Here is a 144,179-nt window from a genome sequence, read left to right on the forward strand (position 1 = left end):
ATTCTATGAGAGTCAGTGCTTCGTGATCAGTATTGAATCTAGGTCAGATTTCTAATAGGAAAGCTGATGCATCTGCAGAAAAGCACAAGGGTTTTCACCTGCTCACACCTCATTCTCCCTCCCTCCCCCAAATCTCTGCTGAAGCCCAGTTCAGTGGAATTTAGATGTAGGGACTTTCCACAAGAAGAAAAATCATAGTGTGGAATTGTGCTAACCACCTTTTCTGCATCTTTCCACCAGGATCCAACTGTTTTGGCTTCACTGTACTCCAAGGCAGAGGAATGATAGTTCTGTAGGTAAGCCACTGAGTCAGGACTCAGGACATATAGCTTCAGCTCCCTGAATTCTGCTATATACTTCATGTATGACCTTTGAACAAGTCACCTTATTTCACTGTCCTCCTGTAAAATGAGAATAATACTTCGCTCAGAGTGGTGTTGTGAAAATACATTAATATTTGTAAGATGATCACATTTTTACTCTATTAGGGGCCATAATCAGGAATATTTCTAAGTAGCTGAAGAGCGAGACCAGAATTTGTATGAAAAGGGGGTTATTTTCCAAGACTAACTCTTCTCCAAGGACCTACCCCAGGTCTAATTAAAGTAAATGGGAAAAATTGCCACTGAGTTTAGTGGAAGCTGAACTGGACCCCAGATGTATTGCTCCCATGGAATCACATTGTAAAAAACATGTATCTAACCTATACCCATGCGAAGTTTTTGAGAGCTGGTTGTTAGAGGGAATGTACAATTCCTTGAGCCCTACATTCATGCCATTGTAAAGATTTGCTTTCCATATATGCAAAAAGAAGGGTTATTGAGGAAATATAGTGCAGTCTGAGACATCTATTACAGTCCCTTCAGTTTCTTGGTTTGCTTTTGGTTTAAAATATAAAATCTAGTGCAGTCCATTCAGCCGGCAGAAATACTGGAAGTCTAACTGTATCTTTACACTACCAGTAATGACTCTGTCATAATTATCTCACTGAACAGTTTATTCCATTGCCATATTCCAGATCCTTTGCCATTGTGGTTACAACACTGTACTGGATATTTCTCAATTCAGTCTGAAGAGTCCTTACTCCAGTTTTCAGACAAAGATTCCCAGATACAAAAAACTATTTTGAATGAGTGAGCAAACATCACCCCAGGCCCCTAAGAGCAAAATTTTAGAATGGGATTTGCAAAAGGGATTAAAGGAATTAGACATCTGATGCCCATTGACTTAACTCTTTACACTCCTTTGAAAATCCCAGCTTTAAGTTTCATACCCCCCTCCCTTTTTTTTTTTTTTTTTTTTTTTTAAGCCAGGACATATGCTCAAGAATAGTGCAAAATTTTCTAAAAACTCCACATTGTGATATCCATAACAAATAACCAGAGGTTCACACATATGGGAAAAGAATATTATGGAAAAAGTCATAAGTGTATTATTATGCAGTTTATTTCCAGTGAAACCAAATTTTACTACTGCTGTGATCACAGAACGTCTTCACATTTGATGCAAATATGAGAGATCAATAACAAAGTCACTTGGTGCCACTATCTTTGACAAAAAAAAAAAAAACATTGTTCAGTTATATTATGTAAAACAGGTTATAAGCATAACTTTAATAAGCTCCAACTGCACTGCAGTTGCAAGAACTTGAACACATAAAGTGCCACATTAATGATAATTCTTTTGACAAATTTAACGTAATACAAGCCTTAGATATTACGGTTAACAGCAAGATGTTCTATTGCAGAAAACTGATGCAAATTTTTCTAACTTTCAGTTTGAAAATTTTAGCTATTATTGTAAATCTAAATAGTTTAGAAAGTTTTACATTCTCTTTCTAAACTAAAATATATACTATATATAGCATTTATATATAATATATTTTATATATAATTGTTTTCACACTGTAATTAAAACAGAAGAAATTTACATTTTTAGTTTGCTGGGGCAACATCTCATTCCAGAGGTTAATTTTATTGTGTTCCTGCAGCACTGTGGACTGAAAGAGGGGAATCATGATCAGAGAGAAAGGAAGTAGCAGCAGCTGTTGCTTCGGGGAGTACAGGTGCAAGCACATGACGACACACCGGGCATGTTCCTGACTAGAAGAGACAAAAAGAAACAAGTTAACTGTAAAGTGTGTATGACTCTACATGTTTTCCAATAACAATACTCAACTGCTTTATTCACCCATCTTTTAAATGTCTCAACCACTGAGGATTTCATCCCTGTGCCAAGACGACAATTCCACACCAAATAGACCTCAACCTAAGTTTTCCAGTGCAATTTAATATTATTACTTCTAGTCAAATTGCTCTGAATCACCTTAAACAATTCCTCATCTTTAGTGATATTGCACTCTTCACTCTTGTAGTTTGCTATTCTCTCTTCCTAGGCAAGTTATGAAGAAAAAATTAAACAAGTTTAAGTCAATTCTTCCAACCCAAGAAGAATTTTTTATCTAACTCATTTAAAATTTTCTTTTTTCCTCTTAGTAATGAAAAGCACAGTATGGTGTTCTAGGGGCTGGTCATTCTAAAGAATATTGGTACCATCACTGACGCAGTTCAACATTCGGATTGTACACACACTGCAAGCAATGTCTAAATTGTTTATGGGTGATCCTGAATATATCAAATGGTCAAGACTAATCAACTTTGCTCCTTGCATACTCCTATAGATCTCTTTTCACCACCAACAAAATTGTTTCCTAAAATATTAAAATAATTCAATTAACTATTTTATGAAATAATCTCACAATAAGTTTTCCGAAAAAGCTGCATGTTGTTCTAACCAGAAGAGCACAAATTCACCACTAATCACGCAAGCAAGCAAAGGAGAACTCACCTTCTGTAACCAAAGTGTTACACAGGGTTTGTGAAAGAAATGGTGACAGGGCAGCTCAGTTATTATTTCATCTTTCACATACTCACTGCAACAGATAGCACAACACTGCTCCTGACCAACAGCTTGAGGGGAAAAGAAATAAAAACCCATCACAAATTTTAAAATTTAAGTTTAATTAAAAATCAAGTGAAATATGTTAATAAGACGTTATCAGTGGCTAATCATAATATGATGTAATTTACCAGACTAAGCAAGTCATTTTCCAAAGTACACTTAAGTTCTACTCAGAGTGAACAGATAATTTCTGAATTTACCACTCAGTATTGTGCTGCATAACTGAGTTTCCTTTAAATATTGTATGTACACTACCACACTATAACAAATTTAAGCTTAGATATTATATTTTGCGGAAATTAATTTTTTTGTGGGCCGGTTTTTCCATACCATTGTGATTTTCTGTAGTAATAATCTGTGGCAGACAGTCTATGCTTTCTTTGCTGGCTGGTGGATGAGCTTGCTCAACATCAACTGCAAGAGACTCCAGATGTGCCAAAGCAGTCTAAAAAGGAAACATTTTTTTAAAAGTTACGTTTCGTTACTCATGACAGAGATACTTCACATTTAAAAAACCCAACAGACAAAAAAATTAATATAGCTATTGTGTTACTTTATTAAGCAAAAGGATTATGCAAGTTAATCCCTGGTTTCAAATATCAATTAAGTTATGAGCAAAGAGCGTTATGGTCTCAAGCTACTCCCTAATGAATCACAAAGTGGCTGAACAAAATGGCATAAAAATGTCTTTTCAGGAATGATTTAGAGGATGCACGTGGTCAGAATTGACTGTTTCCTTAGTAACACACCGCTGTTGTCACCTTATGAAAGCAGTACCAATAGCTTCATGGTAATAGATTTCTCAGTTTCAACTACAACATATCCTAAAACTATAAACGAGAAATTAAGGATAATAGTAGTGGGCTTGACTATGTATCAGCAGCAATACTAGTTTTCAGGAGGAAAGCAGAATCCATCAAGGTCATTATGCGGATGAGTGACATTTCAGGAAGACTCAGGTAATGCAAGGAGTTGGGATATTTCAGTAGATGGTACTCTTCCCTGTGGCTTGCTACTAAACTGATGTATGGTGGTGAATGGAGAAGCACTGTACTCTTTCAGGAGACGTCTCTTGGTTAAGACTTACAACTTAAGATCTTGACCAATATAAGGTCATTAGAGATAACTTTTTAATAAGTGTAAGGAGTTAACACTGGTGTCCCTGACCAAATATGACATGATTAGTCACATTCTGTCCAACTAAAATTCATATTTCAGTTTCAGCTAGATACAGTATTCTTTATTTTGTGACCTTAACTTATGTACATAATGTAAAACATGTTCCATCTAATGTGTAGCTGCATTTCAGTGCACAGAGAAGCGGTCCCCATGTAATTTTTACTTACCGTCCCTTACAGTGATGTTGAGAGACTTAGTCAATTGTTTGTAAAGTATTTTACAATTCCTGGATGAAAGGAACAGTAGAAATGTACTGGTATATTTATTATTATTTTCTTATTTGCCAACTTAAAGAACATTTATTGCACTTACAACATGAAAAGCTGAAACAAATGAACATAATACTGACCTATTATATGGAGTGGATGATATGTTAAATAAATTTTACATTTTAAAGATAGAAAATCCTAAAAAAAAAACCAGAACACCTTAAATCAAGCTAGAAAGCCAAGAATACTGGGATATCACAGGCAAAACCCTTAAGCAAATCAGACCTTGCAAGTTTGTAAAAACAAATTTTAAAGTCAGAAGCCCGTATTCACTGGACCAGCTGAACTGCGCTCGGCACAAATCCAGAGAGAGCGGAAGCAAGGATGGCATTAAAGCCACTTTTGAGAGTCCCCAATCCTAGATGTCACATAAATGACAGCAACTTTTTGGTTATGTTCTCACTTGGCCCCAAAAACCTATTCTGGCAGCTGAGGATCACACAGATATAGCAAGCTCCCCTACCATGTTCCTTATGCTGGGACCAAGGCAAAGTGAGATTGCACAGGAACTCATACACCTCTTTTCAAGTAGCTGGTATGGCACAAGGCTGACTGAGCAGGAAAGTGAATCTAGACAAATATTTTATTAAACTGGCACCACATGGCTCTTAATGCCGACTATCTTCAATAATTATGATACTCTTTCTTGAAGAAAAAAAAAACAGAAGAACTACTTTAGATTTGCATAAGAACACACTTAGGTCAAATTGCAAATTCTTCAAATTTCTAAGGCACTTCAGCAGATTGAAGCAAACTAACATCTATTATTCCCCAAGGTATACACTAGATGATAAGAAGAACCATAGTATAACCCACCCTGCACCTCCCACAACTTGCTGTGAACCCAATTTGACAGATTTCAATTGTAGGATGGACCCAACAATAGTCTTACAATAGAACAATAGCAATTGAAACTGAACAGCCAAAATGCCACTTTAATACACATATGTTACAAGCATGAAATTTTTTTGGGGGAAAGTCAGCATCCAATTTATTTATTCTAATGGACACAAAATTTATTAGGTTTGAATAATCTCTAATACTAATATTTACAGAAAATGTTACTGAGATCTACAGTGGCCTAATTCATTATTAATTAATGTAAAATATAAAAGGGGAAAGCACTCAATACACTAAACTAAGGTATGTTGGATTATATTTGGATTTACTTTGAGTGTGTCCATCTCAATCTTTAAATAGGGAGAAAGTTTAAAGAACCCAGTCCAATATTCTAAAGGGTTAGAATTGGTTTAATTTATGTTCCTGTATAGGATATTATCTTTGAGTATTAATCTTAAAACATGTTTAAAACTTTAAATGCAGTATTACATAACATACTTTTAGGATGAAAAAAACATCAAGAAATGGACGAGAAATTTGGGAAACCATGAAAATAAAAATCTGAAGGGTGACGCAGGGAAGCGGAGGAGGGGATTATAATTCGTTTGATGTTTTCCCCCCAAGCACAAATATCAAAGTAGTCCAAAGAAATGGCTATTCTGAAGCTACAAAATTTAGTAGTATATGTTATTAAAAACAGTTAATGAGAACACCTGGGAATCAACCACAGGCCTCTACTTCCTCCCCAACTGATAAGATTCCTAATTATTGCTTATTTTAAAGTTTTTTTGCACCTCCTTTCTATGGACTTCCAGCCAGGTTTCCACTCTCATCCTATCTGTGCCTGCAACCCATCTTGTACTCTGAAATAAGGAGAAGGAGATACCAGCACTTGTTCTGTAGCTTAATTAGAACAGGTAGAAAATTAACACAAATGGTTTATAAGATTAAGCGGAGCTTTCTTTGACATTCAGTAAGATTCTGGAATCTATTAAAAAACAATTGGCTAATATACCAATTAGAGGGGAGACAAATGGATAGAGTCGTGCTTAATTGTGACAGCTCAATCTCTCCCTTTTCCAGAGTAAGATAAACTTAGATTTTTGCAGCACTACAGTTTCATGCCCCTTTCAAGTGCTCCTTAGCTACAGCAAATTGGTTTTGCTAAATAGAGAGATTTTGTGAGTAACTTCTGAGCTACAGTAGATTTAGATAAAAGTTAGGTTGTCACAGGGAAAAATATCTGGCTAATGAATTTGCTAGTTCAGATAAGGAACATCAGAAATTTTGGGAAGATTGAGGGAAGGGAGTTTAAATAAATTAGTACCTCTGAAAGAATGAATCACACCATCACAAGACAGATAGGATTTTATTGATGATATAATTAAAATCAACCCTACCAGTTCCTCAAATATAAAAAAAAAGGTACATAATATTTCAAGTCAGTGGTTAGACTCTGAGAACACCCATAACCCCACATGCAAAATGCTGCCAAACTGTGATAATCCTGGACACATCACTGTATTTTGACAGAGAGCAGCCAATCTGCCTTTTATGCTACAGAACAAAATGCTCTTTATTATTCCATTTTCAATGTATTTCCTACAGTCCGCATATGCATATAATCAGAAATTGCCGATACCTGTAGACAGTGATAAGTCATTTCCATGAACATGCTTGTTACCTGAATTTGAAAAGACTTGGATTAGTGAAGGAGAGTGCAGGATTCTTAACTGTCTGTACCCTCAGAATAAGCTAACCTAAAAGATTATTTTTCTGAAAAATGTAATTCCAGGGCTGGAATGTTTGTGGGCATTATGACAGCGGTACTAAATAGAAGAGAAAACCTTTGTATCATTATGCCAGTATTTTGAGAAATTTAAGTCATTCTCCATTCCAAGATTTTTTTTTCTTAATTTTACTTTCTTCACATCCATTTTAGATTTTCCAATTGCATGGTGCACCATTTAAAGACTTTGTCTACAATGGCCTAAAAGCAAGATAAGGAATCATTTAAATTTGGTTTAAAAACAGTATCAGGAACACGAATTTCTAGCACCATGTGCCTAGCAGATGTGGGATGGTGCTGCACCTGTTCCATAGTGTCCCATACTAGGTAGCTTGCCTTAATTTAGGTAACACTAGCCAGTCAAATCATGTTAGACTCCATCTTCTAGAACAGTGATGGGCAGTGCCAACTTCAACTAGTCCTGAAGATGAAGGTGTAATCTTGCATGCTGGACCACATAAGTGCATGGCAACATATGACTTAATCTCAGACACACACATATCATAGCTGAAAGGTGAGAGTAGAAAGACAGGCACAGGCAATGAATTGCTTGAAATTGTTCATAAGTCAGGAATGCACTCAAGCTAGATTTTTTGTGTTTGTGTTAACGCTCACTTCCCTTTGTTCAAAATCAGAGCCAAATGATCAAAGAGATGCAAAGTGAATTTGATATGAGAGAGGACTTGATCTAAGGACTTGCCTTTCACTAACCAATCGTCCAGGTACAGAAAAATAATGAATTATTCTTCTTCTGAGATATGCTGCTACAACAGCAAGGCATTTGATAAATGTCGAGCCAAGGACAGGCCAAATGGCAACACAGTGTACTGATAATGCTGGCCTGCCACTACAAATCTCAGAAACCACCTGTGACTTGGGAAAATTACCACATGGAAGTAAATGTTCTGAAGATCAAGGGGGGGAAACCACTTGTGGTTCAAAGCAGGGAGAATAGCAGCTAGGATAACTGTAGAGAAACTCATGTATCTGATGTACTTGTTGAGATGGAGACTGTCAAGGTTCCTTCCCCACTCTGAACTCTAGGGTACAGATGTGAGGACTCACATGAAAGCCCCCTAAACTTATTTACCAGCTTAGGTTAACGGTCAGCTGCCACCACCAAGCGTTCCAAATCTTAGGGGAGAGTCACTTGAAACTCTGCCTTTCCCCCAAAATTTCCCAAGTCTCTAACTCTCCCTTTCCTGGGCAGATTTGAGACTAATTCCCTCCCCCCCCCCAAATTCCTTACCCACTTTCTCTGGGTAGGCTTGAGAGTATATCCTGACCAATTAGTCCCATTGAACACATATCCAAAACCCTTCAAAATCAATCAGGTTCTTAAAAGAAGTATCTTAATTAAAGAAAAAGGTAAAAATCATCTCTGTAAAATCAGGATAGAAAGTAACTGTACAGGGTAATCAGATTCAAAGAGCCTATAGGAACCCCCTCTAGCCTTAGGTTCCAAGTTACAGCAAACAGAGGTAAATACTCTAGCAAAAGGAACATTTACGAGTTGAGAAAACAAGGATAAAACTAACACGCCTTGCTTGGCTGTTACTTACAAGTTTGAAATATGAGAGACTTGTTCAGAAAGATTAGGAGAGCATAGATTGATGTTCAGTCCCTCTTAGTCCCAAGAGCAAACAGCCCCCAAAACAAAGAGCATACAAACAAAAGCCTCTCTTCCCACCCACCCCCACCCCCAAGATTTGAAAGTATCTTGTCCCCTTATTGGTCCTTTGGGTCAGGTGTCAGCCAGGTTATCTGAGCTTCTTAACCCTTTACAGATAAAAGGATTTTGGTGTCTCTGGTCAGAAGAGATTTTATAGTATTGTACACAGGAGAGTTGTTATCCTTCCCTTTATAGTTATGATAGAGATTGAGGATAGGTCTCACTCCTCTCTTGACTTGGGGATCAGGAAGTACTGTGAGTAGAATCCCCTTCCCTGATTCTGAAGGGGAATCTCTGCTATGGTCTCCAAAGCCCAAAGAGTTTTCACCTGCTGTAGAAGCAGAGACTCATGAGAGGGATTCCACAAAAGAAATGGTGTAGCAGGGTGGGAAGGGGGGATGGAATGGCATTACCCAGTCCCACAGCGCTTAGGACACCCTTGTCCATAGTTATTGACTCCAAAGCCCTGTAGAGGTGGGACAGCCTGTCTCCCCCCACCCCAAACGGAGGGGAGATGACTTGAAAGCTTGATGACTGGAATCCTGACCGGAATGCTGACCTTGGAGAGAGACACTGATGGCTTGCCCAAAACAGAAAGACAGGCCGACTGGGTGAAATTGGAACCAGAAGACCTCTTACTTGACTTGTACCCCTTCTGGAGAAGTCCTGCTGTCTAGTGGGATAATCTGACCTCAAGAACTGCTAAGGATGATATTGATCCTTTTGCTCTTGCCCCATGAAATTAGGTCTTTTTACCACTGGGGTAAAAAAAAACCCCAATGAACACAATGTAGCTTGAGAGTTCTTAAAGGAATGTAACGTTTCATCAGTTTTCTCTAAAACAAATATTGACCATCAAAGAGCAAGTCCTCCATCATTTTTTGGACCTCAGGAGCTGTATCAGAGTTCTATAATAACAAAGCCCTTCTCATTGCTACAGCAGATGGCATAACTCGAGAGGAAGCATCTGCCATGTCCAAAACTGATTGTAGTGACATATTTGCCTCTACATGGACTTCTGCAATGGAAGTCTTAAACTCTTCCCTCAAGGATACTGGCAACTTATCTGTAAATTTTGCTATCACTTCCCAATTTATAAACTTGTACTTTGGCAACTCATATTTGTAAGGACAAGACTGAATATATTTTCCTCTCCAACAACTCCAATCTTTTAGAGTCCTTTTCTTTTGGTGCTGATTTATATCTCCTCTGTCTTAACCTCTCATTTGCCAAAGTTATGACATGAGAGTTAGGCGCTAGATGCAAGTAGAAGTGCTCAAAACGATAGATAGGCACAATTTCTCTTATTAGTGCACTTCATTGTGGGTGGTGAGGCTACCAGAGTGTTCCTCAGAGAGTCTTTGCAGGTTCCAAAATCACTTAAAATTATGGGGAAAGCTACCCTCCGTGGAGTGGAGGACTGGAGAATATTCAGCAGCTTATGGGTGCTCTCCTGAAAAACTCAGCCTGAACACCCAAGGCTGAAGCCATGCGCCTCAGGAGGTCCTGATACGATTTAAAACCCTCAAGCATGGGGAAGGAAGAATCCAGCACCTGGAGACGAAGAATAGGAAGAAGCTGAGCCAATGGAATCTCCCGTGGTGCCTGTAACAACCGTTCAAGCTCAACCAGTTCAGCAGAAGTAACTCTTGTCTGTGGCTGCATGTTGGAGGTTCAGGAGGAGAAGCTACTAGTGGATAGGTGACCTCACTCTGGACTGAGCCAAGGATTGGGACTGCATAGGAGGTTTTGATGACTTTCAAGAGAAATACTGAGAAGGTGAGGGAGAGGACAAATATATCTCCAAGCCAGAGAGTGAGGAACCTTTCAAGTAGTCCAGAAGCAACAGAGAAGCCACCATCAGAGGGGCCAGTAAATGCTCAGCCCCATCCAAAATCCAGCAAGCAGGGCATATCAGAGCCAACAAAGGTAAAGCAATTGTCCTTAAAGCCCTGATAGGAGCCTTACACTCACACCCAGTACCACAGTAGACCTTCCTACCAAGGTCTACACCAGTCCCAGAGATGCAGCATGCACTGGTGTCGTCATATGCACTGATGATAGTACCTGCGCTGAAAAGCCCTTCAGTACCAAACATGTGGGGCACCTCAACTCTGAGCCCAAAAGTGGAAGAGGTGCAGAAGAAGGTGTCAACAACGTCAAGTCTTTAGTAATTTCACATGGTGCAAAGGACACCGAAGAAGCAGCCACCACACCTGAACATTCCTGAATTAGTGGACAGTCAGGAACAGACAGGCAAAACAAGTCTGATACTGCCCAATATGCCAGAGTACCAGAGTCAATAGTACAGACCTCTCACCTTGGTATCAGAGAAAAAGGTAGACTTCCCTGCTCCATCTCATGTACCGGATGAATCATGGTCTTGGTCTGCACTCCTCTTAGAAGGGGAGAGGAAACCTCTCCTAGCTCTGGAACGACCCTCGTGCATTTTATGAGATCTATGTCTAGGAGGACCAGAGGAAGGGAGACAGTCTGTCTTTCTCCTGGAAGAGGAATCTGAACCTGGCCAAACCACAGCCTGTGCTGGCTTAGATGCCCATTAAGGTACCTGGCAATTTATGGAAGTCTCTAGTGCTGAAGCAAATCTCATGGTCTGCTCCAGAAGATACTGCTTCAAGTGAAAGCGTATGGCCATCTGCATTTCTTTGCCCTTCTCTTCTTGAATGACCTGCAGATTTCATTAAAGTGCCCTTCCCCAACAAGTCTGAGGTCACTATGAGCATTCGCTACACCACACAACAGTGAAGGCATCACACCAGGCAAAATCCTAACTCTCAGTAAACTAAACCTCGAGGTACTACTACACGAACTACAACTAACAACTATATACAGGGGGAAAAAAACCCACAGGCAGCACTGTGAAACAAGGCATGAGGTAAAAACCAGAATGAGCACTCTGATTCAAGGTCTGGGCAGTGAGAAGGAACTGACACAGATATGGGTAGGAGCACCGCCTGTATGGATACTGCTAAGCAAAGTTCTCCAGCTTTGGTGTGCTGGGTGGTACATACCTGAGTGGAACACATGGATGCAAACACTTGAAGAAAACGCCATAACCTCCCTTGGTAGCCTATTTCAATACTTAACTATCCTTAGATTTAGAAAGTTTTTTCCTAATATCTAACCTAAATGTTTCTTGCTGCAGATTAAGTTGATTACTTCTTGTTCTACTTTCAGTAGACATGAAGGACCACCAATCACTATCCTTTTTATAACAGCACATTTGAAGACTCATCATGTCCCTCTTCAATCTTTTTCTCAAGACTGAACACACCCAGTTTTTTTGTTTGTTTGTTTTTTTAAAAACCTTTCCTCATTGGTCAGGTTTTCTAACCCTGTTATAATGTTTGCTGTTCTCTTCTGGAGTCCATCCCATTTATCCACATTTTTCTTTTATGTGTGAGCACCCAAAACTGGATGCAACACAGCAGATGGTGCCTCCACAGTGCTGGGTGGAATAAAAAAATTGCCCCTTGTGTCTTACACAACACTCCTGTTAAAACACCCCACAATGATATTAGTCTCTTTTGCAACTGCCTTACATTGCTGGCTTATATAACACTCGGCTGTACTATCACCTGGCCAGTTATTCACCATTTTGTATTTATGCATGGGATTTTTCCTTCTTACATGTGCTACATTTCACTTCTCTTTACTGAATTTCACCCTGTTGATTTCAGACCAATTCTTCAATTTGTCACGGTCTTTGGAATTCAAATCCTGTCCTGCAAAGTGCTTGCAATCCCTAACAACTTGGCGCCAAGTGCAAATTTTATAAGCATAGTCTCTATTCCATTATCCAAGTCGTTAATGAAAATACTGACTAGTACCAGACTCAGGACAGACTCCCTGCATAAAGGCACGAGATAGGGCTTCCTTGTTTGACAGTTAGCCATTGATAACTACTCTTTGAGTGCAGTTTTTCAACCAGTTGCATATCCACCTCATAGTAACTTCATCTAGACCACATTTCCCTATGGGAACATATGTGACTACACCAAAAGCTTTACTAAAATCAAGATATGTCATGTCTACTTGCTTCACCTCCATCCACTAGGCCAGTAAACATGTCAAAGAAAGTAATTAGGTTTGTCTAGCTTTATTTGTTCTTGACAAATCCATACTGGCTATTACTTATCATTCAATTATCCTCTAGGTACTTACAAATTGATTGTTTAATAATTCGTTGCAGGATCTTTCCAGATATTGAAGTTTCCATTTATAAAAGAGATGTACTGTATGCCCCGTCCAGTCCTCCTGCATATCACCCATCCTCAATGAGTTCTCAAAGATAATTGCTAATGGTTCAAAGACTGCTTTAGTATCCTACCATGAATTTTGTGATATGCTGCTGACTTGAATACATATAAGTTATATAAATATTCTTTAACCAGTACTTTCTCTATTCTGACTTGTATTCCTTCCTAGTCTTTGTTAATATTAATTGTGTTAAACATCTGGTCATCATTCACCCCTTTTTAATTGAAGACTGAGGCAACAGAGTCTTCCTGGTGTCATCCAGTATTAGTTCTCCTTCCTTGCTAAGTAGTAGACCTACACTTTCCTGTGTCTTTCTTTGCTCCCAAGGTATTTATAGAACCTCTTCTTACTGTCTCATACCCTTGCTAGATGTAACTCATTTTGTGCCTTAGCCTCTGTGATTTTGTCCCTACATGCTTGAGGTATTCATTTATATTCATCCTTAGCAATCTGGCTATGTTTCCACCTTTTGTAGGATTCCTTTTTCATTTTCAGGTCATTAAAGAGATCATGATGGAGCCATAATGGCCTCTTACTATTCTTATTATTATTACCTTTCCTTTGCATCAGGATAGTTTGCTGTTGTGCCTGAAATACTCCTTCTTTGAGAAACTGCCAGCTCCTGTGAACTCCTTTTTCCCTTAGATTTTTTCCCCAATGGAACGTTACCCACTACTTCTCTGATTTTCTACAAAATATTCTATTATGAAGTCCACTGGCCCTTATTCTGCTGCTCTCCATCCTTCCTTTCCATAGAACCATGAAATCTGTCATTTCATGATCATTTTCATCTAAAATGAATGATGCACTAGGAAATAACAACACAGTAGCAAGTGCATCTAGCTCACTGTTTCATACTTGTTTAGATCAGCAAAGCTTACAAGAATAAAAAGTAGTAAAAATGTATGTCATTAAAAAGTGAGTTGATATGAATCAATACACACAGGGACCATAACTGTGAAACACACTGGTGCATTACCACTCAAAACAAAATGAAAATTGTCATCTTTAGGCTCCTTTAAGCTAGTCTGGTGATGTGGTTTTAGTCATTTTAATGTGTTCCATTTTTATTTTTACGCAGAAGTCAGAAACCGTATTTCAATACCTCCATGGCCTGTGCCAAACGCTCCTCCAGTGCCATATATGTGAGAAACTGAGGATCCACATAAGAAATGGCTTGAGCAACTCCTAGGCCATCACCAAATTCATCAAGTAGTCTGAAAACACCAAAAATACAATATTAGGAAAAAGAGCCTCCATTTTAAGTGCAGCCTTAACAATATTCAACTGAAAAATTACTTGATCTGTCAGACAAAAACTAGACAAATCCTAATGAGAGACAAGGTGCGTGAGGTAATATCTTTTTACTAAACCAAAGATATTGGTTTAATAAAAAATATTGGCTCACCTTCTTTGTCTCTCTAAAATCCTGGGACTGACACAGCTACAACTACACTGCATACAAATCCTAAGGACTGCATAAAAGCTGGGTTTGTATATGTCAATTAGAGGATGTTTGTGAATTAGTCAGGAGTGTGCCCATTTGAAAATTTTATGCTTCATGTCTATGCATACAGATGTTGAGATGTATAGACACACAGTGTCTAGTCTTTGTTCAAAAATATTTACTTCTATTTTAAGTAAAATTGTGCACTCTGCAATGGAACAACCCTGTATCAGGCTTCTGACACCATTTTTGCATTTATATCTGATGCTTTTCTATATTATGCTCATGAAAAATAAAAGCAATTTATTTTAGAACTACTTTTTAATAATTTCATCAGTATAATTTAGTGACAACGCTTTGATATGAGCAGATATTGCAAGATGCAGGTATCAGCATTTGCTAGGTATAAGGGATATGCCTTCTGTGTTCTTATCAACCCTAAAAGATATTACCAATTTTTGTTTTCCAAAAAATTGAGATAAGACTTGGGGTTGTGCTTTTTAGGTCTTCATGATGCTAAACTACACTCTGAAAGCTCTCGCTTCCTCCCCCAACAAAAAAGTTTATTTCCTGCTTATTTTTCTACATTAGGAACTCAGGTCCTGTCTCACCTGCAAGAGACTGTGATGTCACCACAACAATAAAAGTGACAGGTGAACTATTGTAAAGGCAGGACTTGTCATTAGGCGGCTTAAAACTCTGTTTTTGTTCACCCTTTTGAACTTCAACACCTAACATTTTTGAATGAAGACTATTTTAAAAATTCAACATCCCACATTTTCAATTAAGGCCTGAAAGTTAACACTGTACTTGCTCACACCCTCCACCCCCACCAAGTGGTCCCTCAAATCTTGGAAAACAGACTTGATATTCCTAAGGTTAAAAAAAAATTGAAAACCAATACTCCCCCCTACCTCTGTCACCAGATTCAGTTATCTGATAGATTTATATAATTTAAAGCCAGAAGAAATCATCAGATCATCTAATCTGACTTCCTGTACATCACAGGCCATGGAATTTCATCCAGGTACCCTTGTACTGAGTCCAATAAACTGTGTTTTACTAAAGCATAACTTGTGTTTGGCTGCTTTTCTAGAAAAAATGCTTTAGCTAGTCTCAATTTAGACAGCAAGAAATGGAGAATTTACCACTCCGTTGGTAGTTTGTTCTACTTGTTAACTGTCTTCATTGTGAGAAACCAGACACTAATTTTTAACTTGAATTTGTCTGGCTTCAGCTTCCAGCCATTAGTTCTTGTAAAGCCCTTATCTGCTCAGGGCTGGTGCAAGGAAGTTTTGCGCCCTAGGTGAAACTTCCACCTTGTGCCCCCTCCTCCTCCAGCCACAGCCCTGCGGCAGCTCCCTGCCCCCCTCCACTCTGCCCTGAGGCACCCCTGCGGCAGCTCCCCCCGCCTGCCCTGAGGCACCCCCCATGGCAGCTCTCCCCCTCAGGTAGCCGTGCGGCACCTCCCCACCCCAGCTCACCTCTGCTCTGCCTCCTTCTCAAGCATGCCGCTCCTGCTCTAATTCTCCTCCCAGGCTTGCGGCACCAAACAGCTGATTGGCACTGCGAGCCTGGGAGGCGGAAGAAGTGGAGCAGCGACCACATGCGTGGGGAGGAACCGCTGTAAAAAAAATTGGGGGCACCGCTTTTTGGCACCCCCAAATCTTGGCGCACTAGGCAACCACCTAGTTAGCCTTAATGGTAGCACCAGCCCTGTGCTACATTAAACAGTTCTTTGGCACCCTCTATTTTCTCCTCATAATGCTACTAATTCACTGTAATCAAGTCACCTCTCACTCTTCTTTTGGATAAGCTAAAGAAATTGAACTCCTTAAATCTCTCATTCTAAGACATTTTCTCCAGCCCTCAAATTATTTTTGAGGCTCTTTTCTGCACACTCTAATTTTTCAACTTTCTTTTTAAAATGTGGACAACAGACTGTATGCAATATTCCAGTATTGGTCTTATCAATGGCATATGGAGGTAAAGTCATCTCCCTACTCCTACTGTAATTATCTTGCTATTTTGCAATATTTCTAAGTAACTTAACATAGAAATGGAAAAAAACATGTTAAACAGCATCATAATAATGATTTCTATATGCATAGCACTGAAAAGAGAAATAAAACAAGGTTTATAATGCAGATCTAAATCCCTATAATTGCAGAAGAGTAACTACAACATAAAAACCTTTACCAAGATCATATATACTTCAACATTCAATTAGACACATATTCTTATGTAATCAAAATGTTGTATAACAACATTTATATAGGGGCATTTATCAATCTGGAAATGAATCCAAAAATTACATCCATAGGATCTCCAATATATAAAAACGATCTTAAATTTGATCCTGATCAATATGACGCAATGTCTTAGTCGTCTTGTTGGAAGAAACAGCACTTATTGCAAGTTAAGCCTGAAACTGCAGTATCATCAGCTTCATTAAGGAGTGGAACAATGCTCAATTTGTGGCCTCCTAAGTATAGCATGAAGTGCAAGATGACAGAATAACTACTAATACCCTCTCACACAGAGAACCCATCACTTTTATGCACAGATGCATACCTCCACTCCATGTCTAAGTCTTCGCTCATACTGGAGTCATCCTCAAGGTTGTTGTTCCCATCCAACATGAAAAATCCTGGATGCACAAAATGGCTAACTGGATCATTTTCCTCATCACTGCTACTTTCAATTTCTTCATGGTACTGCAGCCAAGGAATCTCTCCCTCCTCCAAAGAGGTCTGTTCCCTACAAACAAATATTAGAAAAGCTGTAACTTAAAGAAAATCATTGCTAAAGTAAATGTAAATAATGGATACTTCTTTTAAAGGCTGTAAAAGCACCTCTCTCATCCCTGGTCTACACTACTAGTTTAGGTCGAATTTAGCAGTGTTAGATTGATTTAACTCTGCACCCGTCCACACGACGAAACCATTTCTGCCAACTTAAAGGGCTCTTAAAATCAATTTCTGTACTCCTCCCCGACAAGGGGATTAGCGCTGAAATTGATCCTGCTGGGTCAAATTTGGGGTAGTATGGACGCAATTTGATGGTATTGGCCTCCGGGAGCTATCCCAGAGTGCTCCATAGTGACCGCTCTGGACAGCACTCTCAACTCAGATGCACTGGCCATACAAACAGGAAAAGCCTCGCGAACTTTTGAATTTCATTTCCTGTTTGGCTAGTGTGGCGAGCTGATCAACACAAGTGACCATACAGAGCTCATCAGCACAAGTGACCATGGAGTCTCAGAATCGCAGAAGAGCTCAAGCATGGACTGAATGGGAGGTACTGCATCTGATTGCTGTATGGGGAGACGAATCCATGCTATCCGAACTCCGTTCCAAAAGACGAAATGTCGTAATATTTGAAAAAAATCTCCAAGAGCATGAAGGACAAAGGTTATAATACGGACCCGCAGCAGTGCCGCGTGAAACTTAAAGAGCTCAGACACGCCTACCAAAGAACCAGAGAGGCAAACGGCCGTTCCGGGTCAGAGCCCCAGACATGCCGCTTCTATGATGAGCTGCATGCCATTCTAGGGGGTGCCACCCCACCCCTGTGCTTCCCTCCTCCCCCACTGCTCCCAGGTTACCTTGGCAATTATCCCCCCATTTGTGTGACAAATTAATAAAGAATACATGAATTTGAAACAACAACGACTTTATTGCCTCTGCAAGCGGAGACCAAATGGAGGATGGGAGGGTGGCTGGCTCACAGGGAAGTAGAGTGAACCAAGGGGGCGGGTTTTCATCAAGGAGAAACAAACAGAACTTTCACACCGTAGCCTGACCAGTCATGAAACTGGTTTTCAAAGCTGCTCTGATGCACAGCACGTCCTGCTGTGCTCTTCTAACCTCCCTGGTGTCTGGCTGAGCATAATCAGTGGCCAGGCGATTTGCCTCAACCTCCCACCTCACCATAAATGTCTCCCCATTACTCTCACAGATATTGTGGAGCACACAGCAAGCAGTAATAACAATGGGAATATTGGTTTTGCTGAGGTCTAACTGAGTCAGTAAACTGTACAGCGAGCTTTTAAATGTCCAAAGGCACATTCTACCACCATTATGCACTTGCTCAGCCTACAGTTGAATTGCTGCTTACTACTGTCCAGGCTTCATAAGCCATGGGAGCAAGGGGTAGGCTGGGGCAGGTGTGACCACACGGTGCTCCCGACTGGGAGAGCAGGCTGAGGCAGAAGCCTCCAGCTGGCATGATATTCCAGGCAGGACTGAATCTCCACCAGACAAAACTTGAAGAAGAGAATGACCTGCAGTCATTCCCATTTCTGTCCCACGTCTGCCCAGGCACCCCCGACCCACCTAACCAAGGTCGGCCAGGAGCACCCACAGGATGATGACAACGATTAGCAGTTGTATTGCACCGTCTGCAAGGCAAGGCAAGGGGACACTACTCTGTAGTACTGCAGTACCGCATCTGCCAGCAGCACCCAGGAGACATATGGTGACAGTGAGCTGAGTGCGTTCCATGTTTGCCATGGTATGTCATCTACACAGGTAACCCAGGAAAAAAGGCGAGAAGCCATTTTTTGCCGTTGCTTTCGCGGACAGAGGGAGAAGGGGAGCCTGATGACATGTACTCAGAACCGCCCCTGATAATGTTTTTGCCCATCAGACGTTGGGAGCTCAATCCAGAATTCCAATGGGCAACGCAGACTGCGGGAACTGTGGGATAGCTACCACAATGCAACTCTCCGAAAGTCGATGCTAGCCTCGGTACACTGGACGCACACCGTCAACTTACTGCACTTAGTGGGGACACATACAATCGACTATATCAAATCGATTTCTAAAAAACCGACTTCTATAAATCGACCTAATTTCGCAGCGTAGACATACCCTCAGACTCAGAAAAACTAGACTCTGAATCCAATGATGTCTGCCAGGATCCTAAGAAAATAGCTCCAAGAGGTATTACCTGACCCATTCACCAAAAATCAGGGCCCAGTGACAGTCATAATTCTGTGGTCATGGAATCTGGCTTTTCCCCAAGATGCTATGGAAATCAGCATTTTTACTGCAGAACTTGCTATTTTGTTGCAGACAGAATCAGGCATTTGTCTCCCTGTCCTGCCAGGGCCCACTTTCCTGCTGAATTTTGCTATCTTTCCCTACAAGAGGGCATTTAATTGGATCATAGTGCATGCTCTTTGAAATGTTCCATGGAACCAGGAAGCAAGGGATTGGTGACCAAGAATAGGGGTCCAGCTTGCAACAGAGCTGGAAAGACAAAATTATAGGCTGGCCAACTGGCCTGTCTGGAGAATAGCATTAAACTGTCTCATTTCCTTTGCTACTGTTAATAAAAGGCAAGCAGAGAGAGGCACTCCATTTTCTCACGGGCAGATTTGTATATGTTGTGTAAAATTTACACTTTGATTGTTGCCCCAAAATTTGTACTTTTGTACAGGATCAACAATGGGGAAAAAAGGGGTACTCTGATCATAACTCTTTTGGATTGATTGTGTAAAATCTAGTCAGCATAATATACATTTTAAACAAAAAACAACTTAAAATTGTACTACTCCACTGAAAGTACGTACGTCCAGTCATTGGTATACTGGACTGGAGTTAGGAGTCTACCTGGCTTTGCAACTGGACTTGCTGCATGACCACGAGCAAAACTTCTTTTTGTCTCTATGCCTAAAACACCCTAGGATTAAAACCTGCCTACTCCTAGCAGGGATATTATGGAATTAATCTGGGATATTTGTAAAGTGCTTTCAGATCATAATTGCTATAGGAAAGTGAAATGTTATTTCAGAGTTGAATACCGAGTAATTTAAGGTACAACTACATTTTACTTTTTTCAGCATCTAATACAGTCTGTGTGTCATGCTCACTTTTGGTTTATCTTTTAAATAAATTTTCATTCCTATTTTGAAAACTGTTGATGGTGTTTCTCTTCCTATATTTCCATCCATAACCTGATCGAATAAGGTGCTTATCCTTAGAGAACTGAAATCTACTTTGGTGGACATGCAAAACCTACCAGCTACAAAAACGAGGAATCCTTGTGGCACCTTAGAGACTAACAAATTTATTTGGGCATAAGCTTTCATGGGCTAAAACCCACTTCATCAGATGCATGGAGTGGAAAATACAGGGGCAGGTATAAATAGACACAGCACATGAAAAGATAGAAGTTGACTTACGTGTGTGTGTGTGTGTGTGCGCGCGCTAACAAGACAATTCAATTAAGGTGGAAATGGGCTATTCTCAACTGTTGACAAGAAGGGAGGAAAATCACTTTTGTAGTGCTAATGAGTTCAATGTAATCAAGGTGGCCCATTTCAAACAGTTGACAAGAAGGTCTGAGTATCAGCAGGGAGGAATTAGTTTTTGTAGTGACCCATCCACTCCCAGTCTTTATTCAGGCCTAATTTGATGATGTCCAGTTTGCAAATTAATTCCAGTTCTGCAGTTTCTCATTGGAATCTGTTTTTGAAGTTTTTTTGTTGAAGAATTGCCACTTTTAAGTCTATTGAGTGTCCAGGGACAATGAAGTGTTCTCCTACTGGTTTCTGAATACTAGTATATCAGTATACCGTAGCTGTTCCATTTGCAAGTCACATGTGAAAACAGACGATACATTTAAAGGATTCTGAAATCCAAATATTAAGTAGGAGTCAGAGAGCAGAAGAAGCTCCACCCACCATCAACCCAAGAACTACACACTCTTGTTGCCAAAATGAGATGCTTCACAGCTCTAACTGCTAGAAGCAAGCCCAATTAAACAGCTGGCACACATCTCATTGTAGTTTGGCACAAAGGAAAAGGAAAAGCATTGGAGTTATCATCTGCTCACTCTCATTTTTTGCCACAAGCATATAGCTACTTGAGCTAACAGAGGCCAATTTTAGGTCACCTGATACTGTTTTATCTGCTAGAAGATGGCAAACCATCGCATTTTAAGTTCTGGAGTGACTGCACCTTGAACATCATACTGATTCCTGATTTTTTTATTAGAAAGGTAGCGACAATTTGGAGGAAGTTCAGAGAAAAATCAACATGAGTGATTAGGAATTATTTAATTAGGACAGTACACAGGGATATAGCCAAGACTAAAGAGGTGAAATCAACAAAGCAAAATTTAGGCTGAATCTCAGGAAAAGCTTTTTTACATGAAAATTTAACATATGCAATAATCTCACAAGATAAGTGGTGGAAACCCTGCAACTTTGGACAACAGGTACTAGGCTGAACAATGCATGACACTGGGTACAATGTGGCATTAAGGGGGAGAGCAGGAGGTGCATGACAGATGGACTTACAGAAGAAGCTAATAAGTTAACATTTGCCAATTGTTACCACAGAGTTATCCCAACTGGCCTCTAAGGCCTTGCTCAGAGTAGAGAAATAGATGCCTTCTTCAACCAAGTTAGTTCAACTGAAAACTCCATGTAACGTGAACGTACACACTCCTTCAGCTTGATTTTAGCAGGTGGAATTATAGGTGAAGTTGAGCTAAAAAGTGTAAAACTGTGTCTACATTGGTGTTAAATGAGTTTTTCAAAACATTTGAATTAGCTCAACTGAAAAAAGCACCTTTTGCATAGTTTAGAGAACACCTAAACCCTTGCTTACTTTTTAAAAAGAATTATGTTTTCAATTAATTTTTCACTGAAAGGGACACCAAGATTAAATTTGATAAATTACTAGATACATAACTGAGAATAAAGTTGAATATACTGACATCACCCACGTTCCTGTTCTTTCAGGTAAGATAGTCTTTAATAGAGTTTAAAGAAATTTAATTAAAAAGTCAGTGTTTGGCTCTATACTGAGCACTCACTTTGCCACACTGGGCACAAATTCCTCTTATATACTACAGTGATGATGGCAATATAAGAACTTATAAAGAAATGAACAAGGTACATCATGAGGAAAGGGCCAGCTCTGCCCAGGATAATCATCTCTGATCCGATTTTCCCCATTCCCTCCCTCCTGTTGCATTCAGGGTTATCCTGGCTTCCCGCTGCAATCTAGTGGTCCCTTTGAACTGTAGAAGGCAGAGTGAGACAAAACAGCTTCTCCCACCTCAGCTATATGCCTTCTCAAAAGGATAGTGGTGCTAAATCCATGTCTGACAGGAGAAGGGATAGGCAAGGAATGCTAGGTAAATACAGCCCACAGTTCTGCTCACTATATACTTATACTTCAAACAGGCTGCCCCACAGCAGTTAAAAATTGGGGTAACTATGTTTGTAGGAGAAGAGAGAGCGCAGTTCATGTTCAAATTCATGCATCTAGTAGGCTGCAGATCTCACTAATCTCCTTGAAGAGGCTATAACATTCTGACAGAGTTGTTAGTGCCCAGGGTGATGTCTGGCAAGAGGGCAGAAGAGAAATATTGCTGCAGGTGCACACTCCCTTTTCCCCTCATTATTCAGTATATTTTGTGTACGCTGTCTCCCAGCAATACAGGGTTTCAAGTATTTGGGAGTGTAAACCTGCCCTCTGCTGTCTTTCAATTGCTGCTCACAGACCTATATGGCCTTCCCCTACAGGGGCAGTAGGTGTGCTTTCTCCTGCTGCAATTAGGTGATTATAGGGGCCCTTCAATCCCATAGTTTGCCTCTTTTTTTTTTTTTTTTTTTTTTTTTAAGTGGCAGCCATAGTTTTGTGTGTGCTGCAGCTCAGGAAATTATTGAGGCTAACTCCCCTGTAAAGACTGTACTGTATACTGTCTCTAGAATCTTCACTTCTGACACACACAGCTCCTTGGCTATGTAATGCAGAATTGTGTGATTTCTGAAGAGAATGCAGAAATCTCTTTCAATTGTTTTACGGTTCAGACAGAAAGGATAAAAGCCCTTATGTCTATAATTTTATTCCAATTTAGAAAAAGTCCAGCATATGAAGTAGATAAATCACACTAAATCTCAGCAGTTGTTTGCAACAGGTTATTAACACTGCTCCGATGTTAGTTAAGCAACACTTTTATTCATTCACCAAGTGTGAAGGCAGAGGCCTTGAAGAGACCACCACCACTAATAGGACTATGGATATTGTTTGGTTGTTGTACACATGACCAACATGACAAGCCACAGACACTACTTTGATGAAAAGCAAAATTCAGGTGGTAAATTTACTATGCCAGAGTGCTTGCACTCTGCTGGCCACAAGCGATCTTTCGCAACACAGCAATGGAACGCTGGTGCTTGTCAGACAGGAAAGCTATTCTAAAAAAATATTGGGTATATTCACATGATTATTCTATTTCACATAGCAAATACAGAAAAAATGTATTCCCTAGGGCATTATAAGATTGTAATTCAATCAGTTTGTTGATGCCACCAACCTCAAGAGCGCAATTTGAATGTCTTGAATTACAGAAAAAACCTCCAGAGAAAGACTTGTGCAGCCTTTTAGTCAATAAGGTAATTGAATGCACACTACAGTGAATGTCCTACGTAAAATTACCTAGTTTTTCTTAATCCATTTCCTTCTGCATTACACAGTCAATGACTTTTCTAGTACTACCTCGAATGCTTACTGATCTTCCAACTATGACAACCCAAAGAAAGCCCATGGCACATTGGGAAGACACAAAGTCTGGCCAAAAATACAGAATGTTAAGTTAAAAGAAAAAAACAGTAAATGCTCAAATGCTGTTTGAGTTTTCAGTCCAGATTTAACATATTTTAAATACACAAGAAATGCCCTGCCCTGCATAGAACACAAAAGATAGTTTCACTGTCATTCATGAGCTATTTGTGCTTTTATCAAAAAAACCCATTCTCCCCCTGCCCGGGCCACCAATAACCCCTAAGAGAAAAATCACAGCTTTATTTAAGAGATTGTATATTATAGACTCCTTCTTAAACTAAATATCCACCTTAGAGTACACTTTCCTTGCAACTTTCAAATCTCATACACTTTCAACACCTTAAGTTCTTGATTAACAGAAAACATCCCATAGCACCATTAAGGGATTAAAATAAATAACTAAGTAGTATTAAAGTGGATTTATGTTCCTAATCTGATACAGTATCTCTACTATTTACTTCCACTTTCTAGATTTAGAGCCAGTATTTATTAGTACCAAATATCCCTTTATTCCCTACATCCCACTCTGCTCTAGTCTCCCCAAATTGCCTCGAAGAGTGTTACTATCTGGTTTTCAAGTTTTACAATTTATTTTTTGTCAGTAAATTTGATCAGATTTGAATTTACACTAGAAAAAACACTCAAAGACTAATTAATAGGCAAATTCCTGCACAGCAACCTGGACACAGTCACACAGGAACAAAACAGATCCCTATTCCTGAAGACTTCTCCAGATACAAATGAAATTTCTAGAATACAGAATTACCTCTTACTTCAATTGCACATGCTTAACCACTGTGACAGAAACAGCTTTGCAGATCAGTTTGAGAAGTGTTGATTTAGTAAATTATTCACCACACTATTATTGTCACTAATATAGCAGCACTATATAAGCTGTACCAATTATTTAAAAAAAAAGAGAATCAAGACCAACATTTTCAAACATCAGTGCCTATATTTGGTCACCTACAGCCATATTTAGGCATCTAGATTATTGTTTGAAGTGTTGAACACCTGCAATCATCAAAGACTGTGAAATCAGGCCATCCTGATTTAGATTCCTACAAACAGATATAAGTAACCAAATTTAGGCACTTGTTCAAAATTCTCGACATATAATATAATTTAACAGACTAAAAAGTGTAATGGAAAGCCACACACTTTCACCCAAAAATACACAGTGAATAACCTTTCAAATGTGTAATCTCCCAGGGCGAGTGATTTATTTGACAGGTGAATAAAATGTCAGGTTCTCCCACCATCAATGTTGTCAAGGCAGAAAAGATCTTGTGTCTGGACTAATAAGTTTTTAACAGTATTTTTGCAAAGCTGTGCTAATTCATTACACCTGAAATTCATGAAGGCCAGAACTGAGATACCCTAATGATAGTGATTTCCCTAGGCAAGAAGGACCTGAGAGTGTGGAACAGCAGAAGAACTGGGAGTGACTACTGTCGCTCAAGGAAGAACACTATAGCCAATTAAGAAATAATACCGACTGGTTCAGAGGAGAGTTCTCAGCTGGAAGCCTCCACAGTTTGCTTTGAAGAACAAAGTTGCAACAGTTATTGACATATATGACTGAAAAAACAAAGAACTGATGATGGCAAATTCCATGACCAGAGGAGGAAGAGCAACCAGGTAAAGAGAAGAATTGGACAGAAAACTATGGAAGTAGATTTGCAGGAGAAGGTATCTGAAAAGCAGGAAACATATGTAAAGAAGAAGAGTGTTCATTACAATGAATTTGGACAAAGGTAATAGAGAATCCACTCTCACTATTTTAGTCTAGTAAGTCTCTTTTGTTGCTTGTACAATCATCAGGATTTCTCAACAGCATTACAGTATTACTATAGCTATCATTCAGAAGTCAAGTATTACCAACAGTGGGTCTGTATGAAACATCAGAGTTATTTCCTCTTCTAAATATAGGCAAATACTGCATTCTTTCTGATACAACCATAGTAACTGCTGGTAAATTAAGATTTATTTAAAAGGGCAACAATTAAATATACTGTTGAGTACACATCATATTATTAATTCTCACTTATTAGTAGAAATCACTTTCTGAAATACAAAAATAAACATACCCGCCTTGGAAACAGAAGTCTGCGTTTTCCTCTTCTAGGCCACTGCTGTTGCTCTGCACTTCAGGTTCACGTTCCTCCCTGCCTGGCAGAGTCTCCCAGCTTTCATCGCTGGAGGACTGGTCTTTTTCTGTAGCAGCAAAATAGGAGGGCAAACATGCAGACCACTCCCCATCACTGCATTCAGAACTGCAATTTGAGACAAGCCAATGCTGTGTTTAAAGTATTGACAGCTTCAAAAATAAATAAATAAATAAAACCCAAAGTTAAAATCCATTATTAGCTATTTCACGAAAAGGGTAGAGAACTGTTTCTAAATATAAACAATATTTCTGAAATACATTCATTTTGTACCATCCATGTATCTTACCATCATGAATAAAAGCTGTTGCTTCTTTATAAAAAGGAGGATTTGTTTATCTTCTTATAACACTATGATTTTTAAAAACTATGTCCATATTATTTCGCACAATTTTTCATTTTTCCCTCCTCCATCCATGTTTGCAGAGTCCGTGAAATACCTTCAAAATATTCACTCCAAATACTATATAAGAACCCTTTCTCTTGCTGCCCTGGGAAAAGAAACGGATGGCAAGACCCTTGAGAGGAACCAGAAGGATACAAGTGAGTGGAAATGGTCTCATTTCCATCGCATGCAAGACTTCACACCCGGACATTGATCCTCCACTTCTAAACACTATTTGGTACTTTTAAAAATAATCTCTATGTGAATGAGACATCTAAACTGAAGGAACAGGAGAAAAAACTGAAGATTATTAGGTGCATGGGTCTAAAACAGGGGTGGGCAAACTACGGCTTGGTGCCACACCAGGCCCTGCAGATGTTTTAATCCAGTTCTTCAGCTCCTGCCAGGGAGCGGGGTTTAGGGCTTGCCCTGCTCCGGGGCTCTGTCAGGGAGCAGGGTAGGGGGCTTGCCCCACTCCACACGGCTCCCAGAAATAGGGACATGTCCCCCCTCTGGCTCCTACACACAGGGGCAGTCAAGGGGCTTCACATGCTGCCCCTGCCCTAAATACCACCCCTATAGCTCCCATTAGGGAACCGTGGCCAATGGGAGCTGCAGGGGTGGCACCTTCAGCTAGGGCAGTGCACAGAGCTGCCTGGCTGCACCTCCTCATAGAAGCCGGGGGGTGGGGAACATGCCACTGCTTCTGGGAGCTGCTTGATGTAAGCGCCGCCCAGAGCCTGCACCCTTGACCTCCTCCTGTACCCCTACCCCCTGCCCCAGCCCTGATCCCCTCCTGCCCTCTGAACCCCTCGGTCCCAGCCCAGAGCACCCTCCTGCACCCCAAATCCCTCATCCGCAGCCCCTCCTCAGAGCCTGCACCCCAGCCGGAGCCCTTCCCCCACATACCCCAACACCCTGCCCCAGCCCAGAGCCCCCTCCCACACACTGAATGCCTCATTTCTGGCCCCACTCCAGAATCTGCATCCCCAGCCAGAGCCCTCACCCCTTGCCACACCCCAACCCCCAATTTCATGAGCATTCATGGTCTGCCATAAAATTTCCATACCCAGATGTTGCCCTTGGGCCAAGAAGTTTGCCCACTCTTGGTCTACAAGAATCAATGGCAGAGAAGTTTTTCCTAAGAAATGGGTAAAGATTGAGGAAGTTTAACTTTCACCCACAACATAGTGTAGTAAAAGAGCACAGCAGATGGTATCTGACTGGATGTTACTTTCATGGCTTATAGTAGCATTAACATTGTAGAGGCATTAGCTGAATCTCCAGAAGTAGGCTACATAACTTGTCAAACAGCACCTTCTGTAAAGCAATTTGCATAGCTCTTGGATCTTTTGCCCCTGGGGACAGAGGACACTTGCCTAGATCAAAGCAGAGATAATGGAATATGTCATTCAATAAAAAAATCACAGGAAACTATAATGGGTAGGCAAACAGAGTGTCTGTAATCTGATGGAGAAAATGTCTTCTTATTTAAGACACAGGCAGTACTGGGACAGCTGCAGATCAGGATTTAGTCTGCAAATCATTATGAAGTTGACATTTGAAATTTTACCTTCTTTCCGCCCTCAAACTTATTTGGGGAAATGGAGAATTAAGTTTCCTTCTAATAGTACATAACCATGTTGGCAGAATTTGCTGGAGAACATGTTTAATGAAATAGCACAGTACATTGGAAGCTATACATGATAAATGCAAGCTGAGGGAAAGATGTTGCAGGATCTGTACATTTATTTATCCCCTATTCTCACCCAAAAGAGACATCCACAGTTTTATACTGGCTCTGGTCATGCATGCTGAAACTACAATGGTAAATAAAAGCTATTCAGTAGGTGTCCAGTAAAGTTAGAAGCCCCTCGGAAGTTGTCCCATAAATACATCTAACTGTCCATCTGATACATGATACATGTTATTCCCCAGAGGAAATAGTTCCCTAAAGCTGGAATGTCAATTCAAATTGTCTTCAAGAGTCATCAATAAAACAGCAGGTAGAAGTTCAACAATATCCCATTTGAAAAAGAAATCTGATAAGTCCAGAGAGAATGCTGTAAAGACAAGTTACGACGAGTGAAATCAACTAATTATTCCCAAGGTTCCACAGTCAGTCATCTATATTCATCTTTTCAGTGAATATAAATTATTTACCCTTTGTGTGTTAATAGCATAGAGCCAAACCAATAGCACTGGTATTCCAAAGCTTAACAGTGACAAAGTTAAAGCCCCATCTACAGAACATAACAGAACAGTGCTTTCACCATGTTTAAAGACAACCTGATCCTGATACACTCTCAGGAATCAGGCCTGCAGCAGAGTTAATCTCCAAACAGCCCCATCAGTACAGCTGGCCTGCAGCAGCAGGCTGCCTGATTTGGCCATGCCTTCTGACTGGCTGGAGGAGCCAGCAGGCTGGCTCTTAAGACAGCAGCAGCAGCTTCAGGCTGGCTACTCAACACCCACCACAATGCCTGCTCCTGTGTTACCTTGTTCCTGCTACTCCTGTCTGGCTCCCAGCCTTGCCTCTATCCTGTCCCTGCCCTTCCTTGCCTCTTACCCTGCTCACTCCAGTTCCTGATCTTTACCCTGACCATGGCTTTGACCACTGTCTCCAGCTTGCCCCTCAGCTCTGGTATCCAGTTCCTAGCCTCTGGCTTAACCCTTGGCTTTGACTTTTACTGCTGACTCTGGCTTGACCTTTGGCTCTGGTATCTAGCTTCTGATCTCTGGCTTGATCCTTTACTCCAGCTTCTGTATACTGATTCTTGCTCTGACCCTAATCCTTGGTTCCTAACAGCCGCTCTGATCACTAGGGTTGATGCGCGCCCCGATACCTCGGTTAAACCCCCCTCAGCCGTACCAGCTTACACACACCTTTATTTCTAGAATGTATGAGCCCTCCATCATGAAGGATTTTGAAGTATTTTTGAACTGTATGCTTTATAGGACTGTGATGTTGCACTCTATGATTTTATGAAAATATGCTAATGTAACTGGAATATGTTTCATGCAAAAGGTCTCTTGTAACGTATCATTACAAAGCTAATAATCTACTGAGTGTGATCATCCTATTTGTATAAATGTACCACTCTTGTATCTGAAACTAGAAATATGAAATTATGCAAAGTGTGGGCACTAATTGTGGTTTGGAATCTTGATGACTCCTATTAACCAGGACAATTGACTGCAGATGGCTCTGTATTACCTGTAAGTCTTCCTGTATACATGTGTGCTGGCAAGTGGGTAATGAAGTCTTACAGTGACATGTGATCATGGAATCCATCTTTAACCTAGCGCTTTTCCATGGGGGAGGATGGGGTGGGGGGACCCAGAGAGACACAGGATTCCCACCTTATGCGAAAGATATATAAATGGATGGAACAGAACAAAGTGGAGAGCCATCATGAGAAATCCCCTAGCTACCCCCTGAGCTGGAACAAGAGCTGTGCCAGGGGAAAGGACTGTGCCCAGACTAGGAGGCCATTCAGTCTGTGAAAGAGACTTATTGAAACATCTCTCAGAGTGAGATTTTCACCTGTACTCAGTTGTATTACTGTATTAGGCTTAGATTTGCGTGTTTTATTTTATTTCACTTGGTAATTCACTTTGTTCTCTGTTACTACTTGGAACCATTTAAATCCTACTTTCTGTATTTAATAAAATCACTTTTTACTTATTAATTAATCCAGAGTACGTATTCATACTTGGAGAAGGGGGGCAAACAGCTGTGCATATCTCTCTATCAGTGTTACAGAGGGCAAACAAGTTATGAGTTTACCCTGTATAAACTTTATACAGGGTAAAAGAGATTTATTTGGGTTTAGACCCCATTGGGAGTTGGGCATCTGAGTGTAAAAGACAAGAACACTTCTGTAAGCTGCTTTCAGTTAAGTCTGCAGCTTTGGGGCAAGTAATTCAGGCCCTGACATGCTGGGCCAGACATGCTCGGGTCTATGTTGGAGCAGATGGGCATGTCTGGCCCAGCAAGACAGGGTGCTGGAGTCCCAAGCTGGCAAGGAAAGCAGGGGCAGTAGTAGTCTTGGCACATCACTTGGCAGTTCCCAAGGGGGGTTCTGTGATTTAACCCATCACAAGGGCGTTCTAGAATGACTCTGCTCTTCAAACCATTCAGCCATGTGAAAGATTCTGGCATGATCTCTTATAATAATATCCAGAGTCCAAATCCAAAGATTAAGGGCAAACAGCTGAGACCTAGCTAAGGCAGGGCACCTAGAAAAAGGTCACACCATTAAAAATAAAAAAATTTCATAGTAGTAGCTCCCTGTATGGAGAAATCCACTTGGGGCAAAAAATGATTTAAGGTGGTAGAAGTCCAGTTTTAATGGGGAAATGTCAACTTGAAACAAAAGTTTGATTCCATTAGTGTCACAAGTTCAAGGTACTATAGCAAAACCAAAACTCACTCTCATGTGGTTTGTTTTACGTTTGACACTACAGCATATGGAGTCAGTTACACTATTTTGTTGATGGTGTGTGGCCTTCCCCAAGCCCTATTACAGGATGCTCATCAGTAACAGCAATAGCAGAGCTGAAATGAAGTGAAGAGCTAGTAAGCTGTATTTGTACTTTAAAACACCTGTGCTTATTATTTAATGATTCATTTATTACCATTATCACTAAGACAATATTCATAAGCAAGTGGTCTATATATTTTCCCTCTCTACCATTCTATAAAGAGGCAAAGAGACAGATTGCCTCCTGGGAGCCAATGCTTAAATTATATAAATGTAGTTACTCACCACATCTATAGCAGCAGCACTGTGGAAAAGAAGGTTATGCAATAATATAACCTTGAAAGTAAAATACAGTTACTTACCTACAATAACTGTGGTTCAAGATGGTGTAGTCAGTGCAGATCCCACCATAGGTGTACATGAGCACCATACACACCAGTCCGGATTTTTTGAATAGGCATGTCTGTCAGGGTCTTGAACATGCCTCATGCCTACTCGTGCTCCCATACGAGGGCATAAAGAGTGGGACAGTCACAACCCTCCCTCAGTGCCCTCGCAATTCAAAGCCTGTATAGCTAAGGACTCAGAAAAACTGGGATGGAGGGTGGATCATGGAATCCACACTGAATACATTATCTCCGGGAACCACACAGTTACTGTAGGGAAAGTCACTATTTTCTTTGAGTATGTGTCAGTATGGATCCCACTCTAGGTGGACTAGCATCGTCCCCAGATGGCAAGAGTCAAGGTTTCGGCTGTATCAAACAGAGATTCAAGTACTGCTTTTTCAAACTTGGCATCTGTCCTGGAAGTCATGTAGCCCCGTCAAGTGCATAATGTTTCCAAAAAGTCTCCAGGGTTGCTCCACATGGTTGCCTGACAGATCTCAAAGATCAGCATATTTCTGAAACAGGTCAGAGACACTGCCTATGTACAGGTGGAACGTGCCTTGATATTTGGAGGCAGAGGCTTGCCGGACAACCTGTAGCAGGCTGAAATGCATTTTGAAATCCACATAGAGATTCCGAGACAAGACAGTTTGACCTTTTGATGCACCACATTTGGACAACATAAAGAGGTGTGGAGAAAGTTGAGGGGGGCATCTTTGGTCTTATTGATGTAATAAAGCAGGGCCTTAAACACATCCAGAGTATGAAGCTTCTTTCCTCCTGGCAACAAGTGCAGCTTTGGGAAGAAGACTGGCAAGGTGATGGACTAGTTCAGGTGGAATTTGAGAGACCATTTTAGGGATTAATTTAGAGTGTGCTCTCATCACCACTTTGCCCATGTGAAAGAATAGCAGAATGAGAACTTGCAGTTCACTGACTCTTCATGTTGATGTAATAGCTACGAAGAAGACAGTCCTGACGGTGGAGATGATATAACAAGCATTCCGCTAATGGTTCGAATGAGTTGTAAGAGAACAACATTAAGCTCACCGGTAGCAGGGTCTCAAACTAGAGGGCAGGTATGGAGAAAGCTCTTGAGGAATCTTTACATCACAGGGCATGAAAGACCAAGTGTGACTGTATTGGAGCGTGGCTCTCTGTACATTGCTTCCAGATAGACTTTAAGGGACCTAAAGGCTACTCCTCCTTACTTCAGGAGCAGTACGGTAATCCAGAATCTTGGTTATCAGGACCTCAACTGGGTTCATATCATTTTCCACTGCCCGTATGGAAAATCTTTCCACTTTAAAGAATGTCTTCTTGGTGGAGGGCTTCTGACTCTGTAGAAGGATCTCCTGGTCCTACAATGAACAGTCTCTCTCAGTCCTACTCAACCACCCAACAGCCAGGCTCTCAGTTGCAACGACTGTGGGTCCAGGTACAATATTTGACCCTACTTCTGCCAGGCTGTTTTTGGACAGATGGGAAGGCATTGGGGCAGGAGGAAGCTGCAGGTCAGATGCAGGAGATCTGACAGCCACAACTACCTCAGACAGGCAGGGGGGTATGATGATGACCATAGCTCTGCCTAATCTGATCTTAGATAATGATCCTGGGGATTGTTGGAAAGGCACACAGTAGTACTTCAAACCACCAAAGCAGAAAGGCATCCACACAGGAACTGGAGTTCACACCACGTTATGGTTGGTGCTGTCCAACATGGTGAAACAGTCTATAGTACAAGTTCTCCCATCGGCAAAATAATTCCAGGACTGATTTTGCAGTGACCATTCATGCAACCACATTCTTGCTCTAGAAGTCAGCCACGGCATTGTTAACCTCTGGCAGATGGACAACTATTAGAGTCACCTCATGCTCATAGCACCATTTCCAGACTCAATCACTTCCAGGCAGAGAGGGAATGATTGAGTGACTTCCACTTGTTTATATAGTGTGCAGCTGATAAGATGTCTCTCACGATCTGCACCACTAACTTTCAAAGGACTGGTAGGACCACCTCATAAGCCAGTAGGATGACTCTCAATTTCAAGACATTCATATGTAGTTTTCGATTGTTTTGAAACCAGGAACCTTGCAGTTGCAGGTGGTCCATGTGGCACACTTTGTCCCTAATACAACTGTGACAAATGTCATGTTAGGGAATAGACTGAGAAGGCCACTTCTTTTATATGTTTAGCTAGTATAGCTACTGCTCAAGATCCCATGGAATAAGGGTTGGGACTGAGACTCCTTTAGTCATAAGATATCCGGATGGGGAGCAGCATTACCGAGGCAGCAAGCAAAATCTGGCAAGCAAGGTCATGTATGTGCATGTGGACACTGGTCTTGTCTGTAGCTTGCACACTACCTACAGCAGGGACTGGAATCCATCCTCTGGAAGGAAGGCTTTCACCTAAGTGAAGTCACACTCTTTGGAACTCTTAGCATCTGCACTGGTCTGAGAGATAGCTTCTCATAGTTCACCAGGAGTCCCATCTGTGAGAGAAAGAAGAGGATGTGATTCAGGGCTGCTTCAGCCTCCTCTTAGGACCTGTCTCAGACCAGCCAATCTAGACACAGGAAAACACTCTAGTTTCCACAGGTGCACTGCTACTACTACAGCTCAACACTCGGCAAAACTCTTAAGGCAGCAGAGTCCGAAGGGTAGAACTCTGTACTAGCAATGGTTTGGCCCCACTATGAATTGTAGATATTTCCTGTGGACCAGGTGGATGGCAAAATGGAAGTATGCATCTTTACCTACAAGTAAAGAAGCATGCACCAGTCTTGGGCTTGGACTGATGACATGATGGAAGCAAGTACTACAATCCTGAACCTGAGATGGCATATGTATATCTTGAGTCTCCTCAGGTCTAGGACAGGACAAATACCCCCTTTGGCTTAAGGTTATAATGGAAGCAGACATCTCTTCCCTTGTATTCTTGAAGAACCTCCTCTATAGCTGCTAGGTGAAGCAATCTGGTCACTCCTGTTTGTAACAGGCTTTTGTGAGAAGGATCCCTAAAGAGGAATGGGGAGGGGGTAAGCAATGGATTGTATGGGGTAGCCATGGGCTACGATCTCCCATACGCATCTGTCTTATGTTATCAAGAGATCACACCTGGGTGAATGGGGTGATGAAGCTTCCAAAGGTCATGTTCTGTGCACTGATTTCTACGCAACTCTCAATCATCCCATCAAATTTGCTGGTGGGTTGCTGCAGAGAAGTCCAGGGGCAAGTTCATGGAGGACTGACACCCCATGTTTTAACTGTGAATTTCCTGGCTAGGTACTCTGTCTCAGGTAGGATGGGTACATAGTGTCTGCTGGTATGATGGTTGAAGGGTGAGGGAATGCAGCTCCCCATAGAGGATAGGGACAATGAAAATTTTCAGGGACCATGGATCACTATCCATTCACTAAACAGCTCTGAACTCTTGAAGCACAGTCTGCTCTTTTCTGCCCTGTCATCAACACAGTACATGATTTGGCTGGGTTGTCTTGTGATACATTCCAGTGTCCCTCTTTATAAGAGGGCACACAGAGTTCCTTCTAGAGCTCCTGTCCAAGTGCTCGGAGTTCCCACTTTCAACACTTTGCTCCAACATCTGAGGTGTCAATTTTTAAGTCAGGGTCAATACTAGTGTCAATGCTAATACCAAACCAGCTTGGGCTTTGCTGCTACTTTCTCTGCAGAAATCTCTGGAGTCATCTGCTAACAAATGGAGGGCTGGAAGATGTGGACTTGACTGTTGAAGGGATGTTCAAGCTTGGCTCTTCTGGATCCAGTCCCACTCTGAGATTACTCCAGAAGATGGAGCTTCAGCCGTGCATCCCTCAACTTGCAGGTTCTCTCAGAAAATGAAAGGCAGCCAAAGCACGTGCTTTGATGCAAGACTCTCCCAAGAACAAGCACCTGCTGTACCTGTCTTTCAGTGGAACTAGCTGACTACTAGCCTGAAAGTTTCGAGCCAACCATTCTAAGGGTCCATAAAAAAAAGCTATGTATGGGAAAGTGGTTGTACAGAAGGGTCTGCAAGCAACTTCTATTTGACAAATGCTAGAACAGACTAGGTAATACAGAATAAAGAGGCATTTCAGAGTGCTTGAAGAAGCATTAGAGACATTGAGCCATGAAGCTTAGTGAGTCAGCCATAAGCTAGGTTCTATCTTGCCCCCATGTACTGCGGCTCCCCTACCCTTTATGCCCTTGTATGGGAGCATGAGGCAGCAGAGGACACATGCATAGCCCTGACAGATGCTATTAAAAAAACTCTAGTTTTGCATGCATGAGGCACATGTGTATCTGGAGTGGGATCTGACCTAACACATAACAGAAGAAGAAGAACTGTTACAGGTTATTCCCATCCTCCCTCATGTTCGTATTCCTCATAAGTCCACCCAAAGGCATTAAATAAAAGGCTTGACCTTTTGAATCCATTTACAAGACCTTGAAGATTTCATTCTCTTGCAATATTTTAGTTACAAGAGTTTATGCAGACACTTTTTCATACTGTAAATCCCTCATAAGTGGTAAAAATGTGAACTGGTAAATGGGTCTGGCCAAGGAGCATAAAGTAGTAAAAAAAATACAAGGCCAATTATATATCAAGAGAGAAGATTAGATCGCTAGTTAAATGCACTGAAAATTGGACCTCCAGAGATTTGATTTCTATTTCCAGCTCTGCTAAGACTTATGTTATTTTGGCCCTGCTGCTTAACTACTTCTTCGGGTAACATTTTCAAAACCACTTAAGTCCCACTAACTTTTAATGGGACTTAAGTGGTTTTGAAAATGTTACCCGAAGCGACTCAATTCCTCAACTGCACGATTATGGATGGCCTGTGAACCTCAACTCTGTCTTTAAATTTAATACGAGGCAATGTTGTTTTGGTAGTTAATATCTTTATAAAAAAATACAGCAACAAGTTGAAGGACTATTTTAAAAAGATTTTAGGATCTCAACACTTTAGTAATCATTTTAGAATTCTTCCTCCTTTGGGTACTACACCTATGTTTTTATCTAGCTATGGATATTTCTTCTATTTATAATTCTTGCAGATCAGTATGATCATTAAAACTGCAATGAGGATAATATCTGCAGTTGGTCTTTCTTACAAGAGTAAATTAAAAAGCGAATACTATGTGTCATTCTCAAATACAGAAATTACATTTTATGCATTTTGTAACATTTAAGATTTACTCACAGCATAAGATGCTTATGCATAGTGGATTTGCTGGAGATTTGTCATGCTACACTAACCACTAGTTTGCTGCTGTACACAGGCAAACTAAAGAGTGAAAAAGAAACGTGCAAGGTACAAGATACTCATCAATTTCAGTCTACAGTTGGCTACACTGATTGACAGTGAAACTAGTTAGAAGCTATGGAAAGAAGGAGAAGTCTTCTAAAAGTTATATAGCAGGAGTGGCCAAACTTACTGACCCTCTGAGCCACATACAACAATCTTCATAAGTTAGAGAGCTGGGGCACACCTGCCAGGGCTTGGGGCTTCAGCCCTGCGGGAGGTGCCTGCTGGGGCTCGGGGCTTCAGCCTCACTCCTGTTAAAGCCCCAACAGGCATCCCTACCCCACCACCCCACTGCAAGGCAGAGGTCCTGAACTCCCCACCCCCACCCCCCACATTCTGGTAGGTGGAGAATGGGGGGCTCCACGAGCTGCAGTTCAATGGAAAAGAGACGCACATGGCTCACAAACCACGGTTTGGTCACCCTTGTTATACAGGCTACTACAGAGGACTTCCAAAATTTATTTTTATATTAGTTTAAATAGGCTTTCAAAAACAAAATGCTTACTTCACCGAGCTGCATTTCCACAAGCCAATCTTCAAAATATTTTGTTTTGGAACGCGGATGTTAATCTATGTTTCTGCCTAAGACTAAGAGTCCCATGCTGTGTGGAGGGCTTTAGCTTATAGTACACTTTGGACTGAATACAGAATGGAGACACAAACATAGCAGGAATGTCAGTTTTTCAGAAATCTAAAACCTCCTAGTACAATACACAACTGTAACAGCTAAGTCTCCCTCTCTATATTACCCGGCACATCTTTTAAAATAAATTATTCTACAGCAGGAAATTACAAATAGTATTCAATAATCTTTCTCTATAAAAAAACTGTATGCAGAAAATTATAATTCAATGTGGTTTTAAATGATCGATTTTGACTGAAGCACAAATACGTTACATATTAGTGGAATGAAAAATGGGCTGGTTAATATTTTAAAATTAAAAAACCCTATATGCAATGATGCATTGCTGGGTTTCGGTACAGCAGCAGATATTAATATTGCACACCAATTTGAGGAGGAGAAAGATGGCAACTCATGAAAAGGTCACCAATAATTTAGAGAGCAAATTTTTGTTTTGCCATTTTATATATTAATTCCCTGGATACTTTGCCTTTTTTAAACCACTACTACCTCCTAATAGTTGCTAAAGTTATTCAGATTAGTACATTATTTTTTACAAACTTAAGATGCTACAATACTGAATATATTAAAAATCTTACCTGTCTTCATCTTTGTTGGAACCAGGTAAATGCCTGCTGCAATCTTCAAATTCATCCCAGAAAGCACTATCATCTACTACAGATGTTCTTTCTTGGGTGGTTACATTACTTTTTAGATCATTTTCTGTTTTCTTTTGAGTACCTTCATAGTCTCTTGGGTCAAAGAACATACTGGAATTCATTTTTTCTTTGCTATTTCTCAAGGCATGTTCTGCACTGCCTTGCTGGGCTTCGAAAATTTCACTCCTTCTTCTAGTACTGCTTTTCGCCTCATCATCACTAGTGAGCTTTTTTCCATCCAACGGGTTTGTAGCATTTTGTTTTCTAACTTTAGGTCTCACTACCAGTTCAGGTGAATTTCCTTGGTCAGTCTTGCCATCACTGGTATTCAGTTCATTACAAATCCCTACAGGAGTCCTGATGGCAACATCAGCTATAATTTTTCTCTGTTGTGTTTCGCAACTGGCACTACCACTTAAGTTATTTTTTCCTATAACTTCATCTTCAGCAAGTGATTTTTTAAATGTCCTATTATTTCGATGGCCAAGAGCTGAGTCTATGCTATAATATCTCATTGAAGACACTGGTCCTTGTTCTTCAGAAACTTCTCTGGAAGCATTATGATTAAAAGTAGACAATCGTGACTGTATGCCACTGAAGGACTCTACCTCTTTCTCCAACTCAGAAAGCATGTGATCCAGTGTTTCCTGAAATAAGCCTGCTTCCTCTTTTGCTAAGGAAAAATCAACTTGTCCACCATCATCCTCTCCATCACTGCTATCTGGCTCATAGGAGTCGATGTTTACAAAAGCAATTCCATTCTGACCAGTCAGATCACTACACTCGCCAGAAGTATACTCTGCACAGTCCTCAGGAATTTTATCAGGATTCATACTGCTCCTTGAGGTTTGATTGCCTTCCTGATTGTAGCATACTGGAGAAAATGGTGATGTGTTTGTTTTAACAATTTGCCGCAACACAGTTCTACAAACAGGAACTTCAGATCCACCACTCTGTAATGAAGGTTCTTCTGATAAAGCAGAACAAACTTGAACCAATGGACTGGGACCTTCATAGAAAATTGCAAGAAAGAACAATACATTGGAGTGATCAAACTGGATGTAAAGTTCCTCATTAACAATGCCTGCTCATGAAAAAGCTGGCAGTTGATTGGAACAACAATGCAATTGAATGATCAGGTACGTTTATCACAGGTGTGCTTATCTGCAGCTAATATAGCTTTGGTTCCATTTATCAAACTATGCCTAAACGAACAAACCTATATGATACAATTTCAGCTTCTCTCATGACAGCAGAAATACTTAAGAGTCCTATAAACAAAAACACATTTGCAGGCAAACTCTTTTAAATTGCTTTCAGACAATGGGAAGTTTGAGATGAGAATTACAGGAATTTGGTGTGTTTCAAAAGTTAGGAAACTGGAAAATTTGCTGCTAATAATAATACTGCTAACAATTAGACTATTCATATATTAATGGGCAAAAATGCACATTCTGCTAGGATCTGAAGAAGCCATTTATGGGATTTTTATATAGGCATATTTTGTACCTGCAAGCAAGAATGCCATTCTTGATTTAAAAGAAGAAATTAACAAGTAAATGTAAAAGCTCCAATTGGCAACAATGATTTCATTGTAATTAGGTTTAATAGAAAATTGGGAGTAGACTCCTCTGATGGTATGACAATGAACATCAAGAATGGCAGACTTTGAAAATGGAGGGGGAAAAGCTAGAAAAAGGTTGAATAAGTAAAAGGAAGTATAGCATCTGATCATCTTTGAAGTGAACAGTGACTCAAATCTTCAAAAGTTTTTTGCATTTTTGCATACCTCTGACTGGTGCACATGCAAAATCAGGGTTGGAACATTTATATTCAAGTTTGCATGGAAACCTCAAGTTGCATTCACAACTCAGTGCATGCACTTAAGAAATTTAAACTACTGTTAGAAGCACAGAAAGCTTGTATACATCTGAGAAAAGAGTTTTGAATAAAGAAGAATGAAATATGCATGGTTAACTACATGTACCCAAGTATAAAAAAAAATATAGGGAATATGGCATAAACAGATAAGGTGTAAATTAGAAGAAAAAAGAAAAGATCTCTCTAATTAAAAATGTTACACATTATTCAAATTCATAAGCAAACTAGGGAAATGTGGTCTAGATTAAATTACAATAAGGTAGGTGCACAACTGATTGAAAGACTGTACTCAAGGAGTACTTATCAATGATTTGCTGACTGGGAGGGCATATCTAGTGGAGTCCCACAGAGGTCAGTCCTGCGTTCAATACTATTCAATATTTTCATTAATGACTTGGTAATGAAACAGAGAGTATGCAGAAAAAGTCTGCAGATGACACCAAGCTGGGAGGGGTTGCAAGCACTTTGGACAACAGGTTTAAAATTCAAAATGACCGTGGCAAGTTGAATTGGTTTGAATTCAACAAGATGAAATTCAATAAAGACAAGTGCAAAGTACTTCACTGGAGGAAGGAAAAAAATGAAATGCACGACTACAAAATGGGGAATAATTGTCTAGATGGTAGTACTACTGAAAAGGATCTCAGGGTTATTATGGGCCACAAACTGAATACGAATCGTCAGTGTGATGCAAAAAAGGCTTACGTGATTCTGGGGTATATTAATTGGAGTGTGGTTTGTAAGACACAGGAGTTAACTGTCCTGCTCTACTTGGCACTGATGAGACCCCAGTTCTAGACACCACAATTTAGGAAAGATAGGGACAAACTGGAAAGAATCCAGAGGACAGCAACAAAAATTATAAAAAGGTTTAGAAAAACCTCACCTGTGAGGAAAGGTTGAAAAAAAGTGGGCATGTTTAGTCTTGAGAAAAGAATACCAAGGGGCGACCTGATAACAGTCTTCTAATATGTTAAGGGCTGTTATAAAGAGGACGGTGATCAATTGTTCTCCATGTCCACTGAAAGTAGGACAGGAAGTAATGGGCTTAATCTGCAGCAAGGGAGATTTAGGTTAGACATTAGGAAAAACTTTCTAACCATAGGGGCAGTTAAGCTCTGCAATAGGCTTCCATGGGAGGTCATGAAGTCCCCATCATTTGAAGCTTTTAAAAAAAGTTGGACAAACACCTGTCAGGGATGCTCTAGGTTTACGTGGTCCTTCCACAGCACAAGTGGCTGGACTTGATGACTTCTCAAGTTCTCTTCCAGCCCTACACTTCTATGATTAGAATCCAGATGGCTGCTTGAGACACTTGTATCATATAAAAAGCAACAATGAGTCCCGTGGCACCTTAAAGACTAACAGAAGTATTGGAGCATAAGCTTGCATCTGACGAAGTGGGTATTCACCCACGAAAGCTTATGCTCCAATACATCTGTTAGTCTATAAGGTGCCACAGGACTCATTGTTACTTTTTACAGATCCAGTCTAACACAGCTACCCCTCTGATACTTGTATCATATAGACTCAGATTTCTGCAGAACCTTGAATTATAGGTGGCACAGATAGCGCCATCTCTATTTATGGTAGCCCAACATTTGTATTTATCTCTTCAGTCTTATCTGAAAAAGAAGATACGGCACGTCAGAATGGGTGAGCTGACAGCATTTTCATTTCTGGAACACAAGGATGCGGGTTATGGTTTCCCACAGTAGAATTTGGGCTTACATGGCATGCTGTCACTGCAAAACTAAAAGGATATTGCTCTGTTAGAGGTGCTGCCTTTGATGAAACATTAAACTGAAGTCCCTTCTATCTATCTCTTGTGGTTGTTTAAGTAGATATTGAAGACGGAATATAATTTAGCAGGGGATAACTCCTGTGTTTTGGTCAGTATTCTCAGTATAAAATGAGAATCAGCTTGGAAACATGCAAACTCATACATCTGGGAATAAAATAATCCAAAACACAAATATTCAATGACAGGGAAAAATATGAAAAGTAGAAATGCCAAGTAGCGACTTAAGAGTTATAGAGCACAGCACATTACTTTTAAACATGAGTTTACAAGGAAATATTGCAGCAAAAAAAATTAATGAAAGTTTGAGCTATATCTGTAGAGGAGTCACATCACGGAACAGGGAAGTAATATTCCTTTTAACCATATACCTCCTCTGAACACCTGAAACAATATGTTCAATGTGGGCACTTCATTATCTAAAAAGATAGTGACAAACTAGAATGAGTTCAGACAAAAAAAAAGGAACAAAAATAGTCATGTGGTTAGCACTGAGTTACCAGAAAACTAAGATGCAAATAAGGTAAATATCTGCATACAACTCACTCTGAACATTTGAAAGATGTAAACACAAAAGGGGAACAGGAATTTCTTAGTATAATAAAAAAAGCTTTCAAAACAATAGAATGAAATTATGTGAAGAGTTTCCAAAAAAGTGAGATTTTCTGGTTGTGGAATAGTCTCGTAAGTGTAAGGGTGGTAAATATTACTTGGCACATTTAAGACTAGACTGCAAAAACATTTACTAACATACAATAGACTCAAAAGAAGAGGGACTGTACATGATTTAATAAGTCATTTTGAATTTCTAGATTCAATTATTCTAACTGAATGCTACTTTAACCTCATGAACTATTGATGAAGTTTAAAATTAGCAAACCAAAGAAAACTGAATATCCATGAAAAGGGGAAAATAATGTCCATTTGCTATTTCAATATTTATTTTTCTCTCATATTTTTCTTGTAAATATTTATATATAGTCAAATTAATTTCTGGTGTAGCTCTGCTAAGTCAATGGACTTACATGATGGAAGAATCTGGCTCATGAAATGTAAAGTATTTTGTTTTCTAGCTCTATTTGTAGCAGCAAACAAACATGATGCATTTTCCTCTTACATGGGAATTATTCAAGAATCTGGTGCTGGGGTAAGATTTCTATAACAACAGAAGATTTCTATAATATATTCATGGTTACAATTATGTTTTATGAGATTTTATTAAATTTAAATCTTTCAGTGTTGCTCTAATTTATTTTATGAAGTAAATTTAAACATTTTAAGATAAATACTAATTTTCATTAGACTTCACATTGGGTTTTTGATGAAGAACAAATGAACTATAGTTTGTTCATATGACTTTATCCATTCTATACATTTCCATTTCCCTTCCCTCCCAAAGAAAATGTGTCTCAGTTTAAAATTACAGAGCACGCACATAAAGACTTCTCTTTTTGAACATCGTCTAATTCTAATCCTTCACATTCTCCATTTTGTTGGCTTGAATTTCTGTCTTGATTCATCAAAGATGGTCTAAAACTGACATACGCGTGTCTTCTTCCATATCGTCTCCCTGTAATGGTCTGATATCCTCCAGCTGGTTTGGGCCAGGCAGGTTTTCCAGCTTCTTGACCCATTACTGCAAAAGATAAAACAGGAAAAATTGAACAAATTATATAAGAGGGACGGGAAAAAAAAAATCCATTCTCCCTCTTCCCCTTACAGTTTGATTTGTTTGAGTAGGGAATCATTCTGCACTATAAATTTCCCATTTTTCCTCTTTAAAGTGTTGAAGTGTGCTGGCGAGAACATTTAAAAAAAAGATCTATATATAATCAAGTAACACTACTAGCTTAAATTTTAGTTCTTTTGATGCTAATAGCATATAAAAGTATACTCGAATCAGACTTTTCTCCTTATTTTAAATAATATTTAGTGATTAGAGCCTGTCAGGATAAAAAGACAGACTCTGCAGTAAATAAAGGCTTAAAAGCAAACACTGGGCCAAACTCATCCCTAATGTAACTCAACTGAAATCAGGAATTAGTTTGACACAGTAAATTTTGCTCTATTCCTGATCTGTATCATTCCTCATCCCTTTCATATCTCCGAGTGACATGAATACCTCAATCTGGAACACTCAGCACTGTAAAATTAGGGTTTAGTTATTTGATAAACCATCCAAAGCACAACTATGAACTACTTATTTTTCTGAATAATCTATGCAAATGCTTCGCTGAAAGAACAGTCCATTTTTATTAAATGTGGACTACAAAAAAAAAAGTGTTCAGAAGTTACAGTAGTCCACCAAGCAAAAGAAAAGTGTACTGACACTTAATATAAACTTAGCATTTTGTCAGAAAGGCATAATATATGCTACAAAAACATGATTAAGAAAGGAGTTAAGAACAACTGTAGCTCACATCCAGTATTTCTTAAGTGCTGATTTAAGAATTGCTGCCTCAAAGAAAACGTTTTACTTGTATGAGCCAGGTAAGGCAACAACTGTAAAAGGGCAGAACTAAACATTGCACAATCCACCAGTGTGAGGTCAACAGATTATATCTAAAATTCAAATCTTCACTACAAACACCTTCTGGTTTATGTGATTAGGCTTTTTCCTTATATATGCACAAATTTACAAATAAAGAACACAGAACACTTGATTGCTCTTCCTTAAATGACATGCATTGGTGCTAATGGGTCTGACATTTGATATATCACAAACTTAAGTACTGTTGAAAATAAACCCAACAGAAACAACACAAAAGTCAGCTGGCTCCAGTTAGTCTCTCTCCAGTGGGGAAAAATATTGGTAGTCAGACCACATCTTCTAGAATAAACATTCCAGGTCACAAGGGGTAGTGATGGATTCTTTACCTTAGGTAACTTCATTAAGCGTAGCCATGCAAAGTAATAACCCATGTGGGATCCTATTACGGTAAAAAGATCCAGGCTAAACAGATCCTCCTGACTTTACCAAGAAAATACAGCCAAAAGTATATGAAAACTTAAAAAGGAAAAAAATACTGATACACTAGCTACTACAAAAGTTTCTGGTGAAATGATAATTCCAGTTGCAGTCTGCCTGATATAAAGTGCTCATGTTGCATAATTTCCCCAATTAAAAGTCCAATACTTCAGAGGTTCAGCAGCTTTCTTTGGCGTTACATAGAAGTAATTTTTCCAGTCAATAAGCCATCTTTAACTTTGCTGGATATTCAATTAACACGTTAGCTTTTGTAACCTTAAAAGCCATTGAAATGCAGATGGGGCAAGAACAAGAGGGAGTTTAGTTTCTCCGAGAGCCCACATTCACAGACAGCAAATATGTTTGGAGTTCAAATGGAAGTTCTATCTTTCCCAGCTCTTACAAGTATTCTTTCTTTAAGAACCATGCTCAGTTCAGTGGAGACAAACAGGATAAAGTTGTTTGTTTAGACATATACCACCACTGACCAGGGGGTTTCCTCATGTACTCTCAAGCACTTTTTCCACTACCAAAGTTAGTACCAAAATACATTAACTGTCAGGAATGGTGCAGCTGCACAGGTGGTAACAGCATAAATATTAAGAGTAGATGGGGTGCTGGTGTTTTTATCTCTCTCATAAAAACCTACACCTCTGCTGAAGCATGTATTAATTATGCCAACAGACACACCAAAGGAGGCAATTTTTTGTTCCAAGCAGGATGAAGCCAGAGCCTGCCCTTAGAAAAAGACGTAGAGAGGAAAAAAAAGGATTTTTTTTTTCCTGGAGCTTCTCTCAACTAAGCTATCACCCTTTAAAAACTTCGACTGAAGAAATGGATGGAGAAGGACTTCTTATTTCAAACTAAGGGCTACAGCTTCCAGCAGAAGTCATTTGGGCTGCAGGTATGTCAATATTCTCAAAGAAAAGTGTAAAGGCCTGTAACTGTCGTGATTTTAAAGTGTAATCTGGATACTAGAAGTTTTTCTGTGGAAAACAATGGTTATATTGTTTTCAGTATTAAAAGGTGAATCTGGAGAATTTCTGGCTGGTGAACACAAAGAAAGATACGTGCAAGATAAACATTAATGGAATAATTTTATGTAAGTCTTAGGAACACAGTTACAAAGCATCTATAAAGCAACTTAAAGGAGAATCAGGTCACGCCTCAATTACAGACTGGTAAATATAAGATATTATTCATGCTGAAGGGTTAAAAATCAATGTGCACTTTATATGGATTGTGCCAGCTGTTTTTGAGACCCAAAGTCCAGAGTTAGGTCAAGCAACCAGAGGCCTAGCAAATAGTGATTAGCTAAGAGAAAGCTGGGGTAAACAAGATAACATGTCTTTACTAAGATATGCTTGGTCAATAGAAATGCCAGATGTTGAAGCGGTAACTGAATAATTATGTTTCATCTAATGTTTCAGATTGAACAAAGGATCCCTGTTCCTACTGTGTCAGTCTCTCCTGTAGGGAACGTTCTTCCCACAGATCCAAGCTTGAGTTCATGAAAATTGGCACGTCAATATAAGATATGGCATCCTTCCACCTCTCTTCTCAGGGACCAAATGCCTGCCTTAAGACATAAAGGGGACAATCTTTATTGTCACATACTTTCACTGTTTCTTTGCTTTAACCCCTAGGAATGTACCTGTTGGACAATCAGAGGAGTTGTTCCATTCCTATGGACCCCAAATCAAGATTCAATATATATATTTTATACTAATAACATTTTATCAAAGTATTAATTAAATGTTAACTTGCTAACTTAAGACCATGGGCGGAGACATTATGCAACCTTTTAACCATTGGCTAATGTGCTATCTTGTTCTGCTGCAAAACCTATCCCGGGGTGTGGAACTGCTCACCCCGTCACTTTCCCCCGCCCATGGAAAATCTATATATTCTATTGTAATCAACTGATTGACAGTGTCTCTGAGGTTAATAAGCCAGGTGACACTCCGTCAGCACTGTGTGTAATAAACTCCTATGCTTGGCCTCTACACGTTGTGGATTTATGTCCTTCAATGTCAAGTTGGAAAACACAAATTTGGAAGATACTGGGAGATTCTCTCTCAATTTAAGGACTTCTCTCGTGCTTGAACTTCATCACTAAGAAAAAGCACTATGAGTTTGGATCTTGTTACTTATGCTTTTTTCTGAGAAGTTATTTAAAGCAAATAGCAGCTTAAATAAACTATTTAAATAAAGAATCATTTTATTATTTATGCTTCATTACTGAAGATATGGAGAGCCATTACGGGTGACCTATTCTCATTTTGGAGCAGTATTTTAACTTACATATACTTTAATCTATACATTAAATGCACATCAAGTTTCATGAGGTTTACAGGAATTCCTGAAGGCTGAGAGAAAAGACTTTCACAATCACATTTTCCCCCTTTTATTTTTCAGAGTTGGAGTCACTTTAGCACTCAAGAAAGGTACTAACATCAATAGTAAAGGAAGCTGAGGTCCTCTATTTATCCCATGATGTACAGCACAGACAGTGGGAGAGCAAACTTCCCTATACTACTCTACCAACATGCCTCTATTCTGCTCTGTGATAGGCCTCTTCTAAGGATTAGAGATTAGTGCAGTTTCCTTACCCACTCAATTCTTGGCTTCTCTTGTTAACAAAGATGCCAGGCGTGTTGGCACTTTTGTTACTAAGAACTGTATTTAGCTAATGAACTCATTCACATGAATCAGCTTTAGAAGATAAGAGCCTTCAAGTAATTATTGACCTCAGAACGAAGATTTTATATAATGTATACACACAACAAAATTTTTATAGTGGATTCTCTGTATCGCATTGGCTCTTTTTGGCATAGAATCATGTTGCAAGCCCCTATCTAGTTTACTGTCCACTACATTATCTAGATCCTTTTCAGCATTCCAACTACCTCTTGCTCACTGAATCTGTGTTTTTGAATATGTTTTAGAACCATTATACTTCCCCACCACCACAGCCACGTGAACCATTCAAACATAAAATGATCCCTCCTGGTCATGTTGCCAATATACCGAAGTGCTGAGCAAGTACCTTAGCTAAGTATAGCACCACACATCTGTCTGTGGAAGCCATCACTATAGAAAAACAATTCAACAGTTTAAAGGCAGGAACATTTACACAGAAGATTAAGGCCTCATATATATATATATATATCATTTGACTTTTCAAACCTCTGACCAAGTGATATGCAGTTCCAACAGCATCTAACTTTGGGCCCTCTTTTGTTTCCACCAGTCTTCCCACTTTCTTGGGAAAGCAACCCAATTCCCAAAGCACTGCCTGAGTCTGCCAGTGAGCCACTAACCATAGTGTAGCTCTGGTGCAACAGCAAAGAAGATAAATCATCATCTATTACGTTTCAAAGTACAAAAGCCTTTTAGCTATTTACAACTGCGCTGTGGTTGCCTGAATAGCTAAGACATTTTAAAGCTACAAACAGCATCTTATCATCACTGGTGTCAATACAGCACCACATCCAATAACAAAGTGTCTGGCCCAAGTTTCAGCAATAGCAGAAATGTCTTACTGCCACAGACTTTGACTGAGATTACTTAAGCATTGCCCAAAAGGCAATTAGTTTGCTTTTCCTCCATCTATACACGGCCTATGATGTGATGATTAGACACATAGGGGGCTTGCATGCAGAGTAGGTTTAATATCGGGAAAAAGGAAGTTAGCATGCAGAAATTAATTTTTAAATTTTCCATTTATGTTGACACAGTGCCTTTTCTATTCTCCCACTGATACAAGAGATTTTTGAGCTGCTCTACTCTGGTTACAGAACACAGTATTAAGAACATTGCCCCGCCACCATTAGCTTAAGCAAGGGAAATATAGAAATAAAATTAAATTAGTAAAAATTGGAGTTGCAGCAGTAGATCTTAACATCAAGATGCATAAAGAAAGTATACAGGAAATAAGAATTGTTTATAGTCATAAGTATTTAACAATTTATAACAGCAGTTTCAAGCAGTTATAGCTAGGAACAGTAAAAATGGCAATCTGGGGTAGTCACAGTCAGAAACACTAAGATGGCGGTCTTGGAGCAATTCAGCCTACGGTAAGCATGCAGCCTGGGATTAAACGCAGGTCACTCCAAAACCTGAAGGAAGGGGTCAGTCAGACAAGGCACAAGTTCTCAACTAGGTCTTGCTTTGATTGACAGACATTAGCAGCTATGATTGGTTTATAAGAACAAACCAATCAGAGAGGGCTTAAAGATGATTGGAGAATAGGTATGCTAATGATAAGGATTAAAGGACTAACCAATCAGAATAGGCAAAAACTGTATATAAATCAGAGAGCTAACAGACTTGAATCAGCAGAAGGAAGAGATAGAGGTAGAAGGTGGAAAAGTAGAAGAAGAAAGCTGCAGATCAAAAGGAAGAGTGAAATCATTAAAGAGAGTAGCAGAGGGTTAGGTTTTTGTAACAGAACAGAAGAACTCCTGGCAGAGCAGAGGGAAGAGAAGCCTGTGGAAAATAAGCAGGACAGCCATAGTATAAAAAATAAAATAGAAATAAGGTTCATAGGAATGTATGCTGGGAATAATAAAATTGGCTGTATCTGTATGTTTGTTGCTATGTATAAAGTTAAGTCTTTAATTAAAACTGATGTCAGCATCCTACATGATTGATCACTGTAAGTAGAACATACCATTTCTGTGCCATTGCAATATTGGGTACTTTAATGCGCATACTTGTGCTAACAGGATTTATGTTTTGGTTTCTCAGTATATGCTTTCAACATTTATTGTATTGAAGAATATTAATACATTAAATAAAGGATATTTTGTTTTTGAAGATTACTGCCTAATTCTCAATCCGTGCCCTTCCAAGGGTAAAGAGTTACTTTTCTGGGGAGTTTCCTTAAGGGCTGTCATAAACAGATGGTTAAGGGTTAATGTCTCTTTTACCTGTAAAGGGTTAAGATGCTCAGTGAACCTGGCTGACACCTGACCAGAGGACCAATGGGGGAATAAGATACTTTCAAATCTTGGTGGAAGGAAGTCTTTGTGCTGTTTGTTTTGTTCGTTGTTCGCTCTTGGGGCTAAGAGGGACCAGACGTACACCCAGGTTTTCTCCAATCTTTCTGAATCAGTCTCTCATGTTTCAAAATAGTAAGTAATAGCCTGGAAAGGCGGATTAGTCTTATGTTTGTTTTCTTAACTTGTAAATGTGTCTTTTGTTGGAAGGATTTTTACCTCTGTTTGCTGTAACTTTGAATCTTAGGCTAAGGGGTGGGGGAGGTCCCTCTGGGCTATATGAATCTGAATACCCTGTAAAACATTTTCCATCCTGATTTTAGAGAGATTATTTTTACCTTTTCTTTCTTTAATTAAAAGCTTTCTTTTTTAAGAACCTGATTGATTTTTTTCCCTTGTTTTAAGACCCCAGGGGCTTGGGTCTGAACTCACCAGGGATTGGTGGGGGGGAAGGTTAATTCCTCTTTGTTTTAAGATCCAAAGAGTTTGGATCAGTGTAGCCTCTCAGGGTAACCCAGGGAGGGGAAAGTCTGGGGGGAAAAAAAGGGAGGGAAGGCTAATTTCTCCTTGTGTTCAGATCCAAGGGGTTTGGGTCTTGGGTTCCCCAGGGAAGGTTTTGGGGGAACAGGAAGTGTGCCAAACACTATATTTTTGGCTGGTGGCAGCGTACCAAATTTAAGCTGGTAATTAAGCTTAAAAGTGATCATGCAGGTCCCCACTTTTTGGACGCTAAAGTTCAAAGTGGGGGAAAAACCTTGACAAGGGCATAGGAGAAACCCTGGCAACTCCTCTAGGGCAGACCATATCCTTTCACCTACCAAAATAGATAACTCACTTACTGAAATAGGCAAGCCATTGTGGGGGTGACACTACTTCTATATGCTTACTTGTGTCAGTGCAACTCAGCAGAGCCCTGCCATAAGAGTCTTTAAGTAGAGAAATCATGTACTAACACCTCCTCCTGCCTCCTCAGTCCATCTGAGGAATTGTTTATTTGTCCAAAAAGACTATATAGTTTGATTTCAATCACATATTATCTTCACTTATTATCTTTCCAGACATTTTCACAACTTGCCGAGTCCACTTGGGCAACCAAGACAACTTAGTGTTAAATAGATATGGTTCATGTGTTCAGTCACTCGTTTTACTCAATCCACACCTCTAGTCATAGCCCCAAAAATCCTTTCAAATACTTGCATCAAAAGCATTTCATGCATTCCCAGGCCCGCCGATAGCAATTCCAGAACCCAGGGCAGAACAGTCAAAGGACCCCCAGTCCGCCTGACATTTGGGCGGTGCTGCACCCGTGCTGGTTGGTGCCCAGTGAGCTTCCAGGTGCGCTGCTGGGAGAATTCTTCTGGCATGGCCAGGGCTTCCACATGCCCGGCTGCCTTCACTACCACTGGTACCACCCCATGCGCGCCTTGGAGCCCTGCCAGAGGTGACTAGTGTGAGACACACAAAGGGGTACACCAGCTAAGGAGGTGGACATGTGACACCCCCGCATGACCTCCAAATGACTCTGCCTCGCCCCCAGCCCAAGGCCTCAATGCTCTCCTTGTCCCCTCCTTCTCATCCCATGTTACCTGAATGGGAGGGGGAGAGGGGGGCTTTTTTGTATATGCATTTTTAATTGAATTCCAATTTTCATCCAAATAGAGCTTGACACACAAATCATAAGTAAAAAAATTAATTAAATAAGAAATGTATCCTTCACCATTTTCTAATATACTAAAAAAATAAAATTTAAGACTGAATAAATATATGTTAAGCTCTATAACTGCTTAAGTCAATTTGTAAAGATATAGTGTATTCCTTTTAATTATTAAAACCCACCAAATTTAGCATAAATGCTAGAATTAGTAGCATTTAGTGTCAAGACTAGAGTTAGTTTCAAATCAACATGCTTTAATGGTTACCACCAACGAAATAACTAAAAAGTACAAATGTAAAGCAAAGATTAAAAGTAATGATTTAAATCAAGGTCTTCTGTTCTGTTTGATTTGATTTAAATCAATCCACACCCTGGCTGAGATCTTGAAAATCTGGTTTTATATTCCCAGCACTTCCTCCAATCCTGTTTTTAAACATCAATTAAGTTTCCTCCACCTCCTTTGAAAGACTATTACACAGTCCAAATGATCTTGAGCTCTGAACATTTTTCCAGATACTCTGTTTAAGTTTTCCCTTACTTAATTTCATCCCAACACATCTAGTTTCATCCCCTTAAATCGTTCTAAATAAATCCTCTCCTTTTTTGGTATATATATTCTCTCCTCTGACCTGCTATTTTTAGCTATGACTAAACCAAGAAACATTTAGTAATTTTAATCTTTCCAGCCACTTTAAGTCATTTTCATTGCCTTTTCCTTGACTCCCTCCCATATAGCTTTAGCTTGATAATATGGATGATTCCAGAATAGAATGCAGTATTTCAAGTGAAAGCTCAGACCTTTATAGAGCTGGACTATTACATCCTTCCTCTGTGACATCAGTGTCTATACAGCTCAAAATTGCACTGGTCTTTTTAGCTGCTATACAGTATTGTAAAGTTAGCTAAACTGCTGTCAGCTATCAAACCTATGTCACTTTTTCAAACGTCTGTTCCACTAACTATTTTGATCTACAATATTTTACAATTATTCAAGCTTTAATTTCATTTTTTCCCATTACCTGCCATATTTCCAGCCACTCTAAGGCTTGGTCTACACTAGCAACTTATGTCAACAAAATATTTTAACAAAACAGCACATGAATTTTTCAATTTAGTTAAACGTTCACATTTTTTAAAATCAGGTTTGTTTTTGTTAAAATTGTTTTTAACTAAAATTGCTGAATGAAATATTTAAAAAAATTAAATTGACTGTCAGCCAAGTCAACATGAGAAACTTAAAATATTGGCTTCTGCAGCTAACTCAGTTGTCTTCACTTTCATTTTCCTGTTTGTTCATAATCTGGAAAAGAAAAACAAGCTTTCCTGCTTTCTCAGGTCTCAGTTTGGAATGAATTAGTCCAAAGGAAGAAAATATTCTTTCTAAACTTGCAAAAGAAGCTACTGCTGTTAAAAGTGATTATCACTTCAACAGTCTCTGAATCCAAGTGCTTAAGTGACTTCCACCAGTTTACTGGTGTGACTTTCTCTAAAACATCATCAGCAAACATTTATTTCTTGAATGGTTCTTATTCCCAAACTGGGTCTCTTTTATGGTCGGCTGCCATTATAGGTTTTCCTTTCTGTGGTTACACTCCCATTTTTTGATGATTCCCCATTGACAACTGTTTTTTGAGATCTGTGAATTAGCCAATTCTTAATCCATTTAGGTATATTTTATTGATATTGTGCAGTGCTAATTTCTGAAACCAGAATATTATGTAGTATAAGTCAAACACCTTATAAAAACTGAAGTATATTACAGCTATGCAGTGACTTTTACCAATCAAGTTTGTAATCTCTAAGAATGACAACAGATTTGTTTTACAAGACTCACTTTCCCTAACACTATTACACAAAGAATTACTGTTAACCTAGGATGAAGAGATGAACAGAATGAAAAATCCAGAATTATGGATCACAAGAGAAATGGACTGTGAAGCTCATCTTCATGTTATCATCCCCTATGAAATTCAACTAGTTGACAACATAGGATCTTTCATCCTTAGGTAGACCGTTTCTGCAGACTAAGAACTTATCACAGAGTTCACAGCCTTCCAAGGCCCATGTGGCTTAGAAGGCATCAGAAATTATGTGCTGGATTGAGCTCCATTTGTCATTTGAAGACAGACTAAAAGTATGCAAGCTACCAGCTAAAGATCAAACCGTAAATTATAAAGCACAACGGCAGGGTACTACGTTTCCTCTGAATCATTTATACTTTGTTGATCTGCTTCACTGTTGACCACTCACCCTTCTGCTCAGTTGTTTGCCCACCATAAGCCTTGGTGCACCATAGGCAGTAGTTGCGCAAGCAGCTACAGCAATGCTCTAAAACAGAGTCCTCTGCAAAAATAGCTGAGTAGGGTTCTGATCCTGCAAACACTTACACAAATGTGTAACATTAAGCAATAGAAAAGTTAACAAAAATTTTAATGTGCTTAGTGTTACAAACATACAAAAAGTGTTTTCAGGACTGCAGCCTAGCATTGGACAATACTAACCAGTTTTCCTATGAGAGCTTTTATGTAAAATGTATTGCTGCTGGTGATTAAGAAAATAACCCAAAATGAATCAATTTCTAGGAAAACCAAAAATGAGGAGAAAATACACTTGAGCAGACAAAGAGAAGAAAGAGCACAGAGAAGAACTGTAACAGACGCAGAAATGGAGAAAAATGAACAGAGGTAATGAAAAGGCAAAAACAACAGCGGTGGTCTCAACATTAGTTCCCCAAGTTTCTCTCCTTCCCAAAAATTATATCAATATAACCGAAGAGAACTACCTAAATGAGTATTTTTGAGACATTTTAACAATCTTAGATTATAACAATTTAGCCACTTCTATTGAGTGCTAAAGTTTTTGGTAAATTGTATTCATCATATTTTGGGCAATTATTTTTGAGAAGTTATTAAAACACTGCCTCATAACTCCAAATAAAAGTTCTAGGACACGTAACTTAGTCTTCAAGTTCCTTAAACTGCCTGTGCAGTAAACTAGTAACTGATACTTAATGTTACTGTTTCTTTCCAGAAGATATATATGAAAGCATGAAAGAATGAATGAAATAACTCTATACTGATTCAAATCTACGTTATTTCAGTTTTGCTGGCCAGGGCTCAAACTGGTGGGGAGATTATTCCACACCTCACTGCTCTCAGATGTAAAAAAGGAAAAATATTGAGAAAAAGGAGCAAATAAATACTTTAGAGTGGTGAAGAGACCTACCACTGCACCCTAATGTGGCCATTCCCAAATCAAGTACTTGTTGTGACAAAAGTTCTTTAAGTTAATTGTGGTTGATGTTAGTGTCAAAGGGTATGTCTACACTACGGGATTATTCCGATTTTACATAAACTGGTTTTGTAAAACAGATTGTATAAAGTAGAGTGCATGCGGCCACACTAAGCACATTAATTCGGCGGTGTGGGTCCATGTACTGAGGCTAGTGTCGATTTCCGGAGCTTTGCACTGTGGGTAGCTATCCCGTAGCTATCCCATAGTTCCCGCAGTCTCCTCCGCCCACTGGAATTCTGAGTTGAGATCCCAATGCAAAAACAGTGTCGCGAATGATTCTGGGTAAACATCGTCACTCAATCCTTCCTCCGTGAAAGCAACGGCAGACAATCATTTCGCACCCTTTTTCCCTGGATTCCCCTGGCAGACGCCATAGCATGGCCACCATGGAGCCTGTTTTGCCTTTTGTATACCCTGAAACACCCGGGAAAATGTTTTTGACCCTTCAGGCATTGGGAGCTCAGCCAAGAATGCAAATGCTTTTCAGAGACTGCGGGACTGTGGGATAGCTGGAGTCCTCAGTACCCCCTCCCTCCCTCCATGAGCGTCCATTTGATTCTTTGGCTTTCCGTTATGCTTGTCACACAGCACTGTGCTGTGGCCTCTGTCTATCATAGCCTGGAGATTTTTTCAAATGCTTTGTCATTTCATCTTCTGTAACAGAGCTCAGATAGAACAGATTTGTCTCCCCATACAGCGATCAGATCCAGTATCTCCCATATGGTCCATGCTGGAGCTCTTTTTGGATTTGGGACTGCATTGCCACCCGTGCTGATCAGAGCTCCACGCTGGGCAAACAGGAAATGAAATTCAAAAGTTCGCGGGGCTTTTCCTGTCTACTTGGCCAATGCATCCGAGTTCAGATTGCTTTCCAGAGCGGTGACAATGGTGCACTGTGGGATACTGCCCGGAGGCCAATACCGTCGATTTGCGGCCACACTAACCCTAATCCGACATGGCAATATTGATTTCAGCACTACTCCTCTCGTCGGGGAGGAGTACAGAAATTAGTTTAAAGAGCCCTTTATATCGATATAAAGGGCCTCGTTGTGTGGAAGAGTGCAGGGTTAAATCGGTTTAACGCTGCTAAATTCAGTTTAAATGTGTAGTGTAGACCAGGCCTAAGTTTACAGATTTTACACTATGTGCACTGGTAGACTCTTTGCTCTAGGACAGTTAACCTTCCGAGTTAAGACATTCCACCATCCTTAGCCACCTGGGATTTACCTAAAGCAGTGGAGGACCATGCTGTAGGAAAATATTTAAAATGTACTTAAGGTATTTGATTTTTATTAGCTGTAAGTTACTTTCAATAGTCTCAAGGGTATTATGCTTTGTGGCAACTCAAAACTGTTTTGTAGGTTACTTGAGAAACGTACATTGGTTGTTTCCATAAGCAGTGTTAGTTCAGAAACAAAGATGTTAACAAATGGGGGTGCTTCAGGGATTTATTCTTAGGCCCTAATTATTTTTTTCTTCTTGCCAACCTTTTATTTCAGCTATATTTGCCCAGGCTGAAAACAGCCTGTAGTCTTATTTTAATAAGCTGGCAGCTGACTCTCCACTGAGTTGACTTTAAATTAAATGAAAACCATGATTTTTGGTTCACCTCCCAGATGGGGGTTGGTCCTGCTTTGAGCAGGGGGTTGGACTAGATGACCTCCTAAGGTCCCTTCCAACCCTGATATATACAGAAAGTGACTGCTTCATTAATAATTGAAACAGAAGATGGTGATGTCTTGTAGCAATTGACCAATTTAAGCATCAGGAATCCTGCCTTTCAACAAGCCAGTATTTCCTTTATAATAGATCAAAGTTCAGAAGCACTGTACAGATAATTTAATAAGTGTGAAATACTTTGTGAAGAAGCAGGTTGTTCAGAAATACCTGGTCCATTCTGGACTATGGGGATTATTTTATATTTAAAATTATTTGGTGTGCTAATGCATACTTTGAAAATATTTAACCCAGTGAGTTTTGACATTGTGAACTTCAAGCACACAGAATCACAGAAATAATAGCAATGCAGGACTGGAAGTGCCCTTAATAGGTCCTCTAATCCAGTCTCCTATACTCAAGGCAGGACTAAATATTTGCTACACCATCCCTAACAGATGTTTGTCTAACTTGTTCTTAAAAACCTTCAAAGATATAGAGGTGGTGGAATCTCTAGGTAACTTATTCCAGTGCTTACCTACCCTTACTGTTAGGAAGTTTCTCCTAATGTCTAACCTAAATCTCCATTGCTGCAATTTAAGCACATTATTTTTTGTCCTTTCTCAGTAGTCAAGGAGAATAATTTATCACCCTTCTCTTTATCATAACCTTTTACATACTTGAAGACATATGTACCCCCTCAGTCTTCACTTCCCCAGACTAAACAAACCCAATTTTTTAAATCTTTCCTCATAGGTCATGTTTTCTAGTCCTTTAATCAAGTCTGTTGCTCTCCTCTGGACTTTCTCCAATTTGTCCACATCTTTCCCACAGTGTGGTGCCCAGAACTGGACACAATACTCCAGCTGAGATCTTTTCAGCGTTGAGCAGAGTGAAAGAATTACTTCTTGTGCCTTGCCTATAACACTCCTGCTAATACATAAAAAAAAAAAAAATAATAAAATTCATTTGTGGGGTTTTTGCAACATTTTTACAGTGATAACTCATATTTAGCTTGTGATCATCTACAACCCCCACATCTTTTTCTGCAGTATTTCTTCCTAGGCAGTCATTTCCCATTTGGTATTTGTGCAATTGATTAGTCCTTCCTAAGTGGAGTGCTTTGCATTTGTCGTTATTGAATTTCATCCTATTTATTTCAGACCACACTTCCAGTTTGTCAAAATATTTTTTAACTGTAATCCTGTCCTCCAAAGCAACTGCAAGGCCCCCAATTTAGTATCATCCACAAACTTTGTAAGTCTGCAGAAGATACACGACTGGGTCCTCTATAATCAACTTCGTCAGCTAAGTCACTCCAAACTATACAATATACCAGATCACATACGTGTATTCGTAACTTGGCATTAGCATGTTTATACTCACTTATCAGACATAGACAGCAAGTGGCTACTTGCTCCACCCAGTCTATCAACTTTGAAATACCCAGAGTCAACAATTACTTTAGGAGATGGCTATGTAAGGCTGAATCTTCAAACTAGGATAATCTACCTACTCTATTAGAACAAGCCCCAAGCTACATACTCTATTAGAAACTTTTTCGCTTTTATCATTGCTAATGTAAATTATCACTCCATACTTGTGAATGCAGACTACTATTTAAATAGAATCCAGCACTATACTGTTTATATGGTAATGTAACTGAAATATGCTGCTGTAATTCGGCAACTGTCCTTTTGATACTTGTCCCATCAAAACAACCTAAATGAGCAAAAAGTTATTTTTTTAAAAATACACATAAAATGGGTAACGATACTTTTTAAAACAGAGCATTGTGCAAATTCATTTCTCCTCAATAGAACATCTGAGTGCATATAAATATCTGCAGGTATTTACACCCATCTCTTCCTGAATTCCAAGGAGGGGGGCATAATACAAACAGTGAAACATTTAAAATGGTAATCAACCTTCTTTTACTTAGATTAGAGCTAAATTTTAGCATTCACCTGCAGATTCAAGGAGTTGTGCCTTCCCCTACAATCAGTGTTTGTGTGTGGATTTTGTCCCATAAAAATAATTCTAAACTGTTATAATGAGAATAAAAGATCTTAAGCATCTATAACCACAGAAACACAGAGAAAGCTAACCTTTTCAAGAAGAAATTAATCCAGGTTATCAAGAGAAGTTATCAAGCAGCTGAAAAGTAAGAAGGAACATTAATATTTTAATCAGCATTTATATATGTTTGCTTTCAATTAATACTATGCTATAATCAGATATATCACGTCTCCATTCAAAGCATTGGGAATTTCCCCATGAAATTCAAGGGGAGCAGGTGGTGGCACTGTGTGAAAATTTCTGAGATGTAATTAAAGGTGTTTATACCTGGAGCTTTTCCATATACACACTTGTCATGAAAGAAACTTGTTTATTTATAATAACTTTCAGAACATAGTACTACCAATGTTTTGAAAGTACTGAAAAACATTAAAATGGGGGGGAAGATTACCCTAGGATTACTCAAGATCAACGTTGTTTTTTCTGTAAGCAATGCATCCCTGCGTTACAGTATAATTAAAAATATTGATTTTTAAAAATGTTTCTCAAATATTTATCTACATGACTGTTCTAGCTTTGTCACGTTTGGTACCATCGTGTTCATGGGAGAAAGGGCTTTCCAATGATACCCAACTTGACTCATTTCCCATGATACTGTATTATCAAAATTTCCATCAACCCGAGAGCTTGGAGCAGCACGTCACCTGTCATGCCACAGAGGGCGATACCATTGAAATTATGATTCTGTAGATTTTTATTAGTCAAATGACACCTGCCTTACCTTTCTATCACTAACCTGACCACAGAATGAGATTTTACTGTGTTGTGCTTTCACATTGCATAGGCAAAAGTGGAAGAAGTGGAGAATCCAACTCCAGCGTTCCAGAGCGATGGCACAGATAAGAGGAGGGAAGTGGTAAGTGCTGCGTTAGCATAAACTAATTTCCTGCTTGTGGCCACCACTCCCCTCTCCTGAGTGTATTCAGCATGAGCTTTGCAGTGCAATGCACTGATGTGGGTGTGGAGAGCTGAGCGGGAGATAACTTGCTGCCTACCTAGAAGCACCAGACACAAGTAGTATGCTCAATCTCAAGGGAAGGGAACTCTCTTCTGTTGCTATATGGTATTCTGTTCTCGAATATTTAAGCTTCCATATAAAGCTACCAGTGGGAGGGTTCCTGCAATAGAAAATAGGGAAGACCCCCCTAGGTTCAGAGAAGGCCCATGGGAAGGCAGTCAGGGACTCTCTCAGACTACATTTGCTAAATTGTTCAATAACTGTTTCACTGATGTGATGTCATCCCTGTCTTGTGCTAACTCCACTTGCTTCTCATTCATTTCAGGGTCTAGTTCAAAAGTATCCTGCATGGTTTTTAAAACTCTCTGTTGGTTTTGCTCCAAATAAACACGTAGACTTCGACTGTGAAATCTTTGTTACCTCCTCTGATAAATTTTTGAATGGGATTAGATGATGGGGTTGCCTGTGGTAGAAGGGTACTGAAGTAAATGTTGCAGGAGGTCCCTTCCAGTACTGTCGCCTATGTTCGTCCCCCTCTTCTTTTGTCTTGCTGTCTCTGGAACACTCACTCCATCTCTAAAAAGATGACAACTATCCATGACTTCTTCATATCTCACTAGCTCCAGCTCCTAGCTTTCACAGAGACCTGAATCCCTTTATCTGCCACTGTCTCTGTCACTTCTTGCAAAGGCCTCTTCTCCTTTTAAATTCACTACCATGGCTCAGACACTGGGAGGTGTTGGCCTTCTCCTCTCCCATTCCTGCTGCTTCCAATGCCTCCCTCCTCCCACTCTTTCTCGTCTTTTGAACAGAACTGCATCTGACTCTTCTATTCCCTTTCCATCAGCCTTGCTGACATCTACCATACATCTAACTCCTCACACCTCTCCATTCAACCTGCAGCTCTGGATCATTTCTCCCACTCACCAAAAGGAACGTTCACTTGACTTGGTCTTCACCAAGCACTCACACTTTCTGATCCTGTTGATGAATTCCACACCCCAACCATCACCTGGTCTCTTTCAACATAGGCCATCAGCCCTTCCCCCCATACACACACATCCAAGCCCTGTCACTGAGTCTTCTCATAACTCCCAATCCATCAGCACTGATTTCTCATCTGCTCTGAGCCCTCTCCTCCCTTCCCCTCTTCCCTTTCTTTCATTGCTATTGTCGTTGATTCTCTCCACATTTCACTCTCCTCCACCCTTGACTCGTTGTCCCTCCTTCCCATTGCAAGATCCACTCTGCCAACCCCCAAGCCCTCGCTCACCTGCAACATGCACTTCCTCCACTCCTGTTCTCATGCTCCAGTTTCTCTCTGGAGTAAATCCTCTGAACAGACTGAATTCTTCCACTATAAATTCATTCTCTCCTATTCAGTTCTGTCAACTTCTCCAACTTAATTGAATCTCACTCCTGCAATCTCAGTGCCTTTTCACCACCTTTCAGCACTCCTGAAAATCTCCCCTCTTCTCTCCGTACAAGATCTCATTGATTTATTTCAAGAGAAAATTGGCAAAATATGTGACCTTCCTTCCTCTCCCGGATAAGTCTCTCCTCCTGTCAGAGATGCAGCACCTCAATATCTTTCCTGTAACCTCTCCACTTCTCACAGTGAGCCCATCCCACCACATTTCCCTTGCACAGACTCTCATTCCATCCCTTGCTTTTATTTAACCTCTCATTCTCCTCTGGGCTTTTCCCCATCACAGACAAGCATGTGTTAGCGTCTCCCCTTGCAACAACCCCACCCTTGACTTCACTTGATTCTCCAACTGCCCCTACTCCAAGCTCATTGAACTCTTTGTCTATAACAGCTGTATGGAGTTTCTGTCCTCCAGTTCCATCCTAGATTCTCTCCAATCCAGCTTCCACCTTTTGCTGGTCTCTAATGACCTCTCCCTAGCCAAAGCTCAGAACCAGTACTCCATCCTCGTTCTCTTTTGACACCATTCACAATGCTCTTCTTCTTGAAATAGTGTCTTCCCTAGGCTTCTGTGCTCTGTCCCTTCCTTGTTCTCCTCCTATTTCTCTAATTATTCCTTCAAAGTGTCTTCGGGAGGTACTTTCCTCATTCCCCCTCCAACTTTCTATGGGAGTTCCTTGGGGCTCTGTTGATCCCTTTTTCCCTCTGCATCTTATCTCTAGGTAATCTTATCTGCAAACAAACATTCAACCGCTATCTTTATGCTGATGACTCTCAGATATACCACTCTCCTCTAGACCTGTCTCCTGTCCCAACTAAAATATCATCCTTATTCCTTCACATCTCCCTCATGGATGTTTAGCTGTTAGATCAAGCTCAACAAGGTTGAAACTGAGCTCTCAGTCTTTCCCTTCCCCAAGCCTCTCTCCCCACCCTTCATCCCGATAACTCCATTCTCCATCACTACAAATAATACCACCATCCTGCCTATCACTCAGTCCTATAACCTGAGCACCATCTTCAACTTGGACTTCTTTCTAGTCCTCAAATCCAAGCAATGTATAAATCTTACAATTCTTACTGCATAATATCTCCAAAATTCAACCTTTCCTATCCCTCTACCCAGGTAAAACTCTGACTCAGGCTCTCATCATCTTGATTTCTGCAACTTCTTTTTCTCTGACCTTGGCAAATGCAGTCTTGCCCTACTCACATCAATCAGCCTGCAGTTACAAAGATCATTTTCCTAGCCCATTGCTTTGGTCATGTCTTTGCATCCCAATCCTAGCTCATCCTTCTCTATCACATCAAATATATGCTGCTGGTCTTCACTTCAAATGCCCTTCACAGCCTATCCTCGTCCTACCTGTCACGTCTCATTCACTGTCAATACGATAGCCCATGATGCCAGCCTCCTTAGCCCAGTTACATTTTCAAATAAGCACCTTTGAACTTTCTCACATGGTGCCCCTCATTCTTGGGAGGCGCTCTCCATAAAAATCTGCATTATCCTCTTTCAAATCTTTCCTTTTCTATGATCCCTACAAAAAAAAATTGACAATGGTTAGGCAAAAATTGTCTCGTCCATTCTTTGTATTCTCCCATCTGTCTGTATCTATCTGTTTACTTGTCTTATTACTTCAATTGTAAGCTTTTAGGGGGGATTTTGTTCTGTGTTTATACAGCACCTATCTCAACTGGGTTCTGATCCATGACTGAGGCTTATAGGCACTACAATAATAAAATAATAATAGTATTCAGAAGACAATCTAAATGCTTCATATAATTTGAGGCTAAGTGTTTTATGTCCACAATAAAGAAGCTGCATTCACTGCTTGCCACTGCCAATTATCACAATGTAATTTTTAGTGCTACATTTTCTACAGTCTAACCAAGACTATATTGTTTTTTGTTTTCAGTTAGTTTACTAACAAGTTGCAATATTTCTTCTGCATCTTCTCCAGAACTATACAAGGCCCAATCCAGAGGCCACTGAAGTCAATAGAAAGATTCTCATAGATTTCACTGGGCTCTGAGTAAGGTTCAAAATTCAGAGTTTGGCCATTAAATGCTTTCCAGTGGGATGGGAAAGAACATTTCCTTGTTGAAGTACTTCTCCTCAAAAAAGTCCACTATTATACTTTTATTAGCACAAAATAAAAGAAGCTGGTGTAAAAGTAGAGAAGACTTACTTCCTTGCTAATGGGCAGGAACTATGTTTTCCTTGATATGGTTTGTCCAGAAAAGATTAACCTTTTTTCTTTCAGACAAAGGAGATTTACTATTGTAATACAAAGTTCCCCTTATTTACACTTTTAGAAAAAAATATCCCTGTAATCAAATTTCCTACCAGATTACACTAACACATTTCCTATTCCACTTCTTCGGAAGTGAAACTCCCTTTTGACCAAAAGAGATTATTAGTACCAAATAACAAAAAATTTAAAAAAATAAAGTCAAATATGAAAATGTTCCAATATCTGATTGATACCCTTATAAACATGATAGCATTACATCTCTAGAATGTATAACATAATCCAAGATAAATACTCTAGAAATGTGATAGAATCAAGTTATATGAGCTGAGCGTTTATGCTCAATATCATTAATTACATCAAGATTACATTAATCTCACTGCTTTCCTACCACAGATTTTAACCCCAAAGTACAATTTCACATTCACTGGTAATCTCGATATTTTCCCCCCCATGACTGATTCATTTGACAGTAATGCACCCTTTATCCAAGTGAACTGCAAAAAAATTGAACATTTGCACCACTGTAAATTTGTCCTAAAAGAAGCACCAATTCAGAGACTTTCAACACATCTTTAATGGCTCTGGGAAGAGGACTGCATACACAAATTTTCAGCTTCAGTGTATTTTTTTTTTAAATGTGTTGCTTTCTAAAAGCTGTTATAATCAATGATTTTACAGTAAATGCAAAAGCATTCTGTACTTATAAAGCAAAATTACTCAGATTAGAAAGTGAAACATTTTAGACTGAGCCTGTTTTATTATTCAGGAAAAGGAAGGCGATTAAATAACAAATACTAAAAGCTTTCAGAAGTAACTATTGTGCATATACAATAATTATGATATCTAAATATAGACAAGTTTTCTTCATCAGAAAACTAATCTACATCTTCTAGTTCAAAAAAACTAAAAAGGAAAAAAAAACAGTGTGGGTTGCACAGCAGTCACCACAGAAGAGTTGTGCATTTTGCTAATATGAGGGTAACCATGAGAGCTCTCAATCATTGGCTAAGCCTTGGGTGATTTGCTCCTTACGCCAATTCTGTCAGAAGAATTCTTTTATAGACAAAAGATTAAAACTAAACTAATAAAGTGTACTAAACTAGTCATTCCTTATGGGTTGCTTTGCAACTGAAAGGTACATTTTTACCTAAATAGGGACTGAAATTGATGGATGTGCTTTCTGTCTGAAAAAAAAAAAAAAAGACTCCTGCATGTAAAATGATGTGTTTTTAACTGTCCTCTCTCTGTTCCCTATCATTCCTTTGTCTGTTAAACAACATGCAACGTGAATGTAATTTTGATCATAAGCTCTTTGGATAAGGGACTGTGTCTTTTTTAAATCTAGACAACACCATGTAGAGTGATGATGCTATATAATATTTATTAATATACTGAACTAAGACTCAGGAGACCTGGATTCTACTCCTGGCTCTGTCACTGACCTCTTTTGTGACCTTGGACAAGTCACTTCCCCATTCTGTGCCCGTTTCCACTCCGCCTCCTGCCCTGTCTGTCTTGTCTATTTAGACTATAAGCCCTTTGGGGTAGGAACTGTCTCTCACTACATGTTTGTACAGTGCCTAACATAATAGGCCCTTATCACCGTTGAAGCCTCTAGGTACTACCACATTAATAGGGTCCTTCCAAATTCATGACCATGAAAAATGCGTCACGGACCATGAAATCTGCCCCCTCCCCCCATGAAATCTGGTCTTTTGTGTGCTTTTACCCTACAATATACAGATTTCACAAGGGAGATCAGCATTTCTCAAATTGGGGTCCTGACCAAAAAAAAAGGGTATTGTGAGGGGTCACAAAGTTATTTTAGGGGTGTTGCGGTATTGCCACCCTTACTTCTGCGCCACCTTCAGAGCTGGGCAGCTGGAGAGCGGCGGCTGTTGGCCAAGGGTCCAGCTCTGCCTGGAAGTAGCAGTGCAGAAGTAAGGGTGGCAATACCACACCATGCCACTCTTAGCACTGGGGAGGGACGAGCTAAGTTGGTCTAAGTTACACAATTTCAGCTACAAAAATAGCATAGTTGAAGTAGACGCAGTTAGAGCTATTTACTGTGGTGTCTTCACTGCGATAGGTCAACTGCTGATGCTCCTCCATCAACTCTACCTATGCTTCTCACTCCGGTGGAATACCGGAGTCAACGGGAGAGCGCTTGGCAGTTGATTTATCGTGTCTTCACTAGATGCAATAAATCGACTGCCACTGGATCGATTGCTCCAGGGGTAAGTGTAGACATGCCCTTACTTCTGCGGTGCTGCTGGTGGTATCTATGCCTTCAGATGCATCCCAGAAGTACCACAAGCCCCTCATAATACTCTTGCAACCTCCCCCCAACTCCTTTTTGGGTCAGGACCCCTACAATTACAACACCGTGAAATTTCAGGTTTAAATACCTGAAATCATGAAATGTATTGTTTTTAAAATCCTATGACTGTGAAACTGACCAAAATGGACCGTGGATTTGGTAGGACCTTACACATTAGTATTACTTCACAATTAAACCACATTTCTTCTATTGAAAGTCTGTGTGACAGATTATAGTCAGTAAATTAATATTTCATATCCAAGTAGGCGAGTTTTAGACACAGGCCTTGGCTATACTATGTAGGTCAGGGGTATGAAAAAAAATGTACACCACTAAGCTGCGTAGTTAAGCCAACCTAAGTCCCCACATAGACAGCGCTAGATTGATGGAAGAATTCTTATATCCACCTAGCTACTGCCTTTTGGGGAAGTGAATTACCTATGCCGATGGAAGAATCCCTCCTGTCAGCATAGGTATCATATATACAGCACAGTGTTTTAAGTGTAAACAAGCAATCCCCCACAGACAACTCCATGCAGTTATATGGAACTACTATCCTCAAGAACAAAGGGCAGGCCCATCAGAAACCAGTCAACTTCATGAGGTAGGCAGATACTTAGAGAACAAGCTGGGAAGTGCTATACTTTGGGTTTGGAAATAGGGAAAGTCATTAGGGTGGAAGTAACCTGGCTCTGGGGTGGGAAAAATCTGAACATGGGGCAAGAACTTTCATACAAGAGGTCAGAGACAGGACTTGCTCTTAGAACACATTAGATTTTTTTCTTCTTACCTACATTAAGAAGGCATTATCTTATTTAGTTTACAAAAAGTATAGATCTAGATATGTTAACAGTTTGTTTTAAATTCATTTTGTTTTTAATCAGAAATTTTAAGAAATTCTACTGTTGTGTGTTCTTTCAATCAGTGTCACCAAAGAGAAAAAGTAACCTACAACCTCAAAAGAAGTGATAAAGTTTTTGTGGCTTTGAACCATCCACTCAGTCTCTGTCAAAGGGCCTGGACAGAGTTGTTCTTCCACAATGAAGGTGTGTTGAAAAAGGCTCTATCGCATTCAACACATCACGGGAGATGCCTACAGGATCCAGGTGAAGACATGAATTAAAGGTTGGGTCATATTTCCCACCCACTACCTTTCAGGTCATTTGGCCCTCCCTATGCCTACAGTAGCCCTCTCCGATCGTTATGCAGCACAGTCTGAGGAAGGAAATGGGTACAGGGAAGGTTAGTTTAGATGTTGTAACTCAGGCCATTAATTACACCTAGTCTTGCTACTCCCATCATAAGATTACATATTCTCTCTCAAGGAGACCTGACAGTTCAAAGAGCTACACCCTCACTTTGACAAATACTATAAAATGTTTGTCTAAGTGACTCTACGGTTCCAAAGTAGAATTTCAGATTTCTGACAATCTAAGACCTGATCTACCCTACACAATTATTCCAGTACAACTATGTTGGTTAGAACTATGGAAAAAAAAATTATGCTGGCATAGGTTCCATAATGTAGGCATGGTCCTACATGACAGAAAGCCACAGCTCAACACAAAGATCATATCCAGAGAAGTATTTCTGCATAATTTATCTTTTGTCTTACGTCACATAACTGGCTATATTATGTTTAAATTAGCGTGTTGCATTACATCATTCACCTCCTGTGACACAGAGGCCCATCTGTACTTCACTATTTTTTGTCAGCAACTCTTGTCAGGTACATGCTCACAATACCTAATACACTGTTGTTGTGTCATATATCCAAAAAGGGGATCATTGGTTTCAGGTGATGAGTTTCAGCTGGCCTGAACAATTCAGTGTACCCAAACTGACTATGCTTATAATCTGCATCTAAAAGGTGTCATGTAATAGGTCATTGGAAAACTGATAAATCACTGATCATTACTATTCTCACATATGTATTTGGTGTGTATAAAGAGTTATGGATATATGTTGGAAAGGTGACTAAAATATGTTTAAGACAGGTATGTCAAGGAGAGTTGGTAAACAGGTCTGCCCTAGATAAAGGAATGTGTCTTTGCTTCTCTGACCAGCCTGGCCACCAGACAGAGACAATGAAGGTCTATTTAAGTATTAGGTAAACAAAGCTAACAGGTGAGGGAGGAGACAGCTTCTAGCAGAGAAGAGAAACTTCATCTGGGTTATAAAGACAGGGTGGTTGACCCTCAAGTGAAACAATTGAATTCACTGACTGTATATAATATTACTGTATTATAAAAGTTATTGAGTGAGGTGTTTTATGAAAGCCTATGACACACTGGTGACTAATATCATTGGGCAAATGTATGTATTAACACTCTAAATGGAATTGTGAATACTCATTGATATTGGGCTTTAAACTCTGTGTCTAAACAAAGGGAGAAATGGGTCTCTCTCACACATGAGGGATCACCACACCTATTTACCTGTCTCATATGTAAATCAAGCATCGTGGAATCAAAACAATGGAAATCTAATTTACATACAGATGGGTGGGAAGCCCACACACGAAGGGAAAAAACAGCATGAAGTAATTCTGCCTCTTGAAACACAGTCATTGAACTTTGGAAGATCTAAGCAAAGACCAGAAGTCATCTTTGGCAACCACCACTAGACAGACAAGTGAACAGAGCCCTGGCAAGCTGAGAAAGAGGGGTCCTTTCACTAATCGTGGAGCCTCAAGTCTTTGGACACTGTATACAGGTGAGAAACCTGCTTAAGCAAAGATCATTCACTTAAGAAGACAAGGAGAGCCAGCATCATGTACTTTTGTGGAAGGTCCTGACTGAGGGAAAGTCAGCCAAGGCTGGGAAGAAAGACTGGTGACAGAAACCATCTTGAACAAAGCCAGTACCTTGCTAGATTGAGTTTTACACTTTAAAGATGTGTTTTCATTTCAATTTGCCTGTAATCATCTCTACTTTTATTTCTTTTACTTGGCATCACTTAACCTATATCCTATTGTTAATAAATTTATTTTTTTTTACTATAAACCAACCCAGTGCTGTGTTTGAAGGGAAGGGTGCATTTACCCCAGTCAAGTTAATAATGTTCTTTTGTTTCCTGAGAGGACCCAGGTAATGGCTGGATAATTCAGAGCACACGGTTTTGGTGAAATTCAGTACTGGGAGCATGTTGGTGTCACCTTGCTGGTTGTAATAAAGCTGATGGAAGCCAGGGTAGGGCTGCAGCCAGACTGCTGGGGTCAGAGCTGCTGATCCAAAGCTGTCTAGCACACAGAAACTCAGGGATGTGATATGCATGCTTGTAAGCTAGCTGTGAGCTTCCCAGGCTGGAAGCTATAGCAGTTAAACATTATAAGGCACTCAGGGTTGCAGGGCAAGTGGTGACACTGCCCTTTACTGGTCTGAATTGCACCCCAAGGCTGTGACACCTTCCTTCCCATCCACACACAAAACTAACTTTTGGAAGACCAGTTTTACCCTTATATCAAACAAACACAGACATTAAACCATTGTCTAAGGACCCTCTTCCTCTCACACAAGTGTTTTTAATCGTTCTCAAATATATTTTAGATGAGCCTATGCATGAGAAACTCAGATGAATTTCCCATACTAACAAGAAGTCATTACTCTAATAAACGTCAAAAAGAAATTATGCAGATGATAGAGTTTATATTCTGACATCAGACAGGTTCATAATTTAGTCCATATGTACCAGTCATTCCTGCAGACATAGTAACTCATCCACTTTCACTATGTATAGAACTCTTCTTTCAAAAGCAGTATCAGAAAACAAACGATCTAATTTTGTGGTTATTAAAAAAACAGTATGAAAGTTAGAATGTCACTGCTCTTCAGACTCATTTGCCAAAGTAAGCAAGTTCTTTTCCCAAATGGTGACAATATTTCTTTCTATTAGGGATGTAAAATATTGTTTAAAAAGTTAACTGTTTAAATGATTAAAATATTTCATTTAAAGTAGAATTCAGATTTCTGAAAATATAAGGCCTGATCTACCCTACAAAATTATGCCAGTACAACTATGTTAGGACTACGAAAAAAAATTATGCTGGCATAGGTTCCATAATGTAGACATGACCTTACATGACAGAAAGCCACAGCTCAGCACAAAGATCATATTCAGAGAGGTATTTCTGCACAATTTATATTTTCTCTTATGCCATGTAACTGGCTATATTATGTTTAAATTAGCATGTTGCATTACATCATTCACCTTCTGTGCCACAGAGATTAAAATTATGCCCATTTAAATCGTTAACCAATTAAAGGGAGAGGGGCTGGGCTGTTCCTGCTCCGGCAGGCCCGGGGCTGGGGTCAGGTTTGGCCACCGGCTGCCGAGACCAGCGGGCGCAGGGGCTGCTGGGGCTGGCCGGCCAGCCCAGGGGTTAACAATTGAGGCAGGTTAACTGGTAAGTCTAATGCGTACTGGTTAATGTTTTACATCCCTTCTTTCTATGCACTTAGATATCGACTTTGAATCTCTGTTGCTCTGGCATCTAAGTAGAAAATAGGGACATAGTTTAGCCTTAATTCTTTAGTACTCTTCCACATTTTAAACACAGTTCTACCATGAAGAGTATGCCAGTCTTTAATTCCTGTGACTTTTGAAATAAATAAATAAGCCTTGGTATGAATGCAAGAGAAGGAATCATAATTATTTCAACTTTATAGCAAGAACCAGACTGCCTCCTCTCATTTTCTCCTAGAAAATGTATTTATTAAGAAATACTATTTTAAAAAATAATAAAACCTCCTTAAGAAGTTTGAAGGTGCATAGGCACGTGTGCATCACAGAGAACTGCAGGGTAGTTCTTAATTTATTTTTTTTTAAAATGCCTTTAAAAACGCTCCTTTAAGTAACTATTCATCTATTCTTATATTGTAGGCCAGCAGGTTCCCCTAAACTGTTTGCTAAACTAATCTCTGAAGATTGAACTGTTAAATCAGTCTCACATCTATTAGTGCTGGTAGCATCTGGAATTGTAAAAATGTACTTTCTAACATCAAAAAAATAGTTTTGGTTTAACAGTAAACTTTGAAAAGCCAAGCTATTAGATTAGTATTTATAGATTTGGGTTTTATTACTGATCTCAAGAAAGAAGTACAGTACATTTTTTTGGAAAATGTATTGGATCCCTGACTGATATGTCTTGTTTGAAAATCATTTTCTGCTGAGCTAATTTGCCCCCTATGCTCTTTTCTTCAAGAGCTCTGGAGAGTACAATTGACAAACAACCCACTGTATATCTCCTCCACTATAAGTCATGAGATGAGTACATTGCAGCTGTTCCTGGAAACACACGTGCATGTTTCCAAGTGTCTTTCAAGAGAAGTTCCAGTTCCAATGCTCCTATTGAACTGATCTGCTTTTGTATTTGCCTGTCTTAATGATTATTTGTGTAACACTGGCACCCAGAGGCCGCTGTCAAATTAGGGTCCTATTGTGCTGGGTGTCACACAAACACAAGTCTTGACCACTTCTTGACGAAAAACACAGCTTCTCATACCTACCTGCTTATTCCAATTATAGAAATGTCTTGCAGGACTGACCCTGAATGCCCCTTTTAAAGAAGTCAAAAATAATCTTGCCACTCTCAGTTCCAGAAAATCTGTGTTGCTTTGTAGTGTTTCTACGGCCCAGGAACTTTGGATTTATAGGTCCACTAAGTTTACCTATCCTTTCAAAATGACAACTGTCTGGAATACTTTTCCTCCAACATCACTGCAACAGTGAACTCTAGCAGATGTTGGTGTTCCCCAGCTAGCTTAACAGATACTTTCTTCACATGTTGCAGGTGGCGTATTGCACAGTGTCTAGATGTGAAACTTATCTCAAGTAGACAAAGGAAGGTGCTTGTCCATATTTTCCTGCATGCTGTTAGTTCATGCACTATCTCATCTTCTAGAACTTGTCATTTGATAAATCTTCTTTTCCTAGAACAGTAATTGTCCTTGCTAGCTGCCCTATCTTCAAATGGATGAGAGGTTACTATTGTAAGGAGTTATAATAAGAGCCTCTTATCTATTTGAGAAGACACATTGGTTACAAACTACCTGAACTTGAGTTTTAATACTGTTATCTGAGCTGCTATACTTGTTGACTCCCATGCCACTTGTTCTCAGAATATTTTCAAGGAAGGGTAAAAGGTGGTATTGCTATTCTCAAAGAAGATGCTACCAGAAGCTTGGAAAGAATTCTAGAGATTTGAGAATTTGAACACCATCTGGCAACAGCATTTGATAAATCCATGAGAGGTAGTCAACTGTAACTAGAAAGATACACATTACTAAAACTGTCATCTAATCTGTTGGGGACAATATGAGACCACTGCCTATCAAGCTAACTTGTATTATCACAGTGCTTCCTTGTGCCTCCACTTATCTGTTGTATATACATGTAGTCTCTTGTCTTAGATAGTAAACTCTTTTGTGCAGGAACTTTTTGTCTGTTTAATATCTACCACAATGGGGCCCTGGTGCATAACTGTGACTCCTAGGTGCTACTGCAATACAAATAACTAAAAACAACCTCATCTTGTTTACATTCTTGTGTTCTAACACAGCATGTATTTATAGCATCATTTTCTTTTATGAGTCACAAGACAACAGAAAATGCCACTGATACAGTCTTGTTGCATCTCTTTCAAGGTAGTAGTTGAGGGGTCAACATATTCTTACACTTTTTTTTTTTTTTTTTAATCTCAAGGAGTTTAGGGGGTAAAATACATTCTGCATACTCTTCACGAATTCTTTGGAATGCCTTAGGAAATTTCTTCTGTGAACCAGTAGTCTGCAATGAGTTTTATCTAGAAAGTCTAAAAATGATATCCTGCCCCATACCCAAAGCTGTTTTTGACATGGGGTATCTTACCTTGTTCTCTATGGGATTTAACTGTATTTTCCCCAAGTCTTGACATATGTGTTCCTCTACTTAATATTTCTGTTACAAGACCTCTTTCCGATATAAGCAGAGTTCTTTCTATAACCACAGGAACAAAAAGAAAAATAGTCTTCAGATGCTGTGTGCCTTGATATGTCTTTAATAGAGGTCAATCTTTTCCACATGCTCTTTTACCAACTTTTTAAATATTTTCCATTATGATACTCACAACACCACCACTACCTTTCTACCCAACCAACTGAATCAAGTCTATTCTACCCACTTCCAAAAAAGACCTACAATAGGCTCCACCACAAGCAGAATTTTTACCCCCCAAAAAGAAGTTGCACACTAAGGATAATGCCATTGTTATCAATTTCATATGGAAGGTGCTCAGATACTATAGAGATGTCTGACAGCATAAAAACATACAAGTCCAAAAAGCAGCATCGTGGTGATGCTTGAGGCTCTTAGGTAAAATTGTCCCTTAGCTACAGCAAAATACACAAACGCTGAAAAGTTGAGATTGTGAATATATTGCAAATATCTGTCCTGTTGATGGTGACATTGTTACAGCATGCAATATCCCCTAAGAAAACTATCTGGGGCATCTCCTTTCCTTGCTCTCCCCCGAAGAGACCACCGGATGATAGTTTAATCAGAAAGGAGGCTACCTTGCAGATTTCCACTGTTAAGTCTGTCCACTGTTCAAAAAGGCTTGGTCTACAGAGTTAGGTTAACATAAGGCAGCTTATGTCGATATAATTACGTCAGTGTACACATGCTCCTCGGGATGCACGTGCCCTACTACACCAACATACCTCCAGAAGAAGTGTAAGGGTTATGTCGGTGTAGTTAGGGTGATGCACTGTCCACGTAGACCCTACGTTACTTATACTGGCTGTTGGCTGTCATTCTTGTCAATTTCAGGACTCCATGCTGGAGCCCTGAAATTGATAAGAAAGCCGGGCTGTCACAGAGGTGGGTGGATGGTTCCAGCTAAAGCATGGCTACTCCCAGGCTTACCACTCTAAGCCGGGCTGCACCAGCCCTGCTCCCCAAAGCCCAGCTGCCTCCCAGCTTCGCACTGCAGGCCCAGATGCTGCCTGTGCTCCCTACTCAGCTGCTGCTCAGGGGTTCCCAGCTCTCCATGGCTGCTGCCCTCCCCCCCAACTCTCAGCCCCCCACCAAAGCCGGGCTCCCAGTTGTCAGCTCCCAGTTGTGAGCTCCCAGTCTCTCAGCACCCCATGCTACTACTCTTAAGTCAATGGGAGCACTCCTGTTGAGGATGCACACCACCAGACGGGGGGTACTGTGGATATGAACCACTGTAGTAATTACTGCAGTGGCTGTGAGTTAACCTAATTTAGGTTAACTTGCATTTCTAGTGTAAACATGCCCAAAGCTTTATAGCCTGGTAACATACATGTAGCATGACCTTTGTTGGGATAGCTTCTACTCTCCTTTTATGGCTTCTGCTGTTTGTTTCATTTAATGAGGTAAGAGGCTATTTGTAGATGGCTGAGAAGCATTTTCCTTTACTTTTGATGATATTTCATTTGGAACTCTGAAGTACCTACTTCCCCCACGAAGACAAAATATCCAGAAAGAAAAAGCTTCTACTACTCTGTAACCTACCCTGACAGTTCCAATTCTGACTGAAACAGTTCTTCCATTTTTCAGGATGAATTAATGGTATAAAATAATCAATTTATATCTTTGCTTTTTAAAAAATCCTGTTTATTTTTTAAAATATTTAAAGATGTTGAGTCACAAAAGCTATATACATGACAAAATATCTGAAAATAAGCAAGTAAAAACATCTGTGGGTATACATACATAACCAGTGCGATCCAAGCACCTATAACTTTCTTTCAGATCTGCAGATACATACAGAAAAGAACAAATCGAAAAACAATCTTGCATATTTTTGCTGAGTCAATGTTTCATTTGCCATTTCATGCGAACTTGGTGCGGATCAAGGTGCTATGTAGAAGAATTTTCATGAAAATTGTTGAACTTTCCCTATCAAAAGTTAAAATTTGAAGGGGAAGACCTCCAAAATCAACATCCAATGGGCATAAGTCTCTTTATACTTGAGAATATCTATTTATTTTTCAAAAGTCAGAGCTCAAAATAAAATTAACGCAGCCATTAAGAGTATAAGACTGCCAAGTCCAATAATGCAGAATATAATTTTGACTGAGTTACAAGACACAATCATGTGATTGTATGTATACGTTAATACAATATTAACAGAATTCTTAGACTTTCTTGTGTATTTCTTATTGCTACATTTTTCCTTCTGGGTTTATGGGAATTGGAGGTGGTAGGGGCTGCTGCACAGAGCTTTTCTTAAAACTTGCTACTTTTTTTCATTTGAACTGAGCTCGTACTTTGAATTCATATCATTTGATTAAGTCAGACACCTGAGGCCTCAGATAAGGTGTCTAACATCTATTTTAAGTTTGTCACATTTGAACAATCCTCTTAGATGCTAACACTGATTCAGAAGAGTTAAATTTCGGGAGGAAAAGATTGAGACATTTTTCCCCACTGTCATGAACATTCATCTTAATACTTTAAGTGGCACTCCAGTTCTGTCATACCTTTGAAGTATGTTAAATTAATTAGTAAAAGATTAGGACATTTTAGCACTTACCATGCCTGTGTTGGTGATATTTAACCATCTGTGAGTTACCTATACTCATTGTTTGTTCCCATCTTGTACCTGTGATTTAGATCTAGAGTTCCAGACCATGTCTTCTAGCTCTACCTCAGAGTTTTCTTTTACTTAGCTATACTAGAATACAACTTGTATGCTGTGTCAGCAGCTACAACTTTGAGTGCTTTCTTACAGCATAAAATAAAGCTCTAACCACTAATATCAAGTAACATTTGTTTAGACATTATTGCTATTAACTGAAAAAAACTGACTAAAAGAATCAGACAAAAACAACCACTCTTACTGCCTAGTCTTCTCTTTGCCAAGGCAAAGCTTCTGGTAGGAGCTGCTCAACTTCACTGCTAAAGGGTCAGCATATGACTGACAGTTCCAATAATTGTCCTTGTATCAGCTGAGCAAGGCATTACTGCAAATGTTTCTGGTCATTTCTTTGACAGACAACATACTATATGTCAATAAAGTTAAGGTTGTTGGAACCACCAAAAGGAAGAAGATTCAAACAGAATAAAAAGTTCCATCCTTACATCATGCTGCTGCACCTTTTAAAAAGGTGAGAAATACCATGGCAAAGCATGAGCCTAGAATGTAATCAGAAGTTGTGGAGTTCCCATTCCTACCTCCATCTTTGAGTTGCCTTGTTTTGACATGTTCAAAGTTGTATATGTAATAATTTAAAAGTCGTTTCAGGACAACTTAAGATTTGTTTCTTTCAAACACATTTTGCTCACCTACTAACAAAAAGTAGATCCTAAACTGAACTCCAGGGACTGTTCGACTATAATGCTGGAACACAGCGAGTAATAAAGTTGGTAAAGTTTGGGCCAATACTAGCATATGGACTGTATTACAGATTTTTTTCAGCCCTTAATCTGTTCCGAAAAACACAGAAGGGTTTTTATTAGCATTCTAATAAATAAATAAAATAGTGTATACACATTCCCTATGGTTCTATTTTGTAGCAAACGTTACCATTATTCAGAAGTATTGCAATAAAACTTTATTAAAATGTAAATCATATGTTCACATCTCATTTATCTTGCATTGTAAATAACAATCTACCTACATTATAAACTCTTCAGGATAGAGGCATTGTGACCCAGGAATATCTTGGTGACAACTGGCAGAGGCCCTGAACAGGAAGGTATAGAGTTTTATAGGGATCCTCTGTTCAAGTATACACATAATAATTCACCAAAATGTGGCATATGAAGTACCCCACTGATTATCAATCATTTCTAAATGTATGGATGGATAATGTTTAAGAAGTTTAGTATCTAAACCAGAAATTATATTTTTAAGGTATGTAAATTAAGACCGGTCACCAGAAGATGATAAACATGCTCCATTTAGGTAGGAGGGAAGAGACCCTTCTCTCTCTCTGGCTGGTCACATGTGTGATATTGTCTGCTTCACAATGGAGGCCCCTCCACAGACAGAGCAGAACGATAATCAAGAGTTTGTGACATCTTCAAGAGAAAAAACTGCAGGAAACACTAATGCAGCAGAGGGGTATCCTGTTTACTAGTAAAGACAATGGATTTTGGGGGCATAACTGGAGATACTGAGGCACACCCTAGATCCTTCACCTAGGATACTGTCTTAAGAAAGCAGGGTCACAGCTAAATTAGTTAAAACATAAGAATGACCATATTGGGTCAGACCAATGATCCATCTAGCTCAGTATCTTGTCTTCCAACAGTGCCCAAAATGCCAGGTGCTTCAGAGGGAATGAACAGAACAGGTAATTATCAAGTGGTCCATTGCCTCTAACCCATTCCCAGCTTCTGGGAAACAGAAGCTAAGGACACCTCAGAGCATGGTTTTGCTATGAAAATGCTAAAAAGACTTTGGGTGAACTAAACTTCATTAGGCAGGAGACGAGCTTCTTAATTAAGTCCAGGCTTTAGAATGTGTGTTATGTTTTTTATTTTACAATTAACCACTTGTTTCCAAATTTTTTATCTGCTACTTCTCAAATCTCTGTATGCTGTCAAATACTTGTTTTCGCTATAGACACCTGTAAAAATCTAAGTGTTGTGTGTTAAATGGAGTGCTGATCTGAGGTGTAGCTGGTAAAGTGAGGGGTACCATTCCTTTGGGAATAGTGAATCTCTGAACTCCAAGTGTCTAGTGAACCAGCGGCTGGACAATCAAAGGGGACGTTCAGAAGGTTCAGATGCTGGAGCATGCCTATTGCTAACCTGCAGATGAATAATAGAGCCTGCATAAACTAAGAGGAGACTGCATATGCTGCCCATGGTCAGTGAAGTCAAGGAGCTGACACTCTGCAGGCATAGACACAGCTTCCTCATGCTAAAGGCAGATGATAGTGAGGTACCTCACAATTCTGGGTACTGCTAGGAAGCATCACAGTCTATTATATGTTTATACTGCGCTTAGCACAATGGAGTCCTGGCCTCTCAGTCCTATCACAGTACAAAATAAAGTAATAATAATAATATTAATTTCTTTCAAGAGTATGCCAGGCCAAAGCAAAAGGAACAAAGAATCACCCAAAACCTCCCTCCCCAGCCCCTCTAAAAAAAGACCCACAAGCCAATAAGTACTTCTGATTCCATGCAAAGTAGTGTATTTATAAAAAGCGATGATGGTGCCAGCCTGAACTGTTGCTACTAATACCCATCAAAGCATTCTCTGAGTTAACCTAGTACACTAGATCAAACACTTTTCAGTTAATATACTGAATTCTTTTTGTGGGAAAATAAAAAAAAAAAAAACAGGTCCTTTTCATGGGAAAACTCCACAACTGACCTAGCACAATAAAACTGGGTCAAAAATGTGCCTTGTTTTGATGTTGATTTGATTTGCAAAATAATGACAAATACTTTCTTCACTGAACTGTTTATGCACTGAATTAGCAAAATAGACAAAAATCAATACCTGTGAAAGAGCTCTATTTAATATAATGTTAAGTGTGACATTTTAAGTCAAGAAATCTAAAAGCAATGCTTCCTACAGCAACAATAAGTTGGCCACATTGCACATGTATAGTCATCTCTATCACTTGCACACTATTTGCATTTGCCTTATTATCTCTGCAATATGGCCTCAGTAAACAATTCACTTTCTTGATTCTGGTGTGTTTATTTTTAAACATTTACCTTGCATTAACAGTTTTAGGGAAAAATTTCTATATGATCTCTGATTCAGATATATACTTGTATAATCAAATAAACAAAATGGTTTATATCTGGTGTACTGCATCACAGATATATGAATATTTACACAGCTTATTTTTAAACCATTTTTTCAATCATATCACTAGTCTTAAATGAACATCGAGTCCATGAAGTACAAAAGTTTTAAAAAGCCATCAGAGGACAAAAATAAAATCTGAAAGTTCTCTTTACTGCTGAGAGGCACCATATCTCCTCCCCCAAGATGGTCAAATGTAATCTTAACAAATTTAACAAAAGAAATTCACATGCAGCACAATTTCAGCCCCAAAGGTAGCACAGTTTAGGAGGATAAGTGTATATAACACAGTTCAAGATTCATACCAGAAAACTGGTGTCTTGGCAGACATGAAAAATAGAGCAGCACCTTAAACCCACACAAGTCAGTAAGCCTGAGAAACCTGGCTCCTCTGTGAACTATATAGTATCACATAGATGATTTTTTTTTTAATATTTTCATCCTTGAATATGAAGAGATTGTGCAATACGTGTATATTTATATTAATGTATAACTCACATCTGTGACAACACTTTCAGTGGTATGTGCTCTGATATTATGTACGTGTTCAAAATGTTCTTTATTTTAAAATATCTTTAATTCAACTATAATTAAGTCACTTGGGGTATGTCTATACAGCAAAGAAAAACCTGCAGCTGGCCTGTGCCGGCCAACTCAGGCTCGGGGGGGCTAGGGTTGTGGGGCTGTTTCACTGCTGTGCAAAATTCCAGTCTTAGGTTAGGACTCAGGCTCTAGGGCCCTGAGAGGGTCCTAGTGCTCGGGCTGGATCCACCCTAAAAGATCCTAGAGCCAGGGCTCCAGCCCGAGCCCAGAAGTCTACAAAAAATTCACAACCCTGAGAAATATAGTTAAGTCAACCTATGCCTCAATACAGACACCTCAATTCTTCCATTGACCCAGTTACCGCCTGGATCTACTAGATCAATGGTTTGTGAATTCAATCCTTGAGGGGGCCATTTAGGGAACTGGGGGTAAAAACCTGTCTGGGAATTGGTCCTGCTTTGAGCAGGGGGTTGGACTAGATGACTTCCTGAGGTCCCTTCCAACCCTGATGTTCTGTAGTCTAAGAAATCATTGAATGATTCATCCCATCACCCATTCCCACCTTCTGGGGAAAAAAAAAAAAGGCTAGGTACACTTCAGGGCATGGTTTTGCATCCCTGTCCATCCTGGCTAACAGCCATTGATAGACCTCTATTCATTTATCTAGTTTTTTTTTTAACCCTGTTATAATCTTGGCCTTCACAACATCCTCCGGCAAACAGTTCCACTGGTTGACTATGCGTTGTGTGAAGAAATACTTCCTTTTGTTTGTTTCAAACCTGCTGCCTCTTAATTTCATTTGGTGACCTCTGGGTCTTGTATTATCAAGAGGAGTAAATAACACTTCCCTTTTTATTTTCTCCACATCAATTATGATTTTATAGATCTCTATCATATTCTCCCCCCAGCCCCAGCTGTCTCTTTTCTAAGCTGGAACATCCCAGTCTTATTAATCTCTCTTCATATAGAAGTTGTTCCATACCCCTAATCACTTCCGTTGCCCCTTTCTGTACCTTTTCCAATGCCAATATATCTTTTTTCAGACAGGGTGACCACATCTGCACACAGTATTCAACATGTGGGCATACCATAGATTTATATAGAAGAAATACAAGCCTTCACATTTATGAATGTGCTTCTGCTTATAGCCCCAATCCTGCAGATGTCCAGGTATATTCCACGTGCAGAAAGAATTGGATGAACTCAAGGCCCCTTCTAGCCCTCTGGTCCTATATTTAACATTACTTGCACGAGCAGCCCCATTTGATTAAAGTAACTCTTCACACACCCAAAGTTATGCACACAGGGAAGAATTTGCAACATGGAGGCCCAAATGTGTTCACTGACTGTGGCCCGGACATCACAACCCAGTGCTTAATTGGTAATGAAAAAGGTGCTGTGACTCAAGTAATTTTTTTTACATTTAACACTGATGCAGCAAGCCCAGAGGTGCCAGGGCTATGAACTGCCAAGCCTCCAGCTTCCAGGGCTCAGCCTTGGCACACATTAAATACTGAGCCCACCCCCATGTATCCTGCTCCCCACCACCCTCCCAGGCGCCCCCCTCACACCTATTTCCCACTGTACGGGCCACACCTGCTCCGGTGGCTACCGCATCCCCCAGGTACCCCACTCCCACTGTCTGGACCATGCACAGCCCCACCCACCCCCTCGCGCCTCCCAGGCCCTGCTGCCAGCAGCGCTGGCCGATCCCCGCCTGGGCCTGCACAAGCCTGGCTAGGCCTGCAGCCGAGACCCGTCCTCAAGCCCGGGGGAGGCGGCCTGTCCCGAGGGGGCGGTTCCGGCCCAGGCGCTCCCCTCGGGGCCGGGCTCCGCCGCTCCTGCCCCGCACCGGGCACCCAGGCAAAGGGGTCAGACCCCTGGAGAACCAGGACGGGACGGGTAGCGCCCACCACAGCCCGGGGGCCGGGGCTCCCCCGTGACAGGCCGCGGTACGGAGCCGCTGGGCCCAACCGCCCCGGGATCCTCCTGAGCCAGCCACGCTACCGCGCAGCGGGGTCCGCTCCCCCGGGCCCGCCGTCCGGCCCGGGCCCTGCACTCACCCCTCCCCGGTCCCGACTCAGCCGCCTCCTCCAGGCCGGGCCCGGCACCGAAGCCTGCCCCCCACCCCCGGCCTCAGTGAGAACCAGCCAGGCCAATCCTGTCCCGCTACACCGCCAGAGCCGACCAATCCCTGCCCGCGCTGCGGAGACACTAGCCAATCCTTGCGGAGAGGGGGAGGGGATTGGAACCCATGGGCCCGCCCCGCTGCTGCCTGTTGTAGGGTTCAGGAAAGGGAAATAAATGTTTGAGCTACGCTACACATACAACTACAGCTCTCGCTACAGTGACACGCGTCCACCCAGAGCCACCCTCATCCCAAGAGCTGCGCACACACACACACAGAGCTACACTGTTGCCTAGAACCACACACAGAGAACTGCATTCCTCCCTGGAGCCACATACAGCTGCACCCATAGGTGCTAGAACTAAGGGTGCTGCAGCATTTTCATTATACACAGGGTTTACAGTTTGGTTCAATGGCTCTCAGTACCCCCACTATAAAAAATTGTTCCTATCACCCCTGGCTACACCCCTCTGTTGAGATACACACAGAGCTACACTCTCCTAGAACCATGCACACACAACTATACCCCTCTCTAGAGCCCCCCCACACACACAGCTACACTCCATCCAAAAGAAACACACAGAGCTATATACATTCCTCCCTATACCCACTCAGAGCAACAGCCACAACACAGTTACACTGTATCCTAGAGATACACACAAAGCTATGTCCTTCCCTAGAGCCACAGATATAGAAACATAAGAACAGCCATACTGGGTCAGACCAAAGATCCATCAAGTCCCTGTCAGAGGCCAATGGCATTTCCTCAAAGGGAATGAACAGACAGCTTATCATCAAGTGATCCATGCCATGTCACCCAATCCCAGCTTCTGGCAAACAGAGGCTAGGGGATACCATTCCTGCCCATCCTGGCTAATAGCCATGGATGAACCTATCTTCCATGAATCCATCTAGCTTTCTTTTGAACCCTTTTATAGTATTGGCCTTCACAACATCCTCTGGCAAGGAATTCCAGAGGGTGACAGTGCGTTGCATGACAAAATACTTTCTTGTGTTTGTTTTAAACCTGCTACCTATTAATTTCATAGGGTGGCCCCTTGTTCTTGTTTTATGAGAAGGAGTAAATATCACTTCCTTATTTACTTTTTCTATACCACTCATGATTTTATAGACCTCTACCATATCCCCCGTTAGTGGCCTCTTTTCCCAGCTGAAAAGTCCCAGTCTTATTAATCTCTCCTCATAGGGAAGCCGTTCTATACCCCTAATCATTTTCATTGCCCTTTTCTGAACCTTTTCCAATTCCAATATATCTCTTTTGAGATGGGGCAACCACATCTGCACACAGTATTCAAGGTGTGGGCGTACCATGGATTTATATAGAGGCAGTATGATATTTCCTGTTTCATGATCTATCCCTTTCTTGATGATTCCCAACATTCTGTTCGCTTTTTTGACTGCCACTGCACATTGAGTGGATGATTTCAGAGAACTATCCACAATGGCTTCAAGATCTCTTTCTTAAGTGGTAACAGCTAATTTAGACCCCATCATTGTATATGTATAGTTAGGATTATGTTTTCCAATGTGCATTACTTTGCATTTATCAACATTAAATTTCATCTGCCATTTTCTTGCGCAGTCATCCAGTTTTGTGAGACCCTTTTGTAGATCTTTGCAGTCTGCCTGGGACTTAACTATCTTGAGTGGTTTTATATCATCTGCAAATTTTGCCACCTCACTATTTACCCCTTTTTCCAGATCCTTTATGAATATGTTAAATAGGACTGGGCCCTGTATAGATCCCTGGGGGACACCACTATTTACCTCTCTCCATTCTGAAAATTGACCATTTATTCCTATCCTTTGTTTCATATCTTTTAACCAGTTACCAATCCATGAGAGAACCTTCCCTCTTATCCCATGACTGCTTATTTTGCTTAAGAACCTTTGGTTCTGAAAACCTAAATACAGTATGTCCACTGGATCTCCTTTGTTGACATGCTTGTTGACCCCCTCAAAGAATTCTAGTAGATTAGTGAGGCATGATTTCCCTTTACAAAAAACATGTTGACTATTTCCCAACAAGTTATGTTCATCTATGTGTCTGACAATTTTGTTCTTTACAATAGTTTCAACCAATTTGCCCGGTACTGAAGTGAGGCTTCCTGGCCTGTAGTTGCCAGGGTCACCTCTCGAGCCCTTTTTAAAAATTGGCATCACATTAGCTATCCTCCAGCCAATTGGCACAGAAGTTGATTTAAATGATAGGTTACAGATGACAGTAGTCCTGCAATTTCACATTTGAGTTCCTTCAGAACTCTTGGGTGAATACCACGAGGTCCTGGAGATTTATTACTGTTTAGTTTATCTATTTGTTCCAAAACCTCCTCTAATGACAACTCAATTTGGGACAGTTCCTTAGATCTGTCACCCAAAAAGAATGGCTCAGGTTTGGGAATCTCCCTCACATCCTCAACAGTGAAGACCAATGCAAAGAATTCATTTAGTTTCTCTGCAATGGCCTTATCATCTTTGAGTGCTGCTTTAGCATCTTGATCATCCAGTGGCCCCACTGGTTGTTTAGCAGGCTTTCTGCTTCTGATGTATTAAAAAAAAATTCCTATTACTTTTGGAATCTTTGGCTAGCTGTTCTTCAAATTCTTTTTTGGTCTTTCTAATTATATTTTTACACTTAATTTGCCAGAGTTTATGCTCTTTTCTATTTTCCTCATTAGGATTTATCTTCCACTTTTTAAAGGATGCCTTTTTGCCTGTCACTGCTTCTTTTACTTTGTTGTTTAACCACGGTGGCTCTTTTTTGGTTCTCTTACTATGTTTTTTAAATTGGAGTATACATTTAAGTTGAGCCTCTCTTACGGTATCTTTAAAACGTTTCCACGCAGCTTGCACGGATTTTACTTTTGGTACCACACCTTTTAATTTCTGTTTCACTAACCTCTTCATTTTTGCGTAGTTCCCCTTTCTGAAATTAAATGTTAGAGTGCTGGGCCGCTGTGGAGTTTTCCCCACCACAGGGATGTTAAATTTGATTATATTATGGTCACTATAACCAAGTGGTCCAGCTATATTAATCTCTTGTACCTGATCCTGTGCTTCACTTAGGACTAAATCAAGAATTGCCTCCCCTCCTGTGGGTTCCAGGACTAGCTGCTCCAAGAAGCAGTCATTTAAGATATTAAGAAACTTTATCTCAGCATCCCTTCCTGAGGTGATATGTACCCAGTCAATATGGGGATAGTTGAAATCCGCCATTATTATTTTTTTTTATTTTAATAGACCTACACTTCTCCCTAGAGACACACAGGGAGCTTCACTTCTCCCCCACACACAAAGAACTACACCCTTCCTTAGAACCTTTCTCACACAGAGGCCTGATCTACACTAAGAAGTAAGGTCAGTATATTTATATCGCTCAGGGGTGTGAAACATCCGTGTCCCTGAGCGACGCAATTAAACTTGCCTAACCCTCTGGTGGAGACAGCACTAGGTCAATGGGAGAATTCTCCTATCAACTGAGCTGCCACCTCTCGTGGAGGTGGATTACCTATGCCAATGGGAGAAGTCTTCCTGAGTGTCAGCATAAGTAGCGTCTTCACCGAAGCGCTACTGCAATGCAGCAATGGAGCTGTGCCGTTGCAGCCTTTTACATGTAGAAAAACCCAGAGCTACTCACCTTCCCAGAGCCACAAAGATAGAGCTACACACAAGGAGAGATCTACTTCCCTTCCTAGAGTCTTTCTCACCCCACACAAAGCTACACCCCTCCCTAGAACCACACACATGCAGTTATAATGCTCCTTAGAACCACACACACACAGCTACACCACTCTCTAGAGCAACATGCACAAACAAAGCTACTACACTCCTCCTCTAGAGCTATGCACCAGAGATACACCCCTGTGTAGAACCATACACATACAGCGCTACAACCCTCCCTGGACAAAAATCATTGGTTCTCAAACTTTTGTATTAGTGACCCCTTTCACATAGCAAGCCTCTGAGTGTGATCCCCCTTATAAATTAAAAACACTTTTTAATATATTTAACACCATTATAAATGCTGGATGCAAAGCAGGGTTTGGGGTGGAGGGTGACAGCTTGTGACCCCCCAGTTAATAACCTCACGGCCTCCTGAGGGGTCCTGACCCCCAGCTTGAGAACCCCAGACATAGATGCACAGTGCTACATTCCTCCCCAAGAGCTACACAGGGCTACACTAGAGCCCCCACTGCACAGCTCTATACCCCTCTCCAGAGTCACTCACACAGCTACACACCATTCTACAGAGCTATACTCCTCCCCTAGTGCTGCACCCAGACATAGAGCTACAACCCTCCATAGAGACACACAGACAGAGACCACTCGTCCTCAGAGACACACACACACAGAGCTGCATTCCTCCCTGGCCCCTCCACAATTAGCACACCGACACATACAGCAGTATCTGAGTGTCTGTTGCAGTGACAATTTGTCAGTTTGACAGTTTGACCATGTGCTTGATTGTTTGTTTGAAAATTGTAAATTGGGAGTGCTTTGTTCCAGGTGGGCCTTGAGTGGGTCTGACTGTTATAAGAAGGCAGTCAGCAGCGAACCAGCTGAGTGGCAAACAGCGGAGGCTAACAGAGGGAGTTTGCCTTGGGAGAGCCCACTGAGACTTTCATCTTGTGTGCTTCTGTGAGTTGCTGCAACAGCTGAGGAAGCTCCTAGAAGGAAGAAATTATGGAAGGTGAGCGTTCAGCTGTTGTAACCTGCACAGGTTGTGGCATGTTTGTCTTTCTTCCACAGGACAGAAGCAACTTTGTCTGTACAAAGTGCAAGCTGGTCTTTCTTCCCAAGACCCCACCTACAACCCAAGGAAAGCCGCCGACGCCCTATTCTCTCACCTCACCAATCTCCAGTAACCCACCTCGGCCCAGTGACCAGTCAGCTGGGCGATGCTTCAAGTGTAATGAACTGGGACATATAAAGGCCAACTGCCCCAAGAACCCCAACCAAGTGCAGTTCTTTACACCACCATCACACCAAAGAACCCCAGGCCCAGATGCCTCTCAAATACCCTCGGAGCAAAGGGAAATTTTGAGAGTGGGCGGAAAGAAGGTTATCGCGTGGAGAGACACGGGGGCACAAGTGTCAGCTATCCATCAATCCTTAGTGGACCCCAAATTCATCAACCCAAAGGCCCAAGTGACAATTTACCCCTTCATGTCACAAGCTGTAGACTTGCCTACAGCTAAACTGCCTGTCCAATACAAAGGCTGGTCAGGAATGTGGACTTTTGCAGTCTACGACAATTATCACATCCCCATGCTACTGGGGGAAGACTTGGCCAACCATTCCCACCCACTTGGCCAAATTTCCCAAGAGGGTGGGAATGGTTACACGCAGCCAAGCCAGGCAAGCTTCCAGACCCATCCCTGTTCCTGAGCCGTCCACAGGGGCCCCGTCTGTGTTAGCAGAGACCCAGACAGAGGTAGTGGACCTGGATCCCCTGCCAACGACTGCAACAGCCACAGTACTTTCAGTCCCAGACCCGGACCTGGAAGCGCAACCAGCACCAGAACCATTGCCAGCACTGATGCCAGCGCTTGCAAACGCATCTTCAACCCCAACGCCAGAGGGCGCCAGTGAGGCTGAACTGGCAGAAGCAGCAGACAACCATACCCAAGAGGCTCAGCCCGAGTCTGGAATACCACTGGGGCACCAGCGGAGAGCGGTTCACCAGCCATGAAAACAACCCCATCACCTACATCGCTTCCCAAGGGACCAAACCCAAGTCCATAGTCTAAGGAAGAACTGGTGTCTCCAGCCTCCAGGAAACAGTTCCAGACTGAGCAGGAAGCAGATGACAGCCTTCAGAAAGCTTGGGTGGCGGCACAGAGCACCCCACCGCCTCTCAGCTCTTCTAACCGATCCCGGTTTGTTATAGAACGAGGGCTTTTATATAAGGAGACTCTTTCTGGTGGACACCGGGAAGACTGGCATCCACAAAAACAGTTGGTGGTTCCAACTAAGTACAAGGGGAAGCTCTTAAGCTTAGCCCATGATCATCCCAGTGGCCATGCTGGGGTGAACAGAATCAAAGACAGGTTGGGGAAGTCCTTCCACTGGGAGGGGATGGGCAAGGATGTTGCCAAGTATGTCCGGTCTTGTGAGGTGTGCCAAAGAGTGGGAAAGCCCCAAGACCAGGTCAAGGCCCCTCTTCAACCACTCCCCATAATAGAGGTCCCATTTCAGCGAGTAGCTGTGGATATTCTGGGTCCTTTCCCAAAAAAGACCCCCAGAGGAAAGCAGTACATATTGACTTTCATGGACTTTGCTACCCGATGGCCGGAAGCAGTAGCTCTAGGCAACACTAGGGCTAAAACTGTGTGCCAGGCCCTAATAGACATTTTTGCCAGGGTAGGTTGGCCCTCCGATATCCTTATGGATTCAGGGACAAATTTCCTGGCAGGGACCACGAAAGAACTGTGGGAAACTCATGGGGTGAATCACTTGGTTGCCACCCCTACCACCATCAAACCAATGGCCTGGTGGAAAGGTTTAATGGAACTTTGGGGGCCATGATCCATAAATTCGTGAATGAACACTCCAATGACTGGGACCTAGTGTTGCAGCAGTTGCTCTTTGCTTACAGGGCTGTACCACATCCCAGTTTAGGGTTTTCACCGTTTAAGCTTGTGTATGGCCACGAGGTTAAAGGGCCATTACAGTTGGTGAAGCAGCAATGGGAGGGGTTTACACTCTCTCCAGGAACTAACATTCTGGACTTTGTAAGCAACCTACAAAACACCCTCCGATACTCTTTAGCCCTCGCTAAAGAAAACCTAAAGGATGCTCAAAAAGAGCAAAAGGACCAGTATGATAGACATACCAGAGAGCGTTCCTTCAAGGTAGGAGACCAGGTTATGGTCTTGAAGGCGCAACCGCCCATAAGATGGAAGCATCATGGGAAGGGCCATTCACAGTCCAAGAGCACCTGGGAGCTGTTAACTACCGTAGCATTTCCCAATTCCTCCCTAAAGCCCAGAATGTACCACGTTAATTCTCTCAAGCCCTTTTGTTCCAGAGACTTACAGGTTTGTCAGTTTACAGCCCAGGGAGGAGATGACGCTGAGTGGCCTGACGGTGTCTACTATGAAGGGAAAAGTAACGGTGGCGTGGAAGAGGTGAATCTCTCCACATCCTGGGAACGTCTGCAGCGGCAACAGATCAAGAAGTTAATGCACTCTCCCGTAAAAGTTTCCCAAAATCAACTGGTTAAAAATTGTCCTTACAATGTGAAAAATCTTGTAGTTGTACATAATTAGTAGCATATGCAAGGGTGCATGTGTTTATTGATCTGTTTATTCTAGAGTTCTAGGGAGAAATCACTGCCAGTGTGGTTCCACTGGGGCGTGTCATAAACTGCCAGTGTGATTTGGGGGGCGTGTCATAAACAGATAAGTAAGAGTTAATAGAACAGAAGTACTTCATCTCTCTTTTGCCTGTAAAGGGTTAACAAGATCAGTGAGCCAGGCTGTCACCTGACCAGAGGACCAATCAGGGGACAAGATACTTTCAAATCTTGAGGGAGGGAAGTTTGTGTGTGTGCTGTTAGTTTTTGGTTGTTGTTCACTCTGGGGGCTCAGAGGGACCAGATGTGCAACCAAGTTTCTCTCCAATACAGGCTCTTATAAGTTCAGAATAGTGAGTACTAGGTAGATAAAGCGAGTTAGGCTTATGGTTGTTTTCTTTATTTGCAAATATGTATTTGGTTGGAAGGAGTTCAAAGGTGTATTTGGCTGGAAGGAGTTCAAATTTATATTTTGCTGAAAGGATTTTAATTTGTACTTGAATACTTAGGCTGGGAGGGTATTCCCAGTGTCTATAGCTGAAAGACCCTGTACATATTCCATCTTAAATTTACAAAGATAATTTTTACTGTTTTTTCTTTCTTTAATTAAAAGCTTTTCTTGTTTAAGAATCTAATTGTTTTTTTATTCTGGTGAGACCCCAGGGGACTGGGTCTGGATTCACCAGGGAATTGGTGGGGAGAAAGGCTAATTTCTCTCTGTGTTAGGATTACTGTCTCTCTCAGGGAGAATCTGGGAGGGGAAGAGAAAGGGAGGGGGGAAGGTGCATTTTCCTCTCTTGTTTTAAGATTCAAGGAATTTGAATCACAGTGATCTTCCAGGGGAAGCCTGGGAGAGACAACGGTGAGGGAAAGGGTTTACTTTCCTTGTGTTAAGATCCAGAGGGTCTGGGTCTTAGGGTTCCCCGGGCAAGGTTTTGGGGGGACCAGAGTATACCAGGCACTGAAATTCCTGGTTGGTGACAGTGCTACAGGTTCTAAGCTGGTAATTGAGCTTAGAGGAATTCATGCTGGTACCCCATCTTTTGAACGCTAAGGTTCAGAGTGGGGAATTATACCATGACATATGTGCTCCAGCCACCTACATGAGTTAGAAGTCTGTAGGCTTGAGCACGCTAGTCACTGAGGTTGCTGCAGCACAGAGAAGGCTATAGGCTTAACTGGAGTCAATCAGCTGTTACTGATGCGGTTTAGTGACACTTGGTGGCAATTGGGCTTATGAAGTAATTATCTTAGTAATGTGGAAGATATATAATTGGGAGGAAGAGGAAGTAAGAGGAGTTTAGAGAGTGAGCTGGGTGGAGGAGTGACAAGTTCCTCTTTCTGCATATTTATACTATGTCTTGTAAATTTGGTAACTGAGGATTAAAGATATATGTGGTAAAAAAGGAACAGGCTACGTGTGTTTTTGACTAGGAAACCATGAAAATAGGTTAGGCAGTACTGCTCACAGTATTTCCTGTGACTCTCCCCAAATAGTTTCTTGCATTTCTTGTGCTTAATGCCTGCTATGGATGTGTCTGGTTTTTTTGTTTTGTTTTTGTTTTTTCTCTCTAACTGCAACATATCTGAAGGACACAACCAACTTTTTCAGTCTCAATTTAAAAAACCCTGTTTAAAAAGAATTAATCACTTTTTAATCTCTTCCCCTTGTTGCAGTTACTGCTGTATCTCTTAACCTGTAAATCCCAGGTACGCAATGCAGGCCTTTAAAAATGAATGGAAAAGATCCTAAATTAAGGTTATGATAACAGCTAAAATGGGGAAGACAGAGTTTGTTGTCATCTTTAGAATGTTCACGTGTGAGGCTACAAATGATAGTGCAATTCAGATTTTTTCCTTACCTAAAATAAACTGGGGATATTCTATATCTTATAAGCACAACTAAGAAAATTAATGTTTTCACTAATTAATTGTGAACATAAGCCCTAAACCTGAAATGACATAGGACTAGTTCTTAAACATATATAACAATTTTTTTTTGTCATTAGTTTCAAGACTTTGTACTTTCAATCATGTTCTCATGTAACCACCAGGGTTGTACAGGCCAGAAGTAAATTTGGTCCTAAAATGAATTATTCATTTTTTTATTGAGGAGTACAACGGAGGGAAATGACTGCGGCTACCCTATTTTTTACTGAGCGAGAGGTTAAGTGAGTCTTTGTTCTTTTAAACAGGTTAAGGGAGTCTTTTTTTTTTTTAAGGTTTTTTTGCAACTATAAGCAGTTTTCCAGTTTGAGTCTGGCAATTCTTCTTTCATTTGAAAGACCTTGCAAAAGTTTGAATTAGGTGATAATTTTGAATTAATTGTCAATGAGTTTTAGTCTTAGAGTTTGACGTATTTCAAGAGCTGGATCATGTCATGTCATGGTATACTTAGATAGCTACTTTTGTGTTTTATGCATTTACTTTAGTGACTTAATTAAAAAGTGAAGCTTGGAAACATCCTGCCCAGGAGAGAAGAGCTATCCTAGCCAGAAGACAGAATAATTTTACCCCAATCCTGCACAGTCCCACTCCTCCCACCGCTCCTGTCTCCCCTAGCCCCATATTCTCCAGCAGGACAGGAAACCTTCTCCCAAGCAAGACATTTTCTCTGGACAGGAAAGATGAAGCCTCAAAGTGCACAGATTTAAGGACATTCTCTTCTTCTACCTAGAAGATTTGAGGTGAATGGAATTAGATCTACTTTGCTAAATCCGCTGTGAACTTCTGATGAAGGTGCATGCCAACCAGCTGACCCCTGAAGATTTAGTACGAGGGGAGCAGACCAAGATCAGAATGCTCTGAAGAAACTTGAATTGATGCACATCTCCCCGGGGAAATTTTCTACCTTCTGGAACCCTCTACTAGAGTCTGCACCAGTGTAGAGGATCTGTGTATCTGGCATATCAGGGCATTATTTCATGGTCATGCTAGGAACAGGATAGTAACTATATAGGTGTGTCTCAGACATATTAGTTGATGTGCTGGATACAGATATATGTTGTAACTGGTTAGTCAGTTGTATTTGTAGATATTGAGCTAAATTCTGCTCTGTTACACAAGTGCAGGTCCTCAGTAGAGCCAATGGTGAGGTTTATTTATTCCTGACAGTGAAGTGTCTTCCTCTGCTTTAAGTAAATAGGAGTTGCACTGGTGTAACAGAGCAAATTTTGGACCATGGTATTTAAGAGCTTCAAAAATGTACTGACACTCTTGAACATGCAGCAGATGAAATCTCAAAGATACCTTTTCCTTCCCTGCTTGAATTGATGAAAGATCTCTTCTCAAAGAAGGCAGAGGTTCTAGTACCTGAGACATTCTTTCAGTTACTGCATGCTGTGGGGAAAAGACTAGCTCCTAAAATGACTAAAAGTAAATATAAATGTATAGAAAATTGTTGCAATCTGGCCTTTCAAGCTGTTAGGTATACTAATGGGTCACGTATGACTGCAAAGACTATTTTCAAAATAGTCTGTTTTGTGGGAGGGGAGGGTTGCATTTATTTATGTCAACATGAGGCTGGTTTTTCACCTCCAGCTGTGGTGGCTCAAACTTTTCTCAACTTCTACTGCTCATTTATTGAAGGCAAGGAATCTCAAATCCAGTGCAGTGACAGCACCTTGCAGTTGTTTGATTTTTACAACTCAACACTTCAGCATTTTTTCTCCTGAAATTTAGAATTATTATTTTTAATGGCATTGAACTGAGAATTTTTAACAGACTTAATTTGGGGGAAAAGAAGAGGATGTCAAAATTTCTGCAGGCAAAGGAGTTCCATGCCAATTGTAAACATTGATAATTCTGTGATTAAATTGCTTACATTTAATCACTGATGTTATTTTTATGACAAATTAAAAATCTTGTCAAAAGAAAAATAAAATTAGCGAACCAGTTAAAGGACCTTGTTTCCCCTTCATGAATTATGTAATTATTATTTATTATTTATAGTAAAGATAATTATTCAAGGAGACATTCTGTAATAAGTTGCTGAAGATATCTTCACTTCAGGGGGGATGGAGACAGAAAATGAAATATTACTTTTTCCCCCCAGCTTTTTGTTCATTCTTTTAATTTCAAAAAATGCAAAGAACACTAGTACCTTTGCAGTGAAAGTTTAAAGATGAAGATGATTTTTCAGAAACATCTGGTAATTCATTTTGGTGCATTAAAAAGTAAATGGATTTAGAAATTGGTGCTACATAGTGAGAAGTTAAAATTTAAGACTTCCTTGTTTATTTAAATATACATTTATTTAAAAATGGGCATAGAAAGTATTTTCATTAACAAAAGATATGAGAATTCAAAATGCAGACTCTTAAGTTTAATGACATGGATGCTGATTTTTTCACCAGTCAAGGTGTATCTAAGGATTACAATAGGAATTATCCAACTATTCATCCCCATTCTGTTCCATTTATAGATGCTATAACGTTTTATTGATTTAAGTAGCAAATTAGTTTGCAATATTGCTTAATCTCGAAGAAAAAAGGCCATTGCTTTTCATATGGCTGCTGTATATAACAACTTGAAAATGTTAAATTGGCCATCAACAAAACTAGCAAGATGTCTTGAGTGGTAGTAGGCTTATCTGTATATTCAAAAATGATATTGATTTTTTTGGAAACGTAAATATCCACCAGGCACTCCTGGTTGTGGATCATACTCTCCAATGTGCAGGATTTCAGGAGAGCATTGATTCAATCTAAAAGTTGTATACAACTTCTACAAGCCTATTTTGTATATCATATTATGTACTGCTAGCTATTCTTTCCTGGCAGAGAGAGAGAGGAACTCATACAAAATCTGACTGTCATAGCGTCTTATCTTATAATTTTCTGTGACTGGTCAGTGTGTCCCTTCAATCCAAGTCATTTTATAAGGAAACAAAATCCTAATCTCATTTTAAACAATTATTCTAACATGTAAACTGGTCACCGTTGTTTAGGTCTCTTTTTATTGTTTTCCTCCATTTTTAAAATGGTGGTTGGCATCTTCAATAGTCCCACTGCTGGAAACTAAACAGTCCAGGGATGTCTCCATCGCAACAACATTTCATCTATTTCTGAACAGGAGACAAATCTGCCAACAGCAATCTCCCATCAATATCAATAGTGAGATTCTTCCCATTTATTTACCAAGTAAATGGGAGAGTTAGATAGCCAGATCTGTACAAGCATCTGAACCTCCAAGCAGATTAAAAGTGACTACAGCCAGACCAACATGCTCCGGAGATTCAGATAACCTGTAGGAGCTCTAATGCAGGGTGTGAATCCCATGGCAAGCATTCAATAGCACCCATAATGTGCTTAGTGTTTATTCCAAACAGAAAGAAAAGATGGCCCCTGTTCTGAAGAGCTGACAGGCAGCAAGTGCAGAGAAATGGTGCTTGACAACATCATGGCTGATATAAGGTTATGTAAACACAAACATACTTTTAAGACATAGAACAGGCAATCTATTCTCAATTACCCCTGAAACTTGTCATTAACAATCAGCTTCCTGTAGGCTTTGATTCAAGCTGTTCCCAACCAGAATGCTGAAAAAACTATTTCCTTTAATTCCTTCATACTACAAATCTGTGCAGAATCAAGAACCTCAAGGTTTTACTAATTCCCAATGGGCCCAACAGTCAACCATGTCTGGAGGAAATCCTGGAGGCCGCCAGTAATGCCTCCACATGTACTTTAACTCTCCCATTTTGAAGAAGAAATGATAATGCTAAAGCACAAAATAAACCATTTTACATTAAACCACTGAGATGATCAGTGCTCCAAAACATCCAGCTATTAATGAGTGACAAAATCAGATGGACATATCAAAGATGAGCCAATATCTCAGTAGCAACTTTAAATCTTAGAAGTGCTGAGTGAGAAGAGGCAACATCCACTGACTGCTCTCTGACTCTCTTCCCTAAAGAGACAACCTTAATCTGCAAAGACCTTCAGAAGTCTTCAGGGCAAGAAGAAAATAATTCCACTGCCTCAGCACAGAAGAGATCAGGCAGATCAGAGCTGGTCTGTGCTAGTCTGACAAACCCCACAACCTGGGCTTCAGACTGTTTAATAGAAACTGAAAAGCCAGATCAGCCAGTTTGGGGAAAGAAAAGGACAAAATTCAAACAGTGCAAATAGCAATGGGCCAGGATGGCAAGACTTGTGAAAATGTCTACTCAGCTAAATTCAATTAGTGACCATATACTGAAAAAACACTCCATTTGGGGAATTTAAAGAACAGACAACTTGGAAGGCCAAGTCAGCAAAAGGTTCTAGGCTTGTAACTTGAAATGACTTGACAATTCTTTCATGCTCAGTTAAATTAGAAGCTGCATGAAAGCACATGCTGACAAACTGCCTACTCTTTGCAAAAATATTATTCCAGCAGGATTGGCTATGCAGCAAAGTGAGATCCTTCCAAGATGCATTTTGTTACCCACCATAGGATCAAACATACTGTACACATCAAATATGAGTTCATACAAGATAGAGACTGATCCTGCCCTAAGCAGGATTTAATGGGCAATGGATTTTAGATATTTTACCTGCATTCACCATTTCACTGCAGAAAATACTGCAGGATATCCTATAGGATGCCACTTCAATCCACCGGTAAAAGGTTTGTGGCTAAGATTAAACGTTTGCATTTGCAAATGAAATCAAACAGTACAATAGTCACTGCAAAAATCCAAATCCTACTGGACTTCACAAACTTAGGGTGTAATGAGAAGCTAGGACCTCAATCCTTTAACCATAAGTGCTGAGCCATTAGCTGTATATTAACCAAACACTGTAAGTGTATGTCCCCCCAAACTAAAACCCACCTAGACATGATGTATGCACTACAAGTGTAATAGGAGGGGATAAATATTGCAGTCTTGAATCAAGCACGTTACATGGGGCATGACCTTTGGGAGGTAACACTGCATCCCTTGCTGGAGACCAAGCTGTGTGGAATGCCTTGACCTCCTGAGCCAATGTCATCACATAACCACAATGCCAGAAGACAACATTGGCTGACATCTCAGTGGTCAGAGGCTACACTATAACTGAAACACAGTGTTTGAGACGAAGCACATCAGTGCTTCAGTTTCTGTAACCAGCATCATTTACAGTCTCTCTCATTGGAAACCAGAGTAATGCTATTCTGGAGCTTCAGTGCATGAATGATGTATGTGTCTTGGTTCTAGACTGTAGCACCTGTATCAGACTTCATTAGCAGACAGCAAATTAAGGAAAGTGCATTGGAGTCAAGAAGCTACAATTCTCTGGGGCTTTAAGGACCACAAACCAAAGTGTATTGCTGTTTCAGAAAGGAAGTAATGATATATGTGTGTATATACCTAGAAGGGAAGATGGACTGGAGCTTTGGCTTCAAGCAGTAAGGGCGTATTGGAACTTTCAAACTTAGAAATAAAGATCCATCTGTACCTCACTCCAGAAATAATGCTGCGTCGGGGCTTCATCATTTCATGGAAGCCTAAGTATTTGGAGTCAGAGGTACAACAAAGCCTTGCCTGCACATTTGTCCCAGGAGGTGAGTGCATCAAAGCCTCTATGCTTAGAAACAAAAGTGTGGAAATGATAGGCCTTAGAAGATGATACTGTGTTGAAGCCTCAGAACCTACAGAGGGGATGCTTTGATATCTGTCCCAAGTAATGTCCCAAGTACCCAAAGGCCCATATCTGTCAATGTCTCAGACTCAGGAGGCAGCGTAACTGGATGTACAGAGGCTTGAGAGTTTCAATTCCCTGAAAGTTCCAGAAGACAAATCACAATACATGACCTACTACTCTTTAAACAATAAAAATGAGGAGTTCGGTGGCACCTTAAAGACTAACAGATTTATTTGGGTATAAGCTTTCGTGGGTAAAAACTCCCACTCCTTCAGATGCCTGGAGTGAAAATTACAGATACGGTCATAAATATATTGGCACATGAAGAGAACGGAGTTTCCTTACAAGTGGAGAAACAGTGTTGACAAGGCCAATTCAGTCAGGGTGGATGCAGTCCACTCCCAATAATTGATGAGGAGGTATCAATACCAAGAGAGGGAAAATTGCTTTTGTAGTGAGCCAGCCACTTCCAGTCCCTATTCAAGCCCAAATTAATGGTGTTAAGTTTGCAAATGAATTGTAGCTCTGCAGTTTCTTTTTGAAGTCCAATGTTACACCAATATTCCACACGAGGATGGACTACAAGCTGTCAGGAACAGTATCTCTGATGAGGCTACAGCACACCTGATGGCTGAGCTTTGTGACTTTATCCTCAGCCACAACCATTTCAGAACTGGCCTCATCAACATTGTTTCTCCACTTGTAAAGTAACTCCCTACTCTCCATGTGCTAATATATTTATGATCGTATCTTGTAATTTTCACTCCATGCATCTGAAGAAGTGGGGAGTTTTACTCATGAAAGCTTATGCCCAAATAAATTTGTTAGTCTTTAAAGTGCCACCGAACTCCTCGTTGTTTTTGTGGTTACAGACTAACACGGCTACCCCTCTGATCTTTAAACAGTAGTGAATCAAGATGATTCTGTGCTAGTGCTTCTCATAGGAGGTGTGGTACCAATGTCTTGAAGCTCCAATCAGATTATTAAACTTTCATCAATACCTTTCAGTAGGTGACTCTTTACTGTTGTCTTAATACCTGGAGGGAAAGACTTTAACTGCTTTACACTTCTGAGGCTTCTGCCTGTTGCTCAGGTCCTCAGTGACACAATGAAGTAGTAATTGAGTATAACCTACTAGTCTCTGTACAGGGATAGGCCGGACAAGAGAATCAAAGTACCAAAGGGGGCAGTGGAACTGAAGAAGCTTCCAAGGGTTAGATTCACAAGGGAGTGTAAGTGTTTTTGGAGCCTTGTCACCTAGTGGAATTCACAAGCCCTACTTAGGTGCCCAGAGTCCCTATACACTGCATTGGGGAGCGGTACATGCCCAAAAAAAAAAAAAAAAAACAGATTCAGAGAAGCTAGCTCATCTAAGCTAGCCAATAAGAAATGCCAAGAACAGTGTGTGGCCAAAGTCCTGCCCCATAAATGGAGTTAGGCACTAACTTTGGGCTAGAGGGAGGGGCCTAACTCTAGTCCGGATTCACAGCCCTGAACTCACACCCAGAATTAAGTGTCTAAACCAGGTCAGCCCTTTTCTCAAGGAAAAACGGCAAAAAAAGGTGGAACTGCCCCGTAAGCCCAATAGCACAGTGATTAGAACACTCTGTAGAGAGCCTGGCTTCAAAGGCTCATCCTGACTGATTCAGAGCAGGGATTTGAACCCAAATCTCCCACTTGAGGGCCCTAACCAGTAGACTATACTCACTCTTCTCTTGCTCATTGAGTGATTGTAAATATTTCATACTGTCAAAGTGGGACAGTTTCAACAGGAGGGATTCCAACCCCAGAATACCCTCCTATAGCCCAGTATTTAAAGCCATGAGATATCAGGTGGGACACCCAGGTTCAAGTCTCTGCTCTGAATCACACGGAATGGTGATTTGAACTTGGGTCTCCTGCATTCTGGGTGAGTGCTCTAACCATTGGGCACTTGCCCCAGCTATGTTTTGTGAAGGTTAGGCAATGTCTGAACAGCCTAAACAGATTGGGCCCAATAAGTGAATGCCAAGCTTGTGAATCCCCCTGGGGCTTAGGCATGAGTTAGGTGCTGAGCAGTGGCATCAGGACTTAAACACCTTTCTGCATATCCACCAACAGATTTTTAGGGGACTTCAGGCACCTACAGGATAAGGTGGCAGCTAAGTGGTTGTTTGTTTTGTGAATACCAGTGATACCTAAAAGTTGGTCTTGGATGCCTGAAATGGTAGCTAGGTGTTAAAGACCCCTTTGTGAATCCATCCCCAAGTGACTCAGTTATGCTGATGACCTTGACAGAAAAAGAGAAACTAATAGCTATCAACATATGAAAGCACAAATAAGAAGAATAACACATGGCACGATAGCACTTTGCTCTCTGTTTACTTTTACCTTACTGAAAAGGAGGATAAAACTCCAGAAAATACCCAAATAATTTATTTTAACCAACAATAAACAACAGAAGGAGCAGCCATCACCGGGAGGCTTCTGCCAGCAGCTTTTGAAAAGGAATTGACAGTTGAAACACTATGGGGCTGTGAGCTCAGAGAGCAGGGTGTATATACAATCTGTTATGTGGGTGAAGATGGGGGCACAAACTCAAAATCTTTAGTTTTGGGAGCTTGTCAATGCATGTTCTTGAAACTTAAGACTCAAGAGTGTGAATCTGTAACAACTTGCATTTTTGCTGAAGTTTGCAGTACTGTACTTGTTATGTGAGTAAACAGAGAACTTCTGTCTCCAGGGCTGTCAGTACAGCACTTTTCGCAAGCACTAAAATTCACTAGAACAGTTTAAAAAAAAAGATTAAAACCCCATCCTAAGGGTAAGTGGATGTGATAAAAGTGCTTAGATTGTTATGGGATGTTGCAGGAACCTTGATAAATATTTAGGCATCTGGGAGGTTTTGCCTCTTTGCTAAGGGGAAAGAGGATAACTTGTTAGTGGTGTCATTGCCTACATGTGGTGGTGAAATTTACCCTTGCAGTTTTGTAACAATTTTAGGAACTACTGGATTCTGGTACAATGCCAGAAACAATGTTGTACTGATGATAAAACTTCAGTTTCTGGGTATCACATTTCAAGGGTAACTCAGTTAAGAAGAATATTGCATTTGGGTGGAACAGCAGTAAAAGGCATGGGGAGGCCAAGGTACGTGTGGACAAGGTATTTATTTACATATATGTTTCTCTAAATATGGTTCAGGGAGCTTAGTACACCAGAAATGTGCAGATAATATATTTTCTGATGTATTTAAATACATCACTTTAAATTATATCCTTCCAGTGAAAGATCTGTAAAGCCCGCTTTATTTTGGTTACCATAAACCAGTACAGAAAGACCATATATAAATTAATAACATACATTATCTGAATTTCATGACATGACAATGATTTCACTGCCTTTTTTTCTGGAGGAAGGAATAAGGTATCAACTCACTACTATATCACTACATAAAGAGGATTACATATAGAGAGATTACTGCTATCCATATACCACAAACATATCTAACACAAGCAATTTATATTAGAATTAAAACTGCTATTGGGGGAGTAAATATTTGGATAGTATATGACTTCCAAATAGGTCACTTCTGAAACTATTGGTGCACAGTAGGGAGAGGAAATCCATGAAGTATGAGAGTTTAATTGTATTGCTGAGCTTGCAAAGGATATTGCAACAATAGAGAGCAGTGTCAGCTCTTAACTCTAAGGCTGCTGCAACAATCCACTACAGGGAACTGCTGTTCTGAGCATGGGATCCAGACATATGGTTGAATCTCATAAAGACAACAATCCATAAGGTCAACAGACATAAGGCTGAAAGGCCAAGAATTCAACATGTTGAGAAGTTACTAAGCCAGAAAGCTGAAAGAAGAGCAAGTATCCTTTGTTTCTGAGGAGGAGTTAGTGTGTCTTCTTAAAGGACCAATTTGAGGCTTTTTATTTTGAATCTCTTTTAATCTCTTCTTTTAAAAATCAGAGCAATTTCTGTGTGTGCAGTTTTTCTGATTAGTAAAGTACACTTCATTGTATAAACAAAATACCACATGAGTCTGGGCTTTTGAGAAGGGCTTAGAAACCTATTGCCTAGCAACAGGATATTAACTCTCTCTTCTCTAAACCACTGAATACTTCTCCTCCCATCACCTTTGTGGCTAATTGACTTTGGGGGATTTCTGGACTCTTGGCTTCATGGGACTCAAGTACATGATCAAAAAACATCTCAGCTCAGAACTATTGAGGTTACTCTAATAAAATAAGGAAGAGTGTAATATTAAATGATAATTTAAAAGAAGCTTTTCATCCTGTGTCATTTCTCAATATGTGTCTTTAAATTAGAGATGTGATAGGCTGCTAAACAATAACTTGAACTTAATTTATGCATTTCTAATTAATACAGAATCCATCCACTGTCAGCAGGCACGTGGATAACTTCAAAATGTACTTGGCTTTTGTTCACTGTTTGTTTTCCTGGCTTCATTTTGGAACAAATACCAATAGATATTCCATCACATAACAATAAGAGAAGCACCTGGGAATATAATGCCATCACCTTACTCATCTCTGAATTCCTTGTGATTCCACTATCCATAACCTTGACATCATTCTCGATCCTGAACTCTCCTTCGACTTCCACTGCCATCTCCTGCGTCTGCAAATCTCCCTGTCACCTCTGCAGCTGTTCAATTGCCTCTGCTGAAATCCTCATCTCTACAATCCTTTTTTCACCCCTTAACTCACGTCTCTATCATCTTCCCATCTCCTTGCCCTCTGTGTGCAGAATGTTGCTACCCACTTACTACTTAGACAAAGAAGTGGAAACATAATCACCCCTGTCCTGAGATTTAGCCACTTCATTCCACATTCATCTCAGGATCTAGTTCAAAACCGTCTCTTTTTAAAAAAAAATCTATATGGATTTACTGCAGCTTAGCTTTTGGACTGTGTTCCTCCTTCTTTCTCTCCACTCTCCCTCTACTTTTTTAGCTTCTTCCACTTGTATTATATTCCTACAATCTCCAAGCTGTTAGTGCCGGATATTTTTTCTTTGCATTTCCTGCCATCTGTATTTCCCTGACTTTTTAAATCCCCATCTCCTTTCAAATCTCATCTTAAAACTTATCTTTTTTCCCTTGCCTGTGCTCCTACTTGCTCTCTTCCTCCACTACTGGCTTTGTGATGAAATGCTTTTATTTATGCACCATACAATGTCTTTATATCCTTGTTTCTGAAATATATATCATATTATGTTCACTATCTTGTATTACTTTGTTTTGTAAGAAACCCCTTCTTCATCCAAAGCCTAGGGTGGAGGGAAACAAAAGCATGTTAAACACAGGAAAATTGGGTGGGGTGGCTAAGGAGCTTTGCAGAAATAGCTATAAGTTGGCTATGCAGTATGCTTCTACTCACTACATTAGTCATTAGCAGCCCCTACATGCCACTCAGGCATCGCAAAAGGATATCTGGTCTGGCTGCTGGGAGCAGGGGTCAGGTAACAGCTGCTGTGCACCACATGGACTCGTCTCCAATAGGCACATATTACATAGTATACATTTCTGCTACTTGGAACAGTAGTAATCCCCCTCTGCAAAATGTGCTGCCAGTGCTGCACAAGGGAGACAGGAGTTAAGCAGAGTCAGGAAGGCTGCACATAGTTGCTCTGAAGTCCAAGTGGTTTGTCCCTGATTTTCTCCATGGGTCCCTTTGGCCACACATCCCCACCAATACTGTGTCCAGCTGGAGTGCTTACAACATTTTTTTTTCCTACATGAGTATGTACCAATCCTTTTAGAGTAAGTTATTTTCTATGCATCTTTATGCAGGAAGGGAAGGCACTAAGTTTTGGTACATGGTTTGTATGGGCAGGCTATATAAAATAGATTAGTATTGTGAGCTATGGATATTCCCTTTATATTTTGGCATTGTTTTGTGTTACAATGTAGTAGCTCACTGTTAGATGCTGTGCTCAAATTTCAGTTGAAGCACACCATTGTGAATCCATGCTCATATACAGTATCACTCATTTAATCTGATGCCAGGCCATCCACAGCCAATTTCTCAGTTCCCAATATGTGAAAAGATCTTTTCTGATGTCTGTATTCCTTTCTTTATGGGAAAATTCTTTTACTGATATAGTTACAGATTAAGTGTATGTAGATGATAATGCCTTATTCAGGGAAAAAGACATAGGGCCCAACTTACTAGGCTATCCATAGTCTCAACTTCACATATAGATAGCGAATGATTTTTATGACTGTTGCTGTTAGCATCAGTTCTGGTGTATGGAACATTGTATCTGTTAATGTTGTGATATTTTTAATATGACTTGTTTCATGAATTTGTGCTCAGTTTGTTTAATGATTTGCTTGCTTTGCACAGGTCAGCAAAAAAGAAGTAAGTAGTGAAGGAGAATATTGACAGTGTGTGCACACTGTTTGTTTCTGAGAATCTGCATCCAGTATTCAGTGCCTGCATCAAATGGAAATTGTCACTTACATATTTGACACCACACTGTTACGCAGGAAATTATCTATAAGGAGGGTATGAAGCCCTATTGTATGTATTAGAAATAATCAAAATAATCAAATTTATTTAGGACAAATAAGAGATGCAACCTTTTGTCCAACTGCTAATCCAAACAGAACCTAAACTTTTTTTAAAAGTGACTTGCAAAGGAAATTTTCAAAACTTCACAAGATATACAGAAATTATAGTTCAGGCTGTGAGGACATTTCTATTTAAAGTCCAAATTTGACTGCTAAATTGGCTGTAAAAATAAACCATTTTTTCCCCACTCCTGTTTAGACCTCAAACAGGTGTACAGGCTGGGACCTGTACTCTCAAGCAACCCCTATTCAGTCCCTCGGGGAATAAAGGAAAATAACACTTGATAATTAGGAATTTAAATTTGGCTGCTTTTTGAGGGGCATCTTAAACACATACAAATAAAAGGTTTGCGTGACACTCCCCCTCCCCGATTTCTCAGAACACCACTGGCAGGGACACCCAGGAGCAAGGAGGCAGCCAGGGAAAGGAGGAAGCAGCAGGGAGGCCCTACAGCTGCTGCTTCTCCTTTCCTACTGCTGGAGTCCCAGAACTGCTGCCTGCTTTGCAGACTGCCCACTGAGGTGAGTCAGGGGATGGAGGCAGAGGTAAGGGGTGGGACACCAGCAGCGGGGAAGGAGAAGCAGCGACTGTAGAGGTCGGGGGAAGAGGAGCTCAGCTGGGATGCAGCCAGCCACCCTACTGTTTCTTCCCTCCCCAGGTTGCAGGACACATGGAGATTTGGGGGGGGGGTTGCCCTTTCGTGCCCCCCCGCCCTATGTATGTCCCCATTAGGTGGTCTTTGACAAACTTCACACCAAGTTGTCACAGGCCTGGGTTGGCTCTAGGCTGAGAGTTGTTTGGTTATTTTCTTTATGTGAATCCACCTTGGTTTGTCTCTCTTCTAATCAATACACTTTAAAATCTTCCAAGAATAAAACTTGGAGAAATAAAATTGTCTAAAATGTGCGTGTAATTTTTCTGAACCATTGATTTGCTCCATCAGCTTACAAGTAGCTTTTGAAATGTTAAGTTTGTCAAATGTCCCTAACTACAAATTGTGCTGTGTGCTGTATACCTTCTTGTTGCAAACGGAAGTCATAAACATTCAATATGCCTACTTTGTACTCCCCTATTCTTCCATATTTTCAAAAATAAATGGAGTTTGGAAGAAACTTTCTCTGTGGGCATGTTCCATAACTATCTGCTGCCAGCTTGCTTGAATCTTTTCTTGAAGCATCTAGTACTGGCTACTCTCAGACCCAGAATGCACATCTGGATTATATGGGCCACCGATCTGATTCAGCATGGCTCTTCCTATGGTATTTCCTACATGAAGCAAAGCTGTGTGCATGTACACAGACTGAGCACATGTGACTTTGCTACAAATGCAGTCTGTGCTGTTAAATTAAATTTTTGAGTCCAGCAAGAAGCCAAGCCAGAGTGGTTGTTTAAGCCCAAAAGTCATGTAACAATAATAACCATGGCAAAGTAAAATAATATTTGTATTGCTTTTTCACATTTTGGAATCCTTTGTTTTCTGTCATCAGGCAAAAGCCTTTTGGGGCCTTTGTTTGAAAGAATCCTACAGAAAAGGGGCTAGACTATTCCATCGGGCACATGGCATGCACTTGATAAAAAGGATGCAAGATGTGACTAATCTTTAAAAGTGTGTAAATTATTCATGCATACACACAAGATATATTACCATATAATCCTAAGTGAGCACGGGGTTTACTAATTCAGTGCACAAGATGTCAGTGTAACAATGTTAAAAAAAATCATTTACATTGAACAAGGACCTTTATTAGGATGAAAAAAAACAACCCAATATTGAGCTATTTTGTCTCCACATCTGTTTCAGTGCAGAACCTGCCTAGAATTTTCCTCTTCCCCACTCCTGCCTGGCTTCCTCCTACAGGCTGAAAGAAACAGTGCAATACTCTTATCTATGACTTTCTCATTTAAAAGTGAGCTGTAGATATAGAAAAAAGAGAGAGAGAGAGGGAGAGATATGGTCAGATTTCTTACTTGGTATTATCCCATCCAAAAAACAGCATAAAAAAGGGAACAAGTTAAACCTGCTCAAAGCATGCTTCTCTTGCAACTTTGCCACTAGGGCCACAGCAGATACTGGTGCTAATGTGTTATCGCTAGTCAGTAGGAGACTGGGTACCTGCTACCATATTGATCTGACTCATTTGCTATAAGAAGGTCATATTGCTTAGCGTATTGATTATGCGGACAGTGGAATCTTTATGCAGCTATGATGTATGGCATCTGATGCTCCCTTTATGTAACTGGGTGTGGAATCACTGTCTTTATTACTGATTTGTCTCTGAACACATCAGATAAAATATCTGTTATGGATATTAAATCTTTTCATTTGACTGTGCTGCTGAAGAATTTTGACTGAATATAACCATGCACTGCATATCCAACAATATAGGCATAAAATGAGAACTATGCATTCCATAGCTGACAGTGTTAGGTAAGTACAGTACGAATAATACTGTATTTGCAGCACTGTTAGATGTAACACTGTTACTGCAGCGCTGTTATGTAGCAGCACAAACTTTCATACTAGAATCAACTGAACATTTGTTCTTTTGCACCTCTGCCTTACCTCAATTGTTGTAGGTACTCTCTTTGGACTTGGGACTGCATTCTCACCATCCACTCATCTTCCACACTTTTACTGCCTGTCAGCAGCCACTACTCTGGCAAGTGAAGTGTAAAAATATAATTAGGAAGGCCAAGAAAGAATCTGAAGAACACCTAGCCAAAGATTCAAAAAAGTAATAGCAAAAACTTTAAGTATATGAGAAGCAGGAAGCCTGGTACACAACCATTTTTTTTAGGTGACAAATATGAGGAACTATCCCAGACTGAGGTATCATTAGAGGATATTTTGGAGCAAACTGATAAACTAAACAGTAGTAAGTCACCAGGACCAGCTGGCATTCACTCAAGACTTCTGAAGGAACTAAAATGTGAAATTGCAGAACTACTAACTGTAGTATGTAACCTGTCATTTAAATTGGCTTCTGTACAAGATGACTGGAGGATGGCTAATGTGACACCAATTTTTAAAAAAGGCTCTAGACAATTACAGGTCAATAAGCCTAACTTCAGTACTGGGCAAACTGGCTGAAACTACAGTAAAGAACAGCATTATCAGACACACAGATGAACACGATTTGTTGGGGAAGAGTCAACATGGTTTTTGTGAAGGGAAATCATGCCTTACTAATCTACTAGAATTCTTTGAGAGGGTCAACAGACATGTGGACAAGGGTGATCTAGTGGATATAATGTACTCAGTTCTTCAGAAAGCTTTTAACAAGATCCCTCACCAAAGGCTCTTAAGCAAAATAAGCTGCCATGGGATAAGAGGAAAGGTCCTTTCATGGATCAGTAAATGGTTAAAAGATAGAAAACAAAGGGTAGTAATAAACGGTCAGTTTTCAGAATGTAGAGCGGTAAATAGTGGTGTCCCCCAGGGGTCTGTAATGGGACCGGTACTGAGGTGGGGATAAGGGGTGGGGGTTCCCCTGGAAGTGGGAAACCCAGATACTGTGGGGTTACTGCCAGGGGGCAGCATCCCAGTGCAAAGGGGCACTGGGGTCTGGGAAGGACACAGGGGCCCAGTGGTAGCAAGACACTGGCTGACAGAGGGCGCTCTGGAGGCTGGAAGCTAATTCTCTGAGAGACCAGCAGGAGGCGCCACAGGGATGAGTCTCACACCGTTACATGCCTCTATATAAATTCATGGTATGCCCACATCTTGAATACTGTGTGCAGATGTTGGCATCCCATCTCAAAAAAGATATCTTAGTATTGGAAAAGGTACAGAAAAGGGCAACAAAAATGATTAGGGGCATGGAAGAGCTTCCATCTGAGGAGAGATTAATAAGACTGGGACATTCCAGCCAAGAAAAGAGACAACTAAGGGGGGAAATATGATAGAGGTCTATAAAATCATGACTGGCATGGAAAAAGTAAATAAGTGTTATTTACTCCTTCTCATAACAAAAGAACTAGGGATCACCAAATGAAATTAATAGGCAGCAGGTTTAAAACAAACAAAAGGAAGTATTTCTTCATACAACGCACAGTTAACCTGTGGAACTCTCTGCCAGGGGATGTTGTGAAGACCAAGATTATAACAGAGTTAAAAAAAGAACTAGATTAATTCATGGAGGATAGGTCCATCAACGACTATTAGACAGGATGGGCAGGGATGGTGTCCCTAGCCTCTGTTTGCCAGAAGATGGGAATGGGTGACAGGGAATGGATTACTTGATGATTACCTGTTCTGTTCATTTCCTGTGGTGCAACTGGCATAGGCTGCTGTTGGAAGACAGGATATTGGGCTAGATGGACTTGGGTCTGACTCAGTGTTGCATTCTTGTATATCTCTGCAACACATGAGACACCTTTTGTCACCTGTGAGCTAGTTGTAGGCCTTGCTGGAGCCCTGGGCATAAGTAACAGTGTGAAACAAAGGCTGTGAACCTGAGTAAGCCTGGTCTTGGCAAAACAACAATACACTAGTTATTGGTTAACACCAAGTAAGCACATTGACCTGAAAGGATGGTACAGGAACAGCTAGAGTTCTCAAGTAACAGTGCAAACACATTCCTTGGAGAAGGTACAGTAATACATCAACCTATTAGGATGGGATGACAGGACAATGGATGGGGATGTATTGCTTGAACTAGCAGGTACAAGGATAAGGGCGGTAACTAACCACTTCAGGACTGTAATACGTAAATTGTTTTTATCAATGTATAAAAGAGGAAGTCATCGAAGGGGCACCTTTGTCCAGCTGAGGGGACAGCAGAAACTCCCACAGCTGACTGAGCTGGTCCACTGTCATAGGCCGAGATGTGTTAGTGTACCTGTACTTCCTGTGGGGCGCAAGGACCATGCTTCATCAGTAATAAACCTGGCTGCGTGCCTTCACCACTGAACTGAGCCTGTGGTTTTTCTTATCAAGGAGCTCCATGCACAGTAACAAAGCTGCATTAGCAACCACATTCCTCCGTACTTAACAGCAGCTAGTACTGTAGTTATGGTTGCAGGCAATCTGCTGTATTCTTGGTCTGAAAGAGCCACAAAAGTATTTAGCTAGCTGTGGCCTTTACCTTAAATGGAACATTCACCTTCAATACAACCACATTCACTGGTTGCAGATTTGGTGAGTTGATAGGAGACAGATTAAACATTGTTTTAGTATGTTTTTACGTTGTTCACCTTTACTCAAGAGGGGATGATCTGCTCAAGAGGTTTTTCGCCTACCTTCCCCCCGCCACCCATCTCTTTTGCCAGCAGCACTGTGAGCTTGTGCAGAGAGAGAGAGAGCTCTTAATCCCAGGCAAACACATTCTCTCTCCACCATTCAGATGAAGATAGAGCCTAGTGATCTGTAAACTGAGTGTCTGTACAGTCTTAAGATTTGTTTCAGTCTGACCCATGCAGGTACAGTGCTGCTTTCACTACAGTCAAAACCAAACTGAAAATAAGAAAAATAGCAAGTGGCATGTCTGGCCTGGTTTAAAGCTGGTGCCAATGAGAGGAAAAATCAGGCACCTAGTTTTTATTCTCCTTTGAAATAGGCATTAAATGACAGCTCATAAAATCTATGTTATACTGTACATGCTAATATGAAATTGTTCTTGTTTCCTTGTGGATTGCACTAGTTAAAAATGTTTGAGTGATTTTATGGCAGAGCAAAAATATTAAATATAGGCAGGTACCTGGAATGGAATGGAATAAGGCAGGGTGGGCCTAACAATGGATGCCTTCATGAGCATCATTCTCCTCTCCAATCTGTGGGGATTTCCCTGTGGAAAATAAGGCTGACATATGTTAAACTAACTTCTGAAAGTTCCCCCCACCACATATTAAAAAGTTTCCCAACCCCACAATTGAGAGTTGAGAAGTGCATGCGAATATTGCTGCAGCGGAAGCCATGTTGCTATGGAAGAGAAGAATCTTGGGAAGCAACAAACAGGTGCCAGGCCTCTACATAAGCATCTCTCTTTTTGGGGGTATCTTGAGAGCCATATGAACTTTCTATGGATCTCAGGACAATTGCAGAATTGATGGGTTTTACCCTCTCCCAGTTCCCTATATGGATAAATCCTGGCCCTGGAATAGAAGCTAAAGGAATCTTCATCAGTTCAAACTCTCAAAGTTCCCTGGCTCCTACATGGGTTTCTCCCATATAGGGAAGGATAGAGCTCAGCCCAAACATATGCATCAGACCTAGTTTGTATTTACGTAATTTATTTTAATTTAAAAACCTAGTTCAGGGGATTTTCTTCAGCTTTACAGTAATGTAACTAAAATCAGAATTTGGTCCTTTGTGTTAGTCTATGCTGGGTGGTCATTCATATCCCTGACACCAACTAATAAACAATTGAATCAGATTTTTTAGAAAAGCATTTTCTGTTAAAATATATGTCAGCAAGAATATATTGACAAAGAATGCAACGCACATCAAGGAATTTCTGATAAAACAACATACTGGTGAATATTGATGAGTTTACTCTGTATCAAGTTTACAAAACTCTTAGATTTTATGCTAAATTTTTCCTGAATAAATAGTTATTAAAAGTAATAATCTCATATGAACAAACTCCTGAATAGGAGATGTGGAAACTGCAGCCATATTTCACTGGTATTTATCATGGCTGGCTTTCAGCTTACATTCAAGTTTATTAAGAATTATTCATGGAGTCACAGTTATATTTCATGTAGATAACAAGCTTATTTTGGAATGAACTGGGAAAATGCACTCATAATTTCCATACATGCATTGTTACTGTTAATTTGTACTGCAACTATTAGTTAAGGCTCAGACTTTAAAAACAGAAACATAAATCTATCATAGAGAAGAATATGCATCACAATGTGCCCTTAATATAATTTATTTGATATTTACATGATAGCAAAACTCAATAGGTGTGTATGTGCAATCTGCCAATGCTGAAAAAACAACTGTAGCAGCCAACGCACTGAGCTGGCAATTATTCTTGCTGTTAATCTAACATTATGGGACAATTTTTATGTCAATAGAAAACAATCTTTCCTGCTCTATCACTTGTCTCCCACCCGCCCCCCACAACACACACAAAAATGCTATTAGAGAATTTCTAAGTGATAATTGTGAATCAAAATTATTATTTTTTGTGCTAATCTCTACAATGCATTTTGCACCAAGCAAGGTCAGTATTATAAATTAATAGTTAACTTTTTGGTGGGGTATCAAGAACTTTGGTTTCCACTATGAACTTGATTCTGCTGGAACATTTGAAGTAACAAAAACCTCACAATCCAAATAATGCATAAAATTATTTGCATATAGTGAATAATTGTTTTTAGTGTGGTAAGTGGTTTTAAGGCTTTTCCAAGCATTAAATAAATAGTGCCATTGGAAAAATACAACACTTTTTTTTGATCATATAAATGGATTGAGTCCTTACCCCATTCTCACAGAGTTAAGGTCTGTGCCAAAGTCCATTGAGGTCAATAGAAAAATTACTTCTGATATCAGTGGGTTTGGGATCAGTCCCCTGAGGAGCCAAACACATTCATATTCTGGGATTCAGCAGAAACAACACCTCTAACATAAACTCGGCTGATCATGTCTCTCAAAGCTCAGATGCTCCTCAGCCTTACTCTGTGCTCAAAGAGGTATGCTCACTCCCTTTATACGCTGGTGAGATTTTAAAACGAAGCCTCCCATATTTACATTTATAAATATTTACATTCATTTGTATGTGGATCCAGGATTACTGTGCACTCAAATGTGTATTTATGCATGACATTACCTATACTGTAAGCTTTTCAGAGCAGGGACTGGCTCTTTGTTATATGTCTGTACAGTACCTAACCCAATGGGATCCTGACTTCTAGGCACTACTGTTTCACAAATAATATAATAACTAATATTTTTTTCTATTTATATGGAGAAATACAAATTTTGCATATGTAAATTGATGTGCTAGCAAATTTTGCAGGTATTTTGAAAGCTTAAGTGATATTATTGAAAAGAATTCAGAGGCTGAGAATAATTCTGGGTACTTAGAGTTTGGGGACTAGAGACGACTTATGCTCAGCATTCAAGGCTAGTTTTGGATAGCCTGCCACCTGCTGAAATCCGCAGCCTGTGTTAGGTACCCAGGCACCCTGTACAATTCAATGGAGAAAGCTAGATGTCTAAGAATGTCAAGGATTCACAAACGTCAGCATGCTGAGCAGAGAGCTGCCTAAATTAGCCAGTAAAAATATTGAGAAGGGTGGGGAGTGTCCCGACACCTCAAAGAGAGTGGGGACAAACCCCTCAAAGGGAGTTAGGCATCCAAGTCCATGGCAGAGGGAGGCACCTATCTCCACTTAGGATTCACAGTTGTGAAGCCTCTCCTGGAGTTAGATGCCTATACCAGGTTGATGCTCGGTGGTTAGAACACTCATCTAAGCGTGGGAGATGCGGATTCAAAGCTCCATGCTGCCTTATGTGGACAGGGACTAGACCCTAGGTCTCCAACCTCCCCAGTGAGCACCCTCACCTCTAGTTCTCTTAATATCTCTGGTTGATGCTGTTGCACTGTACATGAAATACTTAAATAGTCATTGGAGCAGGAATTGGAACCTGGGTCTCCCAGGAGAGTGCCCCAGCTCCTGGTCTGTAGAGTCATTCTCACTCACTCTCTCTCTCTCTCTGCCCCAATGACTATTTAAGTATTTCATAAAAAGTGGAACAGCTTCAATAGGAGAAATTTAGAGAAATCCATCCCAGAATATCCTATAGCTCAGTGATTAATGCATTCACCAGGAGGTGGGAGACCTTGGTTTAAGTCCTTGCGCCACATCAGGCAGAGTGAGGACTTGTACTTGGGTCTCCTCACATTGTGGTTGAGTGCTTTAACCACTTGGCTATAAGTTAAGAGGTAGCACCCCATCTTATCTGTTTTATGCAGGGCTGAATCTGTAGGCAACCTCTGAGCATAGCTGTTGGATCAGACTCTGTGGGCAAGATGGGGAAATGCCTAGTTTGAGGATCCCACTGGGACATGAGCACTGAGTAGCTCAGTGGCATTGGAATTTACTTACACAGCAGGAATTTAGGTGCCATAGGGACTTCATCTGTGGAAACGTAAGTGCCTTGGGAACTTAAGCACTTACAGGGCTAGGTGGGGGATGAGCAGGGGTTTTGAGAATCTACATTTTGGATGCAGGTGCCTAAAGTGGCAGTTAAGCACCTAAATCCCTATCCCAATCTAGCCTTTGGTGTCCACATTCCTAGAATATTATTCAAGTTGCTATCTCAGATGATGTAAATGGAAGTCATCAGCCCATCCTGATAGGATTTATTTATTTTCAATTTCTTATTGCGCTAAAAAAGGAAATAAAATAAAAACAGTGGAAAACTAAAGGCAGATCAGAATAGTGAATACAGAGAAAGGAAGGAAGAGTGATGAAGGAACAGGAGAAGAGAAGAAAATTTAAAGAAAAAGAAAAGTGGATAATGACAGGGGAAAAAAAGCAGCATATATGAGCATGGTGAAGGAAGAGAGTGATGCAAAAACCAATAGTGTAGTTAGGATAATTGTTTCTAAGTGAGTTTTCCCTGCAAAAATTTCAGGGGTAGTTCATTTTCCTTCCTGTATGAGCTTTTCTCAGAGAGTTATTGAAACCTTACAGATTATTATCGCTCCTAGTTTTGTGTAGATCTTTCAGGGTTCTCTGAGTGGTTGGTGAGTCTCTGGTACCTAGTTGTTTTTTCCTCCCATAGAAAGAGCAGTATTATTTTTTCCATAAAAAAAAATCATAAAGTCTTATCTTCATCAAGCTTGATTCATCCTATTTAAATAGTTCACATTTGGGGGACACTGAAAACAATTCCAAAGTCAGGTAATGCAATGGCAGAATCAAAAAACATTCAATCAGACCTTGTTTATGTCGCTAATGTTCCAACTAGATTTGGCAAATTGAAATGTTTTAAATAATTAATACCATAAAGGCCAGTGATTGTTTTTAGAAGAGAATTCTGAACAGTTTGCACATACTGCATGTCTAAAATATATACCAGATCAGAGCAACAAATCAAAAGCAGCAATGAAGTGAGTCATATCAAAGTGCTGAGAAACAACAAAGCAACCAACAGCCAGAAAGAAAGGCAGGGAATCCACATGGTTGAAACAAAAAGAAAAACAAACTGGATAATGGAAGGCATACTGTGCAGAACAAGCAAATACAAACAGCCCAGGATAATGTATGGAAAATGGCTGAGTTAGGGAATGGAACAAAAGAAAGGCATTAACAAGCCAGTTAGGATAGGATCCTGAAGTGCTTATTAAGAATAATAAATGAGGGGAAGAAAATGAAAGCATAGTACAGACAAAGCAAAAATGTTATTCCAACCCCCAGAACTTATTGTCTTTACTTGGGCAAAACTCCCACTGAAGATAATGGGAATTTTGCCTAAGGGAGAACTGCTAAACTAAACCTAAGAAAGGAAAATGTTATACATCTTGTTGTGCAAAGTGCAAGGTCATGCTCTTAGGGAATAATAACAAGAATTTTTGCTATAAGATGGGGATTTATCAGTTGGAAGTGACAGAGGAGAGAAAGACCTGGGTATATTGGCTGATCACAGGATGACTGAGTCACCAATGTGATGCAGCTGTGAAAAAGGCTAATGCAGTTCTAGGATGCACCAGGAAAGGTATTTCCAGTAGAGACAGGGAAGTGTTAGTACTATTGTATAAAGCATTGGTTGGTACTATTGTACAAGACCTCATCTGGAATAGTCTGTGCAATTCTGATTTCCCATGTTCAAGAAAGATAAATTCAAACTGGAACAGGTGCAAAGAAGGGCTACTAGGATGATCAGAGGAATGGAAAACCTACCTTATGAGATGAAACTCGAAGAGCTTGGCTTGTTTAGCCTAAACAAAAGAAGGCTGAGGGGAGATATGATTGTTCTATATAAATACATCAGAGGGATAAATACCAGGGAGGGAGAGGAGTTATTTAAGATGAGCGCCAATGTGGACACAAGACAAATGGATATAAACTGGCCATCAGCAAATTTAAGCTTGAAATTAGACAAAGGTTTCAAACTATCAGAGAAATGAAGTTTTGGAATAGCCTTCCAAGGGGAACGGTGGGGGCAAAAAAACCTAACTGGCTTCAAGATTGAGCTTGATAAGTTAATGTAGGGGATGGTATGATGAGACTGGTACAATGGCATGTAGCTGATCTGTGACTGCTAGCAGCAAATATCTCCAATGGCCACTGATGGGACACTAGATGGGGGGACATGAGAGGGCGTCTGCTCCACACTGGGCTCTAAGGGGTTAATAGAACCTGAGGGAGGCTGCACAGGAGGCAGCCAATCAGAGAAGGGCTGAAGGTAACAGCCAAGCAGGGCCAAGGAGGCCCATATAAAAAGGGAGCTGCAGGGCAGAGGAAGGTGGTTCTCTGCTGGGATCCCAGGGAGGGAGGGAAGAAGGCCTGGAAAGCAGGAGCACAGAGTGTGGCACAACTGGAGGGCTGTGTTGCTGAAGAGGACACCTTGGAGAGACATGGATCCTAGAGCAGGAGTGGCAGTGGTGTGACACCACCTGAAGAGGATGTTGGCTAATTCCCCAGACAGACAGCAGGAGGCACCACAGTCTGAGTGAACCCCATTACAGGAGGGCTCTGACTTACTACAGAGAATTCTTTCCCAGGTGTCTGGCTGGTTGGACTTGCCCACATGCTCAGGGTCTGACTGACCACCATATTTGGGGTTGGGAATAAATTTTCCCCTGGGTCAGAAGAGCAGAGACCCTGTTTTTTTTTTGTCTTCCTCTGCAGCATGGGGCCTGGGTCACTTGCAGATTTAAACTAGTGTAAATAGTGAATTCTCTGTAATTTGAAATCTTTAAATCATGATTTGAGTACTTGAGTAACTCAGCCAGAGGTTAGGAGTCTATTACAGGAGTGAGTGGGTGAGGTTTTGTGGCCTGTGATGTGCAGGAGGTCAGACTAGATCTTCCCTTCTGACCTTCAAGTCCAAGACTATAATAATCTACAGCTCTGCAAAGAGAGGACAAAAGGGAAATCAAACCCTTGCATTATGATTTGGTTGCATTATATACCCACTTTGCACATGTGTGAGTTAATACACAGGCACCTTCTTAACTGCTTTCTGCTGGCCACATAGCGTCCCTCCATCTGTATAATGGAGGCTTAGTAATGTGTTTTACTTACACTGGCACATTTTCTGAGCACCAGGAGAAATAGTAAAAGAGTGAGAAGAGAAGGTGGAAAATGAAACACCTACAGTGGGGAGCAGAGCGCTAGCAGTTTATTTTCAAAACAATGAGCTTTCCTCCAGTCAGTCTGCATTAAGCTGGCACATTTCCCAGCATCCAGGACCACAGAAAAATCAGCAGGTTGCTCAGGATTAAGGTGACTGCATAAGGTGTATGGTAGTGACCAATCAAACCCTTAGAATTCACAAAGCAGTTGCATCAAAATGATTAAATGATTAGCTTAGAAAGCTTTGGCTGAGATCTAGAAGATGAAGGGCCAAGAATTTTTTGGAGGGAAATTAAGAACTTCAAACAGTGCTGGAATGTATATGTAGATAAAGGAAAGTCTAAGCTGAAACCAGTGGGAGTTTTGTGCAGCAATACTACTTCATGGCCCACATACAGGGTTCAGTCTTGCAGTAAAGCTAATGGGAAGTTTTATTTTCAATGGGATTTTTTTCAAACTGCATGCTTCTTTAAGGCAGCACATAAGCCAAACAGATCCAGTCCAGGGAAGTGGAGTAGCTGTCCAAAGTGGGTAGCTGTCCGGAGCAGCTGTATGGATCCAGGGTCATTAGCATATTGTAATGAGCTATTGATGAATAATAAGTAATAGTTGTCAGATGACACTCAGCTGATGGGGTGTCAGTTGCTCCTATTGTAACTTCACTTGCTCCTACAGGTGGATCTCAATTAGCCAGCTTGTCAGAAACTAACAAGAAGAGGAAGGTTCTCTTTGAGATTTTCGTCTTGTCGACAATATGCCAACAATGGAGGTCACTCTGAAGGACAGATTGAACAGATATGCTGGATAACATGAATGCTGTGGGAGGCCAAAGGAGGCAACTTGCAGAACATCAAGAAAAGTGAAGGGCACTTCAAGAGGGTTAAAGGTGAAGGTAGCTGATCAAACAGTGGGTAGAGATGGGACCCCTTGCCCAGGTTTTCTCATGCCCGCAGGATAGTATGGTGCTTGCAGTCCATGATGCCTGAACCCATTCATGGATTTGGACAGGTGGCCACCACCTATATGAGCCACCAACTATCAGATGAAAATGCAGGAAATGCTTTTGTCTTACTTTAAATATATAGTGCCTCAGTGTAGTCTCTTCCCATTCCTTTCCCTTCTGCATCCCACCACGCTAAGCCATTGTGAGCTTATCAAGCTGACCCCTGTGTGCTACAGAGAACAGGAATTTTTCTCTATTCTCTTTGGCAAGGGTAACTGTCAGAGATACATTGGGACTGATTTTTTTAAAAAGGTATGCCTATTTTGCATGTATAAATATCAAAATCATTTACCCAAATAGCTTATTAGACCCATGTTATTAGCACACAGAAGTACTAGATGCCCAACTATGGTATTTGCACATCTAATTTTATGAAAATAAATCAATGTAATTAGCAGCAGTCTGATGTGGAGAAAGTAAATAAGTGTTATTTACTCCTTCTCCTAACAAGAATTAGGGATCACCAAATGAAATTATTAGGCAGCAGGTTTAAAACAAACAGAAGAAAGTACTTCTTCACGCAACACAGTCAATCTGTGGAATTCTTTGCCAAAGGAAGTTGTGAAGAAAAAACTGTAACAGGGTTCAAAAAAGAACTAGATAAGTTCATAGAGGCTAGGTCAGGGCTGTTGTCCCTATCCTGTTTGTCAGAAGCTGGGAATGAGTGACAGGGGATGGATCACATGATGATTACCTGTTCTGTTTATTACATCTGAATCACCTGGCATTGTTCACTGTTAGAAGACAGGATACTCACCTAGATGGATTTTCAGTCTGACCCAGTATGGCCATTCATATGTGCTTATTATGTTGCCTTTATGTAAGCAAAGAGTAACAGAAAATACTGGTATAGAAAAATTTGTTGTTGGAGACATAAACTGCTCTTGTTTTGTGTTTTAAATACCTTACCTTTTGGTTTGATTTTAGTCTGGTTTACTATGTTGACTACATTTATAAAGATATAAAGTTGAAAACATTTACAACAAACTTTGAGCATCTTTCATTCAAATTAGTGTTTAACTGAATCTTTCAGTTTTACTTCCAATATTTCTTTATGGAGATTCAATGTTTCTTGTCTTAATATCAAACACTCCAAAGGCTTTGCTGGTTGAAGTAGGTACTATGTATCATTCGGCATTTCAGTTTATAATGCAGGCTCATTACCATACTCATTATTGTGAATTACAGAAGTTGCTTGGCTGGCCCTCATTAACCATCTGGCAGATAAACACTGATTTGTGTTTATATATAAAGTTAATTTTAGAAAAGCACCTGAACATCTATTGAAAATGTTGATTTCATCTGTTTCTCTATATTTCTGCAGGTCCTCAAACTGACTGTTCCAAAAGCACATTGTTTGTCTTTACTGTTTTATTTATATGTGCATGATGTTGTCATAAAATTGCAACAGTGGGAAAGGATATTTTTATACCTTTACTGGCTGTGTATTAACATGGCATCTGTCTCTTGTCTTACCTAGATACTGATTTATTGCAACGTCCCTCAAAATCTGGTTTACCAACAACACTAGTCAGTGCTGCTTTTCATGAACTAGTAGTTGCTGGACCCCAAACGTTGCAGGTTAGCCTTATTTCTTCACATACATTTTCAATTTTGTTTTACAAGGTGCTGCTGTAAAGTTCAGGAAAAACTAATTTCTATCTGTTAAAAAGTACAATTTTTCAGTGACTAGCAAGGCCCTTAATCTTGTCCCACTGGGTCTGAAACAGAAATGTCACAAATAAGATACATCCAGCCCTTAATTCCCTTTTGTCTTTTATCAAATTGTTTACTGTAGTTCTTGATCTTTTGTAACCTTAGGTGGAGACAAATCACTTGCAATTGTCCCACTCTCATTCTCAAAAACATTAAATCACAAAGGTTTCTAAACAGTCATTTTCAGAGATTTCAAAGACCTTTAATACTATGAAAACAGCTTGAAAGCCTCTGTAGAGTCATTCCCTAAAACTTTTGGGAAATTCATTAACTGTAAATTATTAATATCTGCACTCCAACATGCTCCATCTTTCTTCTTAGGCCTTGTCTACACTGCCACTTTATAGCACGGCAACTTGCTTGCTCGGGGTGTGAAAAAGTGCTGCCGAACACACCCAGAGTGAGTAAAGGGCCCACTCAAACTAATGTTAATTAGAGACAATATACAACCAAGGGCATGTCTTCACTAGCAACATTAAAGCGCTGCTGCAGCAACTCTTTGATGTGGCTGTGTAGTCGTGGCACCAGTGCTGGCGCGGTGAAAAAAGAATAAAAATCTCCACGAGGGGAATAGCTTCCAGCACTGGTGTACTGTCTACACTGCCACTTTACAGCACTGAAACTTGCAGTGCTCAGGGGGGTGTTTTTTCACACCCCTGAGCAAGAAAGTTGCTATGCTATAAAGTGGCAGTGTAGACAAGGCCTAAGAAGAAAGATGGAGCATGTTGAAGTGCAGACATTAATAAGACCTGGAGCTTCTTCCGCTCCGGGGGGTCTTCGGCGGCAATTCGGCGGTGAGGGCTCCTTCCACTCTGGGTCTTCGGCAGCAATTCAGACCCACTGCCGAAATGCCCCAAAGACGCAGAGCGGAAGGACCCCCGCCACTGAAGACCCCACGCCCCCGAATCCTCTGGGCGGTCCTTGCCCTGCCTTCTTGTCTACAGATTCTCAGAAGAGTCAAAATTTCAAATCTTTCTTCTCCTATGAAGTGCATTTAACAGCTATGCTGAGACACAATAATTTAACATAAATATTACTGTGGGTATTGACTGTGATGAAATCCATTGGCTACTTTCTATTCCTTCTGAGTGGTTTGTCATTATGCTAGTAGCATGTTGATGGAAAAACAGACAACTGTTCACTTTGATCAAAATGTATGTTTTGCTCTTTTATCATTACTAGTTTTAAAATAATAATAGCAAAATCAGAGTACAGGTCAAAGTACATGGTGTCTGATTTCAAACCAGCACCCTGCTACACTGTAATGAAGCTTTCTAGCTTACCCTCTCTGGATTTCTCTCTCTCTCTCCAATGCATATTATCATCAACAATATTTTACGACAAACCTACACTATGTTTCCAATAATCAATACTAAACAATTATTAAGTTAAACTCCCTAGAAACATCCAAACATGAATTGCCATTCACAATAATTAAAGCACTTTCCATATTAACATATATCAGGTGACCATATTTCCCTATGCTGAATACGGGACATCTGGTAAAATTACTCATACTGAAGCAAGTTCAATGGCAATCAATCAGAATTATGTAGTACAAACATTCAAATTAACATCAAGTTGCTAAACCATTACTAAAAAAAAATACTGCATAGCTGGATTATTTTTATTTATTTTCTTATCTTTAAAGCTTTAGGGTTCACACAGGGAGAGGTGAGACACACACACACACACACACACACACACTCCATACACCTCTCTCACACAGGGAGGGTGAGTGACTGACCGACCCAACTCTTCCTGTCCAGCGCTCTCTGGCCTCCATGCCTGGCTGGACCCCCAGGACGGACCTGCCTTTCCTGGTACCTGGCACCACATCTTCCCCAGGCAACATGTGTGTGTGTGGGGGTGACATGCAGGATCAGATGCCTCACTTCCCCATATTTCTGCCAGGGTTTACACCAGAACGTGGCCAGCAGCAGTCTTTTGGCACTGTGCGGGAGGGAAGGATGGGAGCTGCTTCCAACATCGGGGCAGGGGGTGAGAAAAGGGGTAGGGGGGGAGAGAAGGAAAAGGGATGACTTGGCCTGTGTCTTTGCAGAGCTCATTTCTTTCTCCCACCTCCCCTGTGGCACCCAGCTACAGCACAGGCAGGAAGAAGTTAAGCCCTAACAATGCATTGTGCACCAGGGTCCAAAGAACCTGACCGCAGGGGCTTCAGTAAACCCGGCCAGAGAGGTGGCTCAGCGGAGGAGGGTATCTAGGGGATGGAGCAGCCCCATGCTCCCTAGAGGCAGGACCCAGGGTCGGGGGGCAGGTGGAGAGGGTGCTAAGCCCCTGCCCAGGGGGCTGCTGTGGAGCCTGCAGGGCTGGGGCACGAACAGGCTGGAAATCGCTTCTTTCCCTGCCACTCCAGAGCTTACTGAGGGGTGGAGAGGCTTTCTTCTCCTTTGGCACATGCAGGGCTTGGCTCCTCCTGGCCTTTGCCCCTCCCAAAATTGAGTGTTTTAAGACTGACAAGCAGTGTACACAGATGATCTGCAGTTATATACATTAATTTTCCACAGGAGCTTTGGTGCTGCATGGGTGAACTTCAAATAAATGTAACTAATACTCTGTGCAGCTGCACATTGCAAATGTCTGATCTAAGCCAGTAGTCACTGGCTCAGCTGTCATTCACAATATCTGAAATATCTTTGTTTCCTGAACATCTGTGAGAAATATTATAGCAGAAAAAATGTTTTTGGGACCCTTGATTATGTTGGCCCTTGGTCCTTGTCTCATTTGCTTAACTTTTTGTGCAGTGCTATCTGTGGTGCCTTCAGTCTTTGTAAGTTACTGGATAATGGCTACCAAACATGTGTTTTCTACCGAAATAGTACTACAGCACCAATACAGTGTAGAGCAGACATATTAAATGGGTTTGAGAGTTGGATCTGTGTAATTACCCATGGATTCTTCTTTACTGATGCCACTTTGTTTGCTCCATCTTGTGCTATTTGTTGATTTATGATGAAAATACAGTTTTAAAACATACTAGTATATTGAGCGATTACTGTACTAACTGTATGAGCTGGGCAAAGAATTTTTTGTAAGTCACAAAAACAGTCTTGCAGCATTTTAAAGATGTCACCATGACATCACTAGCTTTATATTCATTTCTGAACTAACATTATGCTGTTTATTAAAAGTCAGTAGATCAAGTTTTGGTCTCAGATACATGCACACAACTCAAGATGATTCAAAAAGGAGTTGCACACAAGTATCCAAATATGGCCAGAATATGGACCATTAAACAAAACCAGGCAAGAGCTTGGGCCAGGTCACACGCATAAAACAGTTTTAGATAAAACTGCAGCTATCTGTATAGAAAAGTTCAACAATACTTGAATTTCTTATTTAACAGTCCACTACACTTTGAATGGTCTCTTACAATATGTGTTAACTACTTATGCTAAACAATCTGTTCCATCTTATATTTACCTGTGATACTTTAAGTACCATTCCCAGACATGAAGAAGAGCTCCGTGGAGCTTGAAAGCATGTTTCTCTCACCAGCAGAAGTTGGTCCAATAAAAATATTACGTCACTCACTTTGTCTGTCAAATAGTCGGTGAGATATATACCTGCACAGTAACTCAGTATTAATATAGCATCCCCTCATGTTTTTGATGTTCATGAATGTATTCACATAAATAGTTGTACTGGGCTTTGTTATTCCCACTCAGACCTAGCTAAGGGCAAAATATTCCATCTGTTTAGGATGCCTAATATATTATACATTTAATGTAATTAAGCCATTGTGTTATACAATTTGATCAAATCTAGAGCCAACTAAAACTAAGAGATCAGAAAACTCTCCAATATTATGCTACTCAAGGAATAAGCCTCTGTTTAGATATGGTATACACCACATTATAAATTCCCCTTTGCAACTCAATAGATTATATTGGCCTTTAGGTTTTGTTTACAACAATGATTCCAGAGTACTGATCATTAAAGTTTGCAGAGGCAGCCTGTGAGTATATATTTGAAAGTATCCTTGCTGATTTTGAGGCGCCAAACTTAAAGAGAAGGAAACATTTAAAAGAGTGCATTTATTTTTCTTTCATGTTGCAACAGCCGATGAAACCCATTGTGTTTGCTGTTCATACATGAAGAAACACATTTGCACACAAGACATCCTGCCATATGGATACTATAGAGCTGATAAAGGACATCTGGTGATATACTCTTCAAAAGACTGGTAATTATTTTTTTCTACCAGTAGAATTTCATAGTAGTAATGCATGAAACTGTTAGAAAATTTTCACAGTTTCTTAGGGGCCATTCAAGCTCATCATTTATCTTCAATAGAATATCTTATTTCATGATTTCTTTTTTGAATATATGAAGCACCTTGACTGTTATCAGGATCCTATATTTTAGTTTCTTAATTTTTTTTCAATCGTTCTGTTCTGGAGCATGATTCTGCAAGATGTAGAACACCCTAGCCCTAATCCAGCAAAGCACTTGAGCAGATGCTTAAGTCTCATTGAAGTAAATGGAATTTAAATATGTGCTTAAATTTAAGCCTGTGCTCAAGTGCTTTGCTGAATTGGAAGGTTTTGAAGGATCAGGGCTTGAATACTTTGAATTTTGTTCTGACTTGTTTATGCTTCCACATTTTTTTAATTTTCCCACTGTAGTGAGGAAGTGTGGACTCTCTCAGAGATAGACTAGGAGGGACCACAATCTTCCTCTGGGGCTGCAGATCCAGGAAAATCCTGCCCATCCCTTTGGAAGCTGAGGGGCAGGACAAGAAGTGGAAGTATAAAAGGTGGGCCCTGCAGCTTGTTGGGTGGGAGCTGCTGAGGGAGATAAATGCTTCTCCCCTGCTGCTGGAGTGAGATGCAGAGGGGGACTGCTGCTGTCCTGGAGAATGGCCAGGGCTCCCAGGGCTGCTGGATGACTGAAACACTGGTGAGCTGCTAGGGCTGCCACTGACAACCAACCTCTGGGAGATGGAGGACACCCACAGCATGGCGGGACTAAACCCTGGGAATGTAGGAAGTAGCTCAGGGGCAGCCAAATGTAGTCTGGCTGCGTGGCTGCGTGCAGATAGGTCAGCATGTTGTGGCTGGAGTCCCTGCTGACCCCAGTGGCGGAACACTACACCACTGTTAGGGCCCTGGGCTAAGACCTGGTGAAGTCAGGTTGGCCCAGCTCCTGCTTCCCCCTGCCACCCTACCCCTGGGGTGCCAGCCTCCCCAATGTAGGGAAATAGGTCGGCGCTAGTCTACCATCCACCTGAGCTAGGATGCTAGACCCTTGTTTAGCTCTGCCCTGATTGCAGGCCAGAGCCCCTAACTGTTTGTGAGCCTGCTCTGCCTGAGGGCTGGGCTTCACAGGCTCGCTATTGCTCAGCTTTAAAGACTGCCAATTCCCTTCTAACTGATTGCAATACTAAAGGCACAACCACGAGGAGGTGTGGCCTCCCTCAGAGATAGACCAGGAGGGGTGGCCACACAGGCTTACATCCAGTATATCTTCTATCCTGCAAAAACGTCACTGAAATTTAGTTAAGGTTGCTGAAGTGAGCATACAAGCAACACAAACAGTATAAACAAGGAAATCTCAAGTTGCATTGTACTACACTAAAGCTGCTAAGAAAATATTGACATTTGAAACATTGATAGAACATGGACAAAATTACAAATTTCAATAAAAATGAAAATGATTTACCTCAAAAATAGGGCACTTTTGTTTGTGTGAAAGCTGTTGGTGATGGTGACCCACAATGATGTTGACCATTGAGGATGATCATCTTTTTTAGGTCATCAGTGGTAATGGGTTGTCAGTGTCTGTCATCATCAAAGACAGCACAGGTAGCCACCTTGGGCTAGACTGTCCCTACTGCTTGCTTTGCTGAGGAGGGGAGAAAGAGGAGTAGAGCCCCCCACCCTCTTGATTCATGCTCAGCTGACTAAGTGCTGCTCAGACTCTGGATCTGGTCATAGGGGAAAGAACAAAGGCTGCTCATCCCAAACTGCTCATTGTGAGCTAATAGGTAGGGAGGGGGCAGAGAAAGTTGGCAGGTGGGAAGAGCGTTGGACCTCCCACCCCCAACTCCTTCATTCCCCACCAAGAATAGTTGGCTGAGTGTGAGAGTGGTGGGTAATGTACATCTTGATGTGAAGTTAATTATAATATATTACCCTCTAAACCAGAGATCCTCAAACTGTGAGGCGTACTTGGAGGAACATTTGGCAGGGTGCAGCAAGGCCCAGGACAGCCCCACAGGGGGCAGGGAGGGAGCACCACCAGCCCTGCTCTGCTCCCAGATCTGCTCCATTTCCACCCCCAGCCACAGCCCCTGACTGCAGCCCAGCTGTGGCTTTGCACCCAGCCCAGGCCCAAGCCTCGAGCCCCTGGCCACAACTCTGTTTCTGGCCCCAGATCTGCCCCCAGCCTTGGCTCCCTTACCCCGTCTGCATCCGCCACCCCCCAGAAGATGTGTCCCCTGCTCCAAGCCCTGGCTCAGGGGAGGGGGAATGCACACATGGATCAGGGGGGTGTGACTCTGAAAAGTTAGGGGCCCACTGCCCTAAACCAAGGAGGAAACATGACAGGAATTCTACCCTCCCAGGAGAGTACAGATACCTGTTGCCCCAATCTGGGCTGACCCGAATGGATCAATCTAGTCCATGATGGCTTGAGAACCACACATAATAAACTTGCTGATCTGCAGGTATAGAACACACATGGAAATTTTCACTGTTCTGTTTGCAGAACCATCACATTGCAGAAACTGCCTGGACTGGCAGAAAGACAAGGAAACTTTTTGAAATGACTTAAATGAGCCCAAACATTAATATTCTCATGGACAGCACAACTCTTTCAACTCACCGTACTTGGAAACATGTTGTTAAAAAAATTGGCTGAGAATAACATTAATAAATCTATTGGACAATGTAGATCAGAACTAAAATACTTTGAACAAAAATTTCTTAGTATATCATTCTTCAGTGGCATATGTATCATGAAACACAAGAGATGACAGACGCAAGCAGACAATACTGCTTTGGTTTATACTCAGTTCACAATTTTAAGGTTTCCTTCACATAATAAGGACTAGAAACATACCATAATTATTGTAAATGAAAGCTGAGATTCTGAAGCATCCATTTGATGTGAAAAGTGTTCTCCATTAAAAGATTCAATGACAAACATGATGACATAGAAGACCAAACAGATAAAAATTAATTGTGCTAATAAATTAAAAACACAATAATCAAATTAAAAAGTTGCCAACATACCAAAGTCCAGTAGGTGCATTCACTCATGCTGAGTTCTTGCCTTGAATGTCAAAACAAACTGGGCATGTCCCAGCACAGGGCTGGCTCCAGTGCTTTTGCCACCCCTAGTGGTGGAAAAAAAAAGCCACGATTGGTGGCAGCTCTACCGCCACCACTTCATTCTTAGGTGGCAATTCGGCAGCCGTCCCTCTCTCCCTTTCCTCTGGCTGACCCAGGCACCTGCTTGCTATGCTGATGCCTAGAGCTGGCCCTGCCCCAGCACATACTGTAAGAAGAATTTAGTGCTGTATGGAGTTTACCATGTACATACAGCAGAAGATTGCGGTTCACAAGTCTTAATTTCCACTTTTTTTAGAGTAAGATCCAATTCCATGTGCCTGCCATTAATGGCTCTCCGTATGTACCTTGTAACTCAGTATTAATTTAAATGAAAACTGGAACACTTAAAGAGATTATTCATTTAGGACTGTGGCTGTAATTTTCTGCTGTTTTAGCTGTTGTCGTGATTCTGTTAGGTCTTGTGCCTTGCCTTCCACTTCTTTTTCCACTTGCCTTTTACTTCTTTGGGACTAAGAGCTACTGCTGCCCTCACACCTTATCAGAATACTTAATTGCGGGACAGTTGAGGCCAAAGTTTGCAAATGGGATGCCTAAGTCTTCCAAACAAAAATATATTTTAAATAGTAATTGTAAAATTGTCAAATCCAGTAACTGTCTGTGCAAATTTGGACACACAATTTGGTCACTCATCATTACACTCACTTTTCCAGATCTCGAATTATGAAACTGGTAGCTGTAACCTACAGGCAATTTTTGACATTTATTCAAAAACTTCAGAGACAGGGGTCCACAATTTGTTCTTTTGGGCAAGTTGGACCTATTTTTATGTTTGTAACCCCCTTCAAAGATGTTCATACACTGAACATAACTAGATAATTCCCCCAAATACCCATTTTTTGCAGGAAAGTGAAAAGTCAATTTAAACAAGAAAAAATTGGCGGAATATCTCCTTAAAATTGTACTAAAATCTAAGATAGACTCTGAATGCGTCAGGACTAGTTTTTAAGCAGACACATATTCTTGCAGACTATCTCCACTACAAAGCATCCAATCACAATCCCACATTCCTAAGTGTGTAACATCCCTGCGGCAACAACAGCAATAGTTTGTGTGGAAAGTAATATTAGGAAAGCAGAGACGTATGTTGTTGTATCAACCAAGCAACGTACTAACAACTTCAACAGGACTTTATTTTTACAGTGGAAACCTCTGTACCAAGCTGCTGCTGCACCCTCTGTAACTCTCACTTTGCCTCCCCAACTCCTCCCCCTGCCTTCCTGTTTCCTGTCCTTTCAGACTCCCAACAGCCAGTGCTCCCAGTTCTAATTATTATAAGCACATCTAAACACCACATATGTTTAACTGTGTTTTGTCCTTTTAGAAAAATGTCATTTATGTCATTTCCCCTTTGCCTCTCCCACATACTGTTCTCTTTCTCTGCCACTGCTCCGTCTAACCATGCTTCTCTGCCACACAGTCACTCACCTGTTTAGCCCTGCATACAGTATGCTTCCTTCTGCCTGCCTTTCTTCTTCCCTTAGAGATATTGCCCATCTACTTGCTTCTTTCTACTCCTCCCCTGGCCATACTGCTCCACTCTCATGTTCCCTTCTCCTCTGGACGTTCCTTCCACACTGTAAGGTTTTGGTTCTACTCCTCTTAGCAGCTCATATGGGTGACTGACAGTTCTACTTCCTGAGAGCTGGTCTTATTTCCTTTCATGCTTAGGCTGTCTCCAGTGGAGGCAGCCAGACTCACCCATTTTCTAGCTGCTTCTATAGGTGCCTAAGCCTTTCTTTGCAGTAGAGAGTGTGGATGCCTCTAGAAGCTCTGGAAACAAGGAGGAGGAAGCAACACCATATGACCAACTAGCTCTTCATTGACTGACTCCATGTGGCCTGTGGTACTTAGCTTTATAGCCACTGGTATAAATTCTCTTGGTGTTAAATAGCACTGACATTTTTGAAGCATGATGTTTTAAGGTGCAAAATTTCAGAGTGGTATGATCTGTCAGGATAGTGAACTAATGACTATATGAACAGAAGTGATCAATAGCACAGATTTCAGACAGTAACTATGACATGCTATTTTATATACTGCAGACTGACAACATTGCTGTAATGAGGAATGACACAATTCTAACATCTTATAATACCTCCAGGCTAAATCCCTACAAGTGATATTCCCAACCTGTGACAACTAATTTTCCCTTTGGTAGTCAGAGAGAACCTAGCTGTAATGGGTCATGACACATTCCTGCAATCTGATGATGCTGTTCCCAAAGCTACTTTATTAAATGATGTCCAGAATGTGAGTTCCTTCTTCTGTGTATGTGTGTCAGGGGAGAAGGTGAGGGGGGAGAGGGTGAAGGGTGGCTGGTGGTGTGGGGAGATCTGGTGGTACAGGGATTTGGCAGGATTATGTCAGTCACTGAAATATTCTCATATGTTCAAATCCTATAAAATACATTTTCTTTTCTTAACAGCTCATAAAAAGTCTGGGCAATATGCATGGCTGCATGAACTTCAGATAGTAATCTTTTTCATGTCTTATTTTGTGAATGGGTTATTTAATGATACAAATGTCTTCTGTTTTAACAGAAATGCTTTTCTTAAGCATAGTCAAGGAAAACTATATTGCATTTGATTATTCTTCTTACTTGGTGTTAAATTTGTAGACTGTGATATTAGAAACATATGCTGGTGACAATAAAGGTTATGCTGTGCCAGACAATTCTGTATTAGTCATTAGTTCATGAATTTATGCTATGCTTTGAATCGTCCTGCTAGCATTTAGAACATGAGTCTCTCAGTGATTGTTAGGAGATGTTATAGATTCACAACAGTATTTTACATTGCTACAACTAATTCCCTGAAGAAAATTAATCATTTTTAGTTGTAAAGATTATTATGTTTTCTAGTAACAATTCTTGAGTTTGAGAAGAGGAAGGGAGACAGAACTAAAAAGGACATCTGAAGTTACAGTAATTGTTAGTAGCTGCCTCTGGAAGCTTTGGAAACAAGGAGGAGGAAGCAACACCATGTTCGGTATTCTTGCTTAGTTTCTAGTAGTCAGACAGAAAGTTGAGCTACTGTTGCTTTAGCACCAGATCACACGCCACTTAAATAAGGAGATGAAATACCCACTCAAATTTATATATTTATATCTGGTGCCCATTAATACTCTTGGTCTGTGGCTGTTCATAAACCCCTGTTTTAAATAATTTATCATAATTCGGGCCAAAAGTTTATTAAGCAGTAATTTGACATAAAAGATGTCAGCCTGGATTTGGATATTTACTGAATGAAAATTGAGCAGTTTATTTTCAAGTTATGCAAACAACCAAAAACAAATAAAACAAAATCTCTCACACTTTTTAGCACCTGAATAACTTGATAAAAACACATTAAAAAAAATTAGAACCTGATCCTGCAAATCTTTTCTTATGTGAATAGTCCAATGAAAGGTCTAAAATGATAGCTGTATTGTACCTTGGAGTTAGGAAATTGTGAACTTCTCAATAGTTAAATGACTTAAATATGACAGTCAACATAAAACAATTGCGCTTTGGTCAACATTTTCTAAAAACTACACTCATTGGCTGAATTCATCCCTGAGATTTAAATGGAGTAACACTGGGAATGAATTTGGTCACTCTGTTTAAAGCTATGATTTACATGAGCAATTAAGCATACAAATCCAGGCCTTCCAAGTGGTAATTTGCACATACAACATTGCTTTTGATAGTTAAACAAGAAATGAATGTCAAATAAGAGAGAAAATGCAGACCGCCAATAGCTTTCCTGATAAGTGTAAGAAAATTAATCCTGTACATTTATATTACTCTCTTATCTAAAAATAATTAAAAGTTTAAATAAAAATTGATATATGTAATAATACATTTTGTTCTGTTGTGTTTGGACACATTCCTTCCTGAACACTAGTGTCTAGATTCTTTACTCCACTTGATCTCACCTCAGCACATCAGGGAGGTAGCACTACAGGGAGGCAGTTACAGTTATTTGTTCTGCATCACTTGTCCTTGAGGGCATTAGGCCTGCTGAGGAGCATTTGTTATTTAGGCCAGTTAGACTTTTCATCAGTAGAGGATTGGTATAGTGGAGCTCCACTATATCATGGCCCATCCCACTTCTGCTCCTCCCTATCTCGCCCCATCATTAAAGGATGCAGCTCTGTCCTCTTCACCACCATCTTTCTGCCAGTGATAGCTTCTCTGCACAGATGGAAGGCCCACTGGCCATTTCTGGCCAATTTATATCCACTTGGTGCCAATGAACCTACTGGGCTGAAGAATCTAGCCCCTAATGTGTAACAGGACCACCAAAAACTGTAGTACAGAGCCAAAATGTATCATAATTTCTTAGCTCTCTCTGCGTGCAACTGTATGATTATATCTCTGAAAGCCATATAGATTTTGTAATATTCTTACTACATTCTTGTTCATATTTATATTACAGTAGTTCTCATAGGACTCAATCATGGCTCCACTGTGATAGAGACAAACATATATGAAGAGAAACCCTGCCCCGGGCACTTTACAGTGTAACGGTCAAAATGTGATATATCCTTGCTGAAGTTGTAAAGAACCTTATGGCACTGGCAGTCCCACTGAAATCACTGCGGCTGCGTGTGGAGTAAGGTAGTTCTCATTGTGCATAAGACCACCACTCCAGCCCTACAATGATAAGTAATGCATGATGTGTGTGACTGGAGGATAAAATCAAGTATATACAGTTTTTCTAAACATAGACATTTGCAAAAAAATTAATAAAGTAAGTTCCAGCTATCCTGACCTGACATCATAAATTGGCTGACCAAGTCTAGGCATTGCAGGAGTGGTGGATCTTGAGGCAATACTGTATATTTTGCTTTTGCTCAGTCTGAGAGGTCTGCTTAGGCATTGTAGGTTTGGAGTTTCATTTCAGCTTATATGCTTTTGCTGAAAATGAACTAATCTTCACGTGCAATGTCCCTTTGGCTAACATTAAAACTTGTGGACTAGTCTATGCACAAAAAATACATGTGCAAAAATAAGCAATAGTTTTTGCAAATCAGGTAATGGCAGATACAAAAGGCTAGTTAGACATTTGATTTGTGTGTGCAATGCTGTAATTTCATGTTCACATTTTGGCATCTGAATCTACTTAAATTTAATTTAATAATAATAGTAGATAAACCAATCTCCTAGAACTGGAAGGGACCTTGAAAGGTCATTGAGTCCAGCCCCCTGCCTTCACTAGCAGGACCAATTTTTGCCCCAGATCCCTAAGTGGCCCCGTCAAGGATTGAACTTACAACCCTGGGTTTAGCAGGCCAATGCTCAAAACACTGAGCTCTCTCTCCCCTCAAGGGCTAAATTTTAAATCACAGGATCAGAAATCCTGGCTAACAGAATTACTGCTGATCTCTTCACTTCCAATTTGTCCTCTTGCTCCTTATTCTGGAATTTGTAATGATCACCGGGCATAGCGTACTGGCCTTTTAAAAGAAAACCTTGCACTTCTGTTACTCTACCTGAGGGGGAAGAAGCATGAAGTGGTGTGGGGCAGAGAGGGTCTAGATCTAGAAATAAAGTTAACTATGCCCAGTGTATACTCCCACTACATAAACCTGAGGCCTGTCTAAGCCTTATACATTCTGTGAGGCATGACAGCCCCTTCTAGGCACATGGCTAGATCTATTTTCTTTTTATGTGCATGTAGCATACCTGAACTCAAACAGACATTGTCAGATCAAATTTAGCTTAAAAATTAAGGGTTTGTAAAATTACATTTTTACAAGAACTTAGACCAGTAAACATGCACCAATGATTTTTTTTAAAATTGCAATGGAAACATTTTCCAAACAAATGCACATGCTCTTACAATATTTGCATTCCAATTATTCCAGCATTGTGCTAGTGCACAAGCATGTGAAGGTGTAATTTTGTTCGAAACTATTAGCAAAATAGTTACTAGTACTTTCATTATCGAAGCTGCAAAAAGTGCAGAAATTAAACTAGCAGCATAAACAAGAAGTACCTTAGATTTAAAAAAAAAATCATCCAGTTTTATTACTTGCAATCCTGTGTGTCTACTGTAGCTCCACCCAGGGCAAAGGAAACAAGAAGTACTTTGAGACAGTAGAGTGATTATAGAGCAGGCAGCAAAGCTGAGCAGATCTGTGTTCTGCTCTGGTATCAGTCTGACACCTAAAACCTGTTCAAAGTAGCAATTCTCATAAACTAGTTCCTACAGTAGTTTCTCTCATGTTTCTTACAAACATGTTTACTGTTGATCCTGAATGCTAGTAAATATGCATACATATCTAATGTATCTTTAATTCCAATTACTTTGCAGCTGCTGACATATGTGTGCTGTTAGCTGCAAAATCTTTCTTGTCTGACAGTTCAAAAGAAATTTCTTCTAAGTGTTCTCAGCAGCAACGTTAAGCAGTCCTATCTTGAATATCAGCCAGTAAGCTGACAGATTCCCTGTGCTGGCATTAAGCACTGAAAAGAAACCAGACTTATTTAAATGCATGAAATAATTGCTGTCTGGGTCCAGTAAGAAAGGGTCATCCCACTTCTCTTGCCCTCCCTGGAGTTCATTTAAAAATTCCCATTGATTTAAAGGGAAGCAGGGTCAAGCCTTGGTGAGAACATCTTTTCAAGAGATAAGAGAGCCATCTGCATTACATTATGATGTGGAATTCATTAGTAAAACAGACTGTACAGGTTTTTATTTACAAGTTGACATACACAGGAACTAAGCTAAGAATAGCCACCAATCTCATAATTATCCATTTACAAAACAGCTGGAGCCCGCACAGAAACTGTAACCACCCTGTTTGTGGTCTTTATGAACTTACAAGAGCATACTTCTTTCAACATGTTTGCTTGGAAGAACTCATGGTGAACTCAAGTCACTCAGGACAAGAGATCTACTGAATTTAAAGGAAAGGCACAGCAGTTAAACCATATTTACATTTCAAAACATAAATAAGTCCACATGGAATTAACAAAGCATTGTTTCATGTAGATAGAAATATTTTATTCATGCAGATGGTCTATGGTATTTGGATCACTACCACAGAGAAGACAGGTAGTCACATAATGATAGCTTGCACAAGTATGTCACTTTTTGATCATTTACAGTCTCCTTTTCTTCTTTTTTGTGTCAGTTGAACAGTACATTTAAGCAACCGGTCATTTCAGTTAGAGAAAAAATTCTGTCCTACCCACTGAAATGTTTAGCATTCAACAAATCTTTTCTGGTGCTGATTCAAAACTGTAAAAACTATTCCGTGCTGTGCTTTTGAAGGGAACATCTATTTTTTTTGCCCAACAGGAAATACTAACAGGACTTGACTCTGGAGTTTAGGATTTTAATACTCCTATGTAGGGATTGATCCTGGCTGGCAAACCACCAGATAGTTAATCCCTGCAACCCCCCGTTACCCCCCCTGATCATAAGACCAGGCAAGTACAGCACTACATGCCTGAGTAGAATGAAAAACATAGCACGTCACGCTTGCAAGCAGCGGGTGAGAAGCAGGGAGATAAGGGAGATCCTCCGCCAGTAAGAAACAAGTAAACAAGGCTGTGATTCATGCTGATTCATGCTGACAATGTAACCAGAAAGAATAAAAGGGCTGCCACGCCGGCTAACGGGGCGCCTTCCTGAGCAAACAAGCTGTCTGTGTCTGGTTCCTTCCCGCATCTGGTGACCCCGACGTGATTCCAGCCCTCCGTACCCACCGGCTGGCCAAGCCGTGGTGCACCACAGTGCGTCGTCGCGCACTTCCTCGTGAGTATGGGGGGGGGATTTGTCCGTGCAACAGAAGGCTCATGCGAAAGAGCTGGTTCAAGTACTCAAGGTAACCGGTCGCACGACAGCATCACAGCGACATGTGGAGGAATTGCTCCATGTGATAGAGGTTAAATGCCCTTGGTACCCCGAGAAAGGAACTCTCGAGGTTTCTGACTGGCAAAATGTGGGCGAGCGGCTCCTAAGGGAGCCACGAGCGCCCATCCAACACATCTTGCTGTGGCAACATTGTGCAGAGGCAATCGGGCGTTTGCGAAAGGAGGCGCCCCCGTTTGCCTCTCCCACCCCTACCCCACCTCCCTCATATGTCACGGAGGTTGAAACCCCAAGTCCTGCACTCAGGGCGACACCCCCTAGTCTAGCCCCCTCTGAGTCCTTGCTGTCGTCGCCCTCCCCCTTTTGCCCCCTCCGGCTCCGAGCGCAGTACAGGCTGCTTTCGGCCCCAGCTGGCTGTGAAGGAAAAAATATAGACAGAGGCGGAGCAAAAGGAAATACAAGTTACAGAACTGACATTACGTTTGCAAAGCTTAACTGTCCAGTAAGATCCAACAGTGTGCCTTTGTGACCCTGGAGTCGGTGTGGCTTGGTGACACCAAAGAAGCCACAGGCAGCCGACCTGGACTGGAATCTCTGAAAGAGACGCCGCAGGAGATTCCAGGGTGTAAAAGAACAGCCCTCCCAAGAGCAGAAGCATGTTGGAAATTCTGGACAAGCTGTATACAAGATAATCTCCCTTCCACCTCTCCCCCTCCTCTGAACATTATACACAGAAGTGGCCAGTCTGGACGTACCTGTGTAAGTATGAAAGGAGCTTCGGGCTTGGGGCATTAATATTTTCCTGAGTGATGTGGGAGCGTTCCCAACACTCTCCATTGTTGTTTTATTATTTTATTAATGAAGCTTTAAAATTCAGTCATATGGTGTGTTTTCTTTATCTTCCCCCAGCGATCCTGTAGTGTCAGCCTGATCACCTGACACGAGGGATAGATTGGTAACAGAAATTTGTCACAGTTTGGTGAGCAATTAAGAAGGGGGGAGCACTGCAGAATTTACACCATCTATTTGTTTTACCCTTGTTATTTTGTGTTTGCTTTGCTTGGTACTGTTGGTGCTATATGTTGAGAATTGCATGAGTAAAAGTATGCCTTAATAGGATAAGAAAACGCTATTTGGTTTTGGTTCTGTTCTGTTTAACCGGTTACTGTTGTTTTTCTGCTCTGTATACATTTGGGCGTTAGGAGTGTGGGCGGAACTGAACCTCTCGTTCGTAATTCCTTGGAGTGGAAGCCATGAGTGCGAGGAAGCTCTGAGGTTGAATTGAGATCCTTCTGTCCCGTCCCCTGTAGCGGACAGTGTATAGAAGTGGGAAAGTCTGACTTAGACTGTAATTCCCTCTGCGCTCTGTGTAATTTCTTTTTTCTGTTTAAGTGTCAGCAGACAGATGGGTGGGTCTCTAGGTAAACTCTCTAAAGGGGTTTGGATTATATGTTAAGTAAATGGCCTTTACCTGGTGTTCAAAAAGGAATGTCAAGAGGAAATTAAATAGTTAAACGCCAATGGACTATGCGTTTTTGTCCAGGTGGCAAGCCTCATGAAGGAGGACTCGGGTAGTCTTGTGAGTAAGAAGGTTTAAGGGAAAAGACCAGGAGGGGTGGGGGCTAGTTAAGAAGCCCACCCTCCTAGCTAAACTGGTAGTGGAACAAGTTGGTGCCCATGGAAGGGACGGTTCAGCAAGAAAAGCAGGATCGGGCCCAGGCAGGCAGGCAACAGAGAGAGAGATTGGAAAGCAGGTTGGAAAACTTTACGGGTGTAGTGGAAGGAAAGAGTCAGTAAGTGTAAGCATGGGGATTTCAAATACCCAGGACTTACTTGGCATGGTGATTTAAGTTGATAAAAGTGTCTGTTGGGAGACGAGCAAGTGATTTAAGGGAGAGTGAGAAGTTAACTCTGTAGTTGCTGGAGGAAACAGCAGTTGAACTTTGTAAAAATGCTAAAGAAAAAAGTTCTTGGTGTCTGCGAAATGTTTGTAAATAAATTTAGGCAAAGAAATTATTGGATTGCTATTATTTGGTTTGGCTATGAACAATTTAGTTAAATTAGCTGAAGAATGTATACAGTGTTATGTAATTGAAAACCTGGGCTGCTTATGAAACAAATGTAAGAAAATATGGGGTAATTCCTCTGTTTTTGCCTGAAGTCAACAAGGGTATTTGTATATTTCAAGCGATGATTGTCTGCCCAGAAGGGGTGGGTAGACCTCTGTTTTTTTTGTCTTTCAGATAATCAGAGAAAACTGATGCCAGCTGAACAGCATTCAACGTATCATGCATTTACTGGCACAACAGGAATTATGTTTTGTGTTCTATGTCCTGTCTTGTGGTGTTTGTCTCGTGGCCAAAATTGTTGTGTTTAATATTTTTATAGGATAGTCTAGTTAAAATTAAATAGAAGGGTTAAATGCAGATACTTGTTTTATTCAACTTTGGAATACAAGGTGTTTGGATAAATCAGGAGAATGTGATACACTGAAGTCTAATGCATTTGCTTAAGTAAGAAAAAGAAGCTTCATTGGCCAAATTGTTAATTGAAGAAATTGTTGTTATAATTTGCATGCCAACGGTCTTTGAAAGCAAAGACATGAAAAGTTAACCCACTCCCCATATTGTACATGGGATCTTTCTGGCTACCTCAAATTTCTAGCCAGAGGGCTGGGGATGGTGGAAGGCTATTGGACTAGAGGTTGAATTGAATGAACTCCTCAAAGTGGGTGTGCTTGTTCTAGCTCGTTGCTCCAAAGTTCTGTAATAAGGTTATTTTAGTAAAAGAGTATGTGTGACATATATTAAATAATAAGACTAATGTACTGTATAATGGCAATGTTTACGTGTTCGTTGTTGGGAAAAGGTGTATAGGTGAAGAGTGAAAGTTTCCTTTGCAGGTTAAAGGAAGCCAAAAAGGGAGAAGACAAAAAAGAACAGAATGAGTTAACTGAAAAGAAAAAAGTAGCTAGGAGACTGTAGATAAGACACTGTCTCCATTCAAGGACACTGCTCACAGCTAAGACTTGGCTGATAACCAAGGGAAGGGGGGTGGGGCGTGAATGTGCCCAAGCAACTATGAGATCTGCAAAACACTGCCAGGCACTAATGAAATGTGTTAAGTTTCTTTTCTCACGGGTAAAGAAGCGCTACCCAAAGACCGAATCAGCCCTTGCCTTCTCGGATGCCCTTCAACTAGCCCTGGCAGGCTTTGTGGGCTCCCTGTCCTATCATATTTAGAAAGATCCTCGCCTGCATGCCATTTGTTACATTCCCACTGTATTTCGTAATCTTTGCCAGCAAACCCCCATAATTGATGCGCTTACAGTATTCGCTGATGGCTGCCCAACCCGTGGTGTTGTTTCTTGGCGTACTGCCACGCAATGGCACTCGCGGTTTACCACTCCTCAAACAAGCCCTCAACGGGCAGAACTTGCTGCCCTTTGTTTAGCCTTTTCTCATTTTTCCATTGTTCCCCTTAATGTTATTACAGATAGCCTTTATGTTGCTAACGTTGGTACCGCTATAGCTGACAACAGATAATGGGCCAGCTTACTGCTCTCAACAAATTGCTGCCTTCTGCTCCCGTTGGGGCGTTGTGCACACCTTTGGCATCCCCTATAATTCACAGGGCCAAGCTATCGTTGAGCGCACGAATCGTACCCTCAAAACAGCTCTCCTCCAACAAAAAACAAAAGGGGGAATCCCGCCCACGCTGCCCGACAAGGAGGTGTGGTTAGCACATGTTCTTTATACAATCAATTATTTAAATCTTGTTTTTGATGGTGCCCATTATATCTCCCGTTTACAGAAACACTTTAGGTGCAAGGAAGAACTCCCCGCCCCTAAAGTAACGTACAGACAACTCCCTGGAACCACGTGGAGTGCCCCAGTCCCCTTGATTACCTGGGGGCGGGGGTACGCAGCCGTTAACATACCTAAGGGGCCTGTGTGGGTCCCAGCCCGTTACATCCGTCCGTGGAAAGAGGACCCCACAGGCGGCCCGCAGCATGGCGTGGCACCAGGGTCTTAACAATCCCATTCCTGATTTCAATCAGTTATTAACAACAACAGTTACGCTGTCTCAAGAACGGCGCCGCAGTACTCCCAATGCACCAGTGACGTGGGTACAAACAAAGTCCCTCCCACAGCAAGCTGAGCGTCTGCTGGAACAGCAAGAAAAGGAGAAAACCCCAGAGAATTTGTTAACTGCTTTTATTGCTTGCCTAAATGCTAATTCTTGTGTGATGTTATGTATAATGCCTTGGCCACCTCCTTGGTTGGCATACCTGGCTTAATAATTAGTAATAGTAAAAATCTTAATTGGTTAGCTTGCTCAGCGGTTAAAGCTCTTAATGCCACGTCTATTGCAGTGGCATTGCTTAATGAGGAGCAAACAGAGCTGCGTCATGGAATTTTGCAAAATAGAGCTGCTATTGATTATCTTCTTTTGCTACATCACTATGGTTGTGAAAAATTAATGATATGTGTTGTTTTAATATTTCTGATCACTCCCATGCTATTAATAATCAAATAGCTTTAATTAAAAATCTTACTGCTCAAATTCAAATTTACAATGACCCATTCTCCTCCTGGTGGGACTGGCTATCTAGCTGGCTACCAGGATGGGGTTGGTTACATCAGGTAATAACCTATGGAGGACTTTGCCTTTTATTCCTCATACTCACCTGCTGTGGCGTTCAGTGTATTCCCTCCTTAATTTCATTGTGCACCCAAGGGTGCCCTTGGGCAAGAAAAAAACCTGCCATTTCCCTTTAAAAAGTAAAGGGGGAGATGTAGGGATTGATCCTGGCTGGCAAACCACCAGATAGTTAATCCCTGCAACCCCCCGTTATCCTCCTGATCATAAGACCAGGCAAGTACAGCACTACATGCCTGAGTAGAATGAAAAACATAGCACGTCACGCTTGCAAGCAGCGGGTGAGAAGCAGGGAGATAAGGGAGATCCTCCGCCAGTAAGAAACAAGTAAACAAGGCTGTGATTCATGCTGATTCATGCTGACAATGTAACCAGAAAGAATAAAAGGGCTGCCACGCCGGCTAACGGGGCGCCTTCCTGAGCAAACAAGCTGTCTGTGTCTGGTTCCTTCCCGCACTCCTAAAAATAGTTCATTCTAGATCTGTCTAGGTACTTCAACAGCTCCTTTCACCTAACAACTGGGTATCACCACAGTATCCAATTGAAAGCAAATACTTTTGAGAAACATCTGATTTCAAGATGAGTGTATTGTAAACATCTTGAGGATGAGGTTCACTTTCCCACAAATCCTACCAGTCTATTGTCAATTCCTTTAATATAGCCTGTTTCTGTATTTTCTTCTTAGTGACTAACACCAGCTTCCAATATAGCAAAGCTGAGAAGATAATGCACATGTGGCCTTCTCTGCTGCTCTTTGATTCGACATAAAGCAAAGCAATGGGCATGCTTGGGTCAATTCCCAACTCTACCACTTATAGGCCATCCCCATCATATCTCTGGTTCTGGTGCCAGACAGACAGATGTCTCTCAGCTGCACACCTCCCCATCATGCTCTGCTATTGAGAATAAGGAGCACATCCTACAGTTGCTCCCACCCATTTCAGGTTTCTGTCATTCTTTGGAGGCTCAAAAATGGTAAACTATGACTGGCAGGGAATGTTCTATTAGTAGTGCAATGCAAACACATCCTCCACCCTCACCCCCATCACAAACACCAGCTGAGTAAATCTGACCTGTGGTGGGGTGTTAATGCGCTCAGAGCTTGTGTGGTGTGAATGGGGGCCAGAAGGGGGCAATTAACCTGATATGCAGCTCCTGGAGGGAAGCCATGGCTTGATTAGGCCTAATTGCAGAGAAAGCACAGCTGGTGGAGGAGCTGGGCCAGGATTATAAAGCCTGTAAGTAAGACTAGGAAGGAGGTCTACAATCATTTCTTAGATGGAAAAGGAGTTAGGGATTAGGAGAGCCTCCAGGGAAGGAATAAACTCTAGGGTCATGCTCTGGGTTAGGGAGCTGGAAAGAGAATGAAAGGGATGAAGTAGCCATGGGGAGTAGAGAAATCTCAAGAAGTAAATGCAGAAATAGACAGCCAGATTGACTGGGGGGAAATAGCAAGAGGGTTTGAGACTGAGCAGAACATGGTTATTTGGCAGAGAGTTCCTAGGCAAGAACCCAAGGCAGCAGGTAGGCCCAGCATCTCCTATCCACCACTGGCAAAGTGGCACTGGAGGTGGAACAGAAGTCTTCCTGAGACAGCATACAAGCAGTTTATCTGGTAGGACTTTGTTGCACCAGAAGGTGTGGGAGTAGACCATGACTTCACTGGCAGGCCAAGTCATGGGAAGAGAAGAGCTACAGCATGAGCAACTGAGGGAGGGGTGGACCAAATGGGGTAAAAGCTAATTCTTAGACTCAATCACAAGGAGGTGCCCCTGCAGTGAGTGGACAACTTAATGTGACCCATCTAATCTGCAAAGACATAAACTGTAATCCAGGACCATCTTTGGTTCCTACAGGAGGCAGGCTGAAGGAGATAATGGTGGAACATTCTGGTGTTTTAGAAAACCACTTCCCAACAAACACAATCATGAAAGAAAAAGCAAGACCACTAATTAGGTCCTTGCCAAACCCTTGCAACTTAAAAATCATGATTTTTCTCTCTGCATTATTTCATCCAGTTCACAACACACATGGCTCTTTGCTCCAGATCCACATAAAACATACAGGGCTAAATTCTCCAATCCACTAAGGCCACTTTGGAGCTGGCCAGAGACAAATTCCCCTGATGCATGGGAACACCTGCTGCTACAAAGCTTGCAGTGGTGGCTTTCCTGTCTCCTATGCCATCAACCCCCTCATCTCTGGGAAAGAGGGAGTATGTCGGAGCATTCTGGGGATGGGGAACATTGGAGCAGAGCTCCACTATTCCTGATACTCCAGTGGCATAGGTTGGTGTGTGTGTGTTGGGGGTTGCCCTGAGCAGCCCTAATTTGTACTCAGTAGCCCCAAATGAGGAAGCAGCAAATCAGGTCTCCATCTGAGTGTAGTTAGGATGAAGTGGAGAATGAAGCCCTTACCCTTTAATTCAGAGCATATGGATATTTTTTAAAGGGTTGGAATGCAGAAGTGTTGTGGTGTTGAAGAAAATGGTTAATGTATAACTGTAAATTGTTAGTTGATGGTGATTAAGTGTTTGCTTTTAAACAGAAGTAATGTGTAATGATGTTTATCATTCTGAGAGATTAGGGTGTGTAATGTTTGGAGTAATGTGATTCAGGTGACAAAACGAGAAAGTAGGGTATAGCGTTTTGGTTTTCTTCAGTAGCTGATATTCATAGTTAGAACTGCATGTTTTGTGTGGAGATGGAGGAAAGTGGCACAATGTGGGGAAGTGAAATCATGCTTGCACTAGGACTTAACTAGTGATCTCCTTGGAGAGTTTTATAGTTGTGTTATTGGTATATGCACACAAGCAACCCTGACTGTTTAACCAAGTTTTGTTTGGGATAATCTCCTGTCTTTTAAATAAAGATGTATCAACACTGACAGTTATTTACATGGATCATTATCATTTTTTCTGTGAACTCCCATCCCTTTACTCTCCTGCAAATCTCTGACACTCCCTGCACAGCCTTGCTCTTCCTCTTATACTTCTGTATAGCTATGTCTTTTCCTCTGATACATTTCATGTGTGTGTTTGCAGGACTGAGCCTAAGGTGTCTAACTTTAAGCTCCCATGTGTGAAAGTTTTGCCCATAACATTTATTTCTCTGTTACACTTGGATTCTTATGTAGTTGCTGTGTGTTATATCTCCCCCCATACCTCTTAATATTAGTATAACAGTCATGAGCACATTCAGTTTTATGATGCCAGCACCCTGAAGCACAGTGGCTTATGGAGCAACAGATGATAAACCCCCTAAGAATGTGCCTAGTTCATTTTCATCGTATTTAACTCTGACAGGGTGTCTACCCCTCACAAGGCCTCAGTGAGTATAAAGGGCTAATTAACCTTGTGACAGGCTGCACCTGGAGGAGAGTCAGGGCTGATAAACTCTAATTGATGATGAAGCCCAGCTGGGCAGGCTGAGCTAGAATAAAACCAGGAAGTAGTGAGTAAGAGGCTGCTGCAGGGAAGAGCTTTGCAGTCACTCCCCAGAGGAGGGCAGTTGACAAGAGACAAGGAAGAGTTCTAGGGGAGTGTAAGCACTGGGATCCTGCCCTCTAATAGTTGCCACTGATTTGGATTATTTCTACCTTAAATTCTGTTATTCCAGTAGTGTTGTTCAGCAATATTCTATGACCAAATTCTTCCAGCCGTTACATTTGAGCTCGTCTATTATGAGTAGTGTGTAACATCTGTTTTTATTAAAACCCTGCTCTTCCTAAATCAATATTTATAAAATGTAGATATGGTTTCTCTACATTCACAAAGGTTTATGTGATAAAATGTAACTATTCAATTTACCTTTTTCTATAATGGCCTTCAAACAAAGTAACATACAATACGTTACAGAGGCAAGAATAATAGATAAAGCCTTGCAGAGCTGGTTGCAGTGATTTTGGACAGCAAGTGGTAATGATATAGGGAGTAGAGCAAATGAGGAAAGTTGTAAAGTGAACGTGGTAAAAATGCAAATAAGTACTTTTGCAGTAGTTTCAGTGTGGGAAGAAAAGGAGCATGGAGTAGTGGAGATGGGGAATAGGTGATTGGGGGTTAGTGTTACTGATAGGCTAATGTTAAACAGAAATTGTTAAGGCTAAATCAAAAGAAGAAATGGGGTCAGTTCTACTGTTAGGGGACACCACAAGTGAAAGGGCAGCCCATAGCTATATACAATCATGGGCTTAAGAAAGAGAGATCATCAAGAGAGGGCCAACAGGAACAGTTGGAAATGAGGTAGGAGAGGCAGGACAGATGCATTTGATTGAATTAGGGACAGGAACCCACCAAGGCAATGAGAATATGGTCCTGTTTTCTGGAGCAAGAGTGACCAGGATATAATGTTATAAACTCCCTGACATTTAGAGATTTAGAGCTAAGCTGCATTAAGGCAGGAACCATCAATTTACCACGCCACTCCCCATGTGGCAACATTGACACTTCTATTTTTTGCATATTAGCTTGAGCAGAGCTAGTGCATGTGTGTCTAATTGGGGCCTGGGAGGCATGCTCCCAGCTGCAGTTCAGACATACCCTTCATGTCTTTGAGCACAGGCAGAGCCCCCAGTGGAGCCTGCTGGCCAAAAATAATCTGAACTTGAGCACATGCACACAAGCAGTGGAATACATATACAAGCATTCAAAGAAGAATTCCAAAATTTCTGTCTTGAGAGTTAAAAAAAGTGACAGTAACTTGAAATATCCTGTAGTAGCAAGTTTTTGTGCAGCCAGAAGCTAACGGAGACAAGGCAGGCACAGAGATCCTGCTGTACAGTTAAGCAAAGAGTAAGTAGCTACAGTAACCACTAGGATATCGGATAGTATCTCCTTGTTCAATCCCAGCAGCAGTTGCAGAGGAATTTGCTTTATTAGACCACATACCCTCCTCTTACCATGTGCTGCACTAGTTAAATTGTCCCCCCCCTTCAAGCAATAAATTGAAAGCAGCATCTTTATGTAGCAAAAAAAATCATGCTACATACATCCTTTAAAATAGAGGAAAACAAAACATAAGATACAAATAATAATAAATTCCAGTATATTTAATAGACTGAAAAATAGCAGCACATCAGCAAGTATAGTGAGAAGCCTATTAATGGATGCATTATGGCAGAACAAGTTATGGAGATGTGAAGAGAAAAGGATGGAAAAGTAGTCCAATTTCTTGATGACTTTTATTTAAAATCTCAGATTATTAATTTAAGGAAATCCACTACCCACTTACTCTTTTATTATCAAAGTAAACGGCTGCTATAGCTATAGCTCTGTTATTTGGTAATTTTAGATAACACATCTAAAGACAAGCTGAAGAATACAATACAAAAGGAACTGATTAATTTTTGCACCATTTCATAGACTCATAGACTCTAGGACTGGAAGGGACCTCGAGAGGTCATCGAGTCCAGTCCCCTGCCCTCATGGCAGGACCAAATACTGTCTAGACCATCCCTAATAGACATTTATCTAACCTACTCTTAAATATCTCCAGAGATGGAGATTCCACAACTTTCCTAGGCAATTTATTCCAGTGTTTAACTACCTGACAGTTAGGAACTTTTTCCTAATGTCCAACCTAAATCTCCCTTGCTGCAGTTTAAGCCCATTGCTTCTTGTTCTATCATTGGAGGCTAAGGTGAACAAGTTTTCTCCCTCCTCCTGATGACACCCTTTTAGATTCCTGAAAACTGCTCTCATGTCCCCTCTCAGTCTTCTCTTTTTCAAACTAAACAAACCCAATTGTTTCAGCCTGCCTTCATAGGTCATGTTCTCAAGACCTTTAATCATTCTTGTTGCTCTTTTCTGGACCCTCTCCAATTTCTCCACATCTTTCTTGAAATGCGGTGCCCAGAACTGGACACAATACCCCAGTTGAGGCCTAACCAGCACAGAGTAAAGTGGAAGTTTTACTCCTACTGTCATCATAATCTTTTTCAAGTGAATAGAATAATTTGTGCCATTTGTGCTTCTTATTACAGTATTTGTCATTAGAATGAGGTGCCAGGAAGCATTTAGAGTGCCTCACATTTTATGAAGTTTCTATAATATTCTATTTTTCCTCCACTCTTTGGCTTTTCCTCTCCTTTGCACTTCCTTTCCAGTTTAAGAGGAGAAAGAAGAACTGGAAGACAAAGTACAAGACACCCAAGAGAACAAAACAAAATGTCTCATGAAAATCACTCCATTGGGATATTATTCTTATGCCATCTTCTGAGTGACAAAGAATACAAGATACAAACAACATCAGTGAATCAATCTGTTCTTATTAAAGACTAGTACACTGATTCAAGGAAGAAATAGGAATGTTCCTTCACAAGAGTTGGTGGGAAAAATTTTCAAAAATTCAAAATTTCATCAATTTGGTAAAGATTTCAGCATTTTTGACCTGCTATATGTAGAGCCTTCACTCATCATTCAAATTCTGAATTTGTCAAGATTAAAAAATGTAAAATGTGGCCAGCTCTACATCTCAATATCATATCAGGCCTGTAGTACATCTAGTCCAGTATCCTGTCTTCAGTGTTTCAGAAGTTGATATAAGAAACTCCTCAATAGGCAGATGCAGCATAATCTAATTTCCATGAAAGTCTCATGCTAATTCTTTATAGTCAGAGACTGGTTTAAACCCTGAAGCATGAGATTTTATATCTTCCCACAATTTGTTACCATTTACTGTTATAACACTGGGTATTCTTATTCATATTAATGTCCAGTTCTTCTTTCCATCTTGCTAAATTCTTGGCCTCAACAGTGTCCTTTGGCAGTGATTTCCACCGTCTAACCATATATTGTATAAAAAAGTTGTTTCTTTTATTCATGTTGAATTTGCCATCTTTCAGTGTCACTGAGTAGCTCATTGCTGTTATGAAACAGGGAGAACAGAAACTCCTCATCTATCTTCTGTATGTCACTCAGGATTTTATATACTTTTGTCATGTCCCCTGTTATGTCTCCTTTTTAAGGTAAATAATTCCCATCTTTTTAATCTCTATTAACATGAGAGTGATTAAGGGCATGCAAAAATTCTCATCAACTT

The 144,179-nt window shown here is 40.7% G+C and overlaps 1 protein-coding gene across 14 annotated transcripts; it reads right to left on the reverse strand.

The window, feature by feature from the left end:
* Positions 1-1,428: 1,428 nt before the first annotated feature.
* On the reverse strand, positions 1,429-80,792 carry PJA2 (praja ring finger ubiquitin ligase 2). 14 transcript variants are annotated; one of them, XM_050945773.1, is made up of 11 exons: positions 80,734-80,791; positions 72,217-72,324; positions 43,166-43,366; positions 37,989-39,057; positions 26,116-26,301; positions 17,013-17,198; positions 14,097-14,208; positions 6,892-6,933; positions 3,292-3,406; positions 2,848-2,969; positions 1,429-2,102 (listed from the first exon to the last, which is right to left on the reverse strand). In XM_050945773.1, the coding sequence occupies exons 2-11, from the start codon at positions 72,260-72,262 to the stop codon at positions 1,974-1,976; spliced, it is 2,208 nt and encodes a 735-aa protein (XP_050801730.1). In that variant the 5' UTR covers positions 72,263-72,324; positions 80,734-80,791; the 3' UTR covers positions 1,429-1,973. The 14 variants fall into 14 exon arrangements, 13 of the variants coding, with proteins under 13 accessions (XP_050801730.1, XP_050801719.1, XP_050801725.1 ...); XM_050945762.1 differs by lacking the exon at positions 72,217-72,324 and adding an exon at positions 58,414-58,462 and having other exon boundaries at positions 80,734-80,772; XM_050945768.1 differs by lacking the exon at positions 80,734-80,791 and adding an exon at positions 58,414-58,462 and having other exon boundaries at positions 43,276-43,366; positions 72,217-72,311.
* Between the last annotated feature and the right edge of the window lie 63,387 nt (positions 80,793-144,179).

The sequence above is a fragment of the Gopherus flavomarginatus genome, chromosome 3 (genome assembly GCF_025201925.1).
Source record: "Gopherus flavomarginatus isolate rGopFla2 chromosome 3, rGopFla2.mat.asm, whole genome shotgun sequence".
Taxonomy (NCBI): domain Eukaryota; kingdom Metazoa; phylum Chordata; order Testudines; family Testudinidae; genus Gopherus; species Gopherus flavomarginatus.

What these genes read in the sequence shown, in the direction of transcription:
- PJA2 (XM_050945773.1), bottom strand. Translation starts at nt 72,262, where the DNA reads ATGTCAAGACTTGGGGAAAATACAGTTAAATCCCATAGAGAACAAG. An exon ending in TCCAACAAAGATGAAGACAG is followed by an intron (nt 26,302 to 37,988) that starts GTAAGATTTTTA and finishes CTCAAATTGCAG; the next exon opens with TTCTGAATGCAGTGATGGGG. An exon ending in TACTACAGAAAATCACAATG is followed by an intron (nt 2,970 to 3,291) that starts GTATGGAAAAAC and finishes TTTCCCCTCAAG; the next exon opens with CTGTTGGTCAGGAGCAGTGT.